This window comes from Lathamus discolor, chromosome 3, assembly GCF_037157495.1.
Source record: "Lathamus discolor isolate bLatDis1 chromosome 3, bLatDis1.hap1, whole genome shotgun sequence".
NCBI lineage: Eukaryota > Metazoa > Chordata > Aves > Psittaciformes > Psittacidae > Lathamus > Lathamus discolor.
The window spans coordinates 46,711,816-46,855,994 of NC_088886.1; the positions used below are offsets into that span (position 1 = coordinate 46,711,816).

Genomic DNA, 144,179 nt, shown 5'->3' on the forward strand with positions numbered 1-144,179 from the left:
TGCCCATTGGCAGCGATGTGTTTACATAGGGCCTGCTCATTCCCCAAGAGTGCCAAGACAATGTGTTCAAATGGCTCATTCCAGAAATCAACAGTATGTAATATTTCAGGATTTCCGACAATGCTTTTCCTGTTCTGGAGCCATAATTAACACCGGTTATCTTGGTTTATAAGGAGTAGCCATGTGTACAGCATTTCATACAACACCCCTGGTAACCGAGGTGCAGCAATAACACCCATTTCCTCCACCCATGCATTATGACAGTAAAGCAGATATTTTTCACCTCTAGAGATTTTATGGTCCAACTACAGACTTTTCTTTCTCTGGTTCACAGGTGACAAAACTTTGTTTGATGGAGGTAATAAAGACAGACTATGTGACAACGCTGCCTACCGCTGGCTGAGAGTCAAGGCATGGAATCACAGAATCACAGAATCACAGAATCCCAAGGGTTGGAAGGGACCTAAAAAGATCATCTAGTCCAACCCCCCTGCAAGAGCAGGGTAACCTACAGTACATCACACAGGAACTTGTCCAGGCGGGCCTTGAATATCTCCAGTGTAGGAGACTCCACAACCCCCCTGGGCAACCTGTTCCAGTGCTCTGTCACTCTTACAGTAAAGAAGTTCTACCAAACTTCCACTGTTTTCAAAGCCTTTCTTATTCCACATGGCTTATATTAGAAGTAAAAATGACTCATTGTTTTAAAAAAGGGTAATAAAATACAAATAACATCAATACTTTTTTACATTAGAAATCTTTTTACATTGGAAGTCTTTTGCATTCTAAAACACAAGATTTTGCAAGCAAGAGAGACATGACATGGAGCAAGCATCTAGAGATGTTTAACTTTGCACTCTGCATGCTTCAGGTGTTAGCCCCAATGCCTGAGGATGCCCAAACGTTTCTCTTTAACATGCAACCATCTACCTCAAGCTAAATCCGGCTCCCTTAACGTCTGCCTGCCAGCACCCCTCTGTGCGGCGCCACAGGGATGTTCCTGACCACCGTTTCCGAGGGGTCACACTTTATGCTCCGCACTGCTGGGCACCCGAAAAGGGCTCTGCATCTGCAGTCAGCAGCGGAAAGATGCTGAGCACCTCGCATGGAACCCGTGCCTTTAGTGCGCGCTGCAAGCTGCTAGCGGCACGTTAACCTTTGCTGCGGGCACCGGCCAGGACAGCCATGACCCTGGCTCCTCGCCGCAAGCTCCCGCCCGCGGCCGGGGCCGGCGCTGCGCTCACCGCTCCGAGCGGCCTCGGTGTGCGCGGACACAGCGCGGCCCCTGCCCCACCGCACCGCACCGCACCGGGACTGGACTGGACAGGACGCGGCGCGGCGGCGCCCCCTGGCGGCGCGGACGGAGCTCTGCACGGCGGGTCCCGGCGCCTTTCCCGCAGCAGGTATCGGCCCCCGGCCTCCCCGCGGGAGCAGCCGCGGGGCAGAGAGTAACATCCTCACCCGAAACGTGTTTTTCCGGAGCTGAGCCAGGCCCCACGTAAGTGACTACCAGTGGTGAGTGATGCTCTGCGCAGGGCGAGGGGCGCCTACGGGCAAACAGGCAGGGTTCAGCCTAGGCCACCTCTGCAAGAGCTACAGTGGCACAGAGCACGCAGGCTGCCCTGGTTTAGCTGCTCTCTGTGCTTAGGCCTCTGCTGGGCAGGAGTAATTTGAGGGAAAATAATGAAAAAATGCTTATTTAAATAGAAAAAAAAAGTAGTTTTTAGTGCATACATACAGTAACAAATTTAAAGAAACAGCACAAATGTTAGCAAGAAATAAAACCCCTAGGTTCTGATTTAATGTAGACTTTCACTTCAATGCATTCTGAAGCACTTATATGGCCGTATTAGGTCTAAGAATTAGTCCTAAGCAATTTTCCCAGGTGTCGTGGTTTAAACCAATCCACACAGGTCGTCCACTCACCCCCCCCCCCGACCCTCCCCACTCCCGGAGGGATGGGGAGGAAAATCAGGAGAATGTAACTCCCACGGGTTGAGATAAGAACAGCCCAGTAACTAAGGTATAACACAAATCACTGCTGCTACCGCCAATGATAATATTGATAAGAGAAAATAACAAGAGAATACGATACCACCGCCGAACGAGTTCGACCCCCCCGAAGAGCCAGAGCCTGCCCCTTCCGGCTAACTTCCAGTTCCCCCTCCAGGCATGACGTGCTGTGGTATGGAATACCTCTTTGGCTAGTTTGGGTCAGGTGTCCTGTCTCTGCTTCCTCCCGGCCTCCCTCGTCCCCAGCAGAGCATGAGACTCACAGAGTCCTTGGCCAGAATAAACATTACCTAGCAACAATTAAAAACAATCGGTATTATCAGCTCTCTGCCCAGGCTGGAAGTCAAAACACAGAGCTTGCACCAGTTACTAAGAAGGAGCAAAACGGCTCCTGGTAAACCCAGGACACCAGGAGAACACTGTAATTCATATCTCTACAGGACAGTCTCTGCTCCAACAAATAGAGAGAATGCCAGTTTTCCAGTCAACAAACCTATTCTCTGTATTTTAATACTGCTTTGCTGACTGCAGAAGGAAAGAGGAGGTCACTGTCAGTTCATGTTAGCTAAGAAAAGCTCACAGCCAACGTGATGGGCTCTTTCTTGGCCTGTTTATCAGAGTTCATCATAGCCATTCAAAAAGCAGCAGGGCTCCATTCATGTCAGTAGGAAATTTAACTGAGGATAAATAGCACGAACAGGTGGTGTCATTTGGCCACCAGCTGTGATTCTTACTACTGCTCAAGACTGAAAGGAGACCAGGTTAGATGCCTGCCAAACTGAGCATACAGAGGCAACAGTATTCCTTGATCCCAGCACACTCCAAGGGAACCTCTTCCTCTTTGTGCTGCAAAAGCCTCTTCCCAAGCTTGTGTTTGTGAAACTTAGTGTTAGGGTACAGGGGCAACCGTAAAAGATACAGTTCCTCACCTTCTTTTAGTTACTTGTTATAGATGGATGTAAGTCTCCAGCACATGACTAAATGAAGGGGCAATGGGTGTAAACTGGAACATAGGAGGTTCCACGTTAACATCAGGAAGAACTTCTTTACTGTAAGAGTGACAGAGTACTGGAACAGGTTGCCCAGGGGGGTTGTGGAGTCTCCTACACTGGAGATATTCAAGGCCCGCCTGGACAAGTTCCTGTGTGATGTACTGTAGGTTACCCTGCTCTTGCAGGGGGGTTGGACTAGATGATCTTTTTAGGTCCCTTCCAACCCTTGGGATTCTGTGATTCTGTGATTCTTTTTTTTCCTCTTCCCTACCTACAGCTCTATTCTGTTAACAATTTCTGCAGCTGTTAAAGAGATGAGGGACTGCTGAGATCTCCAGCACTTCAGCCGACACAAAATTGATACCAACCTTAAGAAACATCAGCTGAAAAACTGCCTACATCCACCAGGCCACCCAATTCCCTTCAGAGTCAGCCTCTTGGGTATGGACACACCACCACTTACCTGCCATAAGCAGCCATCCCTGATCAGGACTAGTGTTGCTCCAGCAGTTTGGGAAGCATGAAGAGTCAGTTGCTCTCCATTCCTCGTTTTTATCTTTTTCTTGTTTTTCAGATGTAACTTGGTGCTTTTCAGCATTTCAGCAAAATCAGGATGTGATGATGATCCATTGATAGACCATGACACACCTCCCATCTACACACACGCATAATGAGTGCCCTCATGCACTCATGTGTAAATGGGAGGTGTGGGTATAATGGGTGTAATGGGACTACTTCAAAGCAATCCAAGGCCCTTTTTATTCATTTTCCCCTTTTATAGTATACGGAGATGCAAGGTGGGATTGTTCTGTAAAGAAGGTATTAAAGCAGTAACAAACCACATTTAGCCTTTCCCAGGCTTGGGAATTCACTTGTCACTGCTGCTGTCACTATAAACATCAACAGCTCTCATTGTCACTTCTGAAAAACCCAAACACATATCACTATTTTAAGGTGGCTCTTTCTCCTCTTCCCCACAGACTAAGGCGCTTTTTACTCCAAGCAGCTCTTCAATTCCCCAGCTCCTGGAGTTAACCAAAGCCTCCGCAGGGTTTGTTCCTCTTTCCAGGGTACAGATACTAAGAGTTGATGTAAGTTTCACTCGATATTCAAACTTACCCTCAAGCTGAATTCAACTCCATAAGCTGTTATTTCACCAGCTCCTCAGAGGAGTGCCCACCCTCCCATGCTCCAGCTCCCCATTGCGTCCCACAGTTCTGCCTTTCCTGACACAGGCCACTTCTTCCTCAGACCTTTTGAGACTGCCAGCAGGAGCCTGGCTGCAGGTGATGCCTAAGGAGCCTGCAGCAAGCAATCAATCCATCTTCCCCACCATCCAGCTCCTCAGCATGCTATGACTGCAGCATTGTAACTGGTCCAACACGACCTCTTGTGCTTAGTCAGGCTCCTAAGGTCAAGGGGATGAAGCCCTTACCCAACAGCAGTGACACATATTTGAATTGCAGTCAACACAAGCACACTTGATACAAACTTTTATTATCTCACACCTCCTTGCCACAGCAGTCACTGAATAGACATTCATGTTTTACAGGTACCATAAAAAGTTACAAAGTGGAAAATATGCTTTGCAGTTCAAAAGTAAAATTACTGAGAATTGACTTTGTGTAAACAAAATTTGGCAGAGAAATGTTCACCCTCAAGGGAACAGGTAGTGTCACCTTGAGCACACTGGGGAGGCAGTGTGTGCATAGTACAGAGACAGAGCACCTAGCTTGCTTGTAGATGACTGGCTTCACTGGGATTGCCTGTGTGACCAGAAGGCACAAAGAAAAACACAGGACAAAGCAGGCCCCAGTGAGTGTGGACATACCACCAGAAGTCTGAGCACTACCTGATTCGTCTCATCGCAGCTGGGGAGAGGGCATCACTATTCCTACTAGCTGCTTAGTCAAGCATGCTTTCTCAAGCATGAGCTGCAGCTGAAAACTGCTGATGCTTACTCTAACAAAGATGGGAAGCCTACTCTTGGCTGCAGCAGTGGCAGGACTGATGCCTGTGCTAGCCACAATGGGTCTATGGCTTCCAGGGTTCTGGCCTTTAGGCTCAGTATTGCAGGGCTGTTTCACAAATCCACATGCTAACACAGAGGTATTTTTGATGACACCTTGCCCATCAGGTTAAGAGACTGATACTCTATGCTACAACAGTCCTAGGTACACTAGAAAATTTGTTAATAAAACATAGTTTGGAAGGGCCACCATAAGCAATATGAAGCAGTTACTGAGCAACAAGATACATTTAAGTAGCTTAAAGATTTTGGTTTCTTTTTTTCTCTCCATCTTCCTGTGTTACAAAGGAATGAAAGTATCAGTAGTCACAGTAACACAATCCCTACTTGTTCCACCTATGCCAGTTACAGATGGTACTCAGAACACACAGATAATTTGCTCACTGAATTCAGAGGTAAGCCTGTTTGTAGGGTAACCTCTGGACCAGATATTGCCCCAAAATCAGTATTCACATAGTTCCCTAGAAGTTTTGGCTAATCTGATCAACAACAATCCATTGTTACTTCCCATACTGAACCCTACACTAATGCATTAAAATTTACATCCTGAGCTTCTGTATCATCAAGGTAGTGGGAAAAGAGCAGACTGAGAATGAGAGGAAATATCTCATTAGAGCAGATGATCTAGAACAGTGACACAGACTCCAAATTCTTCTTTCATAAATAATCAGCACTACTACTCCTGGGGCAGGCAGCACAAAAACAAACCCAAAGAACATTTCACACAGCTGGCTGAGTGCTCATCACGTACTGCTCAGGGCTCATCAAGTCATACAGTCCTCAGGACCCTAGACACCTCTTCCCAGGTATCAAACCGACTGTATTTGACCTCCCTAGACACAAGCCCTTCCAAGAGCTGAAACAATCCTTATCTTTAGCTCATGTTAAACACGCACAGTAACGGTGCAGCACAGCTTTCTACATCTATCAGTGGGGAAGAAAGAGGCATATATCGAGTACACCCCTTCCGTGGTAAAGGTGCAGAACTAGACTGGGCTCCCCTTCCTTCTGTGGCAGGGCTTGGGATATGATCCTTTCTAATGTGCACAAGATCTCAAGTTTATATGATTCCCCCCACTAGGCTCCTTGGTAAACTTCTGTCCTGTGCCTGCCATCTCCTCTGAGGCTGGAACTACCAAACAATGCTGTTTCATCTTCCAAGCTGACAATCCAAAGCACAGCTTGTCCAAAAAAGTCACATCATCCAGGGCTTCTCACCACCCAGCATATACATGCATACAGAAAACTCAACACACTGTTCTCCAAACAGGTTTGCTCTGCTCCATAACCTGGACAAACCACTTTTGTCTATACCCCATTTAGGGCCAAAACCTCCTATTTATTATTGAATTCACATGTAAATGGCTTGTAATAGCCATCTGCTGAAAACATACACCTTCATTTCTATGGAAGAGCAGCAGCATTTTCTGATATTCCGAGAACAACCTGATGTTATGTTTGATACATGCTGGCAAAGTCTCTCAACTTCTAATCAAAGACCTGTCGGGTTTATACTTCTGTCATGCTGGGGCAATTTCCTCTGCTCAAGCAATGGTTAGGTACCATGGTGGCAAGAACATCTGTGTTGAGACTCTTGCTAGCATTTCTGGTACAGAAGAACCTAAAAGGACAACTCAAAACAGTACTGGGTTCAAGGCTCACACCCTAAGGATTTTTCCTCCCCCCCAAAGATTAAGATAGAAATCAATAAATCATCTAATAATCCTTCTTAAAATTATTCCTTACACAAGGATAATTACAGATTGCAAAAGACAGATTGCAAGAAAGACATCTTTCAGCATACACTGTTTTTTTCCATGGGATTTGGAATCACAAATTGTAACGTACTACTCGAAGATGAGAGATTTATGCTCAGGGATCCCATAGGTTCCTTTGTGTTCTTCAAACAACTTTCTTAGTTTCTGTAGATACAATGCATGTAGCTGTTCAATCTCTTCAGTGGTAGGGTTCAAGTTCTGTTTTACAGGGATGGGACTTCCCACTGTAAATCAAACACAACAGCAGCATTAGCTCCAGTGACGTCTCTTTTCAAGTAGAACTGCTCTCCCTCCTGTAACAGCTCCACCACAGCTCCCAGTGAGGTGGCAGAATCACAGCACAATTCTCTTGCCCCAAGGTCTGATCCTGCCTTTCACAAACCTGAGTCCTGGATCTGGTTCTTCACTTCCTTTTGTTCAAGTTCAGATAAAATGCACTTTAAAACCCCATCATTTCAGGTTGGCAGTAGAAGAGTAAACAAGAAGAGGGTTAATAGCTAACTTGAAGGAGCAGTTTACACTTCAGCATGCAATCCCATGAGCTGTTTGCTTGCTCTCTTGCAATCAGGGTAGTACTCCACAAGTTTAGAATAGTACTTAAAATATGTACCTTGTCACCACCTTCTGTTCTGATCTGAATAGTATAAGTATCTAGTGTGAAGGACATACCCAAGAGGACAGTGGTGCCCTCAACCACACAGCCACATCAACTGGACTGAAGGAAATGCAGATTATCTTCCAGTTTATTCAAAATGGGTATTGCTGCACCAGTGCCAGAAGTGTTGTTGGCTACCTCAGCCTTGGAAGCAGAAGCACATGAAAACTCACAGACCCTGTAAGGTGCCTCTGAACCATCCATTGCCCACAAATACAATTCCAACCAAAACATTCTCCAGGCACTGCACAAAGGCTGCTACCTGCTCTGTTGGTGTGAGAGCAAGAGGCAGCATAGGAGGTAATGCCATGGAAGTCCAAAGGGCAGCCTGCTCCTTCAAAAAAAGCTCTAGCTAAAAAGCCTGTGATATGCTGAGAGAAGCTTCCCATGATCTCAGTCTTCCTTGTGTTCAGTCACTACAGATTTTGACAGCTGTTCTTGCACTGGAGACACCGAGAGTTTAACAGATCCAACTGAGATTACAGAATAAGTCTGTAGAAAAGCAGAGAGTCAAAACCACCCTCCTTGCAGGAGCTTTTACAAAGGCATCTGAAAATCCCTTTCAACAGATGTTGCCGCTTCAGACTGGATGGTGTTGACTAAACGGAAGTCTAGCCAGAACCACAAAGGGGCTGATTCTGCACTTTCCTGCTGCAGCTTCCGCTGCCAACAGTTCACGGGCCCTACAGGGTGCTGAGATTCAGACTTTACGTGGCAAGGGGTGGGAACCCAGCCCTGGATTGAGCAATACATTAGGGGGTGTGATATCAGTATACATTCAATACAGAAGGATGACTGGCAACACCAAACTACCCCCAAGCCCTTCTGCAAGTCTCTCCTCCTGAGAGTGGAGATTTCTTGTGGAATTGGAAACAACACTCATCTCTCAAATTTTCTGTGCAGCTTTAAGCAACCTGCTTAATTTGCTATTTTAGAGTTGATTCTATTTCTGAGAAGCAGTAATAATTTTCTGGAAAAACAAGAATACTTCACTCATCAAGCCCAAAACACTCAGACTTCACAAACCTTGGTTTTGTTGAATTGCATCTCCTTGCTTTAGGAGATGCAATTCAGGGCTTCTGAACCAGGAGGAAGCTCACTAATACCTAACCAGCATGGCTAACTGGCTTGGGTAGAGCTCAACGTGACCCTGAAGCTTTCAGGAGCTGAGTTAACACTTTCAAAGCCATGTTGATTCACATCAAGACCATCCATCCCACCTCAAGGAATGCAGGGACACAGTGATAGCTTTCAAACATAAGGGAACAGAAACACCAAATATAAAACATTTCATAAGATCATACAAGTTCTGCTGCAAGACTGTGGTCTTGCTGATCTGTAGCACTCCAGTGCTCTAGCCACAGGCTACCTCCTCACTGGAGGTGGAGTCCTTGGCATAAATATTACAATGATGAAGACTGGCCTCAAAAGACATTTTAAGCTACAGAACAGCCTTGATGTCATCAGCTCAAGGAAATGTTGTAGAACATACAAACCTCTTCCAAACTGCGTGTTGACATGGCATGCATGCTCTCAATTATATAGGAATGGATCCTTCCACTGGGATAAACCAAAAGGGAAGGAAACACCCTAGGGAGCTGCAATGCCAAGTAAGAAGCAGCTTGCTGAAGGGCTGTGACAGAGCTGCCGCAAGGTGCCCTCTCCCTTCCCTCCTCTTTCTGTTCCCTTGTCCCAGTGAGCAGCGGGTCAGGGCTGCACCAGCTCCTTCCAGTAGCCTTGCATCAGCTGAGATACCGAACTGCTGCTTCTCTGCAGGGCTAAGAAATGAAGGTGCTGGGCATCCTACAAAAACAACCGCAACATCCAGAATCTGCAGTGACAGATTCTTCAGAGCTGTGGCAGCCCTCTGGTACAGACTGGACAACCCTTGGGTTTCTTTGAGGATTACCAAGGATACAAGCCTGTAAATAACTGAATGATGAATAAGATTTAGCCTGGGACTTAAAGGGGAAAGGGAGAAAAGAATTCCCCTTTTAATTGGGGAAGAATAAGAATTAAAAAGAAAAAAAAATTATTTTAAACCTCACATACTTAAGATGCGTAACAACCAGTTGCTTCCTTTAGATATGTAAGTTTACACAGATATTAGTAGCACACTTATGTGTTTCTGAACATTTGAAAACGCATTAGAAAAGGCACAGGAAACTTACCAACAGTATTAATAGGTTGTCTGTAAGGTATTAAGCCAAAACTGTACTGAAATATTCCCCTAGCATGAAATAGGGGTAAAGCAAAGCCCATTATCTTTTGCAACTTCTCCTGTACATTTCTCAGCCATGACCCTTTGGGGTTTGCAACTTGCTTGAATAGTTCATTTTCACCGAAGGAAAACACCGGGACCAGATGAGCCCTATAAAACAAAGAACACACTGAGAACCCCACTCCAGCCTGCACTTGTACTGTGTTTCACATCAGCAGCATGGAAATGGTTTCACAATAACCAGCACAGAAAGCTTTGGCAGCTCCAGACTTCATCAAGCATTCAACTCAGGACTCCGATATGCACCTGCTTTTTGGCTGCCTTGGCTGTTTTGGGGTTTAAAAATATAAGTGATTGGCATACAACTAGCTTTTGGGCAGTATTTAGCTGGCTGGTACCCATCACAACTTGTTATGACTGTTCATAATCATGAAAATTAATAATTGCATATATCGTAAGTATGATCTTATCCACCACTATTTCAGCAAGTCCACCCTTGTTCCACTGCATTTTCTCCCTTGGCAAGCAAAGCAGCCTCACTGCTAACCTTATAATGCTTCCAGCTGGGTGGCATCAAAACCAGATCTTGGCTTTCCTCTGCCTTTTGACTGGAGCAATGAATGCATTTGATTTCAGCACAAAAACCATGATAAAACCCAGACATCCTCACAGGCACGGGTGCAATGCCAAATTCCTCTGCTGTCCAATTCCTAGTGAAATCCTGCTTCCGCCAGGCTTCTTCGAAAACACCAGCCTGAATCCATTATTAACAGAGGTCAAATCCTGCCCACAGAAATTATAACTCACTTTGGCTCTTGCATAGCCTAATGAATTCTTATTCAGCTCATGAACTGGCTTGGGAGGAAAGGCACCGACTAGCTCCCGGAAAAACTAGTTGCGCCAAGGGAATCAGTGCAGTTTTCTTCACTAGGAAAAACTACTGCTACATTTAAAAACATGACAGCAGTAGGCTTTTTGATTAATGCTTAGTTTCATTAAATATTATTCTACAGAGTTTAAAGAAAATAGCAGGGTATTCCTAAGCAATCTCTGAAATATACAGAGGTTGTTTATTTGCTTTAATTAAGTCTTAGCTTCTGTATCTGAGCTCCATTCAGCCCACACTATCTTTGATAAAAACCTTACTGTAAACTATCAGCATTGCTATAATACTGTCAGGATGAATTACTGCAGCACTCTGAACACCTGAGGAGGATGCACTGAGGTCAGAGCTGGTTGGAAAGTACTGTGGACAATCAAAACCCACCTGTATGGGGAAAAAAACCCACCACTTCTACAGCTTCTCAAGCCTGAGGACTCCCAAAGACTATTATTTCCACTCACTATTCTGACTAGTGTCTGCTAAAAGGTTCTTTCTCAAATAGGGCACATATCACCCAGCCACCTGTGAAGGAAATATTGGAAAGCCTGGTACCTACTATGGCTGTGTAAATACTCCACTTTTTACTACAACACTAAAGACAAACAGGACTATCTTGTGGTGCAATAGCACCCTGAGACTGTGGGATTTGTTTTAATCTGGTGAAGACTTTTGCAAGATGCTATGTAGGAGGTTCAGACAGAGAAATAAGTAACTTACGATTGTGAAACTAAAAGCAAGTTAGCTGATTCATCATTTGCTTCACGTCTTTAGGATTTCTACATATCAGATACCTATATTACCTCAGATCAAAGTGTCTTTTCAACAAGTGCAGAGGACTTTTGCTAACATATTCAGACCACATAGCTGAGGAACCACAGCTTCTCTGTGCTGGCAGCACAGGAGCCAGAGCACAGGTCTCTCCACTGCCCCTTCCTATCTTGGTATTTGATGCTGCAGATTTGATGCTGCAGAAGCACCAGAAACACATGCAGGCACTTATGGCAGGTGGTTCTTCTCATCTGCATCCTGAAAACCTCCCTTACCCTTTCATTTCTGTGTGAGTTGGAAGGTTTTTTCACATTTTCTTAATTGTTAGAAACAAAATGTTAAAGCCAGAAGCAGTTACTGGATATGGAGTCTTTGTCAACAACTCAGGACTGCCAACAGTGCTGCAAATCTCTGTTAGTCATACTGCTCCTCAGCCCCACTGTACGGAAACAAAGTCAGGATTCCTACGCTTCATGTAGGAGCAGTTTTTCTTGCCAGTGTTCAAACCCAGAATGACTTGTAGCCTGGTGGTTAAGATGACCATGTGTGAGGTGTATGTTTGAAGTCACTCAGGCAGAGACAGGCATTATTCCCTGGTGGAGGGCTCTACACAACTAAGCCTCTTTAAGAAAGAAGAGGATGATCATTTGAAACAAAAAGAATTCATACAGAAAGAAGTGGGCCATTCCTGTGTTTTGTAAGTCTCCTGATCTTCTTGTGTGTAGGGGATGCTTTTGAAATCAAGGCCATGAGAGGCACAGGTGTATCTAGTTTCCCAATTCCAATCAGTTTAGATGAGAGATAAACACCAACCTTTGTAATCTGACAGACCAGATATTTATGGGCACACTATATAGAAAAAGGCACCTAAATATTCTTCTAAACTTTGAGGTTAAAAAAATAAAAGCTATGGGTAGTGTTTAGGATCCCACTGGACTAATGAGCAATTGAGCAGAAACTGAGGAAAGACTCATTTAGGCACTGAAGCCCTAATTTAAAGACACAAGTGTTGTTTCTGGCTACAAATTAGACTAAAATGTTACTTTCTATCAGAGAACAGGTACTTTATGAGACTTCTAGTGATATGTATAAGAACTCTTCTCGGAATCTTGGACAGAGTAGTTTCTAGCAAAAAAACAGATGTTAGCATTCTGTGTGAGGACAGAGCGCTCCTCTTCTCAGCGACCACCTTTTTTCCAGTTAATAGCTTAAAAAAATCTGTTCCATATTTCTCAAAACTACTATTTTTTTTTCCTCATTGCTTCACATGACAATATACAATACTGAGAGCTGTTCAGGAAGCTTAGCAAGAACAAGCCATCAGTTCCAATGTTTCTAGTATACAAGACATCTAGACCAGTCCAGAACAAACACAATAGCTTATACTGTGTAAAGTGTAAATTGAAATTTTCACCAAAAATTCCCAGAAACTTACTTCTGCAAATACCTACCTTCAAAAGAAATTTTTAGAATAAAGGGGAAAACAAATCTTCCTAGAGTACAGTTTTCAGTGATTTAATAAAACAGGACTTAACTTTCTGTAATTTTTATTTGCTCAAAATTATAATAAAATTCTATCTTAATATAACAATTTTAATAGAACAAATTCTTAATTTACAAAACAAAACAGACTGTCTGCTCCACTCAGCAGTAACAGCCAAGGTTTACTAGTACAGTTTCATAATTCTTACTCTTTGCTAGTGCAAAAAGCAACTGAAACAAAACAAGATATGCTGAAACAAAACAAGATATGCTAATAACACCTACTGCTTACGAATTATGATAAGTCAAAGGGAGTTTGCAACACTCCCAGACTGGATCTAGGTGGACAGACTGGCTCCTATGCCAGACATCTGCAGGTTCATAGACAAGTACCTTTTTAAAATTCTAATTATATGACTTTGAGAATGTACGTAAGTAATTAATTTTAAACTGAGCATTCATTTTCCTTGCGTCTCTATTTATAGAATCAACCATGTTTCTTCTTGCACAGTAAATGAGATGCTGGCTGAACATGAGCCAGGCTGTGCCCAGGCAGCCAAGAAGGCCATGAGCATCCTGGCCTGTATCAGCAACAGTGTGGGCACCAGGACTAGGGCAGTGATCATCCCCCCGTACTCGGCACTGGTGGGGTTGCACCTCAAATCCTGTGTTCAGTTCTGGGCCCCTCACTGCAAGAGAGACATTGAGGTGCTGGAGCAGGTGCAGAGAAGTGCAATGAAGCTGGTGAAAGTTGTTTAGCCTGGAGAAAAAAAGGCTGAGGGAAGACCTTATCACTCTACAGCCACTTGAAAGGAGGTTGTAGTGAGGTGGGGGTCAGTCTCTTATCCCAAGTAACAAGCGATAGGACAAGAAGAAATGGCCTCAAGTAGCTCCAGAGGAGGTTTAGATTGGATACCAGGAAAAATTTCTTCACTGAAAGGGTTGTCAAGCATTGGAACAGGCTGCTCAGGAATGTGGTTGTGTTGCCATCCCTGGAGATATTTAGATGTAGCACTTAAGGGAGGTGGTTTAGCAGCCAACTTGGCAGTGCTGGGTTGAGGGTTGGACTTGATGATCTTAAAGGTCTTTTCCAGCCTAAGTGATTCTATGATTCTGTTCTGTTCTATGAAGTATATTTAACAATCAATCTTTATTCAAAGCACGTTCACTATACCAGCCCAGATGAGAAACTTACCCATGTTTCAACGCCATTTTAATAAAGCCCTTCCTCTTGAGGATGCTCAATGTTAAACTTCCAGGACGTGCATTCAGAGATTCCTCTGCTCCTCCGATCACAATGATGGATGCATGGCCACCTTCTTTGTTATTGAGCACATAGGAGACACTCTCCTTGGATGCAGAAACCATGCCTTCAGGAGCAAACATTATAAGAGTGACCACTAGATCTTCATGTACAAGTACAGTGGAATTTAAGAAATATTTTTAAATATTTAAATGATATTTCAAAATAATTACAACACAGGACAGGTTTCAAAGATTTGGGTTCAACCCCCTTAATCTGCAACAGATTTGGTCATACCCAAGTCCTTTGATTTCACACTGATGAGCTAAATGCTGTTTGCCTATCACAGGAGTTTTAAGATCTTCAGGGAAGAGTGTGCTCTTCTGCCAACTTAGCTTCCCCTCAGAGAGGTTCTGTCCCAAGATCAGAAGAGTTGAATGGGAGCAGATACTATCAAGAGGCAGCAGCTAAAGCCATACAGCAGGTGTATATAAACACAAGCACAGAGGGTTTAACAGAATGAATAGAGGACTTGTTAACTCAAACACAGCTCTACAGTGCCAGGCTGATCCCCTTCTTTCTTTTCAAAGCTATAAACCAGCAGCTCCATTTAAGGCAATGGCACAATAGTTCCAGAAGCAACAGAAAATGCTCACTTACACTATTCCCACTGACTGTACCACTCTCTATCAACCAGTACCTGCACTCACCAATCTATTTAGGCTAAAATAGCAGAAAAAATGAAGCTTTCCTGGTACTCCTGATCCTGATACTTTCTAATCAGAGGCACATTTCCATACAGGTCTTTAACACTGACTTAGACCTTGCTCTGAACTTAGTGTTTTGAAAGACCCTCCTTCTAACAGACAAGTGTTTAACCCCTCCAGAGTTCCTCTGTGCCCTAAGTTTTACTTCAAATATTCAGAGTAGCACCATTTACCCAGAAGCCATGTTTAATTACATTGTGTTTAATTAATATACTCTAAATGACAATTTAGAGATCAAGTCTAGTTTGCATTGTTGCTGGTTTTCACAGTGCTAGTATCAAAGCGTGCTCTCATGGCTGTTAAGCAAAGACTTCATATCCTGTTACATGCTTGCTTTTTCTCCTGTGAAGGACATTAGTGTGGATTATGAAAATCTCACAAGAAAGGGAAGACGACTGTGATTTAGTTTTGATAGCTGGCCACGAAGAGGAATAGCTTGCTACTGGAGCAAGTTCAGACCTCAGTAAAAAGTTACTTCCACTTGCCATATATGTCTTCAGTCACCACTATGACTGTGAAACATGCAGTTGACCTGACAGTCACAAATAATGAGAATCATTCATCCATCAGAATGCATTTTCTCTGGAAGAGAAAGAAAGAGACACTGTCCTTCCCCAGGACAAATTTATCTCCCTTGCTGAAGCAGAGCTGTCAGCCCACATGCTGGGTACTATTCCCCCCTCACTCACACTGGAGTTCAGTAGTGCTGCAACAGCCTTTCCTGATGAGAACAACTGCAGCCTGGCAGCCTTTGGAGACAGGGAGCAAAGGACTGGGAGAAAAAACAATGTGCTAGGAGCATGGATTTTACTACATGAAAGATTTTGCAAGTGTTTTATGTTTTGACCGATAACCTGTGCTATACCAAAGGTCCCCTCTGGTTTATCAGCTACATACCTGTGAAAAACAAGCTACAATACTGGCTACTTTTTAGCATGCTTTTTACTAATTTTATTTCTCATCTAGCAGATAAATATGTGTTCCTATGGGTAGGATGCCAAAGTGTAAAGCAGGCTTCCAGGTTTGGCAATCCCTTAATTTTGCAAGCCTGAAAGAATCCCCTCAGAAATACATTTGCATGGAATGGCATTCTCTGGTATGTTGAAGTATACATAGATAGGCAATTCTGGTATTAATCTGAACATCATCCTAGGCATGTTTCTACAAATTAAATCGTTGAATAGCTTATCTGAGATCACAGTTTCTAAGTTGCAGTCAGGAATGAGAGCCAGATCTTTGTTTCCCAGACCTAGTCTTGTGCACTAGACCATATTTACTAAAATGCTCTAGTTTAATGGATTTAAATAAAATAGCACCTGGGTTAAAGATCACTAGGGGGTAACACTAGTCTTAATTTCATTATACATTCTTCTGTTCCCCAAATGTTACTGATTGTTATTTTTATCTTTCATTACTGCAGTACCATTCATGAATATCACCAGTTTATGACAAATACTACTCAGAACAGAGAAGACACAAGGTTCCTGTCTTTACAGTTTACATCTCCATTAAAATTATACAAACATGCAATATGGTACCTCAGTCAGAACTAGATAATCAATACTTGTAATGAGTAGGATTTAAGACCTCCAGGCAAGAGACTATTCTCAATTTGTTTTACAAGTGTCAGTGCAATGATTAAGTAATGTTGTAAATCAATATGACCTTCTCTCCTAGTACGCAGTACTGCTGTTCAAGGAAAAAACAGCAGGGGTTGGGTTTGGGGTTTTTTTCAGAAAAAAATTATTAAAAAAAAAAAAAAGCTCAGTGATGTAATTTTGTTAAACTATTCAGAAAGCCTTTCTGACTGTTTTGCAGCAAGTTTATCATAATGCAGATGTTTAATTTAGCACCAATGCTGATCATTCTGAAGTTAAATTACTTACCATTTATAGGTATAGTCATAGACCCTACGTTTGAAGCAGAAGCTATAACATGGAACAACAACTGAAACATTTTGCTTTTACCTACCAGCACTCATTATGTATTCTCTGAAGAAGGGACAGCCAAACCAGATGGGCATGATATGAAGATACGGAGTAATGCCAGGAAATAAACTGCTGAAACTTGAACTGGTGCAAAAGTTACCAAAGGCTCCAGCTACTAGGACTCCATGAGGGTGAAAGCCAAATAAGTAGTTGTGATTTGGATTCAGATCTGAAGTTTTTATAAGCTGCAAAATAGAGACAGTGGAGGACATAATACTTACCTCAGAAGGATTCTCAAAAACAAGTATGGAGATTGTATATTGACAGGACACAGAACCGATGACAATTCATTTCCCTCTGAGCACTGTCCTGTATTACAGGGGGATATAAGTTGAAATAGATGTGTCTCAAGATATCATGTTTAGCATTTACTGTGCTGAGGCACTACTACCACCAAGTAGAAAATCAGCCCTTGCCTCTTTTTGTCACTAAATCTCAGACTTCCAATGTTTTAAACAAAAGTTCAGTTCACCCTGGCATAAGTATTAGAGTTTTACCAAAGATGAGTCTTAAATGTTTACCCACACTCACAGCTATTCAAGCTGTTTCTGTTACAATGCATACAGTTCTGTGAGGAACCTTTTACTCACTTGAATGGGAAAGTATTCCCTAAAGTATTTCCAAACAGTCCAACTTCTCACCCACTGCGACCGCCGGCCCCCTGTGCATGGCGTTTCCCAGTCAAGGTACAGCCACAGCAGGTAAAGAACAGCAAGGAACCAGAAGTTGCCCAGGATCAGGATCACAAAGAATCCACAGCAACACTCTGCTACAAGAGACAAATATAAAAGGAAACCACAACAAGCATTAATCACACCTGTCTCCTTTTAAGACCTCGAATTCCCAGCCCTGATACTTTTATTATGAATGCTACTTAAAATGCATACAAATTTAAGTTAGCTTATTCCACACTGTGTGAATGTTGTTGCATTGAGGGTAAAACACCTACAAGTCTGTACTGGTTACTCTACTGCACAATTGGACACATAAGCCTAAGATGATGGTTTACTTTAACAAAACAAAAGCATGAGCTGAGGACTAATGCTTATCTTCTCCCCATGGTAAGAGTGAACAGTAATGTTTGGCAGAGAGCATCTGTTTTACCTAAGGCAGAATAAAAGTAGAAAGCAAGAGCCAGCAAAGATGCAATGCTTCAGCCAGCAAGGAGGGAAGGAGAAAGGAGGAGAGCTGGGGAAGGAAAGAGGAGAAAGGGGGCCACAGCAAGCTCTCTTTTCTGAAGAGTGTTGTACAATCATTTTCCCTTTGTGTTTCTTAACTTCTCCACCTGTAAAATAGGGATGACAGTTCTACCCCTGTGAAAAGTGCACTGTGACTGGCTAAGGAAATGCACTAGACAAGACCAAAACATTAGAGATTCCACTTTAGCCTCTAAACACATCATATAAGTGGAAGCTCACCACTGCTGTGGGAACACACCAGCAGTTTTATAAGTCCTGATACTTTCAGACCCAGGTTAACTGTAACATCCTACTACAAAAACAATACATAGGAAGCACACAATTCAAAGAGCCAGAAGAAGCTGGAGCTCAAACCCAAAACTCAGGGAAACTTCCTATGGAAACTTTATCTTTGTAGGACTTGCAGAATTCTGTGCTTTTGCAGCAACTCATGCAGCTATGGAAGGAGTTGGCTGAAGCACAACAGGGCAGTACCTGCTGCTCTCCACCCTGCAGCAGCCTGCTCTTGTCTTGTGAACAAAACACGTCAGGCTCACAGATCAGAGTAATTCAGCAGATGCCAAATTCCAGTTCTGCCAGGGAGCCAGGGCTTTAGCACCATGTATTTATACAACAGCAAGCAAAACAGGACCCAGTCATGACTGGAAGTCACAACGGGCAGAGTTGTGAGAAACAGATATTTTTCTGTGGTTTTTTACAAAGCAGAAATAGTACTTTGTGTGTCCCACAACTGACTGGCTTCTTTCTTGAGAACAATACCCTGTTATGTCCTAAAAGGAGCTGCACCAGTGAAACATACTGAGCTAAATACATAAGTAAAGAGTACAGTAGAAAATCAACAGCAGGACTTCAGGCAATAATTTGGTTAACACAAAGTAAATATTACCCAAACTGAAAACTTTAAAACAAGCAGACAAACAGTAAAACCCACTCATCCTCATGAAGATCAGCTTCATTCAACAGAGATTACTTGGGGAAAACTCACAGCAGATTTCCTGTACCAAGCAGGTGTCAAGCCGCTAAAATTCAGAGCTTAACATGGCCTGTGGGCACTCTTGTGTTTCCTCCAACCTGAATACTTAACTTTTTCTGAACACCAGCCAACTTGCCCTTGTGCCTAGTTTGACTGTGCCTTCAGAGCAGAGATAGATATAGTCATGGGGTGAGTGAGAACTACTGCAGAAACCAGAGCAAGCAAAGCTTCTGGCTAGAGTAAGCAGGAAACAAAGGAGTAAACATTCCTATTTCCAACACGAAATGAGCACGAAAAATCAGGAATTGCATTTGCTCCAAGGAAGGAGAACACAACAACCATAATCAAAACCAGAATTGGGATCAAATATACTGTTTTGAGGGATACTCCATTCTTCAGTATCATCAGTACAGAACCTCATTGCTTCCTGCTTAAATAGGCAACCTGGTCTTGCAGAGAAGCACATCAGTAAGAGCTTTAGAAAAACACCACAGCTGAGGTTCGCAGACCTCCAAAGGCAATATGGAAATCTCCCAAAGCTGCAACAAGTTCTAGGGAAAATTGTTAATGCAGAACAAGTTGCACAGGTGAAAGATGATACTCAATTCCACTGCTCCAGAGGGAAAAGTCACTGGGAATTCCATACTAGCAACACTTCAACGTAGGACACAAATATTTTGAGGGAAAGTCATTACCTGTTCTTTGAAGAAGAGATGCTGAAACTATAGCAATTTCTAGGAATGCTGATCTGGACAGGATGTCAAGGTTCATGGTCCAAGTTTGAATAAGTATGAGATTTTTTTTTAATTGCCATAAATAAATGAATTTCAAGTTGTTACGCAAAAAAAATTGTAAAAACTTATATTCCCTACCATTCCTCAGAATCACATGGCTTTTTACTATCTGTTTCCTAGCCAGATAGCTGAAAAATGGTTTGGATCAAAGCATCCTTGCTGTGAGAGCTAATTAAACCAGCAGTGAGAAGTGCCAGATAGCAGTATTTAACACTACGCAGACAAACATACACAAGATCAACAAGCTCACTGCTTTGGTTTAGCTAGAACACATTCCTGCGTGCATGTAAGGTATAGGGAAATAAGTGTGCTGTCAGCACTTCCTAAGGGGAGCTCAGCATCTTGTAGGACAAAGCTGATTTATTACTGCATTCGCAATGAGACATGCAAACCAAATTCCTTTCACCATACCTCATTATTTCAATGCATTAAGAGCCTGAAAGGTGAGTTAAACACTGATGACTCAAAACCAATAAGCCTATTAAATACAAAACCAGTGTTTTCTCCTTCAAAGAATACAGCAAGTAAATAAATGGCAGCTACTTTACCTAAATTCATAAGCAAATTCCAGGCAAAAGGCAAACAACTTGGAATTCATCACTTTATCATTGCCTCCTTGGATGTAGTGTACACTGTAAGCATAACTTCTTTGCTTGAACTTGAGTTTTCTTGAGCTTTGAAAATATTTCTATGGCGTATTGGAAGGGATAGGGGGGAGGAAGGAAGGAAATGACAATTAAAAGACAAATCACTGCCATGGGACTCTGAACATCCAGTTTGCCAGCCAACATTGGCAAGTCCCTTTTCCTCCATTTTCCCATTTACAACATGTGAATACTCATCTGTTGCAAGAAGTCAATGAAAAATATTATATACAGTGTTAAACAGCAGCACTGGCAGCCATCCTGCCCAATGATGTTTGAACATCTGATGTTTCATTCATTAAATAGGCCCTGAGTTCGCAGCTGTGGGCACCAGATTCACAAAATAGTTAAATACCACAGAGACAGGAAATAGAAAACCACCACACTGAGTGAGGAAATACAGGCAATCCTAGCAAATGCATTTGCAATTAGTAAGGAGTCATAAATGTTTCAGTAATATTTATTGTAAGGCTCACCAAATCTAAGACTCTCCACTAGAAGAAAAGCCTCCCATTACTCTCAGGGCAGTCGCAAACCATGTCCAGTCAGTGCAGGTGCATCCAGGTCGGCAGGGTGCTTGTCTCAATCCAGCCAGCACTACAGGCTCTCCATAGTACCCCATAAAGCCATGCAAAGCACCAAACGCCAAAGCCTCCGGACTGCTCAACAGCTCATGACAGGTCTGAACAACAAGGCAGCTCCTGCTGTTTACTATATGCCCTCTGCAATGCTTTCTCTAAACACATTGTGCTCTATGTCTTAAATGAGCTAGAGAATTTTAGAGTTCAGCAGTGTGAACCTCATGCCATAGAGGACATGATAAACAGGACATCCTTATCCCACTGGTATTCTAGGAAATACACAGGTGGAGATGGGATTTTTAATGCCGTACTTCTCTGGACTTTCAAACAAAGGTTAAAAGCTGATTTCTTACACCCACAGCCATGGGGGTAGGGACAGGAATGAAACATGATATATTCTGCAACAACCACACTGATGTATCTACAGCAGAACTGCCATTTCATTGCCGTTAGTCTTCAGAGCAATACCTCTGAGCTGGGTGCCTGAGGAAGAGAACATTGGAGGGAACACACTAGGAGAACACAGTGATGTTTTCATCCCTAATGAACATCTGCTCCTCTCTATTATCCATTAAGGTACCACTGATAAGTTGATTTTGCTATTAAAATATTCTTTTCCCTGCTCAGTGGAGTCTTTAATCATGGAAGCAAAGAAAGAAAAAAAAAAGAAAAAAAGAAAAAAATCAGCCTTAATTTTTGGAAATATTTATAATAGTAAAGAAAGGGACAGGAATATTAATGAAATAACACATATGGCAAACGGACTCCAACAGTCCCACCAAAGGAAGACCTGAGGCAACAGGCAACACCTGAGAGGAGGCAACCTGCCAAAACAACAGTAAGCAAGTTCATGCTCTGCAGCTTGTACACACAAAGCCTCTTTAAAAAGAGTCAATGTTAGCACTATCCTGTTTAGAGCCATCTAGTCTGTGCAGATCTGTCAATATACAGATTTCCACCAGGACCACTGGAACTTGCTATCACGTTTTACCTATGGCAGTTATGCACTCGCCGCAAAAAAAAAAAAAAAAAAAAAAAAAATGCTGAGAATTTACTTAAACTAACCGGAAAATTGTTAAAGTCCACAGGAATTTGGTAGCCATCTCCAGGACTGATCCAGGTCGCAAGGAGGTCAGCATCTGCTGAATAAGTATCAGTCTCCTGTAGCAAACGGCCTTTGCCCGTTTATTGGTCACAAGTGGGAGCCCCAGTTACAACGATACTTGAACATTTCTACCAAGGAAGATGCATTTCAACATTACTGCGATAACAAATACAAACCCTTGGTTTGGAGGCTTGTTTACTCTGGAATTTGGTTCCAATTCCCAAGCAAGAAGACCTTCCATTGGCAAGATAGAGAGCATTAAGCACTATTGACTTGTAGATAGTGTGGTCTGGGAACAGTAAATCCCCAAGTTAGTGATTACCAAATCCCAGGACAGCATGCCAAATTTAGTCTATGTATTTCCCGTTTCTTTTATTTCTCCTTAGGCATCCGCTATCAGTTATATTCACATACAGGTTGACAAGCCAGGGCCTCTGTCCTGACACAGCACAGCTATTTTTCTCTTATTCTCAAGAGATACAAACAAATAAACATGGAGACATGGTTAAATTCCCTTCATAAGATGCAGGCAACACAGGTAGCATTCCTAGAGTTACTAGTCAGTCAGGCATCACTAAGTACCCTGTTATTCTCTGTGATCACACATCAGTCCCTACCCATAGGCCAGCAATAAGCTTCAAGGATAGACAAACACAGACTAACAAAACAAGTAGCAGTACCAGCCAGCTTGCTAGGAAAGGCTCATACAGCTTCACTGGGTTTCCTTGGGTATCAAGTTTGTTTTTTTAAAAAGGAAGAATGAGACAATTTACATTAGCCAGCCACAGCTGATGAACTAAACCAGCACCAGATAACCTTTTCCCCAAACATGCAATGACGTTTTATCTCATTACACTGACAACTGCTTTCTCAACACACAAGTCATTTATTATTCCAGCAGCAATATCTCATTCTGTGGCAAATGTTTCATTATTTCTATTCTATTGGGGAAGCCAGATCCACAACTCAAAATTGTCTCCAGCCAAGATCAATTAACAAAGTGCTTCATCCTACACACTACATACGCATGAGTTTAATCACTAGAGAACAGGATGTACTTTAATATACATCAGTCTTCAGCATATTATTTTGTGGCTTCATGCATATTCAAGTACATCTTTTATTATGTACTGATTTTGTATCATTACGTATTTCGCAAATAAACACAGAGGTGTATGCACAACAGTCACCTCCTAGGTGTCCAGTAAGGAGAAGACCAGCATGTCATTGATGGACCTAGAAAGTAAGCCACAGGACGATGCACCATTCTCCCTTAACACTTTGTCCCAAAACTAAATCCTGGTGTCCTTGTCAGGTTGTTAAACTCTCATTTCCATCTCTCATTGTCTGGACCAAGACACTTCCATTCTACCCAAGTTACCTAGTTCTGCATTTGATTTTGTATACACTCAAATTCCACTGTCTCTTTTCACATGACATGCACAGAAGCTAGCAGATGAGAAGCTCACAGATTCACCTTCTAGCTTTGTTTTTTTGTGTTGCTGTGATTTTATTTGTGTATATTAGAGAGGAAGAAAAACAAAATACTAAAGCACCTGCAAAGCAGCACTTAAACTAAATCTCATACCTCCTGCCTAGGTACTATCACCTACTGTCACAAATGAACTTCACTCACAGATGTCTAGTACTGAGGCACACAGCTCATCCCTGCAGCACACCTATATACCAAGGGGAAATTGCTGCTCAGTTACTGCAAGAGAAACAGAAAACCTACACTGGTTTGTAACAGGAAGATATCACACACACTATTAACTACAGCAAAATTAACTCAGTCAAAGTTCTTAAGGAAAATATTTCCAAGCTTAAAGCCAAAAAAAGATTTCATACTAAACACCAGGTACATCCACTTCATTCACTGATGTTGACAACTTATTTTATGTATATGTATCATGGAACCTATAGTAAAAACACAGGAGTGATGCAACCCCTCTGCTCCCACCTCCAGTTAGGTCAGCAGCACTTGGAGATTTCATTTCTCCAGGTGACTTTCTGCCTGGGGTTGGGCTGTGAAAGCACAGATTGATCACAAGCAGGTGTTAGCAAACAGCTTCACAAGCACACATGACATGAGTGCTGCACCAGCTTGGAACAGGGACAAACCTGCCCTAGGACTGCCAGCCCCTGGCCAAGATGGGGAATCTCTAACAGCAGCAATTACAGGCATAAAACTACATCTATCAAAATTGTCTGTTTCAGCTTTTTTTCTAAAGCAGGTACTCTGAAACTGCAAAGCTTCGTATATTTCCCATTTCAACAGTGAAACACTAATGACTTGAAATTATGCTTCAGCCTGAAGATGTTCTGTGTTTCTGCTTAACATACTGAAAAACAGCATCGTTTTAGCGTTTCCTATTTTTCATAGCTTTAATTTTCTAGACTCCAAGCTGATACCAGTCATATTTTAAAAGAAGGAACCCTACATAAAACACTCTTCTTTTTCATGGAAATTTAACTATTTTAGCCTGCTGCATTTGGAGCATGTAAGATAGAAAACCATATGGCAGTTTCAGCTGGCACACGGTGGGAAACTGTGGGGTGGGAATTTTCCCTCATCTACTCCAGAAGCTCTTGGAGACAGATCACAGTATTTCAGAACTTGTTTGTGCTTCTGGTGTCATGCCCCTACATAACAGAAGTGGATAACTCTGCTACAGTGAAAACTTGTCTTTTCTGCTTGGGGGCAAATTTTGGCAGCTTGCAGTACAGACCATGGAAGCACAGGAGCTTACACACAGAATTTTAAAGAGGTTCTTTTGTATGTAATGAAATTCTGTGCACATCTGTACAGCTTTTTGGAGACAGAGACATGTCTATTCTGCTTGTGCTGTACAGCAGAAGCAATATATCTGTGGCGCAGACCCAGGCTGCAACAGTATGCTGTAGGAAGAAGCAGAACTTTCTTGCTTGTGCTGTGCTGCTGCAGCCATTTGTTCAGTATTTGTTGATCAGTTCCCTCTTTCTACAAGTGATGGCGATACTCACAGCCTTCAACAACCACTGCATATATGCACTTCAGGCCAACCTGCTAGCAGACTTTAGTCAAACAAGCAAGAGGGTATCATCAGTCTTCAATTCCATGATCTCAGAAAGTCAAGCAGCATTACAACAAACAAGCCTGGAGAGCAAGGGACAAACATCAACACAATGTGCTTTTCACATCAAACTCAGCCACTCTTCAGGGTCTCAGCCAGGAAGATGAAATCAGCACTTGATTTTCAGTCTTCTATTCAAGTCACATTATGGATTCTAAGCTGCAACAGACTCACATTCCCCTTACAACTGAGTTTATGTGCCAAATCATGTTTTCACATGTCACTTCCCAGACTTAAAGGGCATCATTAACCAATCCAGCCCTTGTCTTTCAGGGCACAAATTTTTAGAGTTATTTTATTTTATCTGTTAGTCCTATCTGCCCATTTTATTAAGCTATGGCACCTCATCACATACTTAGATGCAAAACTTTAAGAACTAAGCCAGTACCCTATTTTTTCCACTGCTCTAAACAGAATCCTTGCATCTGTAATATGAATCATTACTTATCATATGGCATTATCTGTGGATGTTTTCATATGCAGATATTTTTACATAAGAAAGACCGAATTTACATAAGATCTTGTTTTGCATAAACGAGTTTCAGCCATATATCAACCCCCAAACAATACCTACCCCTCCAACCTATCCTGTGATGAATTCACACAGTATTTCACTTGTAGTGAGGCACTCCTCTGCATGATTTGAAAGTGTCGCTTTTGACTTCAAGAGCTTACTAATAAACAATGTTTCTGTATTTTGTCTATTCAGCAGACCACAAAAAGGCTGAAAAACAAAGACTCAATAGCAATACAGACATAAGAAACCAACCCATTTTCCATTTTAAGTCATTTAGGATTCAGCATCTGAATTTTCCTGGAGCTATGTGAAACTTTCTGGCCAGATCACCCTGACTGTCCTATGACTGAAAGGATACACTTACAAAATACCAAGGTCACCTTGGATATCTCTGAAGATAAACATCCCCACAAAAGCACAAGCAAATGATTATTATTAGAATCAACTTGTCCACCAAAGTTCAAGCATTCTTGCAACAGACATTTTCGTGATCATGTGCACTAAACTATAGTGAACATAACCAGCCATAAAACACTTCCATATTGATTTTCCTTGACATTTATACCAAGGCAGCGCCAGCTGCAGAAGACAGCTGCCTTCTCCCTCTTAACCACAGCAAGAGTGGACTTTCTGCAGCTCAATTTCTACTAGTAAGAGCAGAAGGACACGATTTGCCGCAGCAGTGTTGTCAGTAAACAGGCTAGGATAAAAAATTATTTCCTTCCACTGCCAGTGAACTGCCACTGCATTATCATTAGACTGGAATAATGGTATATGCCAGGATGTAATTCAATAACAGAAAATTACATGCACCAGCTATTTACAATGTTACCACAAACACAAACTCTTTCGAGTCCAAGCACATATAATTTAGAGGTAACAAACCCGCCAAGTAGTAAGGATAAAGCTGTGAAGGTGCTTCGTACTCTCCATACTTCCCCCACATAACAAAGTCTTTTCTGTGGTGCTAACAACCTAAAAAAAAAAGTATTCTGAAAGATATCAGAGCATTATGTGAACAATACTCTATTTTCAAGATACACAAGGAAGATATTCCTCTTAAGTCCTAAAGCACAGATGATCATGAAGTGTTCCAGCATTTCCAGTAATGCACAGGTAGTCAGTTACTTGATACCTCAGAACAGTTTTGTGCACAGAGACTGTTCAATAACTACTTGCCAATTGACACAGTTCATGGGCCTGGTCCCAGAGAGTAAAGGCTTAGTTTACCTTATTATGCGACTCATTTTATCAAGTCAAATATAACTAACCACCAATGCAAATAAGATTTGCTGCTGTGAACAGGTGCTTAGTGATATAAGTCTATTAAGATATTCAGAAAATTCCCTAGAGAGAAATAATCCATGGAAAAGGTCTACCAAGTAAATCGTAATGAACACTTTCTTAAAGCAAGCGAGGATATTTTTCATAAATCTAGGGAAGTGGCTACATTTAAGCCAGTTCACTGTTGATCCTTATAAGTTTTCATCACCTAGTTAAATGAGAATTTTATTGAACTACAGTATGTAAAGTTATTTTACAAAATCAGTAATGGAAACAGCATTAGTCACGTACCGGCTTTTATGCTCACATTCAATAAAAAGGCATTAGTTGTCAAAAACCTCAGTGGGAATCCCACTGAGAAGATGCGGTCACTAGGTTTTTAAGATCATATCTGAAAGAAAAACCATACAAAGAAACAGACCCTCAAAAGAGAGAAAAAGCCATCCAGAGCTTTCAAGGGGAGGAAACACAGGCCCAGAAGTGTGATGCTCTTGCCCGCCCAGGGATGGCTCTTGCATAGGACCACAGGGTGACACAAACCGATGCCCACAGGTGACGCTGGTTAAGGTAAAAGCCGATTCTTTCCCTTTTCTCTAGAGCAAGGAGGAAGACTGTTACCGAGCAGAAGGAAGGAGAAGATCCACTGCAGCACGGCGACTGTCTGGATCCTCCTCTTTAGGGGGACGTTGATGGGGGCAAACTCGACCTTCATGCTGACTGCGGGAGAGCAGCGCGGGGAAGCAGGGACCGGCCGGCTCCGGCTCCAGCCCGCCGCCGCGCCGCTCCGCCACCGGCAGCTACCGCCTCTGTTTGTAGGGCAGAACGCGCCCCCTCCTACAGCCGGCGCTGCCCACGGCCGCCGCAGCAGGGTCCGGGCCCGGCCCCAGCAGGCGGGGACGAGAAGGCGGCCGCCCCAGCGCAGCCCGCCCAGAGCTGTCCGATACAGCTTGTACAGCCGCAGCTTTGAGCAACGAGCTGCAGCACCTGCCCCCGGTTCAAACACACGGCACCGGGCAACAGAGGCCAAGGCTCCGAGGCTTTATTAGTGCGGACACCGGTGAGAAGCTGTGGTAGTTGGTCTTCTCAGGGCGGCCAGTGCCGCTCCTGCCTTGCGTCCCCCCGCAGCATACGTTCGCGCTTAAGGCTCTTAAGAATTAAAGCGCTTAAGGAGGCTGATCAAGAGCGCTGAGGATTAACCCTGCTGCTTCTAACTGACCCTGCACACGCACAGCCGCCTCCCGGCCCGTAACCGAGGTAACAAAACCAAAGCTCCGCTATGATGGGAACCCACCCCAAAACGCGCCAAGGCGCCGTCCCGGTGGTGCCCATCTCCCCGTCGCCTCCCGTCCAACGCGGGCGCCCCTCACGCTGCTGGCACCGGGAGCCCCAAGCCAGAGGACGCCTCTAACAGGGTGCGGAGGTTCCCCGGCAACGGGGCAACGTCACCGCAGTAGCTGCCCGGCATGCTGCCGGTGCTCGGCGCCATGCCCGCCTCCTCCTGGTTTGACAGATGCGAGCTCATCGGTTCTACGGGAGCCCGGCCAGGCTGCCTGCCCACCGTCAAGTGGGGAGCGATGGGTCCGGCGGGCGCTGCCTGGAGGAACGGCGGGAGACATTCAGGCAGCGCGGCGGGAGGCGCGGTGTGGCGGGGGCCTGGCGTGCAGCGGCGCAGGCGCGGTGCGGGCGAGTGGCGTGCCACCATGCCGACCGTCAGCGTGAAGCGGGACCTGCTGTTCCAGGCGCTGGGCAGGACTTACAGTGAGTGGTGCGGCGCTGCGCGGGCCGTCTCACGGCGGGGATCCTCCGGTTGTGCTTTAGGAGGCGGCCACGGGCCCGTCGGGCTGCCATTTCTGGTCACCGCGGCCGCTGGGCTGCGGTCCGCTGAGCAGCCTTTCGCCGGCTGGCAGCCCCGGCCCGGGCAATCCCTTGACGGGCGGCGATGATGGGGCATTGCAGCCTCTCCCTGACAGCACCGCTTTGTTCGGTGCTTACCGGGTGTCCACGGTGCTGAACTAACCCCCAGGGGAAGCCCGGGCTTCAGACACAGTGGGGTTTGTACCAGTGTGCTCCCTATTCGCCTGCTGTTCCCGAGGCCCCGGCCAGGCAGAACCACGTGTTTTCCCTGGGCCCTTCTGTCTTTTTCCCACGTGAATGCCGTTTTTGAGTCCAGAGCGCTTAGGAGAGCAGAAGCGTGTTTCTGAATCGCGGCTTTTGGTTTAAGTTTCACTGTCTGCTTTAGGAGCTGGTTAAACCAAAAAGCAGAGGGAAGAGTTTGGAGCAGGCAAAGTAAACAGTTAATACCATGCTTTCAGTCAGTTCTTTCCCAGCTCTTTGGAAACATGACTTAAAAACTATTTGGCTGAAAGGCTGTTTAGGGACATGCAGCAGTTTGTCTAGCACATTCTGGAGTTGGTAGACTCTTAAAACATACAGGTGCAAACCTCCACTTTCAGACTAGGGTTGTGTTACTCACATGCTGTGACACATTCGATGCAACATCTGTATGACAAGCTGATCAATTAAAAAAGTAGTTGCTGGCAGAAGCTGTCCTGCTCCTCCCTCTTGTTTTCATTATCTGTGCAGGCCAGAGTTGCTCTGACAAACTTAGCTGCAGAGCTAGTAGTGAAGCTAGCCTCTAAGGTTCAGAAACCCTTGCTGTGACTATAAGAATAATTTGTTAATAAATGTAATATGTACTAAAGAAGCTGCTACTCAGATGCAAATGTAAGCAAAAATCTTCAAATTAAAACTTCTAATTTTTTTCCCCAAATAGCATCTATTATCTTGTTTAAAAACATTAAAAACAAAGAAAAAAATACACATCTGAAGTCTGCGTATTAACCCAAATTCACCTTCTTTGTAGCTGATGAAGAATTTAACGAGCTTTGCTTTGAGTTTGGTTTGGAACTTGATGAAGTTGTGAGTAACATTTTTATGTATTACTTTTTTCAGTAGATGTAGTATACTGACAGCTTTTATATTTGCTAAGAGTTTGTACTGCATTATTTCCAACGTATTCCCTGGCACAGTGTTGGTTGGTGCCTTCTAGCACATACAAAAAAGATTGCAGGCATATTGCTGTACTTCATGGAGGTCAGCAGTTGGTGCCTCTTGGTCTTCAGTCTCTGGTCCCATTTTATTTAGCAGCATGATTATGGCCACAGATCATATTTTACAAAATCTGTTAGACTTCGTTTTGTATGCACTCTTCTGTGCATTATCCACAAAATCATATTTGTCCCAGACATTGTTACCTAAGTTATAACTAGATTATACTTAAAGTTTCGATTTGGATTCTGTACTTGTGAAAGCTTGCTAGCCCTGTGAACTGTATCCATGTAAATCTTGTTCAAATAAACTTGTTTTGGTTTTTCTTTTTGATTTTAATTCATTGATCTCTTAATGATGTTTATCAAAAGACATTTGAACATCATGTATTATGCTTTATTTCAGAATAGACTTGATATGACAAGTCATTTGCTGATCTGTTGCCAAAAATAAGGTCTCAATTCTCTATTGGGGTCTGCTAGCCTGGAGACTGGTGCTTCTATAATCCCTTTTGTTAAAATATAAATTCTAATAGTGAATTTGTCTTTTGGTATACTGCATTACAGTCTCTGAATCTGAGAAATTTTTAGATTTGACATCATTTTGGTATTCGGTGTGTCCATTCGGTGTATAAATCCAAATGACACCATTATACTTTCAATTTCTACAATTTCCTAGTATATTATCTCACTATAACACTCCTGTCAGTGTTAAGATATTTCAGGTTAAAAAGACATCTTTGCTTAATTTCAGACATCTGAGAAAGACATTATAAGTAAAGAAAAAGGTGAAGACAGGGCAAAGGGTGCATCTGATACTGTTCTCTATAAAATTGATGTTCCTGCCAACCGTTATGATCTTCTTTGCCTCGAAGGGTTGGTCCGAGGACTGCAGGTCTTTAAAGAAAGGTAATGCAGAGTTGTGAGATTTTTGTGTGTTTTGTTATTTGTTTAAATACGGTTACATTTCTGGTCAATAAGCAAACTTGCCACTTGCTTGGATTTTGAGTACAATCTCGCGTAGATCAGATTTGTCAAATTTTTCTTTGGAGAAACTCTATTGTACATTTTTGAAAAACTAGACTAGAATGTTACTGAGGTTTGGATCTGTTCTAAAAATTTTTCTACTGCTGTTCCATTTGAGACTCGTCCTCTGTAAAGAACTGCAAAGGAACTTCCTTGTGATCCTATGTAATAAATACCAAAACAAATCATTTATTTCACTTCCCTGCTGTGACTTTATCTTCTTGAGTCCTTCAAGTTCAGTAATCTGCTTACTATCCCATAGAAAACAAGTTTTATACAGTTAGCTAATTCACATACTAAGAAATGTTACTAGGAAAGTTTCAACATAAAGTTGTTGCTAGATTACTATGAAGTTTCCTGCATTTGGGGAATATTCATTCTCTCAGTTACAGACTTATTTCTGGTTTTATTCTAGGATAAGTCTCCCTAGATATGAAAAGATAATACCAGCTGAGGGTGAAGGTCAGAAGCTGATTATCACTGAAAAGGTAAAAAGTGTTTACTGCACCTTTGTAAATTTACTGAGAGTTTCTGAACCAGCAAGATAGGTACCAGTACCAATTGAATGAGGGCAGTGAGACTGGAAATGGTATTTGCAGAGCAGAGTTAAAGAAATGTATCTGCTTATTGGGATTTATATTTCAGGAAGCTGAGGGGATGGAACAATAGACAAATTCTTTTGAGTGAACCTAGTAGCAGATGGAATCAAAGTTTCAGATGCTCGCATTGCATTGACTTTCTGGGCGATGACATAGTATATTGGAAGCCTCTCTGAAGACCTGGAATGGGTTGGTCGGTTTTTTCCTTTGGGATTCTGATGTCTTTACATTAATTTTCTGTTTGATTAATACTTTACAAAAGAGGATTTCAGATTAAAAATGCACATTTAATCAGTTTTAGTTTTGTATATTCTGTGTGCTTGAACTTTGTAATGTGTTGCTGTTGTAAACTGCAGACTGTCCAAGTCCGTCCTCATGCTGTAGCTGCAGTCCTTCGTGACATAACTTTTACCAAGGAACGTTATGATAGTTTCATTGACCTCCAAGAAAAACTACACCAAAATATTTGCAGGTTAGTGCTTAAAATTAGTGCATAGTGTCCATGTGTGTGATTTTATCATATGTTAAGACTGCACATCCCTATTGCAGAGAGGATTATGTTTATGTTTTTATTTGTGCTAAGGAAAATATTTTATAACAGCTCTCTTAATCCTTCCTAATTTCCCTGCCTGTTTCCACCTGCTCTCAATATTTGTCAACATAAATAGTTGTTACAGCTCCTACAACAGTTGAAAAAAGTGTTTTGTCACAGTCCCATTGGATTTGTCTTTGACTGTCGTGTTGTTATGATTCATTAAAATGTTATTCCTGAAAATAATTTTCAAGGCTTTTCACAATTGCCCTTTTACTTTTTCAGTAAATTCTATGAGTGCATTGGAGTATATAGACTCACGAGATACTGTCTCAAAGGAACTCCTTATAATCATTATTTTGTCTTCCATCTTTGTAGGAGAAGAGCTTTAGTAGCAATAGGTACCCATGACTTGGACACTATCTCTGGCCCATTTACTTATACAGCTAAAGCACCTTCTGAAATTAAATTCAAGCCCTTGAATCAATCTCAGGAGTACACAGCTTCACAGATTATGGATCTCTATAGGGTAAGTGGGGTTTTTTAGACTTGTTGCACTAAATGCAGGAAAATACATTTCCAAGGCTTAACATCTCCCATATCCTTGTTGTTAAGAGTTGTCCTTACAAATAAAACAGTTACTTTCTGTAGCTTCAGCCAGTGGACGTTCGACATTTTGCTTATTCATGAGAAATGCATGTAATACTTTACTGTTCATGAAAGATATACTATGGTGTTTTGTGGCTAAGCACAAATATTAGAATAGTTACATTAACCCTCTGATTTATCAACACAAAGACTATTCTTCATGATGCTCTTAATACTGTAAACGAGTTGTATATTTATCTGTCCACACTGGTAAGATACTCAGTCTACAAAGTGACTAAAGTTTGGGGTAAAAAAATACCAGATTTTTTTAACGTTATGTTAATTTGGACAATTTACTTGGGGAAGATGTTGAATTATTTACACAGCTATATGTTAGGCAAGTGTAGCTGTGTAAAAGGCTCAAGTTAAGTCTGCTGGCACTGCTCTTGGCCCAGCATCTGAGATGACCTGGTAAATGCTAGGAAAAGGTTCTATCAGGTCTAATTTTACAGCGTTTACATGTGTCACTAAGTGTCAGCATTGAAAACAATACTGTTATCACCATCATTACAATATACAGCTGTTCTGGAGCACACATACTGGTCATAGAGATAAATTCTGTCTGACTGAAGATGAGTAAGAGTGCTAGGAAACAAGGAGTGTCAAAAAGAATTAAAGTAAACGATGCTTTTGGAACAGTATATGTCATTGGAACAGATGTGAATTTTTAGTCAAATTTAAGCATAAATGTGTCAGTATTCAGCAGTTCATAATTAAAAGTATTGTAGTGCTAATTTTTGTCATTTCTGAACAAAGTTGCTCTAAAGTAAGGATGTGTGCCCATGGATTTGCAATTAAAAGTCTGCTGTGGTTTGGACAGCACAGCCTATGCATCTCTGAGAGAATTGTTCAAGAATAATTTTTAACACTTCTGAAGAAAACAAAAAATCCAGTTCTCTCTTTTCGAAGTTTTCTTGCTTCTGAGAGCAAACAGCTTTTGCTAGTCAAGTAGCTAGCTCTGAGGCCAGTCCTTCACTCTTTCAGAATTCCCGTTGTGCTACAGTCCTTTGCTGAGAGACTAAGCTAACATGAAATTTAGGTTGTGCTTTGTTTCTCCAGACTGACAGCCACCTTCGGCACTATTTACACCTAATTGAAAACAAGCCACTTTATCCTGTCATTTATGACAGCAATGGTGTTGTTCTGTCCATGCCGCCAATCATCAACGGTAAGATTACTTAAGACTAGTTTATACTATAGCTGCTGGTTATTGTGTGAGTTAGAGTATCTTACAGAAACATTGATGTGTAATAAGGGTTATTCTGGCCTCTTAAAATTTTTTCACTTATAATTTCACAGAGTCTTATTTCAGTTTAAATGCAGCCAATTTTTTTGCTCCCTCCCTAGGCTGCTGGTATTCCTTTATTCTCATTCCCCTCAAGTCCCCCTGCAAACCCCTGCGTTTAGCTCTTCATACCCTTCTAGAACTCAAGAAAGGTTCCTTGTGACAGGAGCCTTTGTTAGGAAAGCATTTTCTTTGCGTGTGTAAACATTGGTCATCAGACATTTAGGTAAAACAGGCGTGTAAGAAATTATTTTGTAAACTGGTAACTGTAAGAGTCTGTACTCCATGTTATATGGTTACAGTAGGAACTTTTCACCTAAGTCTTAAACCCAGCTTATTTAACAGCAGTGTGAGCCAGTTCTTACTCTTCTTCTGCTATCACAGAAATTATTCCAGAAGACTTTAATGGCTTAAAAAGAATAAATTGGTCTATATTTTTTTACTGTTTCTAAACATAGGTTTCTTCTGAATGCAAAAGAAACTGGATGATTTTTGAGAACCATGGTTACTAAAGCCGGTTAATGATATGGCAAGAATTACTCCTTTAACAAAGATATTTCAGTATAACTTTATATTTAAATCAACGATCAATACCTTTCCTGTACACTGACACATAAACTCTGCAGTGATAATCCCTTTTGGATGTAATTTTGCTAACCAATCTTATCCATATCTTAAACAGCTAACCCAAGTCTTCTTAAAAGGCAGCTCAAACTCTGTGTCAGGGACTGGTAAGAATAGCTATTCTGAATGGACCAACCACTCTGTCTCATCCTTCTTTGTTAGGCTCATTCCAGTTTTGGAGTGTTCCATGTATAAGATTGCATACTTACGTTTTACCAGTTTAAAAGGTTGAGCTGAATTTAATACCTGTCTCTAAGTTTAAGGCTCTAAGTATTTGAGAGAGGCTTCCAGTTTAAAGGTACTTTTTAAACAGACAAGGAAATGTAAGCATCTCTACTGGCTTTTTGGATTATCTACAAGCACTTAAGTGAAAGGTTATATTTGTTTTGAAGTAAGTCCAGAAATGCTGAATATATTTCATCTGCAGAGAGGTACAGCGCAGCATCAAAGGGAGAGGCATACAATATGTCTCAGTCTTAAGATCTCCAGTGCACTTTCAGTCTATGACCTAGTTTCTCAGGTAGGAAATGAAAAGAGAAGCTGAATGACTTTCTCAGGGTCAAACAAAGGAAACAAGAGTGTCCATGTATATCCAACAGCATGCTTCCCTTTGCCTCCTGTGGGGTTCAATGAAAGGTGAGAAGGACAAGAAGGTTAGATTTGGCATGATCCCATACAATTCTAGGACTCTGTATGTCCAAGCTGTATGCTTACCAGCAGTGAAATCCATTCAAGGTATGCACTGCACATCCATACCCAACAGGCAATATGAAACAGATTTCTCTACAGGTGCTCTAGATTGCTTGTGGCTTACTAACTGAACCCCACTTTTGTAGGGAGCCAACTGCTTGTGGGACTTTGCATCCAGTTTGCAAGAGAGATACTTTAGGTGATGCCCCTAAGTTGTATGTTCTATCTTGCTTATTCCAGATGAGAAACAGCTTTGACTGCATTAGTGGTGTGATTCCCATTAATTCTAATGACTCCCAGTACAGACACAAAACAAATTCATGCCTAATAGGAACCCTTACTAGGACCTGAATCACTAATGTAGGCAAACCCATAATGTATCAGGAGGCAATGTCAAGAGATGTAGGTTATTCAGAGATGTAGCTATGGATATTCATCAGTCTAAATCACTTTTTAAAAGCATTTAATTCCTGTCCAAGGCTGCTTTTGTATGCACGTCACACATCGAATGCAAACGTGTTACTTAAAGCTAGGAAAGGCGAGATGCTCTGGAAGTGCAGAACCAGTTTGCAACCAGCAGATGGCCACTAGTCTGCTGGTTTGCTTTTTCAACCGGATACTGGGATACCTGTAGATTTGTGTGTTTTTCAGTGTAAAGCATAATTCGGTATGAGTCTGGTCTGTCTCTTTCCTCTTTCTGTTTCATAAATGTAAAAATAAAAAGAGCTGTTATTCTGGTAAGAATTGTGAGTGTTGGCGCAGTAGACAATGGCTTTTTAAGTTGCAGAAGATGACAGTCATCTTTCTGAATCACAAAAGCAGTCAGTATCAGTGTTGTTGCAAGAAAAGCAGTAACATTTTTTAACATTTTTTAACATTTTGTCTTCTTTACATGTTTTAGGAGATCATACAAAAATAAGCGTAAACACAAAAAATGTGTTTATTGAATGTACAGGCACAGATATCACAAAGGTAAATTAATCTTTCTTGCTCTTGTTATGCTTTAATATTGTTTTCTCTCTGGATGGTAGGGCTCCAGTACAAAGAGCTATGATAGCCAGGTGTTTATGGAGCCAGCCTCCCATTTCAAAAGGGCAGGATAAGTTGTAGGCCTGTGTGGAGTTCCCTCAACACAGTTTGAGGCTTGCTCTATAGACAGTGTTGTATTTTCATTGCATTTTCTTTTTACTGAAAACATTTTCAGTCTGTATGAGAGAGTAACTCAAGTAAATTCAGGGCTTTTTTTGTTGTTGAGCACTTTTTCTAAATCTGCAAGGCTTCAAAAAGAGTAAAATTCACTTAAGACTGCCTGTTTTGCCAGAATACTATTTGTAAAGAATCACTTTGTCTCCTGAAAATTTGCGCTGCAGGAAGGAAGACACCACTTTTTCTTCATAGTTATCTTTGTCAAGCAGGGATGCTGTGCAAATAATTGTCAAATGGAAGTCTTTCCATATGCAAATTCTGTAACTCAAATCTGAAGCATGAAAGCCTAAGCAGTTATAATTGCCCATTCTTGAATACAGGTTGTGCATTCATTGATAGTTTCCCTAAAACATGTATCTTGACACTTAAGAGCAAAACTACTTTTAACTTACCCTACAACACAATGTGTTAATGACATAAGTAAATTAGCATGTTGGAGAGTGACTTCTAAGCAAACTAGTAAAGAATTGCTTCTTGCTACTGCTTGCCTTAATAGTGAAAATGGTGCTGTTCTGCTTACATGAAGGAAATTATACTGCGAGGCATCAAAAAAACAACCCTTGTAGATTAAGAAGTTGGTTTGAATTGTGTTACTATGTTCTGTTACACTAAAAATCTTAAAATATTAACTGTGAAACAAAAGATAGTGCAGGTTATTTGATAGTGTATTAAACACCACAGAGTCCTTTAGCCTCTACATTCACACTTGAGCATCAGTGAAATGTCTAATTAGACTGAAGGTTGGGAAGATGTAGTTCCATCTGGTATTTAAGACCCTATGTATATTCAGAACAGAGTTTAGGGAAGATACATAAATGCTGCAGAACCTTGAAAACCAAAGATACAAAGTTTTTGCATAACCATCTCTGCAGCAAAAGAAAAACATTATCTAGTATTCTAGACTGCTAGGATTTTGGTTTAGTTGTTAAATAGAATGGAATGAGAGAGTGTAAGACAAGACTTTCCCCCCCCCCTTTTTTTTTTGTTAAGATGTTTTGTCTATTCTAACGCAAGTAGATGACAGATTTCTATGTGATTATTTTGTAGGCAAAAATTGTTCTTGATATTATAGTCACGATGTTTAGTGAATATTGTGAGAAGCCATTCAGGTGAGTATGAATCTCCAGTCAGAGAAACATTACATTTAGGCCGTGTGTTAAAAACATTTTTACTTCTGTTTCTCTGTTTCTCATAGTGTTGAAGCAGTAGAAGTAATTTATCCTAATGGGAAGACCCACATCTATCCGGTAAGCATAGGGATATGTATCTCAGTATCCTTTTTATTTTTACTTATACAAAGTCTGGTAAGAGTGGCATTGTCATCTTTTTCTGCAGAGGCAGTATATACTGGTTCTGAGGTATAGTGTGGAAGCTCAGCTTGGCACTATCTGTATGTTAGTGAATCAGAGCCTTCCCTAGCCCCATGAAAAATAACTCCAACTGCAGCTTTCCCTTACCTAGAAAACTCATTCTGAAGCTCCACTAATTCATGATAACACTGAAAATACAGTATCACTGACATAACCTGATACTCCAAAAAGAAGGGTAGGGTTTAAAGTTACAAGTGGCAACCACTGTTGTGGTTTAGAGTTCATGTGATAGGAACTTTTTCAGGAACAAGTAAAGATTGCAATCAAAGGTCATAATCTGTGTCTAAAGCCTTTAAAACCTATGTGTTCCAAATCAGGAAAAATGAATGCAGTAAGAGGTTCTTTAGCCTTAAGCCAGTGGACAACTGAAATCAGCCTCACCATAACTTACTTATCAGATCTGAAAGCTTTAATGCCCTTCAGTTAAAATAACCTTGTAATACTGGAGTTTTCAGTCATCATATATTTGGAGTCTATAAAGTGAAAGGTCTATAAGGGAGGATGTTGACTTCAAGTGCAGGTTTGCATGCATGCAGTCCCAGGCAGGCCTCTTTGCTTTAGTGGAGTCTTTCTTTTTTGTTCTCTTAACAGGAATAAAGAAAACAATTCATTCTGTTTCCTAAAGTAGCTGAAGACAGAGTTCTGGTTTAAAGGGAAAGAAACTTATTTTTACTGAGAGTTATTCTAGTGGTATTTCAGCTTCTCTTTTAGCAATGTCAGCTTTAATCAACAGAAGGAAGACAGAATTCTGCCATGAACAAAGTAGCTTCCTTAGATAAAAGAAAGAAAAAAAAAAAATCCCCAAAGTTTTAGATGCTAAGGTTTTTCAGCATTTGTGTATCTAGACATTTAGAAACACCTAAGTAAATATATACAAAATAACTTCCTTAAATATATTGCAAACTTTCTGTGTAAAATATCAATAGATATTTCTGTGCCCAGTATGGAAATAGAAAGTTTTCTTTCCTTTTCCTCCTAGAAGTCATTTGATCTGTAGTAGACCACGAGATCTTATGCATGACCATTCACCACTGGTTTAGGGCTTTGACTTAAGATCAGCTGGTCTCTAGAAACTTTTAGCAACTCTGTTACTTGCATATATCAGAAATTATTGGAGTATTTCAATAACAGGGATTTCGTGCCACATTCAGTCTCTTAGCTTAACCGAGAACAGCTCTTGCATTGTATACTATAATGTTTTCAAGAATCCTGTTACTTTAAAATGTTCAGTTTAGCCTTGTATTCCACACTTGTCTGCTGTGGATGTCATTTTATTAGCAATTAGAAGAACCTAGATTACTAAAATGTCAAAACTGAATCCTCTTAGGTAGAAATGACAGGAATTGTGTAAGCTGAAAAGCTTTGTCTTTCTTTTTAGGAACTGGCTTACCGAAAAGAGAAGGTGAAACCTGAACTCATTAACAAGAAAATAGGAATCAGGTGTGTTATTGCAAATGAAAATAGTTTTCATTAATCATGGAAAAGGTACTAGAAAACATTGCTTTGTTTTAAAGTTATTTACACTGTGTGATTATTTTTATGAAAAATTCAGGGGTTATTTTGGGTAATTAGATCACCTCTGTAAGATTTGTTCCCCCTTTTTTCAAGGAAAGTGAGTGATTCTTTATGGCCTTACAGAACTGTTGCAAAGTAAAGATAATGATTGTCTCAAGAGTCAGAATCTGAGCTGGTTCTGATCAAATGCCAAGTCTGTATACAGTCTACACAGCAGTTGGAGTTTTTCAGACAATGCAGCAGAAACATCAATACAGTGCAAGATCCAAAAATTACTACTCTCTTGTTTTGTTTCAGTGAAACTCCATCAAGCCTTGCAAAGCTGCTGACTAGGATGTGTTTGAAGTCACACGTCATAGGGAATGGGAACAATATAGAGATTGAAATCCCTCCTACCAGAGCGGACATTATCCATGCATGTGATATCGTAGAAGATGCAGCAATAGCTTATGGTTATAACAACATTCAGATGGCTATTCCGAAAACGTACACCATAGCTAATCAAGTAAGATTGCCCCTTCAAATAAACGCTCTGTTGTCAGTAAATGACTAGTGCATGCCAGAAGGGCTTTGGGGAAAACAGAACCTAGAAATTAAATATTTTGACATGCTTTGCCTTGAGAAGTATTTACCATGGGTAGGATACAAAACAGATGCCTCGCTGATTTGAATAAGCCCAAGACCAGTGGTTGCTAGTACTTGAAAAAAGACAGGGTTTAAATAGGGAGCCCATATTAAATCTCTAATTGGGGGATTCATTTCCTCAGGCAAGCCTAAAGGCAGCTGGCTGACGCTTTCATAAATTTTAAGTACACAAGCATAGTACCTCCCTGGTGAATTCACCATAGTGTAACAGGCAAAATCACCTCGGGAAAGAATAGAAAATGTTTTTAAGTGGAAGTTGAAAACTCTTTTGTTTTGTTTTAGCTCCCCCTCAATAAGCTCACCGAACTTCTGAGACTGGACTTGGCAGCTGCTGGATTCACTGAAGCACTCACTTTTGCCCTGGTATATTATAGTGATTTCATATTTTTCTTTCTTGCATGTTGGAAGAATGATGCAACCAAAACTTGCAGAGAATGGTCAGAGGGTCTGAGGATATGTTGTATAGATATACCAGTATTTGTTACCATTTTGGCAGGCCATTGTTTGCTAGTCCTTTGGATTTACAGTATACTATTCTGTGAGTTTGTAAGTCAGAGAAATTGAATGCCACTGTTAATGTGGCATGTACTTCTAAACATAGAGGCAAAATTAGCTGCTGAAGTACTGGTTTTAGTCTAACTTGATAGGATGAAGTTGTAAGACAGCAAATCTCTTTTGAGGCTTTGATCACCAGATGTGAAATGCATTATAGTCTGATAATCTGGAAAACAAACATAAAAATTTAATACTTTCTGGTGGATATTACAACAGTTTAGAGATTACCCTGTTTCTCGTTGTCTCTTTTTAGTATTGTCTCTTGCTCATGATTCCTTGCATTAGGTAAGAAGCTGATACATAGTTACTCAAAGAGTTTATTTTAAAAATACTTGTAAAAAAGTTATATTGCACACTAAGGGGACACAAATACCTCTGTAAATTTCACCAGAGGTTTAGGATGTGGGGTGTTTTGGGTTTTTTTGTTTGTTTGTTTGTTTTTGGTTTTTTGTTTTGTTTTTATTTGTTTGTTTGTTTTGTTTTTGTTTTGGTGGTTTTTTGGGGGGGTTTTTTTGCATGGAGGAACAAATAAAAATATAGTAATTGTTGTTTGCACTGGTACTATTCATATTGTTTGTTACGACCATGCCAGTTGTCTTTTACCAAGAATTAGGTCATTTACTCTGCAGCAGCATGTGCCACTGCAGTACCAACAGCTGGCATGATTTCTAATACTGAAATTTTGCAACAAGATTGGTCAGTAGGAAACGCCACCTTTGTCATGGCCACTTGTCCATACTTCTTTGCAATAGCTTTAAACTATATCAGAGAATCTGATCTACTATTCAAAAATAATAATAAAAAGAAATAAAAACAAGTACATGCACCCATGCCCTCCAAATGTACATGGTATTAACTGTCCACACACTGAGACTGATATAGTCAGCTATTGAAAATACACTATAAATTTTAGAGAATCCTTTCTGTTCAAAATCCACTCAAAGCCTTTGCCTTAAAGTGAAATTTGTGGGCATTTTAGCAAATGGGGAGCTACCATCATATATTCTATTAAAACCTCTCTGAAGTTTCCCAGCCTTTTCCTGAACTTAATTATTAGAGAGCCAGAAATGCATGTTCCTGAAAGTACACAACCTTTTAAGAGATAGTTGTCTGATTACAGACTATTTTTTGGTATCTTACTAAAAGTTTCTAATATCCAGTGATGCAGAGTCCCAAAACACTTACATGCATTTGAACACTTCAGGGGTTGCAACCAGAATTGGTAATACAAATGGACCAAATGAAATGTTAAAACCTCCAGGTTTCATTGAGCTTCAAAAGAAAAATTTGAACTAATTCTAACATCTGATAAATATATTAAGTTTTAATATTTTGTTATTAACTCATTTAAGTAACCAGAAAAATAATTGGTATTTCTTCCTGCAGTGCTAATATTTGACAAAGATATTCAGACTACCGGCAGTAGTACCAGGGGGATGTTGGGGAAATAATATGTACAACATGGTCGAACTTTTCTGTATTTTCCTTATTCATTAGTAAATATAGTATTTTTTTCAGCACTGAATAGGTGATATGCTTTAAAATGTTGAATATATCACACCTATACCACTATAACCAAAGACCTTTATGAACTGCAACAGCAAAATTCTGTAAGATCGTGCAGTATATCATGTTATCACATTACATATTTGTGTTTCTGCTGTGGAAATGAAACCCACAGTCTGCTGTGTCACCAACACTTTATTAGAAACCAGTGTGAGGCCCCTGACTATGACAAATATCATTTATGCTACAACATTCTGTAGCCCAGCACAGAATTGTGTACTGCTTGTGTATTTATGTAGACAGTCTACTTCTTGGTTTGAGCCCAACATTATACTTGCAGTCAGCAGCATGGCTTTTTGTGAGGAGCTCCAATTTAGCCAAAATGCATTTAGTTTAAATCGCAGTAGCACACTGTAGTTTTGATACACATCTGAAAACTGTTTAACACAGTTTTCTCCTCCAAAGGTCAGCATTCATTTGATTTTTTTTAATTTAGTAATCCACTTTTTTTAAATCGTCTGCTCATTTTCCTCACATTTGGTCTATCAACATGCTTTTCGGAGTGCTGCCAGTGCAAAGGGAACACTTTTGGGAGACTGCAGTATACCAGCAAATCTTCAATTACATGGCTAGTCTGCCGTTGGTTTCTTTAATACATTAATAAAGCTATAAATTCTGAAAATCTGTGCCGTGGATCTTATCGGTAGCATCTGTTGTTTACGTGCACAGACATCGTCTGAGCCTGATAAAGTGCATGTGTATTGCTTTACTGACCAGCTTAAAAATACACTCAGAGAATAAGGGCTTTAAAAATATTCCAGTTCAAAAAATTGAAACCAACGATGAACTATGAAACCAACAATGAACCATGTCACTTGTTGGGTGACATGGTTTAGTGGGAGGTATCCCTGCCCATGGCAGAGGGGTTGGAACTAGATTATCTTAAGGTCCTTTGCAACCCTAACTATTCTATGATTCTAACTATGAAAATCCTATGTAGCTATTAAAATTGAAGGCTTGACCATATGAACTATTTTTCATAGACAGTACTTTATTTTCTGTAAGTAGCCCACAAGGGATTTTCTCTGTGAGAAAGCTGGGGTAACAGTCCCTTTACAGATACTATTTTCAGAATAAAATACTTCAGTCACTGCAAGTCAGGAGGCAGAATCTGACCCTCTGTTTATAAAACAGATTACAACTATCCATGATAGAAACCGAAGTAAACACTTGCTTTTTTTTCATTAAACTAGCTTAATTTTGGTTAGTATTTAACATTTTGTAGATAAACCAGTTTGCTTACTTAGTCTTAAGACTAGGGCTTAATTTTTGTTATGAGTGGGTGTTGCACAAGAGAGCATACATCATGGGGCCTCAGAGCAACTGCATTGTTCATTCTTGATATCAGATTTCATCACTGGCTTACTGTTTATTTTAACTTACTTGACTGTGGTGTATTTTGTCTTTTCCTCTCAGTGTTCTCAAGAAGACGTCGCAGATAAACTTGGCATGGATATCTCTGCAACAAAAGCTGTGCGCATAGCAAATCCCAAAACTGCAGAATTTCAGGTGAGAATTTCAGGTGTTGGGAGCAGCGTTGTCACATAGTCTGTATTTGAAGAGGAGAAAAAGAAACTAATAGGAAGTAAAATTCATAAACCATAGTGCTATTTTCTATGCATTAAAGAGGACGTGCATACTTATGTGCTAAACTTGCTAGCAGTCATCTTCTGTTACTCCTTCACTGAGAAATACCTTATTTTTTGTGAAATACTATTAGCAGTAAAATACCATGCTTGTATGACAGCATGTGGCAAAATTGAGCCATCTTACTACAGAAAATCCCAGATAATTGATCAACTACTGCATTTGGAAAAGCCATTCAATATAAATGGAATTACTAGGTCTGGCAATCTCTAAAATTCATGAGCTGTGAATATGAAATGTTGGGTTTTTTTAACTATTAACAATTGTTATTCCTTTTTTTCTTTTTAAATGCTTAAAGGACAGTACAGAATTAATACCCATTTCTAGGTAATTTGATCTTTGCTAGAGCAGAGTGAGAGCTCAAGTACAGTATTCTCAACAATTCTGAAAATACCTAAAAGCGTACCCATAGTTTTTGTATTTGTGTTAGAAAGCGTTTGGGGGTTTTTTAAAGTTGCTTTCTTTAGTTTATGGGAAAGGTGAATTTAGAGTCTTTTGTTTCTAACCTACAAAATACAAAGGTAAACTCTTTAGAAAGGTTTAGAAAAGTTTCAGCAGTCTGTGAGTATTAATGTTTTGTTATTTGTTTGGGTTTTTTCCCCCTCAAGATCTTCTTCAGTAAGTCTGATTTCTCCAAGCATCTAAGCTACCTTTCTAGATCTTGCCTCTAATACTAAAAGCAGTCTCCTGCTGCTCTGAGATTCAAGAACAGAATTTTGGGGTGCCTTCATTTATTTTTTTTGTTCACAAATCAGCAGTCATGCAAGACACTGTTGTAACCTGTTTAGACTATTATCACCCGTTCACATACATAGTTTGGCATGGTGATTTCAACTCAGTAATATAGAATGTACCACAAACAAATTACTGAGTATTATAAAAAGTAGCAGCCCTTTTAGCCAAGTACAGTTTCAGATTCCTATTCTTCAAAGACCAGGCTTTTGCAGTGGCTGTGCTGCTAAGCAGTTATATCATTGGCTAAATATTATTTGTGGCAAAAATAGCCTCAATCTTTTAAAATCTGTTGGCCTCCCTGAAAGCTGGGAAAGATTACTCTCTGATGCATTATAAATATTCAGCTTTAGATGTTAACTGCAAATAGATTCTCAGGATGGCTTTTCCCCCACCCCTATATCTGCCAGCAACACAAGGGCAGGATGATGCCAGGGATACTCTTCCAGCTGAGTTTGCAGCGGGAACACTTCATTTGTTAGCAGAAGTAGGATAAATCAACAGAAATGCTGCATGACCAATGATAAGATGTAACTTTTTACCTGCAGTCAAGCAGCAGTCACTCCCATCCATTTTCCATTAAATTTACTGAATCAGACTCTTCCAGTTTGGAGGACGGGGCGGGCATGAAAGATGCACTTACAGAGAAGTATTTGAATGGAGAACACAGGAAATACATGGGAATGGACCTGTAAGAACAGTAATATGATTGCCTCTTACTTGGTCGTTTTCTTGCATTTTCTATGTATTTCTGGATGTCCACAACTGCAACCTGAATATATCTGTCTCTGTTTTGTAAGTGCATACTTCATAGAATCAACTAGGCTGGAAAAAATCTTTAAGATCATTGAGCCCAACTGTTACTTATGTTAGCCCAGGACTGCTAAGCCCACCACTAAACCATGTCACTAAGGGCAAACTGATCTCGCCTAATGGCTGCCCATCGTGATCTCCAGTCACAGCCACCCCTCATCTGTCTCCTCATAGTGCCCCACACTATATAGCTGCCGCCCCTACCCCTCAAGGCCACACCTCATCTCCCCTCAATATCTCCCCTCATGGCCACCTGTCACAGCCCATGACCACTCCTGCTCTCCCTCCACAATCTCCCCTCACCCCTCATGGCCGCCCCTGCTCTCCCCTCCCCCCAGATGGTCGCCCCTGCTCTCCCTTCACCATCTCCCCTCATCCTTCATGGCCGCCCGTGCTCTCTCTTCACTATCTCTCCTCACCCCTCATGGCCACCCCTGCTCTCCCCTAACGATCTCCCCTCGCCTCTTGTGGCCACCCCTGCTCTCCCTTTGCCACTCAAGGCCTCCTTTCTTTTCCCCTCATGAGCTTCCCTCATGGCTGCCCTTGCTTTTCCCCTCATGATCTTCTCTATCCTCTCATACCTACGCCTGCTCTCCACTCATAAGCTTCCCTCATGGCCACCCCTGCTCTCCCCTCACAATCTCCCCTTGCCCTTCATGGCTGCCCCTGCTCTCCCTTCATGATCTCCACTCGCCACTCGTGGCCACCCCAGCTCTCGCTTTGCCTATCATGGCCGCCCCTGCTCTCCACTCACAATGTCCCTTCATCCCTCATGGCCACCCCTGCTCTCCCGTTATGAGCTTCCCTCATCCCTCATGGCGGCCCTGCTCTCTCTTCATGACCTCCCGTCACCCCTCATGGCCACTCCTGCTCTCCCAGTGCCCCTCATGGCCGCCTCTGCTTTCCCCTCATGAGCTTCCCTCATGGCTACCCCTGCTGTCCCCTCATGATCTCCCCTCGCCTCTCATGGCTGCCCCTGCGCTCCCCTTGCCCCTCATGGCCGCCGCTGCTCTCCCCTCGCCTATCATGGCTGCCCCTGCTCTCTCCCCTTGCCCCTCATGGCCGCCCCTGCTCTCCACTCACGATGTCCCTTCACCCCTCATGGCCACCCCTGCTCTCCCTTCACAATCTCCCCTCGCCCCTCAGGGCTGCCCCTGCTCTCCCCTTGCCCCTCATGGCCGCCTCTGCTCTCCACTCACTATGTCCCTTTATCCCTCATGGCCGCCCCTGCTATCCCTTCACAATCTCTCCTCACCCCTCATGGACACCCGTGCTCACCCCTTATGGCTGCCCCTGCTGTCCTGTTATGAGCTTCCCTCATCCCTCATGGCCGCCCTGCTCTCTCTTCACAATCTCCCCTTGCCCCTCATGGCTGCCCCTGCTTTCCCCTTGCCCCTCATGGCTGCCGCTGCTCTCCCCTAATGATCTCCCCTCGCCCCTCATGGCCGCCCCTGCTCTCCACTCACGATGTCCCTTCATCCCTCATGGCTGCCCCTGCTCTCCCTTCACATTCTCCTCTCACCCCTCATGGCCACCCCTGCTCTCCACTCAGGATCTCCCCTCTCCCCTCATGGCCGCCCCTGCTCTCCACTCACGATGTCCCTTCATCCCTCATGGCTGCCCCTGCTCTCCCTTCACAATCTCCTCTCACACCTCATGGCCACCCCTGCTCTCCACTCAGGATCGCCCCTCTCCCCTCATGGCCGCCCCTGCTCTTCACTCACGATGTCCCTTCATCCCTCATGGCTGCCCCTGCTCTCCCTTCACAATCTCTCCTTGCCCCTCATGGCCACCCCTGCTCTCCCCTCAGGATCTCCCCTCTCCCCTCACAGCCACCCCTGCTCTCCACTCACGACGTCCCCTCATCCCTCGTGGCCGCTCATGCTGTCCCTTCATGATCTCCCTTCACCCTTCATGTCTGTCCCTGCTCTCACCTCACGAATTTCCCTCATCACTGCCCCTGCTCTCCCCTTAAGTATTTCCCTCACCTCTCATGGACACCCGTTTGCCCCTCATGATCTCTCCTCCTCCCTCATGGATGCCCCTGCTCTCCCCTCAAGATCGCCCCTCATGGCTGCCACTGCTCTCCACTCACAATGTCCCTTCATCCATCATGGCCAACCCGCTATCCCTTCACGATCTCCCCTTGACCCTCATGGCCACCCCTGCTCTCCCCTCACGATGTCCCTTCATCCATCATGGCCAACCCGCTATCCCTTCACGATCTCCCCTTGCCCCCACAGCCACCCCTGCTCTCCCCTCACGATCTCGATTCGTCCCTCATGACCATCACTGCTCCCCCCTCACCATCTCCCCTCACCGCTGTTCCTGCTCTCCCCTTATGATCTTCCCTCATTATCTAAGTAACCTGTTATGTAGGTTTTGCCCATTTCATTGTTATCCCGCAGTAGCAATATTTCAGATAGTGCTTAATATTTCAAGAATAACATACAGTGTTTCCCTTTTGCATAAATTAGATTAAATTTATGGGTATTTTTTGCATTTCTTTCTGTGTTTTTTTTCTACCCTGAACTGCAGCTCAAAGCATCTATGAAATAATGATTAAGCTCACACATATGCCCTTTCAGAAAACACAGTCTAAAGAACATGCAGCGTATGTACATTTTCAGGTTTAATAATTCTAAAGCAAAGATGCTTAAACACAGGAGAGAAATGCAGTATTTGAGCCTGACTACTTTTAAACTGTTACTACAAATGAGCAAAAGAGGAAGAAAACTAAACTATTTTGGAAGCCATTTCACTTGCAGTACCCATATTTGTCCTGCAGGTGGCACGTACAACCCTTCTTCCAGGGCTGCTGAAAACTATCGCTGCTAACCGAAAGATGCCGTTGCCTCTCAAGCTCTTTGAGATTTCTGACGTTGTAGTGAAAGATCCTAATACAGGTAAGAGAAGTTTCCTCAGAATTTTTGGTAATGGAAATATGTTTACATAACAGATGGTAATAGTAAGTAAATCTGTATTACTTTAAAAATGTAATAGGCATTACATACTATATTGTTCGGGTTTAATTTATGTGCATAGTGCAAGAGCTAAGAGATTGTGGTAACAGGCTAGAGGTTAGAGTTGCTAGAGATACAGCTTCATTTTAGATGGTCTCTCAAACATGCAAGTAGATTAAGTTCAATACTTTTAGGCATCTGAGGATCCTTTAAAAATCTGTCAAGAATACTGTAAGGATAAAAGCAAGACAATTTTGCACCAAAAATAACTTGCTCTAAATTGCTTATGTTGATGCACCCTTTTTTATTTGCTCTTAATCTAGTGCTCCTTTGTATTCTTATCAGGGATATAACTCATGAAAGAAACTACCTGCTGGTAGCCTTTTCAAGCAGCACAAACCTTGGAAAGTAGTAAATATCAAAGCCATACTGCTATTACAGTACTGGAGCTTGATTAAACTGCTGCAGTCTCAAAGGTGTGCAATGCTATACCAGTTGAAAACCAGTAGGTCTCAAGTCTGGGAATAGCAGGTTCTGGAGAGCTGTAATTCAGAGAAAGACTTTGGGGTCAGTGTGTCTCAGCATGAATCCCTTTTCCACCATCTTTAAACAGGATTGCTTGAATTTGTTCTCCAAAATTATCTTCTGGAAAACTGACAACATAGCACAGATATAGGGTAAAGAATAGAGCGTGTCTGTGTATAAAAATGCGTAAATAAAAAGCTCAACAGTTTGAAATTTCCCCTCTCATCTGCAAAAAGTTTTTCTTATCTTTCCACTTCATCCAACTACACTAAGAAAGCGTGGCTGCCTTTGAATTGTTCCCTAACCTTGCTTGTTTTATGCGAAACAAAGCAGCTAGTTCACTTTTCAAAAGCTTCAGTGAAACCCTTCTTGTCTTTTGAGGCCTCTTTGCACTGCTTCCACTGTACAGGATCAAAATTTCAAATTAACTTTATTTTATTCTGGAAAATGTATTGAAGTAAAATGAACTGAAAAATGGATTTTTAAATGTGAAAAAAGTTGTCTTAAAATTTACTGATTAATTTCTTTCTATATGGTATATTAAGGGAAAAGGAGTGCACAAGCTCCAGCCTCTGGGAAGAAGTGCTTGTACACTGAGTTACAACTCTGAATGAAGTTTTGCCTCAGTGAAGAAAGCTCATATTACTTTAAATTCAGCAGCAGGAATGGTTCTGATGTTTCATTATCTGGTTTCAGATTTTAGTGGTTGTATTTAAGGTATCTGGGATCTGCAAAACAAAGGTTTACATAAGGCATAAACAAAACAGCAAGTAAATTGCTTTGGTGATGAATTTAATTTGTAGATTGCTCTTTTTTTATTTATTTAAAGAAAAAAAGAGCCTTGCCAAGCAAAATAAGCAATTTTAGCAAACCATGCAGATAGGGGTTTTTTTATTAAATACAGACAGTTTGATGGTGCAACTTACTCCTTGTTGAGCATGCAGTTAGCCGTAGTGCAAAACAAACTGGTACAGAATAGCATCAGCATTCTTCAGAATCAAAAGTGTATTTATTCTGGCTTTATAAAATTTGAAAGTTAAATTGTTACTTGTATTTCATATGTGTTAATTGTGGTTTTTGGAAGCTTTCATTTATGTAGATGGCATCTTAACAGTTTTATAAAGACTGATTTTGTAGTGTACTTTATTTTGATGGGAATCATTGCAACAGATGAAAGATGAAGACTTCTCAGGCAGCAGCTTTGTACCCTATGCTTTTGGGCAGCTCTCATGCGTTGAGCACTTGCAGACTGTGAACAGTATCTGAAATTGTTTTTAATGCTGTTTTTAGAATAACTACTGTCTTTCCCAAATTTACTTTGAAAATTATGCTTGTCTAATAAACAGTTTGAAAGGGGAGGGGAGAACGACTGGTAACTCTGCAAACCCTGAAAATTGTTGTGCTGTCCTCTCACATATGGAATGAGATTTCCTGCAGAAGGCTTATGTCATCAGACTGACTAATTTAATTTTATTATTTCATGATTTTGGCATGCAGAATTTCCAATTAAAAATTTCAAAAGTATAGGTCAAAAGAGAACTGACATTAACTGTATTTGAAATGGCATCCTGTAGTCATTCATGTGTGAACGAACCTAGCTCTTTTAAACACACTGCTTTTTATAAAATACCTTCTTACCCAGAGTATAACCAAGGTGAACTGAACATACTTCTCTTCAGACATATCTGGCAGAAAGGTTTGACATACTAAATTAGCAAAATGTGCACCAGATTTAACATAACTAAATGGAACCAAATCTGAGCAGAAGCATTTCTTCTCAAGGCAGGAGGAAGTGTGCCAATTTTGAGTATGTTACACAGCATTTGTGTGGTTAACTGGTAACACTAGATAGTCACTTCTAGTAGGATAGTTACACTAGTTCAGCATATAAGTCATCACTTTACACTGCCAGTCCTAAGTGAGAATACCCTTTCTCTCCCTTACAACAACAAAAGAAATCAATCCATTAGAAAATCACCTCTGACCAGTGATCTTGGAGAATCTGGCAAGCTTATGGTAGCGCACATTTAGCACAACTTGCGTCATTTCTGAGTACAACTGCTGCCATATCTTGAGGCATTTTTCCAAACTGTCTGGAAGTGTTATATGCAGATAATAGTTGAAGATTTTTGTGAGACTAAGAGACAAGTTTAAATGAGCAGGTGCCCCCTTTCAGATCACCAAGTTATTTTTTCTGAAGCATCTCTAATTTGGAAGTGGGCAGCATACAACATGGCTTTATCTTCTGTACTCATTTGGCTCACGTATTCCTGACCAGCTGCCCATCTTTTGGATTGTTTTTCAGCAGCATCCCCAGGAAGTGCTTTGAAGTCTCAGAAATATATATGTATATATAATTCAGGTTGACATACTTGGCAGGCTCATTTAAAAAATAGAAATGCTTCATGGCATGACACGAGATCTCTTAAGTGAGTTATAAAGAACTGAAACATTTCTAACATCTGCCAGCTTTTGCCTACAGTTCCTAATACTTTCATTTTTTCTTACTATCGCCTGTAGTGCATGAACTTCTTGTGTCGTAATATAACTGTAGAGGAGTAAGCTTTATAACACAGCTTCATTGAATGCTCAGAAACGCATCCTTCCTTTTACTAATGATTTTTATGGTTGACAACATGTGCATATTTACTTCTGATGCTTCAGTTAAGAATAGGGATCTGAAGACACTACTGACCATCTGAATAATAATGAAATTTAAATTTATTGTCACAAATACTGCCAAAAAAAAAGAAAACCAAAAAACCGAACATTCTACTGAGTGTCTAGCCCAGTTGCTCTTCCCAAAGGCAGCTCTATGCTGTCTTTGGGAAGGAAAAAATATTCTTCCTTTCTACTGCTTAGTACAATGTGAAAATAAGTTATCCACCACTCATGACTGTATTACTGATTGGTATCTTAGTAGGGCTGGGAAATAGAGATGAATATGATGGGACTGAACAGCCAGTGTGCTCAGACGAGAAATCAGGTGTTAAAGTTAGTGGTATTTTCTCTGTAACCTTTACTTCTCTGTGTTGCCACTTTAACTTCAGGATTGGATTCTTCAGCATTATTTGACACTGCAATTTCTGTCCATGGCAGGGGGGGTTGGAACTAGATGATCTTAAAGTCCTTTCCAACCCTAAGTATTCTGTGGTTCTATGATTGTTATAATGACAGAATAAAGCTCCTGAGTGACAAAATGCAGACTTACTGCAACAGTAAGTTCAGCTTTCAGTGACTGATGAGAGAACTTGCAGCTGTATTGCCAAGTTGCTGCACTAGAAGTTTTGAATTACTTCTGGCTCAAAAAGGCTGTGCTTTCATCTTTTGTGTAGGCTCTTGCTCTTGTTTTTGCAGTCCTTTTTAATCTGTATATTTCTAGTCACTTGGTAAATGCTTTCCTATTTAGTTTTCGACAGATTTGTTGTTACTAAATGGTTAGTTGGGGTAAATAAACAAGATGTAAATTTAATTTAAATATAATCTCTAATTTCTCATGTGGTAGATATTAACAGTTCAGTAAACACTGAGTGCTAAGGTTTCTGCATGTATTTAAGCAGACACAAAGATCAGCTATGGCAGATAAGACCAAAGGCTTGTTTGGCCCAATAACCTACCTAACACTAGTGAAAAGTGGTTGGCAAGGGAAAGACATGAGAGCAGCTACACATACACAATACTTCCAGAGTGTTCATCTCTTCTCTGGCCACAAGTAACTCAGGGGCTTCCCAACTCAAACATGGTTCTTTTTCTGGAGTAAGAAGTAATAGATTTATTTCCTATGAACTTCTTATGTCTCCTCAGAGCTGTGTCAGCTTCTAATGTCCACAAAATCCTGTGGGGAAGAAATTTCACCACTTAACTTTATACTGCCTGAAGAACCCGCTTTTCTCTTGTTTTGAGTTTGGCTCCTGTTGATTTTGATGTCCCTTATTTCTTGTGTTGAACGCAGCAGCAAACAATTGATGCCTGTAGAAAAGAACTGTCTCGTGAGGTCTGAGGTGCTCAGTTCTAATATGTCCAGGACTATTTGGAAGTACAATTCAGAAGTCACTAACTGTATAGAGATCTTTAACCACACTCTTTCTATGAGCAGTGTGCTGTGCAGTGCTTTTTTCCCTGTGAACACTAAGTTCAGCTGTTTCATGACCAGAGTTCCAGACAGGCACAGTAGACTCTGTAAAAAACATAATTCACATATACCAGTTTTTATGTGGCTTTCTTTTGGGTAATTTAAAGAAATATGAAAGCCCTAGGCCTGCAACCATGTCACATGGTGCTGCCCCGCTCATTCATTCTTCATTCCTTTACTACTGAAGAAGTTCTTATTCCCTCTTTATCCTCAAACATTACAAGTATTTATAGATCATAAGGATTTTTGTGGGTTTTGTTTGTTGGGGTTTTTTAAAGGGATGAAATTGCTGTCAGTAGAAACATTTCCTCCCTATATCTAATCACAAGCGGAAGAGAAAGAACATCCACCTAGACATGAGCAACTGGGAGACTACAGAAGCTAGAGGACTCTGAAGGAGAAATCTATGCATGAAAATCTGGCTGTAACTTGTTGCACTCTATGTCAGTATTACAAAGCAGTGGAGTACAGAAGGGAGATTATCTGATGACATGCTATATGCATGCAGGCTGTCCTAGCTCCAGCCTGATCATGTGTGCTGAATGCCCTTGAGTGGTTGAAGTTATTCAGGTGCCCTTCTGGAACGTCTGTCCTGGCTGAACTGCAGTTGAAAAGAGTCTGGTTTATATGCTGCAGAGTTGCTTTACACTGTGAAGAGAAGCACAGTAAGTAGGGGAGATCGGGAGATTTCCTTCAGAGGTGCAGCTCTGCTGCAAACTGAAGTGCAATGTATACACTTACAGGACTTTCAAAGCATGTGAATGTCTAGAAGAAGACAGTCACATAGAGAGTCCTTCCCTAGTTTCAGCAACTTTGCTCTTTTATACACCAACCTTGCTGAACGCGTACTTTAACCTTGAGAAGGTAGAGAGCTGAAGGCAATAAACAACTTCACTAAATTAACCACTATTTTGAACTTCATTGCTATTAATTGGGAGCTGTGACAATAGATTTGTTACTCTATTCCTAGATTGTTCCTCTTAAAAAGTGAGAATGTTGAAGCCCACAATGACTAAAGCTTCAAAGTGGAACACGGTAGTGCTAGAGAGATCGTGTAGCCTAAAGGTACTAGTATAACAGCATATTAGTACATACTCATTTTGGAAGTTTAGAAAAGAAAAGCCTATTTTGGTGAAATCAATTACCTAAGAAAGCTTACACCATGTTTTTTAGGGTTTTGACTTAAGGAATTTTCCAAAGTGTTACTTGTGTCTTGAGTTTGTACAGTGTAGTACATTTTTCATAGTCACTTGGTTGTGGGGATGTCCAAGATGATCACAAAAAAGGATCAGTTGTTATTTGGAAACCTGTAAGAATTCAGATCTTGTCAACAATCACCATGCTAATGTTATTACTCGTTCCAAGTTGTGGGCTAGTTGTTTTATACTGATATTTATTCTGCAGCTCAGTTCTATAAATATTTAGCTCTCCCACCAGCTTCGCAAGTTCCTTGATGCTTATTGAATATTTGCATTTTGGCTATTCTGTTTTTAACTTAACTATATGCTTGGTACCTGCCACTGTGAAGAAGATGCTTGTAACAACACTGTTTCCTGTCCAAGGCACAGGAGACCTTAAATCTTTATTTGCATTTCTGACTGAGAATCCAGTAGGTTAAAGAAATCCCACTGTTTCCTCAGATCATGACAGGTGTTTCAGAGAAGTCACTTTACATATTCATTTCTCTTTTCAGCCACCAATGCCTCAAACTACAGCACAAGAAAACTGATGCATAAAAAAAGAATCATTGAAAGTGTGGTAAAGATTCCCAGACAACATAATTGTTTTCTTCTTCTTCAGATGTAGGTGCGAGAAACTACAGGCATTTCTGTGCTGTTTATTACAACAAGAGCCCGGGGTTTGAAATTATCCATGGTTTGCTGGACAGGGTCATGCAGCTCCTTGAAGTTCCACCAAATGAAGAGAATGGCTACACCATCAAGGCAACTGAAGGTAAGGAAGACAGAGCTGCAATGTACAGCAGAGGTTGTTCTGGAGATCAAATGTTCCTCTACAATCTAAAGTGAACTTTTGGTTGTTCTCAGCATCAGTCAACTAAGGATTAATATTATTATGTATGCTATCATACTGCAATATGATGAAATGATAATGAAAAGGCATTAACTGCATTCATTGATTGTAAAATATTGTTGTCTTTCTGTGAGGTATTCTGAGTAGTTTTATGTAAATAGCAAGTTGACAGTTAAAGAAAACATAGTAAAGACATATGCCATGTGAGCTTCATGGGCTGTTTATAGTGAATTAATCACCTGATTGCAAGGGTAGGTGGGAGTTCATTGGACTAATGAATATGCCAGGTACTCACTGTTTTCTCTTTGGTTAACAGTGCCTGGAAAAGGCTACTTCTTACACCTGATCTTTTAATTTATAGCTTTATCTATAGCTTTTATTCATGTGTACTTTTATTTATATATTCATAGGAACATATATACTTTATATATCTTTTTTTCATTGACCTGCTGTCTTTGAGCCTGAACCTGCTACATAGGCAAATAGTTGTATAACAGCCCACTTACTTCTCCATACAGCTACACATGAATTAAAAATGACATCAGTAAGTGCAAAATCTCCTCTGTGTACATGCATATGCATGTAAGAGAGAAACCAAGCAGGCTGACCCCATTACTTCATTGAGAGTGCATAGGTTGATTCAGGAGAGCAAGCATCAGCAACTAATCTATTCTATACTATAACAATAGTGTAGTCAATACAACATAGAAAGGCAAGAAAAGCAGGGATAGCAGGTATGATTTTGTTTACACATCATACACTGGTGTTCAGAGATAAGAGACACTGACTCCAATCACCTTGAAGAAGTCCCTCCCTTCTGCACTTACTGGAAAAAATGGCACTGACAGAAAGTCCCTGACGGCCTGACTGAGCCTGCCTATTCATAGAACTTTAATGCAAAATTGTTAGATGTCTCCCTGTTTTGCAGTGCACTGCCAAGATGCCAGACATCACACTTCAACTAAGTGGTCTCCTAGCACTTTAATGCATGTTTGTGTCATAATATTGACATACTTCTTTTCATCCCATATTTTGACAAAGTACTGTTTTGCTCAGTGTTACTTAGGCAGACTTTCGAGGGGTTTATTAGAATATTGTTGACAGGATTCCCAGATTGACCAGAGGAATGTTTAAACAATTGTACTTCTTGTTCTAATTCTGCCAAGCACAGAACAGAGAATACCAAAGCTTCTTACTTGGAAAGGGAGTGCTGTGGGAGGGTTAGAAGAGCCTCTGTGAGTTCTATACTCAGCTGTTACTGAAGTTAAACCAAACAGTTAAGATTCCTTTTCATAACCCTTCTGTAGCTCATTTTTTAATAGTGTTCTGGTTCCAGACATATGAAGAGTTTGCTTTAGTACTGAAAATATTTGCAAGTGGTTTATATTCTGAACTGTAGCATTTCAGTGATGTGTGGCTGGCTTTGAGAAACTGGAAAAAAGACCTCAAAAAATAATCCTAACAGCAGAGAAGCTATTTCTAGATGTTAGTGCTGTTCAGTATTCCTGGGAATGCAGGGATTTGTAGTGCCCGTTCGAAGTCCCTGCATTCCCATGACATTATTCTACGATGCATTTAGTGTAAAGGATGGATTATGCCTTGTCATATGCAGTATATTACAAGCAGTTTGTGGCTTTTGGCTATAGACCAAAAAAAGAGAGAAAGAAGTGCCTACTACTTTCTGTTTCACCAGTGATACAGAAAATCTCCTGGGGTGGCATGTAGATTTTCAGTTCTACTGACATCGGAATTTAACTTTGGTAACAATGCAGATGGCGGGTACTCTGATGTGAATGAAGTGTCACTGCACCAACTTACTTAAAAGACCTTCACTGCAGAGATGGTTGGAAATAGAACTAGTTTGAGGGATTCTGTTTGGTTTTGGGGTTTTGTTGGTTTGAAATGTTTGGGGCTTTTTAAAACGTCATTTGCAGTCTGTCAGTTGAGCATGTGTGAGAGAGAAGATGTCAGCAGCTATCAGAGCAAGGTCAGTCGCTGAGTGGGGAAAAACAAAAAAGATACCTTGTGACATCTTACATGACTGCAGGACACTGAAATAACTCAGAAGAACAGTGCAAGTTACTTCAGAGATTTTAAATCAGAACTTGACACGTGGCATGGATTTTTAGATGCATCTTTATGGAGCATGCTTTTTTATGGCCTGTGCCAAATTACAAATTTGTACACTGAGAAATAGGTTTATCCTATGACTGATTTAGAAAGAGCTTAGATATTTTTTCTGTATGTAATCTTAAGCAAAACTTTTGACTAGTAAGAGACACAGTGTAAAGGTAGGGTTTTAGTCCATCTGGTTTTATTCCTTGTGTAACTGATTAACATAGTTCCAGTCATCACTGGAAAACAATATAGGCAAAAAAAAAAAAGTTGTTTTAAATAAGCAACAAAGAACAGATAGAGATGCATTAGGCACATATTTGCCTCTTTTCCAAATTCACTTTGAAAAATGAAATGCCTGCACTATAGTCCTGTTTGGTCCATATGTGCAAATCATGGTTATTTAAGCTCCTTCTGTTCCACTAACACCTAAGTGCCCTGTGATTTGACCTTAAGGTCAGAGTCTTTTTGCCCTTATAGCAACACCTGTGAAAAAAGTACAGCTGCTAGAAAATATGGGTGAAATTGTGATGTTCCCCTGGCCTTTGCACTATACTTTGGTGTAATCTGAGCTAGCTAATAAATGAAGAGCTGTGTAGAGCAGCCTCAAGGAAGAGAGGATTCTGACTGAATTCACAGATTTCAGTGTACATTTGGCACTCAGTGCTTTTCAGTTTCTTAAAGTTACTAATGGAACCTTTTGTTTGTTTCTTATTACCACTAAATATACAAAATGACAGAGTCTTAAAGACAGAGCTGTGAAATGCTACCCATTGTTTCAAAATGCACACTTTTTTATACATTAGTGAATCCTACAATAACTGACCTAGAAGAGCATTTTGGTTTGGTTTTTTTTTTTTGTTTTATAGCATAGGCATCCATAATCGAACATAGGTTGAAGAGACTACAATTATTGCATCAATCCTCAAATTTGTATGTCCTCCATAACAAAAATTTTTGCTTAAAACTCTTGAAATTTTAGCTAGCTCTATACCATTACTGGAACGTAAAGATCTGTATGGATGTGTACGATTATGAGGCAAACAAAATCAAACTTTAATATTAAACAACAAAAAAATGGGTAGAAAGAGCCAACAAATTTGGTCATATATTATTAGGTAATTTAATAAAATCATGTATTTTTTGAGTTTACATTTATTGATTTCGATTCCCTTGAATTGAAAACTAGAGGCATTCTGATAATTGTCTTGGAAGGTAATTTTGATTTCAAGCAGGAATGGGTATGTTTTCAGCAACACCTTAATAAATGCGTATTAAGTCTTGCTTCTTTCAGTAATTGACAGATGTTGAAAAAAGAGAAATTGCACTCCCTTCCTTTTACTGCCCTTGTTTAATTAAATGAAAGGTGTGGTAAAGTGTAGAAAATTTTAATTCCACAGTAAATCACAGTAATAGCTTTTCATTTAGTAAGGTTTAGCTGTGAAATCAGAGGTGTAATAGTTACCTCCATAACTAAGAACATCAATAAACATTTGCATTCATAATAATTATACAACAGGCAATTTTAAAAGAAGATTTAGTCTGTGAACCTCAATTTGCAAGACAAGAGGAAGAAAGTCTGGCACTAATTCAGAGTTACACGTATAGAATTGACTATCTCTGGGATCAGCTTAAACTGGGAGACTGAGATACACTGATGTTGAATACCCTGTTGAACTTGGCATTATTAATACCCGTTTTATTTTAAGGAACTGTAGCTTGATTGCTCTTAATGGCAATCCTGGCCTTTCTGTTGCCTGGCTTGGCAGCCATTACACTGTTCATAAATGTCAATAATTGTCTATTTACTCAGACATAACTAAAGGAAATGTGCCAGTTTTACTATGAAGCCATCAAATACCATTTGTGCCATACTGGAAGATATCAGTCAGTACTTAATCTATTTAATTGTTGCTCAAATATAGATACTTTACAGGTGCTATCGCATCCTTGAAATTGTATTTGCAGTCTCAAATTACAAATTTGTCAGATAATCAGAATTGTTTGACAACATCTGTTTTCAATAAAAAAAAAAAATCTGCTGGTAATGGACTTGAGTAAAGTCCTTTGAATTTAACATTTGCTAATTCCCTAATAATTTTTTTCCTTACGATCAATCTAGATCATCACCTTGGAATACTGGGACCACGTTAAATTTTTCTAGTCCTGCAGAATTCCCAGTATCGTCACTGTAACAGCAGCAAGCAGGAGATTTGCTTTGAGAATTGCACCATAATTCTGGTGCCTAAGACTCCCAGCAGCTCAGAAACATCCTAGTCCTGGTAAATGTCACCAAACATATTCTTCAGTGGACCATAAGACACCTTATTATTCAAGAATACATTATTTCCCCCAGATGAAAAGAAGTATCTGTTAAAAACTTACACATTTCTGTCTCACATAAGAAGTTCAGCTAGTCTTGTTAGCAGATGAAAGTGGTCTATCTACAATTTGTTTCCAGTATCCTTAAAAATCTTTCTAATGCTGTCTTTATTGTTGCCAGTCATTAATCTTCCCTAATTCATTCAGTTTTCTCGATGGATTTTCAGCCTCTGTTACTGATCACATATTATGAAATGCAGTTTATTTCTCTCAGTTTTCTCTGTAAGCAGCTTTTCTGATTTTTGACTCCTTTCACTTCAGCACTAAATATAGGTAGGGTTTTAGCCAAAAACATTCCCAGTTTTTGTTTTGACACTAGTTCTACTTGTTTATCAAATTGTTCTTCAGGATCTCCCAATCTTACAGTCCTGTTTTTCTGTTTATTGTTTAACTCTCCCTCAGAGTCAGCTTCATTAATTAACACTAACAGGTAAGGACACATTTGTTGATTTTTTATCATTTTTTTTAAATCTGACTGATTTTAGTCATTTTAGATGTATTACCCTAGCTCTACAAGGGGTTTCAGGAGTTCCAGCACTGATCATTACAATTGCTTAATTATAAGGCATCATACAAAATTTGATGTTTGTCACTAGTTCCCATGGTTTTTGCACTGTTGGCCACTACTTTGAGATCTAATTAATTTCTAATTAATTTCTCATTCTTTTCTCTTGAGCAGTATTCCCTGCAGCATCAAGGGAGCTCAGTTATGTGGAAAACTAAGGTTCTAACAACTCAGACTATCTAATAAAATGGTTGTGGCTGCTCGCTTAATATCCCTTTAGTTGTCTGTTATCTCTGCACTTTATTTCCTTCCAGTAAATTCAGGATTTTAGATTTATAGGAACTAAATCCATACAAACTTAGTCCAAGTTTATTTCTGTCTTAACAAGTACCTTCCCACAGTAGTGCTGATGCCTCAGATTTGGTTGTAACTGGATTAACACCCAGGGAGGTACCTGGCAAAGATCTGAACCACGAAGGTTGCTTAAATTATTTAATCATCTGAAGCAGGAGTCTACAGTGTTTGGAGTTTCCCCAGATAAATGTGGTTTATCAAACTTTGACAGGACACTACAGCACTGGACATCTCAGAGGTGCCTTTGCTGTTGCAAATGATGTGGTTAGGCCAAACAGCACAAAGAGTTTGTTGCAAAACCTTTAGTATGGTTCTGGAAATAAGTCTAATTTCATTAGCTTTGTGTTATACAGTTGATTTTTATTATGAAAAAAAACCAAACAAACAAACCCAAACTATCAAAAGCAAGTTTGAGGAGGGCTTTTCCATTTCTATGCTAATTTCAGCTCCCCTTCTGGAAGTTTTTGGATGTTCCTTCCTGATACCCTTCAAGTATAATCTGCTTGCACAACCCTCCATAAAAAAAGATGTATCAGTTAAAGTACACCAATTTAGCACAGCATGGGATAATAAAAGGTGTGACAGGCTTAGGAGTCTTTGTCTTTTACACATTCATCACCAGATCATATTTGGCACACTTTTTCCCCCATGTAGGAAATAAAGAAGTTGAACAAGAGAACAAAGAAATTTTTTTCCCTCAAATTTGGAAAATTTCAGAACAGAAACTCCTCTGAATTAACTCATTTAGAAGTATGCTTCCTGCGGTATATTAGTGGGAGAAAAAAAATCTGTGGTAACTGCAGAAATATCCTGGGAGGAGTGTCAAGTCAACCTGTAAAATGACACAAGCTATCTTCCTCTTTTTGCACATGCTAACTAATAAAGATTGCAGTGTTTCTCTTCCCATTGCATTTTATTCTGATGCTTAGGGATGCTCTAAGAAATAGCAGCATTTCTCCTGACAGTTAGGCTTTTCATTTTCTACCAGTTTTCATCAACTCCCAGAACCATCTAAATAATTGGCATTTGTTTTCCTGAGCTCAAGATGTTAATTTCTTCTCCTTGACATTAAGTCTTTGCTCTTCTGCTGTTCCTTTATGGAGAGGCGTCTTCAGAGCTTAATTCTTCCCTTCCCACCCCCAAAGACAGCTATGATGTATGACTGAAAAAAGATAACAAGTAAACAGATGAAAATCTTGTTTGCATCAAGTTTTAAATGTCTGCAGAGCTTACGTTATATACTACAGAATTGGGTAATTACCATTTTTTTCTGTCTGTTTCCTTATATTTTGAAATAGAAAATTACTTCTTAGTCATAAACTGTATTTTCAATGTTGCAAAGCCTTCTCTAAAAACAAACTTGCTCATCCAAGTGAGTAGCAGAAATAGCAGCAAGTTGCACATCTCCTTTCTCCGTGAACAGGGGCAGGTGTCTTAAGTGCTGAGGGTCCGGGCACAGGCCTGGTTGCATTAGCTTCTCTAGTGTAAAGTGCTACACTTGACCAGTGCCACAGCTTCATCCTTCAATTCCATTTTCATCTCCTGCACAGCCTGCTATGGCTAGAGGCCAGCTAAGTGTCTGTTTTCACTACAATAGTGATGCTAATGCTAGCAATCATGATCATGTCAAATTTTAAGATAACAGTTAAGCAGTTCTCTGATCTGATTCAATTTTTGAACTGTGATATGGAGACAGAGGGGCAGTGCTCCAAATTTAATCTCACATGTCTTTTCTTACATTTATGCAATAAAATTTTAAACAGAAAATTGCAAGATTTTTGCTCAAACTTTTAGAATCAACACGAATGCAGGATCCTAAGACTAGTTTCTGTTGACCATGGTGGAGGAATTGATTTTACCTTTGCTTGTGGTGTATGTATTAGAAAACAGTAGATAACCAAAGAAATGCTGAGCTAGTGTAGACTCATGTACATGTGCTGGGTACAGACTTTACTTGTTTGGGTCCAGAAACAGAACAAGATTTGTTGTAGACTCAGCACTACTTCTGTCCCTGGGCTGGCTCACACTTAACCAGTTCAAGCATTTCTGTTCCTAGTGGTGCATCTTTGTGCTTCAGCTACAAGGTGCTGGTTTGCAACAGAAATCTTAAATGCTAAAACTAAATCATTAACAGTTCCAGTGACTGCTGTGATTAATTGTTTAATTATGTGTTATTCCATGCTAGTTTGTCAAGTCATTTTCTGAGAGGCATGAAATGTGGTAGCTGTGAAAGCATAACATCAGGTGGCTGTTATTTATCTCAGCAAGTAATGTCAAGTCATTGGGAGGGGAGGACAGTTTGGTCTAGGACATGAAGTGTATAAACAATGTGGAAACGAAACATGACATACTAAAGTAGACTTTTAGAGTGACTTAGTGCTAGTTCTTAGTATTCTCTAGTACTTGTATGAAAGCACATTCTAAAAGCTAAAATCTGCTGCCTTACTGTGCATACGTAATGGTATACCCCTTATCATAAAGAATAGGGTTTACTGTTTCCCAGTTTCTGACAGATTCTGATATTTGCAAGGAGGAATTATTTCTTTAGGTATTTAAAGAGCGGTAAAAACAGCCATGCAACAGAAAGAAATTTTCTAATTCAATGCTCTATGTTCTCTAACTCAAGTGAAATAGCAAGACATCTTAAAGAAAAAAAAGAGCACTCTATTCGGGATTAGGAATTATCTAGTTTTATAAATAGCCTTGACACAATATCAGCTTAGATTTGTGACTTTTAGAGAGGATAAAGTATAACATTTCAGCTAAATCTGAATAAATCAGATAAAACTGGCCTAAAAGCGAAGATAAGCTACACTGTAGAGTTACCATTACAGCACTAACCTCCAGGGTAGAATTGCTGTTTCTCACAACTGCCACACAAATCAAAATTTATTGAGCTTTATACACAAATACTGTTTTCTCTAAAAATACATGGAATTTGGTAGATTTCTTTCTAGGTTTCCTACTTACATTTTTCTGTATGCATTGTTTAAGCAGCCACCCTGGTACTCCAGCACTAAATACATGAAAACCTGTTACCAAGATCAGTGACCCAAAAAGTCTGCCACCCAAACATTACCTTTTGTTAGGAAAGCAGGAACACAATGATTTTACCCAAGTAATCTTAAGTGTCTGACACTGGTATAATCCCTGAGCAAATAAAGAGGAGCTCCAAACCTATTAAATCCTTGAACCTGACATCCAGCAACACCAGACATCCTCTGTTAAAGCTCCTGGGGCATTCTACAGAAAGAATGAAAAATATATCTAGTCTAAAAGTCTGTGTTGGTCTCTTTTTCTCAAGGCAAATGAAGGAAAGAGGTTTGTAGCTACACCAGTCCCCAGTTCATCATTGACACTTTAACACACAACAAACAACTGTTGTTAGTTGCTTGTTGGACCCAAGCAGTGTTGGGATTATTTCCACACAGTTTGTATTTGTAAAACAGTATCATTGATCCCTACTAATCTTAAATACTGTTAAATACAGAATAGAAAAACATTCAATTGCAGAGTTGCATGACAGTTTTTATGAGATAAAAGAATTAGGTTTTCTCACACCCTCCCTGAGATACTTATTAATAAAAACCATCGACTCACTTGTAACACAAGAAGATGATTCATTGGCTGACCACTACAAATTTGTGGATGGTTCTCCATATTCCCTAGCCTCATTGTGTGTACAAGGACTCTAATATTCAACTCTATTTTTGGATATCCAGTGTACCAATCCAGGTAAATAATTGATTATCCCTTTACCCTCTTCTGCTATGACTTACGTGTGGAGGCTTTTAAAAAAAACATAGGAAGAAACCAGAAGGAAAGATGTCCGTTAAATAGAGGACATACTCATTCACATGATATAGATACTTCCTCCATCAACCTATCATGTGTTAATTATTTTCTTTGGGAAATTAAAAAAAAAAAAGTAACTCTAAGATGCTTACCTTCAACTTGATTGTACTGATTGGAATTTCCTGATGTTTCATTACAGTTAGGTGTGATCAAGAGAGTGGAGGTTGTTCTGGCAGAGCTTTAGTCAGGATCACAAACCAAGATGCTAAAGCTAATAAATATGCTGCTGATCCCAAAGTCTGGTTGTCTGTGCATGAGGGTATAGGGAGAAGAACTGCTGACAACGTGCAACTTAAAAGAGCAGTTGATCTCTCAGCATGTTCAAAAAATCATGCAAGATTTGAGATGTCTGTGATTTTAAAAATAAGGTGAATGTAAATCACTCCATAACAAGATCTGATGTTGAGGTTGCTGTTGCTTTGTATGAGCTTCTGGGAGCCTGACTTCACTGCATACATGGGCAAGAAAATACATGGGTTTGAAAATACTGACTGATCTGATAGTGTCCTGTGACTTTGTGTTTGAGCCTATCTACCAAAAGAAAGAATTAGCTGAAAAAGTGAAGAACCTGATCCTAAAGAAAAAACTAACATCTAGCCTTAGAAAACTAAATTTGATCCAATGCAGCACAGGTAAATACTTCACCAGGTGAGTCAGGATGAGGTAGTGAAAGGGCAGCTGGAGTGACTAAGGGGATGGAGAATTAAGATGAAAGACTTTGGAGGCCCGATAGAGGAGGGCTTATTACCTTCTTAAGCTTCAGCTTCCGATGTTCCTTCAAATTATAGGAATAAGCAAGCGGGTTTGAAGGCTTAGTGCAACTGTAGGCTTATAATACTACTTTAATCTGTTTCTTTTTGAAAAGGAGGGAGAGTAAGGTAGAGAGAAGAAACTGTGCAAGGTGTTTGACAACAAAGAGTGCAAGGAACTCGGAGCTCTTTGAGGGTCAATTAGCCAGAAAATGTGCTAAAGACTACATGCTCTATTGGATTAGTGGCCAAAGAATTACCCCAAAGCAATCAAAGTGGCCCTGTTGCCTGAATACAGAGAGGCAATTACAGATTTTGAGGACATGCTACAGAAGCTTTAATTAAAGGTATTATTTCTACATCACTGAACACTGGAAATTAAATTCTTACTTGCAGCCACAAGAAGTAGCTTTTTTCTTTCACTTGCCTGTAGTATGTCAGCATAGGACATGGCTGGCTTTGGCATCTCTTCTTTAGGAACGCATATTATATTTCACCCCACCCCTTCTCATAACTACCAGTTATAATGTTGACATATTAAGAGATGGATTTCCATTGCTAGACCTTCTTGCTTCCTCTGGCATTGCATAGGTCTCTATCAGGAAGGACCTTGAAATCTCACTGGTCACTTCAAGGTGAAGTTTATGAAGTACTGTTTTTGAGCAGAGCAGAAAGGATTAACTATATGAAGAGTGATAAATCCATTGTCTTTAAAATGGATGGTATAGTAAGTTACAATATTTAAATGAATTTTGGCTCTTGACATACTTGATGGTGCAACCAACCAGACCTGCAAGAGCAGCCTTTCAATACAATTACACCAGCAGCAAACACAGCCCCTTCCTAGCACACCTGCTGATAATGGTGCTTCCAGGAGTGCTTTGACAACTGCTTTCTTCAGGAAGACAATGGTGTTTACAACCATACTGTTCTTGATGATGTTACATACACAGATACAACAAATTCTATTGTCAGCTTTGAACTCCTGCTCAAAAGCTGCTGGGCACAGCTGCTAACTTTTCTCAGAAAGCACCCTTCGGACTCCTTCTGGCATAAAGACTTAATTGAAGCTTAAGAACACTGGGCTTCAGCTTATGGTGTGGTTTATTCAAGCAATATAATAGTGTGTGCATTTTTTGCTTATTTCCATATGTGCAAGTAGCATAACTACATACCTTTCAAACAGCCTTGACTCTCACTCTAAGGTTTTATACTTTACTTCAAGAGTTGACATGACAGTCCAGTCCATAACCCAGGCCTTGCTAGAAGTCTGAAACACCATTTCTTTTACTTTATAATACACGAAACACACAAATCAAGGGAAAAAAAAAAATCCTTACCTTTGTTTCCTGGTTATTTTGAGAAATCCTCTGTTTTTCTGTCCTGCTCTGTTGGTTGCTCAGGTCCTCCTCAGCCTACAGGTTGTCCTCAGCACAAGGAGATTCCTCTAGCTCAGACTTCTTTTTCTAGTCATGGTTGGTCCCTCAGTCAGAACACTCCCCCCGGCTGCAAATGCTCGTTTCCCTTTTTCCCACTTTCTCCTCAGATTTTTCATGTTTCTTCTGCGCTTTTTCTTCCTGTATTTGTTTCCCTTTAAATGTCTGAATTTTTTGATCTGAAAATTTTATTTGCTTCACATTCTGGTGCCTTGGCAAGAGTACAACAACAGAGTACAAGAGTACAAGAGTCAACAACACCCATTCTCAGGCGAGAGCCAACCTCCTTCTCTTACATGCATGGTCAAAAGAGAAGTTACTAAGACAAAGATAACTTTAGATCCTTATCTGCTGGATGCAGTTTTGAGGCCCTTTTGGCAGGCAGGAATATGCTTTCAAGCATTCTGTAATTCACCTAATATTAATAATAGTTTCATTATTAACCAGAGTTCATAAACTCTCTGTAAACCTTAGCTCATGTTTCTTTGGTGCAAGAACCAAGTGTTAACTGGACAGATGGGGACCCTAAAGCTTTTAACAGGTTCTTTCATTTTTATTTCCTTATTGGCTGATCTCTTCCAGTCACAGAGTTATACCCTGCAAGTGCCATGTCTGCAATGCACCAGGCACACTAGACCACACTGTGAAGTAACCAGCATTTCAGAGTTAGATTAAGTAGAAACAGAGGGGTGATTTGAAGGTCCTGCTTTCTGCACTTTGGGGAAGTAAATGTGCCCCCTTGATATTAATTATGTATTGACCTCTTCACTGCAAAGAAGTGTAAAGTAAAATAACATCACAGCCCAGCATCAATTGCTGCATGTGAGACAAAAATATGGCTCCATGCCTAATGCGTAGCTGGGAGCAGTATATTCAGAACACACTAAATGTATGGTTTCTTGGTAAAGCCTTCTGTGAGATCAACAGCTTATTCCACTCCCCTCTCCAGGTGGAGAGCTACCACCTCCCTTTTGGCAGTGGTGATTCACTGATTCAGTTCACTTGTGTTAATGAAGCTGTGCTGTAGGCTCATAGTAAGAAGGGGTTGATTTTATTGGTGTTAAGATTCTAGGTAATGTAACTCTTCACTTTATGCCATAATCATTAAGCCATTTCATAGTTTCCAATATAATGTCACAAATTTCCATCAGTTTTCAAAAATTTTCACAAATGCATATTATTTAGTTAAATGCAAGGGAAATTCTACTGAAGTTAACCTCCTAGAGAAGGTTGGTAGTGGTGTATGTTAGGGTCAGGTGAGGCTTTAAGTCCCCTGCTGCCTGTTCATTTTCTACCTAACTTCTGACTGGGAGACTGACAACTAGTGGTGCTTGGGTAGCAGAGCATTTCTTGGGCCTCAAAACATAAAATTGTTTCACACAATGGGAAGCAGCACAGATCTTGGAAACTGCCTTTTGTAGACTGGCGGAGCGCAGTATTATTTTAGACCCCATCCATGGATATGTGCAACAAGTTAAAAACAGTTAAGTCTCATGATCTAATTGGGTCTAGATGTGCAAGAAGATAAAGTAACTTTCCCAAGGCTACATATAAGACAGCTCAGAAGAAAGATAAGTCAGACTCACAGCTTTATAACTAACCATATTGTCAGAGCTCTTTTTCCCTATAATCTCGCAGTGGAGTACCAGGCCAGTACTTCTGCTTGGTTTTTGCTCTTGTGCCAGCTTAAGCTTACAGTCAAGTTTCTAAAAGAACGTCACTGTGTGTTGCTCACATCCTTGGTACAATACCAGCTTTATTCACAAATAGGAAAGTCTTTACCACTAACTACAAGGGTACTTTATTTTTAGGTTATGTTTTCACCCACAATCTAAAGAGTGAGATCTGTGTGTGGCATTTGTTTCCTGTCTAAACTTGTTTCGTCAAGCTTTATTTTAACACTTGTTTTGAATAGAGCGGGTTGGCAGTGGCAAGTGTCTGTTTGGCTAAAGTCACATGCCAGGAACATCGAGGGGCTAGATAATGTTACTTTTGTACATCCAGTGTAAGTGGCTGTTTTGCGCTTGTAGTTGAGACTGGAACTGGATGGTTTAAAAGATAGATACTGCTTCTGGATATTTTTTAAAACAGCCTTTAGGTAATGTTGCCATCATCATTTACTACTGCCGTCAGGTTTCACAAGGCAGCCAAAACTGAAGTACATATTTAAGTTAATTTGCACTTGCAGCAAAGTGGACAAGAAAAAGACCTAATTGCTGTTATTTTTTAGCTGCAAGTTAAGACTACAGACATCATAGGAGGCACTTCTTGAGTGAATTATTTCCACTGGGGAGCTAACAAAGAATGTATCTCTGGGCTTGACCACTAGTGATCACTGTTATGCAAATCTTCCTGAGGTTTGAGGTTAATTTGGTCCTTTATTGCCTTTTTAAATAGCTCTTTGTAAATGCACTAAAATGTCCCGGGCAGATCCTGAACCTTAAATAGAATCTGGAACAACCATAGAGTAAGTTGCATTAGGAAATGCTTACGGTCCTTTTGCAGGATGCAGAGGATGCTGGAGGGCTGAGTACCATGATAGTTGGGAGCAGGCAGGGAGCAAGACTGGAAGCATCTCCTCAGCTGTTGCCTTCATTATGGCACGGAAGCACATAGAGCAGGGATGTTTCTCATCCACAGCAATGCAACTGCACACATACCCAATAACTAGCTTTTCCTGTAGAAGATGATTTTTTTGGATATTGGCTTATTTAGATAAAGATGCAGAGTAAGAGTTGAGGGCAAGGAAGCTGACTGGCCCCTGATGCTGTCCCTGCCGACTTGTTCAGAAGTTAAAAAGCTGTTCCCTGTCTGCAAGGGCAGTAGCATTAAAAGCATGGTGGAGGCAGCTTGAATGTATTGCTGGTATAGCCACCACACACAGGTAAGTTCCCAGCTAGGAAAGGTTTTCCATGGAAAAGTCTGTACAGCTCTTCCAGGTTCTTCATGGCAAATTCAATATGTATTTAAAGAAAATCCAACAAAACAAAACCCTCCCAAATAACATTTAAAACCTGGGGCTTGGTTTGAGGTAAAAGGAAGATGATCTTTGACTTCCTTTGAGTTGTTCATTGTTCCACAGTTTTAGAGCGTATGTGAAACTGCTTAAAAGCTCTTCTCCAGATGAGGAATGTAGGTTGTTTCTAATTATGTGACATGTCATCAAGCGTGACTTGCCTACTTACCCTTTAGATGACAGCAAGCTTTATTTCTTTAAACAGACTAATGTGGGAAACATTCAGGTGTTACATAGCCTGAAGCCTGCTAAAGTTCTTCATTTCAGTAGCCCTGTGACTCCACTTATTTGTGCTAATTTCTGTTACAAGAGTAACTTAGTCAAAACAAGTGGAGTGTGAAAAAGGCCCACGCTTTGGGCTGCACATTTTATTTTTAACTCAAAGTGTTTCCTCATTCTCTATCAATCATGACAACTGTTAATGCAAGAAAGTGATTGCCCCTTCTTAGCATCTCAGCACAGAGAACAGTTTAATACTGAGAGCTTTGTTCTCTGTGTTAAATGCCTATTGACTTCTTTGGAGCAGAGAAATATTGATTTTTCTCTCACTGTCTTCACAGACTCTGCTTTCTTTCCTGGTCGCTGTGCTGAGGTCTTTGCCAAAGGTCAAAGCATTGGGAAACTTGGAGTCCTACACCCCGATGTTATCACCAAGTTTGAGCTCACCATGCCTTGCTCTGCCGTAGAGATCAATATTGAGCCCTTCGTGTGAAGACAGGACTTTTATCCTCCTACAGCCATCCACTGTCACATGCAGCACCCTCTGCTCTCTTGTCTTCCTCTGCGGGGGACATCCGCTTGCGCTTTTATGTTCCAATAAACTAGAAAAACAGAGTCTGGCTCCCTGGGTAAATATGTTCCTTACAGTGCAATTTGGCTAGCTTCTGCAGGGGAAGAATGTGGCATCTCAGACTAGACCGTGCCCTCACTGTTTTTAAAGGGCAAGGAGGGGGAGGAGGGAGAAACAAGTTGGGTAAAAGCCCAGTGTATTACAAGAGAAATGTAATGGCAGAGCACATGATTAGTTTTCAAAATCAGAAATGTTCCACAGACACAGCTTTATACTGTAACTGATTATGGCTGCATAACAGGAATTTCATTCTTTTCTTATTGCATGAAATAAGATAATTGATTAGAGCAAATGTTGAGTGAATGTGAGCAGAACTAAGGAGTTGAGCTTTTATTCTGTACGGTTGTCATGTGGTCATCAGTGGCTGGAGGAGGAAAACAAACTTACTTATTTCATGAAAACCAGAGCTATTTTGTAAGCAAGATGTGTGTAATATCTGCTGCCCTGGTCCAGACATAACTGTTGATCCTTTATCATTCTAAATTCAGAAAGGGGAGGGTGTGGAATTAAATTTTTCCATGGTTGATGTAAGCCTGGTGGTTTTTGAAGCTCCAGACCAAACTGGGAGAATACATTTAAGAGCATATGCCAGTGGTCTTTTGCATGAGAAGCTGAAAAATATCAAAGCCTCTGTCAGACTGAGGCTGGCATACAGGTCTGCAGAAGTTGGTGTGGTCCCACTGCACTCACATCGCCCCACCGGATTCCAGCTGCACAGCATGCAGCTTTCGGACAGTTACTTTTTCTTGCAGTTCTGCCCCTGGTAATATATGAGAACCTCTCACATGTCAGCCTTTTCCTTCTAGGTGGCTTTCTGGCAACAGTTATGCTACAGCCTGGCTCATTGTGCCTCTGCTATTTGGGAAACTGAGAAGCTCCATGCAGCACAGCAGTGCCAGATACATCCTTTCTGGTGTAAGGTCACCGAGTGGGTGGTCAGCTCAGTATGCTGAAGCAGGCTCTTTCCTGGCTTGCTAATGAAGCTGGCTATCCCTCATTTGCAATACTATAGCCATTGCTAATGTTGCAGGCTAATGATAGTAAGTATTTTGCATTAGGCCAGTATGCTGTGGCTTGTTTCCATTGCAAGAGCCAGATAGCCCTGATCCCGGGAGGGAGCTGTCCAAGAGTGGACATCTGGGTGATGCTGGAGAAAGGTGTTACAATTACTGTCTCGTTGAGAAGAGACGTGCAATGGTAAGGGAGAGGTAAGCTCATACGTTTGAGCTGCAAGTCTGCACAGACCCCTATCACTGGACCCACCACGGCTTTTCAGTGATGGCCCTGTTGGTAATCTTAACAGGTGGGAGGGCAACAGGCAAGGCTTTTTGGCGCAAGTGTTAATCCAGTATGAAAAATGCACTACAGTTACCCATCTGGAGACCCTACCATTCCCCTCAGGTGGATGTGTAGATTTTAATTATCTCTGCATGACAGACATGAAATGAGAATATAGCTATGGCCATACGTTGCACAACTGACTCCAGTGCCCACGGAGTGAGAAAACTGCAGCGCACATTTTAACGTCCCCAGGGGGATTAGCCAGCTTGTCGATTGCAGGATATATCTCTGCATGATGCCTACACAACTGTAACCAAGCAAGCTCACAGTGTGGGAAGCAATCTGTAACGCAGATGGTAAGTATTAACCCCCCCTGTTTATTAGTGTGTCATGCATGGGGATTAGGAGACAATATGGCAGATTTGCATTTCAGCAGAGTACAGGCATATTTACGTGCACTAAATATATTTCTCTACACAAGATTTTCTGGCTCTCTGGGTGTCCCAATTCTCCTGTGAATTTACTGTCTTTTGAGTGTGAAGTCCAGATTAGGCTGGGACTAAGGGCTTGAGCTGCAGTGGCATGTGTTGTAAGGCTTTTAGTTATCGCGTCTCCTTTTTCATACCATTTGCCTGTGTTCTGGTAGCTAAGTGCTCCACAAGTGGGACATTAGCTGTGTCCCAGGGAAGTTACATGCTAAAAGCAGAGGAAAGAATCAAGAGGAAGGCTGAAAAGAGTCTTCAGAGCCATCATCCCTCACAGCTAGATGCAGTGCCAGCAGCCTCGCAGACCCTGCTGTAGCTCTCCAGTTCCAGCTTTATTGTAGTGCTGTGCTCAGGATTAGCTGTGAATCCTAGTAAGTGGGACATTTCATACAAATCTAGCAAGTTTATTGCAGGGCATTGTCTTTTGTAGCCCAAAACCAATTATCTGATGCTTGCAGCTTGCTCATAGCTCATCAAGGTATGTTAACACACAGCTTTGTGCTACAGAGGGCCACTGTGAGCACTTCAATTTTGCATTTGCTCTTTGCTGTAGCTATGGTCTCTGACAAAGGAAGCATTGTCTGGTCACAGTGATGACTTTGGAGCAATTTTTGAACTTGGGATTTATTTTTTGTTCTGAGGTAGAGTTGGAAGCTGAATTTTTCACTAGCGATCCCCAATTACGAATTACTTTCGGCCTGCTCCTGCTCACTCTCGGTATAGATCATTGCTCAGGATCTGGACACAAGCGCAGAAGCTTAAGAACTGGTGACAGAGAGGTAAAAGCCTGTTTTAACATGCTGTCAGGGTGACTGCCAAGCTCCGCTCAGCTGGACATGAGTACTGACATCTGGGTTTGTCCTTGCTGTGCTGCAAAGGTCCTTTTTCCAAACAGCCCATGTCCAGCTCCCAGCCAGTGGTCTCCCTGTTGCTACTGTGCCAGAGTATTTATGTAAAGGTAACTCTTGGGACCGTTTCCATCTCCAGGCTGGCAGTGTGCTTGCTTGCAATTTAAATCATTCTTGGTTTGGCAGGTGAGCGTGGAATAGATGAAGCAAAAGAAGTGCTGCTGCCAGGAGGCTGTCCCCGGGATCACGGTCTTGGGCACACGCGACACCTCTGCCCGCCCGGTGACCTCGAAACGGAGCCGGCATGAGGGAAGGCAAGCAGGGCAGCAGACTGATGGCCATCGATGCCAGTCCAACAGCGAGCACGGTCCTGCACAGACAGTGGGGAAGTGATGCGCTCTGACACTTCTATAGCAGGAAACAAGGGTCATGCTTTACACATTTCAACAAATGTGCAAGATCCCACCTGCTGCTGGGCCATGCTTCCACCCTGTTCATTGATGTACACATGTTTCCTAACTTGCAACATGTATTAGAAGGGTTAAAACTGAAACAGATCATTTTCTTTTCTTCCATCCCCTAAATTAAATCACCCGTATCCAGGAAAGCAAGGTGTAAGCTTACTTGCAGTTTCACATAGAAGCTTGGATGGATTAGGAGGAAGGGGTCATGCAAAGTTACTGTTGGAAAATTGAACCAAGCAAATTCAGTGCCTTCTCATTTGGTTTTTAATCCCTGCCAAGGGCTGCAATAACATTTGGCTGCTGCCAGAGCAGCTGGTTCTGCACTGAGGGACCAGCACACAGAGATACCCTCTGACAGGAGAAAGCCTGGATGGGCACCATGTACCCAGAAAGTGGTTTGCAGAGCAAGCATGCATGAAGGAAGCAGCCTCAAGGCAGGATGAAGCAGGCTAAGCTAAGGGTGAGATGCCTGCTACATCCCTCTCGACAGCACAGGAAACAAAACCAAGAAAAATATTGTCATGGCACCACACTCCAGCTGAGAAAGGCCATGGGATAGAGAACTGCAGTGCTGAGTCAGGACATACAGGACAATATTGATGAGAAATCAACAGCCCAGGCTCCAAGGCTGATGCTCCGTATCTAGAGGTTATCTCCCATTCCCATCAAAGGCAGCATTTTACTCTAGAAATCAAGCATGCCTACACAAGAGGATTCAGCCGATGCCTTTGTGTTACCAAGTACAGAACGTGACAAGAAGACCAGCCACAAAACCTCATTTTCTACCATCACTGGAGATGCAGAGGCACCCAAACTGCAGGTATGAAGAGGTAGGGACAGTGAAGACACACATGGTTTTACAGTGAGGACCTGGAGCTTCAGGCTGATGAAATACAGAAAGGGTGACATTTCTTACCTTGTCAGAGGACTTGCCTCTTCAGGCCAGGCCTTGCAGGAAGGGCTACAGTCCTGTGAGCATCCCACAAGCACAGCCTCAGTACAAAACCCAGCTGAAAGCCCCACCTGCTCCTGGCAGCCCAGTGATGCTGCAGCAATCAATCAGGGTTCACCCCAATCAACTGTGGGCACTTGGAGGCCCATAGGCCTGCCTCTTCCAGGCAGGACATGATGCTGAGTGGAATGTATGGCCCTACTTGGTTTCAAATACACACCCTTGATTACCTAACCTTTTTGACTCCCCAGTGAACATGAAATATTCTGCAGTTTATGGGATATCATGCCATAATGGCATAAATCAATTTCAAATCAAATTTGGCTTCCAATTAACTCTTTAGTCTATTAGAGAGAGATACTGCAGGTGAAGGAGATTCCCAGTGCCCAAGCACCCATCCCACATCACTAACAACATGGCAACTCACATGTTTCCATTTGCAAAGGATATAACAAATAGTAGTAAGTAGATGAGTAGGGTTTTTTCTATATTTAAGAAAAAGTAGGATGTTCCTCCTGAGCCTGAAGAGCCAAAGTTCACAGCTAGGCTGAGCAGGGGACAAGGGGCCAGCTTTGGAAGAGGGGAGGGTGATTGCATTTGGGAAGCTTTTTAAACTGCAACATTCCCTTTACATCAATCATTTACAAGTAGCAACAGAAGGTACAAAATGAACAGAGAAACATCAGATTTTGCAAAATAAGTGTATTTTAAAATTTGAACCAAATACAGTTTGTATGTGTTGCATGAATCACATGCAGGTGAATACTATAAAAATACCTGTGCACATATTTTATAAATCCAAGCATTTTTATATATAATTTATAAAATCATCATAGCAGAAAATAGATGTGATTAAGAACAGAAATTTTACACATAAAACTCGATGAATGTCCCCATCAATCTGTGCCTTTCTTGGGACTGATTCCACCCCACAACTTAAACACTCAGCTTGCTGTCAAGGTTTTTCCCAGTTCTGGTCCCATCCACTGCAATGTGGCACCTCCCCAGTGCTTCAGTTCTGCCATGCAGCTGTACACTGTAAAGCACTCCTAACAGAAGGTGTCTTAAAGCCTGTGAGCAGTGCTTCTGTGGTGGGTGGGAGGGAGACTGAGGATGGGACCTCAAGTCCAGCACTCACCAAAAGCACATGGCCTGCTGAAAGACTCACTGAAGCTGTTTGCATGCACATGTAAAGTCCACACAGCCTGACCTAAAATAGATTATTCGCAGCCTGGGCAAACCTAAAAAAGGTTGAAGTTTCTGCCTGTGTTTCTTCTGGAGACCACTGACCTGGTTTTAAACTCACAGAGCTCTTTCACGTGCACGCTTCCTGCTTCTCAGACGAAACTCGCAGCTACGTTTTGGAACTTGCTTATTCTATAGTGGTCAACTGATGGCAAATCACCTCCTTTACATTCTTCAGGTTAATTTTGGTGCAGCCAGGAAGACACTTGGCTTGTGTATGTGGTTAAAAAGCTGGTTTTCACTGTACATTCTACTGGAAAGGCACTGGGAACATGCTTGAAGCTCCGCTGTCAGAGCGTGTTATATCTTAGTAGCCAAGCAGACCACATTCACTGCTGTATTTCTCAGCAGCTCATTGGTCCAACACCTGATAGATATATATATATATATATTTTAAATAAGCAGCCTGAGTTATAGTGGCAACCATCCCACAAACAGTCAACTACTACTCTACAAGTATACACAGTATTGCAAGATGCATGGAAGACCAACCATAATGCTGTGCAGCACCAGAAAATGATGGCAACATATCATCACCACATGTTGTAGTTACCAGTCACCACTCAGCTCCTTCCACAACACAGTTTACGGACACTGCTTGTACCCCTCTGCATGATAGGAAGGACTTTGTCCCGTTCCCTAGACAGGGGAGTTAAATTAAACAGTTTGAACGCAAGCCTCAACATTGTCGTAACAACTCTGCTGTTATTTGTAGTGAAAGGATCTTTTAGTGGAGGTTTTCTTATTAATATCCAAGATAAATCTGTTACAAATCACAATGTTTTGTGTTGGAGTTTTCTTTCTTCTGTTTTACTTTCTGGGGTCTTTTCAGGATTCAGGATTGCAGTGAGTAAAACCATACACACAGAAATAGCCAGGTCTGGAAGTGGTGTCAGAAGACACTGTGAGAAGTACAATAATCACCAGATTTCTCTAGTGAAATGCTCAGCCTTGACCAAATGTAGATGTCTCCAATCTGTGCCAATGATGCTTGCTGACAAAACCTGCCATCCTGGCCAACAGGAAGCTCCAAAGCCCGACATCAAGAAAGTGTCAGCACTTGAAAAGCATCCATCTCCACATCACCTTCTCATCTTCAGCCACTCTTCCTTCATCCCTAGGCCCCAAGGGATAACGTGGCACCGACAGAGCTTCGCATGCCCCAAGGACAGCGCTTTGCTCTTGGCTGGTTGCCTCTTCCCCCGCCCCACCAGCCGCTTGCTCCCCCATGCCTCAAATGTGAGTTCTTCCTTGGCTTGCTCTCCTGTTTCAGCAGGAGCAAACCCACACCCCACAGACCCACAGGGCCAGTGTCCCATAGGCACAGCCATACTTCCATACCCCCAACCCCACAGGAAACCAGACACTGCTGCATTTCAGCAGGGATTTTGGCTTTGTAGCCAAAGATTCTTGTCATCTTTAGTCATCTAGGCCACTGTTCTCTAACTATGGGACACAGTGGGGTCCGCTATTTCTAACCTGAAGTTAATTATGTACAGAAGTTCCCATGACCTTAGGTTTGCATGGCAAGGTTTTGGTAGCAGTGGGGACCACAAGGGTGACTTCTGTGAGAAACTTCCCCTGTGTCTCATAAAGCCAATGCCATCCAGCTCCAATATGGACCTGCTGCTGGCCAAGCCCAAGCCCAAGCCCATCAGCAATGGTGATAGCACCTCTGGGATAGCATATTTAAGAAGGGAAAAAAACCCTGTGCAACAACTGCAGATAGAGAAGAGAGATGTGAGATGATGTGTGAGAAACAGCTCTGCAGACACCAAGATCAGTGAGGAAGAAGAGAAAGGAGGTGCTCCAGGCACTGGAGCAGAGCTTCCCCTACAGCCCACGGAGGACCTCACATCAGAGCATGTGGATATCCAAAGGAGTCTGCGACCACATGCAGAGGAGCCTGTGCTGGAGGAGGTTTGCTGCAGGACTTGTGACCAATCAGCGACCCACGCTGGAGCAGTTTGTGCCTGAAGGACTGCACCCTATGGAAGGGACCCACAATGGAGCAGCTGGGGAAGAGCTGCAGCTTGTGGGAGGGACTTTCATTGGAGAAGATGGTAGAGAACTGTTTGCCATGGGTGGGACCCCAGGCTAGAGCAGGGTAAGAGTGTGAGGAGTCCTCCCCTAGGAGGAGGGAGCAGCAAAACCAACATGTGATGAACTGAACACAACCCCATTCCCTGTCCTCCTGCACTGCTAGGAGGGAGGAGGTAGATAATTTAAGAGTAAAGTCAAGCCCAGGAAGAAGGGAGGGGTTGGAGAAAGGCATTTTTAAGACTTAGTTTTATTTCTCTTTATCCTACTCTGATTTGATTGGTAATAAATTAAATTTTTTGCCCAAGTTGAGTCTGTTTTGCCCATGATGGTAATTGCCGAGTGATCTCTCCCTGTCCTTGTTTTGGCCCACAAGCCTTTGATTATATTTTCTCCCCTGTTGAGCTGAGGAGGGGTGATATTGAGGCTCTGGTGGGCCAGGGTCAACCACCGCGCCAGTGCAGAAAGGAATAAAACACTTTTTGGTCAAGTTACCAGCCTCGACAGACTCATCACATCTCTGAAATGGTGGTGCTCTACATTACTTGGTAAGGAAGGCGCTGCACTCACAACAATCCTAACAGCTTGTGCAGCAGTGGCACAATCACGGTTGCACTGAAGCCAACTGAGGAGTACGTTATAAATTTATATGGGACTTCGACTTCCAGTCGCCTTCGTGCTTCCAGGTCGCCAATGGGAAACTTGTATCGATAACCCAGCATGCCAAGAACCACGCTCTTCATGAGCTGTCGTGTCAATAGAACAACAAAGATCCCTACGAAGAACCTGGCTAGCACAACCACCAGTATTTTACTGGTGATCAGAGGAAATCCAAGCTGAAAATTCCTGCTGGTGTAGGCTGGTGCAGCATACTGGTTGTTTAACCAAAATCCCACAGTTGCTCCAGCTCCTGCTCCTAAGATAGTAGTGGTGTCTCCCCTGGTAGGGCTGTAATAGTCTAGTTTGGGGTAGTTGTAACATAAGACAAGAGGCACAATTATGCAAAGCAGTGGACAGAAGGGACTAGTTAATAGCAAGTGATCTATCATGTCCCACGCAGGATACAGGAGCACAAGCAGCACAGCCGAAATCAGTGCTCCACCAATCACGTCCTGCAAAGAGATCACATTTAAAAGCTTTGTGAGACCTAGGAGGTAAAACGGATATTCTCGGGTTGTCATAAAAGACCACTATCTACATTCATGGGTGCGTAGCAGTGGAGGAATGCGCTGAATTCACAGCAATGGCACTGTCCACACACAGTGACAACCTGAAGCCTGTGCTAAGCAAAATGCAACAATCCATAAACCCAGCCTTAGTCCTGCCCATGTGAATCTATCTGTCGACCTATATTTTCCCCCTAAACAAGTGAGATTCTCCCCCTCATCTGCCTTCATGCTTTAAGGGCACTCTCCATCTATGACCTCAATGGAAAAGGCACATGCACAACTCCATCTCAGGTAAGCTGCCTTCATACAAACCCCTCCCATAATCCTACAGGTAATTTCATCATAACAGTAAGATTATCACTTGCTTGCTTTGCATAAATAGGAAGATGCTGTCTTTTGTCAGAGACAAGCATTCAGTCCGGGAGCACAGGCTGCAAGGGAGAAAAGTGCAGAGCTGCGTGATGTGCCATGATTTCTGCCAGCCACGGCGAGAGGTAAGCACCGCTGGGCAGGAATACATCAGGAAGAAATTGGTTGCCCAAGCCTCTGAAATCCAGTTTACAGTAAAGTGCCTGAGGCAAGCACATAGTTAAAACCTGATTTATTAACAGAGGTAAATAAGGTGTTTTGAGAACTTGATTGTTTTCAGCTGCATGGCTGGGAAAGCAGACAAGCAGGTAACCCCTAACAAAATCCGTCTGTATGAGAGCAGCCAGACAAAAAGCAATATAATAGATTTCCCTGTGCCGCTCTCCTTGTGTCACTCAGGAGGCAGCAGAGTTTGTACTCTGACTGTGAAACGCACCGCAAAATCATGGACAGAAACGTCCTCTTCTCAAGATTCTATCTTTTTCACTGAGTCATGACAGTTGACTCCTACCATGCTTGGTCACAGGCTAATGAATTATTTATAAGAACTTCACTTACAGTTAGTCAGGAATGAGGGGACTTTTCCACAACAGAAATATTTAATGACTTTTTGTTAAATGCATTACACCAGTATGGCTGAAATTCAGCTCTTTATAACTTCCAGGCAATAGATTCACAGTACATTGGGTTTTAAGCAACTTCCAGAGCCATTATGCATATTCTTAATAGAGATTTACACTTACATGTACTCCCTCATCTATGACATGGGGATAGCCAAGTAAATTCACAAAGTTGTTCACAGATGCCTGACACATAAAATACCATTAGGTGTCAATATTTCATGACAATCTGTCTTTTGATACCAAGTTTTAGATTATAACTTTACACCAGAAGGCGTGTATTTGGCCCAACACCAGGCAACTGCATCATCACAAAAGAGCTGGGGGCTGGTCCCAGCACTGCTGCTCAGTAATCCCATCACAGAATCACAGAATCCCAAGGGTTGGAAGGGACCTAAAAAGATCATCTAGTCCAACCCCCCTGCAAGAGCAGGGTAACCTACAGTACACCACCCGGTACTTCCATTTCCCACCCCACTGTTTGTCCACCTCATATTAGAAGAGAAAGTCCTGGCATCTCAATGCCCCCTCCATGTGCAATCAAGGAGCGAAACTGAAAAGCTGTTCACATGCTTTTCAGTTTCAATTGAAGACATTTAACCAAAAGTTAATATTCCCCTAACAAAGGCTTTGCTGAGATTTATGCAGCTGACTCCAGCAGTTCCCAGGCAGGGCACAGACAGCCTCTGTTTACGGACCTGATTAAAGTTGTCTGAATTTCGTTACCCTCCTGGTCAGCCCAGACCATACGGTGTGTCACCATACGGTAACACAGCTCCTGTAGTTTTCAAGAAGGACTCGGATGATAACCAGTTCTGCTCCCAACCAGCAGTCTCCAAACTGGGTGCACAAGGAAACCCATCAGGCTGTGGGAAGAAAATACTTTATGCACCACTCCTAAGTAACAAAAAATATGAAAAATATTTTAAAAGTAGTGCTTATTTCATCCTTTTTAATTTATATTTTGTATGCATCAGTACAGGTATGTAATTCATAAATAAATAGACATATATTAAGGGTGCATGCTCAGAATTTTTCACTGATCAAAAAAGTTGGGAGACTGGTGGTTTATTCTGTTCCCTGCTCTCTCATCCACTAATATATGGGCTTCTCATTTTGGAGATGCCTTACTAGCAGCTTCTGGAGAGTGTGAGATATACCCAGCCACAGCCACCAGTAGTGACTCTCTTTAGTTCTGATACACATGGGCTGAAGTCTGATTTTCTGAACACCCAGAAGAAGTGTGTGAGTTCAAGACCAACACTGGACAAAGACGTTTAGCAGTGCAGAATCAATGATTAACCCCCCTCACCCGTTAAACTATGGAGAAGGTGGGAAGAGGAGGGATGGATCCGATTTCTGTGGGAAAAACTGCTTTTCTGGACTCTCCCTACTGTGCACCCAGGAGCAGGACCTTAGCTTTTCCCAGCTGCTGTCAGCACTCCCAGAAAGCACATTCTTGCCTGTCTGCCTGTGTAAACACATTACCCTCTCTCCAAACCCACAATTATTAAGGAATTTTTAAATGAGGGCAGGCACGAATTTTGCTCAAGGTGCTGCACTACCAGCAGCGCTTAAACCCTCTAGTTTCCCTGCTGGGATGGTCCAGCTCCAAAAGCAGAGACAAGTCCTCCACAGGCTCCATCCCTCCCCAGAAAGCTCCCCCTCTGCCATGCATCTCGGCCCTGCTCCCATACAGCACCTCCTGCCTCCTCTGCAGTGACAAGCATCTGCCTGGGTTTGACACAAGGGCAGCCCTCACTCCTATCGATTTTAACTAGAGCTGGGATTTTGGTTTGCTGCCTAAAGAACAGGCCACTATTGGGTTTCTCACACTGCAAGTCATTCAAGATATATTCCTGTGCTACAGGTACATTAAAAAATACATAAATAATAAAAATGAGGTAAACATCCAGTTGCATGTGATGCCTGGGAAGCAAAACTGCCCATCACTGAGGGAGCATGGCAGCAGCGTGGTCCATGGGTACCAGCACCACTGCTGCCCTTCTTGCACCGGGCTGGGTTTTTTGTTTCACAAGGTCCCAGCACAGTTTGGTTTAGGATTGCAAAAGCTTTCTGAAGGCAAGACCCTTCTATGCTCTTCCCATTGCAACTAAGGTTGGAATTGCAAACACTCGCAAAATGCTCCCAAAATATCCAACCAGCACACCGAACATGGTGGTACTCGAGCATCTTCCACCATATTGCCAGTAAAAGAAAAAGTAACACTTTTTCTATTGTCATGTATACGGTCACTTATTGCCTGAACCCTCTTCATGCTTTCATTTAGTGCAAGATGCTACTCACTCTCCCAAACAAAAATCTTCCTTGTTTTCCACTCCTAGAGGTTACTGTTTCATCCCACGAGGACTGTACTGTCACAGAGTGTAAAGTGATGCCAGGTCGTTGTTTGTTTATCAGCTTTAAAATATTTAAGTTAATTTCAGGATTAATGGTAGTGTCAAAAAAACCAAAACAGATACAACAAAGGAGCTAAGAGTGGGGGGTGCAGCTAACCCTCTCCCAGGGGTGTGATCACCAATAGGTCCACCACCACTGAGTCAGTGCACCTCAGGGAAAAAAGAAACAATTTACTTTGTTTAGAGAAACAACTTCCCCATTTCTTTTTGGTCATAAAAAGTGACCTTTTCACTTCTCCCTGTAACCTACCCATGCTGGAGAGTACAGGACATTATTGCTTTTAACTCAGGGGAAGCTGAAGTACCACTCAGGTTGTCACAACATCAGCTGTGGCTCTGGGGGTGAGGGGCTGCCTCCCCAAGCCCTCGCTGCTGCCTGGAGACAGGGCAGCATGCACGGCAGCCAGGAGGAGACCTAGCTCTGGCACCACAGCAAACACTAAACTTAAACGCTCGGTGCATTAAGAAACATCTACTTATGACCCTGAAGGATTAAATGATGGCTAAAAGCCTCCCTTCCTCCCCCTGCTCTGGGGGCAGACCTAAAAGTTCTTCATGATAGGATTTGCTATGATCTTGCTCACATCAGCCCTGCAGGCTGGCTGGAACTAGATGATCTTTAAAGGTCCTTTCCAACCCAAACCATTCTATGAGCTTGAAACACTGTGCACTAACATGAGCACCATCACCCATCATTTCAAACACAAGATGACTCAAACATGCTCCAGCAGAAGTGAGACAGAAAAACTTGTTCACCTCATGGAAGCACAAACCAGAAATTGGGCTACAGTTTTAGGATGGACAGTAAATGGGTATTTTCTCAAATGTGATTCTCTGCGGGAAAAAATGAACACCACCAAAACAGTTCTATTGTCTCAAATTGCTTTTTGTTCCTTAAAAATAACCTCTAAAAAGTTACAGATTTGTTGTTTTGAAATGCATCCAAATCTTTACTTTTCCTTTCCCAGGTAATTCCAGATTCCTTTTCTGTCAGCTTCTCCAACTCCATCATTTAAGACCTAAAAGGAAGGACCCTGCCTTTGCTTCTCCACGCACGTGGGATATTCCCACTCTGAGGTGGTGCAGGTGGGTTGTTGTAATTATCTCTTAGCAGTGCAAGGGCATCGCTTCTACTCCACCCTCTAGCTGGGTGATGCTCTCCTGGTAACAGCCCACGAAACGGGTGTTTATTCCCTTTTCCCTACACATAGTATTCCTTTCAATATGGTTATAATGGTGCAGATAGCCCACATACCAGCTTAATGCCTCTCCAGAAGGTCTTTAATGGTAACATCTCTTTTACTGACATGACTGTGTGTTTTGAGGCTGCTCCTGATCCAAAACCAACACCAGCAATGCTGAAACACAGACCGATTCATAGAGCCAAGACTACAGAAGAGGAGCCTGCGCAATGGAGCTTAAGCTACAGCTGTAGCAAAGCATGATGCAACCTCCTTGCCACTCCTTCTCTGGTTCCTCAAACAGGAAAAATTCAGTTACACTAAGTCAGTGAGTATGTTACCCATTCATTTGCTCTCCTAAAATATTATGATCACTTAATACATAATTATATCCTGCCAGCATTCATTTTCTATTAATAACTCAGTTAAGAATCCATTAGACAGAGGTTGTTTCAGCTGCTGGCTTGGCTGAGCAACTCCTGCGCCTCGGCCCCATCGTATGTTGGGCAGCTCAGGGTGGGAGCTATCCCTCCAAGTGTGGAAAACGTCTCTGAGCTTCACTTCTTTCCCAAAGGAACCTGTCACTGCAGGTGGAATATGGCCACAGAGAGAGGGATTGCATTTGGGCAGCTGTCATTACCAGGCATTTCCCCAGCTCCATCCCCACCATGTCATGCAAAGCAAAATACATTGACCCTTTTGAAAGGCAGCAGTGCTCACACTTCAAGGAAGGAGCTGCTTTTTCTTTTAAAGCCATTTTTTATCATGTCAAAGGCACAAAAGACTTTTTCTTCTTTACCCTAAAATCCATCTAAATTTAGAGAAGCCTCATTATGATGGACCAGCAAGGGAAGTATGCAAAGAATTTTTACTGATTGACTTAAGGTCACTAGCTGAGAAAGGGTGTCTCCAGCTTTGATTTTATATATAGTTTTGATCCACTGGGCCTGGAAGGGAAGGTCAAGCTCTATTTTATAGATAACCTTAATCTCACAAGGGCTCCCTTTCTTACAGTCATTGAGTCTCCCTATTTCAAACATACTTGGTAAAGAAATGCAATTATTTATGCATATGCAAACAACCAACAATGCATATCAAACTCCTGCAGGGAAGTAGCTGGGAGTTTTTATCTATACTTAGAAAGCTGGACAACCCCTCTGACCACTGCATATAACCGGTCAATAATGTTTCCTCTTATGAGAAACAAAGCAGCTACTGCATAACCAAAGTTGTACTGAAATCTGTTCTCAGAGTAGGACTGACATCTGTAAACAACTGAGCCCATCAAGGCCATCATATAAAGTCATGGGTATTTTATGGGTTTTTTTTCTTTGGATTAAGTATTTGTGCATCTCAGTCCTTTAAGAATGAATATCCTTCCCACTAAAAATGAGAAGCTCAACATAATATTACATGCCATAGCCTTATATGTTAACAGGAGACATGCTGTCCCTCAGTCCCCCAAGGGCAACTCACTTGTCGTGTGTTAGCCTCTCCTCCACTCCCCAGTGGTCACCAGCGTGACTCACCAACATGCTATTCCTTCCCTGACACTCCCAGGCTAAACCAGCCCAGAATACTTCTTGCTGACAACAGTGATACTATTGCACAAAAGGCTTAACTCAAGAGCAGTGCCAGTTGCCCAAGTGCATTCCATACAATTACAATTTCAAAATAGAGAAGTACCATTCAGATGCCACATCAACCTCACCCGGCTCCTCAACCCACACACACCGCTGCTTCCCTCATGGGATAAATAGTACCCCTGGAGACACAAATAGGAATAGCCTGAGGGTTTCCTCACAGCTGCCTTTGAACAGGCAGCCTGAACTTTAGTGGCATGACTCCTGTATTCCTCAGTGATATGGACTAGGCAGGATGAACACTGCTTGAAGAGTGGGAGATGGGAATCACTAAAGGTAAGCAGAGCTGGAGGCATGACTGGCACAGGGCAGCGCAGGGCATCCTTACCAGGACTGTGTGCATCCCTGTGTAGAGCCTGCTGAGACACACCAGCGTTGAGAACACAAACGCTGCTACCAGACCTAGTTCAAATGGATACTGTGAAAAGAGAAAAATAAATACACACAATTACACCGTTATTCACTTTATCATCAGTATATATCTGAAATAAAACATCCAAACAGCCAGACTAACATAAGGATCTCAACTGGGAAGCATCTCCTGGGATCTACTTCCCCAATGAGATAAACATGAGCCTAGAGGAGACCTCACATTGGCCAACATGCAATCCTGCTGGAAGGCCACTTCACTTTCTGTGGTGCCTACTTTTGTGAAGGTGTTAGTGTGGGAAAGCCTGGGAAATTTGCAGGGTTTTTTTTTCCCCACAATAGCTACCTGCAAAATCCATGTTAGTGCTAAAAGCCTTAAGCAAAAAAGGCACAGCATGTTGTACAAGCAATGCATGAGGTTGAACTGCAGCCTTGAATCACCCGAAGGGAACATGATCGCTTCAGGGCCTGCCAAGAAGGTGTGTGATCAATAGTCCTTAAGCAGCAGGCTTGAAGGAGAAAATCAATGACTGGGCTGAAACTAATCTAGCTATTAGTGCAGTCAGAACTGCTCTTCCTTGTGATACTTAAGGTTTATTCATCTTCTTATACAGCTAGCTTTGCTTAACTCCCTCTCTGAACTGCCTATGACCATGGGAAGAAGTATTGAAATAAATCAACATTCAAATAAGGAAAAAAAAAAAAAGGGAAAAAAAAAACCCAAACCAAAACACATTTGGTAAAGAATAAGCTAAACATATTAGCCCTTAATCCACTCATTCAAATTCTGCAAGTGAGTATCCTGGTGGGCTCCTTTCAGTCTATAAAGGAGAGTTTTATGAAAAAAAAAAAAAAAAAAAAAAAACAAAACCCAAAAATAAACCAACCCAAAATACAAATAAATGAAATCAATTCACCCGATTTGACATCAAGCCTGTACAGCCGAGAGGCTGATGACTGACACAGGTGGCCACAGGTCAGCGAAAAAATGTGTCTGTGGAAATTCTAAGCATAACAACTCACTTCCGACCCTTTCCTCCCTGGGGTACTCCAGCCCTTGGGACAGAGAGCTCAGACCTGGCTGAAGATGTTGCTCCCCATTCATAAAACACTGTTTTTCGCTCAATTCTCTAAGCCTTTGGAGAGTTTACACCCACTTTATTCCCCCCTTCAGCAGGCCACGTGGGAGCTGCTCCACACTGGCAATTGATGACCTGGGCAGCTTCAGAGGATAGCCGCATAATGGACTCCGAGATTTATCCTTCTTAATAGAGGCAATCAAATCATTTAATTATTTTACAGCAGCTTTGTTGTTTCACGGCAGGTTCCAGGATGTACAAGACACCCTGTGAAGAGCTGCGTGTCCCACTAGAACTTATCAATTGAGGAGGAGGAGGAAGTGCTGCTGACCAGGTCTTTCAGGCAGCTCTGCACATGGGATGCATCTGGCTTTCCAGGGCTGACAAATATCCTGTCTTATGGCTCCTCCTGCCCATCCTCATCCCACTGCCAAGCTGCTCTGACTAGTTACCATACAATTACCAGGGAGCAGAGGGCTGGCAGTGCAGCTTTAGGCACCCCTGACCTGCTCACTCATGCTTTCACTGTGGGCAGAAGCAAAGCACACTGCTTCATGGCTGGGACCAGAGGAGTCTCTAAGTTAAATTAATTCAGAGATATTGGTGCAATTCAGTGGCCACCTTTTGTCCCTGTGTACACACTGGCACTGAAGGAATGACACCCAGGGACACTGTGACAGCAAGACCCCTGGCCATATTGTGAGCCCTCTTAGTTACACGGGTCTATCTTTGAAATACCTCTCAGAGGACTGAGAAACATGCTTAAATATGATGCAACCTGGAAGTTATTATAGCTAGAGTACATGAAATACATGTTTGGACTCACAAAACGAAACAAAAATAATCATTGGGGAGAAAAGAGAAATAAACCTTTTCGAAGGATTAAAGGCTCAAGGTCTGGAGAAAATAATCGAGATCTCTCCTCAAGCAGCGTACTGCCAGCACAGTGAAATTGCCGTTAATTCTTTGACAAACAAGCTTTCAATCATGTCGTATGCTATTAGTCTCAAACAAGTTAGAGCCAGAGAATTTCCAAGGATGCTTTTTCTGCATCATACAAAATCCAGGCTACATAGAGCTACTTTGGTTTCCCTAGGAGCCAGCATTTCCCAACGTACAGCATTGGCCTGGTGGGTGCAGGGTGAGCATGAAACTCTGACACTGGGCATCTTCCGCAGCAGAAACATGGCTCCCTTCATGGTCACCCCGTGTACAAAACGCAGTGAACTCCCCAAACCTCAGCAGGACAGGGCAGTGCAGCCCACCCACAGTGCTGACAGGATTCATGCTAAAGAAAGGAGATTTCCGCTGAATCTCTTCTTGTGTCTATTATCGGCCAGCTATGGATAACCACAGCGAAAAACATATGTCTGTGAGAATAAATACCCAGGTCCTCTGGAAGCAGCAACAGCTTTGGCTTGGCTGGTTTTCTGTAGCTCGGTGGAAGCAGACACATGCTTTTCTAACTCTTTTCTTTCTCTCTTTTTCTTTTTGTACCCCTTACCTTGTACTGGTTCACAGTTGCAATGAGAAAGGAGAAGGAGATGGCGGTAGCTGCCATGGCATGGGTGGAAGGCATCCCGTACTCTGCATCCGTCCTCATTTCCAGCTTGACAACAGGTGGCGAGAGGGGCCGAGGCCACTTCAGGATGTCCTTGGAGACTTGGCCTATGTACATCACTATCTGGGGAGAGGAAAGGCCACATGGCTCTCAGTCAGCACGGGCAATGCCCACTCAGCCTACCTCTATTTATGTGCTTTTTGCTGCAAAATCCACCACCCCAAGTGCAGAATTCATCCTCTGAATTATTAAAGGGGTTTCCATTATCCCAGTCAGTGAAGGAAGCAGTACAACTGCACCACGTTGTAGCCTGATCAGAAGTGGGACCAAAGGAGGGTTCACTGAGGAGATGCAGCAGTACAGGCATGAGATGGGTCACAACCCCCCCATCCCTTACAACCCCTCTCTTGCAAAGCAAACAGCTATAACAGAAGTTCTTCCGCCACCACCTTCAAATCACTGCCTTGCACCAGCTCCACGCAGCGGGTCTCTGAGGGCAGCACCAGCCCTCCTGTTCCCGGCAGCTCCCACTCCACCCACCGCAGCAGATGCTGCGGCAATCCAGCCGGGATGCGCCACCGCTGCGGATATTAAATAATAGCCTTGGCGTCCTCGGGGAGGCAGCAGAGAGAAAACTGGACGGGCAACACGAAAGTACCAGTTCTCCTGCCTAACTCTCCAACAACAAAGGGCTTTTGTGCACTGCTTGGGACACCAGAGGTTTAAGCAAGGACTTAATCAGCTACCAATTAATAGCTAACTAATTAATAACTCAAGAAGCACTGCAACATAGTGATTTTGGGGGGAAATGCTGCATTTTCAGGTCACTGCAAGCAATAACAATGGGAAGCAGAGGCAAGATGCAAAGCTGGGCAGCGTGCCCGAGAGGTGAAGCCTATTCAGCAGTGCCCAGGTTGAAATCCTCTGCTCCTCAGCACCTTCTTCCCACAGGCAATGGAATCTCAGCATTCTTCAGTGAGAAGGATGTGAACAAAAGTCACACAGGCAGTTTCCAGAGGATGTATTTTTACCTCCCTCCTTTGGATGGTGCAGCCAGACATATGCAAAACAGGCTCTACAAAACAAAGCAAACCTTCTTTTTTTAATACAAAAATCAGGTTAGATGTCTGCCATGACAGCTCAGCTGCTGCTGTGGGAGACGGCTCACTGTTCTGCTTCTCACGCTTCCGCTAGCAAAGGAGGGGGTCTTAAAATAACATCCTTCCTATGCTGGTGTTAGCCATATGCCAGAACAGCAACATGATCATCTGCTGCCACGTTTGTCACCAGCCACATGGCATCCCTGGCTCTCCCACCAGCCATTAAAAAAAAAATGCTTCAAATTAAAATGAAGACATCAGGATTCACAAATCGGGATCAGGAAAAAGCCAAAACATCACGTTCCTCATCTCCCTCTCTACAGCAAAGCCACAGGAAGTGCTAGGCTTACAGCCAGCAGCAGAGCCTGGAAAAGTGACTGCTGGTGCCTTTGCATCCTTTATCCCTCATCAGGCAAATCACATTACCACCTTATTATCAGCAGCACCAGTGACACGCCTAGCAGGTCCTACTTCACCCTGACACATGGGGCACAGGGCAGTCAGCAAATACCCTGCCCCAGGCTGCTCACAGTCAGCAAGGGCTCAAGCACAAGCATCTTAAAGAAACACCTTTGGGGGTTTATTTGGTTAATGCCACTGGTTTCCAAATGGATGCAAGCACATCTTTGGAAGTTATTTAAATTCCAGGGTTGAAAACAAAATTACTCTCTCCAACAGAACATAAAACATGGAGGTTACCATTTGTGATTCCATCTGAGAGGCAAAGTAGGATGAGCAAGTTTATCAGCAGTCCTTTGTAACAATGACTTCCACCTGTAGAAGTATTATTAGCACTAATACGTAAGAGTGTTACAGAAAAGGAAATGAGTCATCTTTGAAATGAAGGCTATGCTGGGACTTCTCTGATGCTGAAAAACAGGCTGGATGCTGGAGGAGGTATGGATAAGCAAAAACACCAGGCATCCCCACAACACCTTTCTTATGGTATTCCAGATTAAATTCTGACCCTTCTATTAAAAATCAAACACACAAACCACATATTGTATAGACACTTACTGTTATGGGAGGTGAGATAAGCTCCATAAAATATGAATAGGAGTCCAGAACACGTTCAGACTAAGCACTGATCTCTGAAGCACCAGACCTTTGCCTTTAGCTCCTCTGGGTGCTGTGCACATTTTTACACACAATGTCCTGGATTATTTGGCAAGAGCAGCAGTTGTGGGTGTGGTAGAACATCCCCCATCAGCTGAACTGGCAGCCTGCCCAAGAGGGCAAAAGATGGCAAGTGCACTATTGCTAAAAGCCACCCAGCAAAGGTGCTGCTCACAAGTGGCTGGAGCACAGGGCTGCCCATGTTCTGCAGGTCACAGGACAGCAAAGCAAGCAGTGCAGAGCCCCTGACACATCTGCCAGTGGTGGCCAGAGGGATGGCCCCATGGCATGGAGCAGGCCAGGCAGAGCACCAGCTGTAATCTACACACCTGTGCCCAGCCCAGAGCACCAGCCAGTCCTGCTGGGGACCATCACACAGCTGGCAACTGAAGGCAATAACCCTGTGACTGTACCAGGCCCAAACATCCAGAGCTCAGCCACAAACAGTGGAAACAACCACCCAAAACCAAACAACAACAACAAAAATTAAGCAGGAGGCCACCAAAGATACACTCATTACATGACAAGTGTTCTGTAGAAACACACTTATACCATTGTATTTCACTGTAAGATAGATCTGAATTGCACTCTGCTGTGGCTTTCATCTTTTCATCTTATGAAGATGGTAGGTATCTGCCTTGGTTAGGTGGCATATTCTCTCTTAAGCCACATTTCATTATTTCCTGACCTTATTTCTCTGTCATTTCGGATTTACCCTCTAACCATCCTGGGAAAGAAAGCAAGCTGCCTCAAAGTTTTAGTCTGTTACAAGCTTTTTTCAACCAAGTAGATGAGAAAAACCCGGTAACAAACATTGCAAACTGTAACCACTGAAGCACTGGAAGGGGAGAAAGGTGATGAAGAGTTGAGCATGGATGACAGGCTAAAGATCAACACAGATGCTTGACTTGAATTATCTGTTTGTGCACTGCCAAAAATCCTTCATGGCCCTGGAATTAATTGGGCACAGGCAGAAATTACCCCAAGTCCAGACCAGAAGGTAACTTGGGATTGCTTAGGTCCAGGGGACTGGGTAGTTTTGCTGCTATTTCCAGCCTACCCTAGATGAGCCGAACAGTGCATTCCCAATGGATTTGGACAATCAGGGGAGGGGAGGTTAAGGCCTGACCCAGGATCATGTCACCTTGTAGCAGCTGTTTGGCAGCAAGTTTATGTGCTTTGAAGTCTAAAGCAGGGTGATCCTTCAAGCCTGCAGTACTGGGCTTCATCCAGCTCCCCTTTCTTCACTAGGACTAGAGGATTTATGGAAAGAGGAGCCAGGTTCAAACCAGGCTCACTTAAGATCCAAATTAAACCCATTTCAGAAGTCTTTACAAGCCCATGTACACTTCCACCCAGGGGGTCTCCAAGCCCAAAGTTGAACATTGGAGAGAAGAGGGAACAGGCCCTCGAACACTGAGTGGGCAGACAATACTTGCTGCCTGGATGGCACGGCAAAGAAGAGAAACTTTGAGCAAATCAGTTCTTCATTACGTTGCAAACTTTTTTTGCCTACCTAGAGTGCTGTATTACAGCTCTCGGTGTTTTCTCCTGCATTTATTTCTAGCGAAGGCAGTGTTCCACTCCAAGTGAAACTCTCCCCCTCTGCAGATCAACCAACTTTTCTGCAGTTCTGGCAGAAAACGGCCTGCAAGCATCTTCAGCGTAAGTAATTTCAATTTGCACATTAATAAGTACCTCTGTCTCTGCATGGAGTAATTTCTCTGAACCTGTTTCCATTACTGAAGCAACAAAGTTGAAGCTGTGATGGACTGGCAGAACACAATTAGCTGGAGAAGATAACTACACAGAAATGCATGGGAATTTAGTTGAGATTCCACAGAAGTGGATGGGATGGACATGGCTATTTCCCTTTCCTCTGAGGGCTGACAGCAGCAGCTCTAACTACCCTGTAGTTCAGACTGTTCAAACTTTCCAAGATGAAACTTTACCATTTCACACCTGAATTATGAGACATGCTAGTGAACAACGGGTGCTGCTTGGGCTGGCAGGGAGGGAGGGGAGCTGGGGTTCAAGGATGGGAAAGGGAAAAGCACCACAGCCCAGCACTGCAACCATCTCAGATGACTGGGCATCCACAAGCAGGATCCAAACCTGGGTAGAAGCAAAGCGATGCTTTTTGGCATCAGAGAGGACCATACAGGGAGCCTTTGTCCCAAGACTCCCGCCACACTTTCTCCTCTTACAGGAGGTTAAAGGGCTCTGCTCCACCTCTGTATTAGCAAGTCCTACAAGCTACAGTTGGTACAAATGCCACAGCGTGAGCCCTTATTAAGTAAATGATAGCAAAAGCAAGGTGGACTATGGCATTGGAGGAGAGTGTGGTGGAGGGGTCACTGGCAACAACCATGCACATGCATAATGCAGGGAAACACTGCTTCCCCTTCTGTACTGACATGTGTGCATGCACACACAAGGAAAAGTTGCTCACATACTGCTGCCCGAGGGGTACCCTTGGGAAGTTATGTCAGCTCCGTAATATTTGTAGTGTCACTTGACAGTGACATGGCAGCACCAGCGGGAGATGTGGGAATGCCTATACTCATAGGATGGTTTGGGTTGGAAGGGACCTTAAAGCCCATCCAGTTCCAACCCCCCTGCCATGGGCAGGGACACCTTCCACTAGACCAGGTTGCTCCAAGCCCCATCCAACAGGTTGCCTGGACAAGTTGTGGCTGCCCCATCCCTGGAAGTGTTCTGGGGTGAGGGGCTGTTCCCCTCCCTGTGAGCATCAGAGTTCCATCAAGTGACCTGGCTCCTTGACATTTGTATTGATTCAATGACCTAAGAATTGGGTTTGCTCACCTGCAGGTGTTGTCTAGCATTTTTCAGTGGCTTCCCCTCACTACTCTTGCAGTCACTGTGGGCAGCACATCTGCAGCAGGAAGCAAGAGTACTGCATGCAGATGTACCGCCATGGTGTAGACATGTATGAAGGCAGATAAATAAACACAGCCAAGCCAGCTTTATATACAGAGGCACAGGACTGGTGCATCAGAGCACAATTTTCCCCACGGAACATTTCCATGACAGCTGCCCGGACCCCAAGTCTGGCAGGATTTAGGAAACAGGCCCAGTGCAGCAGATGTTCTGTGTGGCACATCCCACATCATTCCATCTCTGCTACAATCTCCATAGAGGGAGAGACACACTGGACCATCCCACAGGCATGTGAAGGTCAGGAGAAGCAATTCTTTTTGTACTTTGTAATATTTTGATTAACAAAGGTGAACCAGAACATATTTATTTTCAACTTCTGATTTCGCAGCTCTCCTGTTTGCGCTATTGATCTACTAAAAGGACAAGATGAAATTCTAGAGAAGACACAGGGTCAAATAGCATTGGTGACATCTTCCCTGAGACATGGTGTGGCAGCCTGACTTTGACTCTGCTGGTTTGGCTCCCAAATAGAAATTCTATAACCTGGCTCTAGAAATCCTGACCTGCAATTGCATTTGTCATCTTCCCAGAGAGGAAATTTACAGCTTGAAAACGATGTCACTTTTGTTTTTATCATAACCACTGTGTGCTGATAGGAGCGACAGAGAATATCTGGAACACTGGCAAGAGGGGAAAAAAGTAAAGACGCACAATTAATAAACTGGCATTTGCAGGAGATTAGGCCAGAAGAAGCAAAGACTATTCACAGTTACCAAGGCAGGTGTGACTAGTTCACCATACAGAAATTAAGCCAAGCATCCAGTCAGCACTGTTCAAAGTTTCTATTCTCAGCGTTCCCCAGCTAAGGCTTAAATGAGTAGATACACACTGCAACAGATAGTAGCTGTGACCGTGCCCCTCGAGCATCAGCTGGTTCACAAAGAGTGCCAGGACGAGGAAGAGAATGTTCTCATAGAGATACTCCTCTTACTCCCAAGAAAATGCCAAGAACTAAGGTTTGGTCTCAGGAAAAACCACCACGAAAGCCACTGAGCAGCACTGCAGGCCTTTCACCCTGGCAGCAGCAGGGTGAAGCCCCGCAGAGCAGCAGAGCCCCAGTTGATCCCATCCTGCTCCCCATTGCCTCCCTGCACGCAGAGATGCCAATGGCAGCCATGAGGCTGGGCACCTCCTTGAGGCACATGGGCCTTATGGAAGAGGGTGGCTGGCTAGGAGGGCTCAGGGGTCTGCCATCTGCACTGCAGTTACTGTTTTCCAGAAAATACATCAATCTTGTGCATGCTGGTCAGCCATCTCCAAGAAAACAGGGCTCCGTCACACATCATGGTGACTTGGGAAGACAAACGCCATCACTCCCAGCATCCCCCTTCCTTCTTCTTCCCCCAGCTTTGTATCCTGAGTACATCATATGGTATGGAATACCCTTTTGGTCAGCTGGGGTCAGTTGTGTCCCCTCCCAACTCCTTGTGCACCCCCAGCCTTCTTACTGGAGGGGTGGTTTGAGCAGCAGAAAAGGCCTTTACTTTGTGTAAGTGCTGCTCAGCAATAACTAAAACATCCCTGTATTATCAACACAGTTTCCAGCACAGATCCAAACCATAGTCATATACTAACTACTATGGAGAAAGTAAATTCTACCTCAACCAAAACCAGCACAGAGGACTTCGGTTCTCTCAAGTCAGACTTCAGAAACACAAAACTATAACAAGATCAAAAGAACAACTAGAAATATAGCCAACCAATGTCATAGGATAATCACTCTGTCTTTAAAGGAAGCCTTCAAACAAAAACTGTATGGTTGTCCATCTTACAATGTCTTTAAATAAGAGAAAGTTGGGCCCAGTCTCCAGGTAGTAGGAAAAACTAGCATCACATTGGTCTCATTTATCATACAATAGTTTGGGTTGGAAGGGACCTTCGAAACTCATCTAGTCCAACCCCTCTGCAATGAGCAGCGACACCTTCAGCTAGGTCAGGTTGCTCAGATCTACATCCAGCCTACACATTTAACACCCAAAAACTGGAAACTGCTGCACCTGGTGGTTCTAGTGAAACACTAAGTTTTGCAAATAAAAACCCACCCGAAGTTATTCCCAGCTGGGCTCAGTTATGAAAGCCCCACTGGCACTTTTTCTTCAAGGGCAGAATACAGCCGCCAGCACACACAGGATCCTCTTTCAATCAACATTTTATCAGCATTTTCTTTTATGGACCAATTATTCTTCTATTCTGACAATTTTATAGTTACTTACATGCCTGAATATAGTCTTACCTGTTCTTATGCAGCGCAATATATGGCACTTTAAAGAGTCTGACTTTTGAGTGACTGTGTTTATCAGCTGTTTCGAGCTTGTTTTGGTGAAATGTTGCCAAAAAAAGCACACAACCATTTTGGTAAAATGTTGCAAAAGCACAAAAAAAGTAACACACACATGCGAATTAACAAACACTGAAGAATCACTAAACCCAAAGTTTGCTGTAGATTTGTGCTTTTAAAGCAGCACCCAGGGATCCAATCACCACACACTAATGTCAGTGGCATCAGGATTACAGATATATTCGTGTTGGTAAGCTCCCAGGTATTCTGAAAGCAAGAGTTCAGAGCTCATCATTCCCAAATAATTAAATGCCAACGGCATTTGGAAAACCACTCCTCTAAAAGGCAGGAAGGGGAATCATATAACCGTAGATTTAGACCCAGGACTTGAAGATGTCTGCATCCAGAGCTGCTTGAGGTGCCCAGAGGGGCACACGCAGCCCAGTGGGTACCTGCCTGGCACCACCAGCAACCAAATCTCTGCTTCCCTTCAGAGATGCCTCCTTCACCCCAGTCAACGATTTACTGTAGTCAAACAGTGACAGCCTCCACACCTGTCTTGACAAAGTCCGTGCTGGCCAGCTCTTATTTATGTTGTGTAAATTAAAGTTTTATGGGCTCAAAAGAGGCGTGGATACATTTACACCCACATACCCTGAAAAATACGACCAGAAAAAACATTTCCAAGTGCGCTGAAAAGCAAGCAGAAACTGTAACTGTTTTTTTCCAGGTCTCTGCATTACCTCTGAAATTACACACCAAAATATAGCTTTCAACCCTAAGAGTTTTCACCTCTCAAGCAGAGATGCGCAGCAAATTTAAAGTATATCGGGGGGGCTGGTTCATGTGAAATTGTTTCCATCTCTGCACTTCCTGGTTGAAGCAACAAGAGTCAGAGGCACCAAAGCCTCGCCAGAACAGATTCAGAAGTGTTTACTTCAAATTGCTGGAGAAGGGAAGCAAAGACAGCAGGGTACCTTCAGCACTGACCCAGCATCTTGCTCAGAGGTTTCAGGCAGTTATTTCCCTCATCTATCCATAAAGTAAAGCCTACATATACACTGTGAATCCTCAGAGGAAAGGCGCTGTGGAAGCACAGCATGGTGCTTTAAACTTTCAAAGCACCTGGATGTGACCGCAGCCAGCATTTGCCAGAGCCAGGCAGCTAAACAGAAATGCATGAGCAACTGGTTTTGAAGACCTGGGACTGGGCAAGACATCCCAGGACACCAAGTCCACCCTCCTGTTGCTGCCACTGAAATAAAGTCTCTTCATAATCTTTCTTGCTGCCTTTCACCATGCTGGAGCTATTTCACAACCTTTGGGTTTAACTTAGCTTATTTATGACTGCCTTGCATGTTTCTTCTTGTCACTGTTTGTTTTATTTTAAGAAGCTCCTTCCTTCTCGTGGTGTTTACAGCCAGCCCCATTCTCTCTCCAACTTCATTTTGTCAGGCACTTACTTAAGCTTCCAGTCTCTGCTCAGAAAATAACCTGTTCCCTAATCATTCCTGGCCCCGCTCCAGTTCAAATTTATCTTTCTCAAACGTGGGTGACTGGCTCTGCATAAAGTATTACAGATAAGATGGCAGAATGTAAACAGCATCAATACTGCTTTAATTTTTAAGGGAAGAAACTCTCCTGATTCATCCTGGAACACTGACTCTTTCATTCCCAACTTGCAGCAGAAACTCACAGGTTTAAGTCCCCAGTGGCACAAAGTACCGCACTCAGTACCACTTCTGTTTCTCCACTGCTCAAGGTTAATCCCACCTCTCCCATGGTCTAACCCCCTTTGCCACAACCATCCCTGCCAACTGCATTTTACCAGCACACATTTCTGAGGTACCCATCTGCTTTGTGCCAGGCTCACAAAAAGGCCATTGCTGGTCCACCACCTCTCTCCCTGAAAAGCTTCACTAACAACCTCTCCTCGTCCCAAACAGTGCTAAAAGGGAAGTACTACCTTCTCCTTAAGGTCCTCCACTTGATACCAACTCCTTTCCCCAGCTAGATAAGGGCCTTCTGCAGACCAGTCCTAGGTACTGCACTTGCCCCTTCATGCTCTTTCCAGCCTTCTACTGGCAGTTTTTTCTTGGAGACTATCAGGCTACCTGGATTTTTACTTTTAGCTAACACAGCCCCACATCATCTTCCATTCAGAAGCGGCAGAATTTCTTCTCCGAACGGCAGACAGCCTGCAGATCTGCACCTCTGCTCACCACCATGTCCCTACTGCCAAAACCCTTCCAGTAAGATAAAAGCACAGCTTTGCACATTGAATTGCCGGCATTTCCCATGCAGCTAAGCCAATTCTGCTGTTGCATACATGACCAAGGTGTCTAAGACAGACCAACACCACTCACAGCACCATGAAGACTGATTCCTGTTCACAGACTTCTTGCCAGCAAATAAGCCACCCAGCTGAGCTTGCCATAACATTAACACATAGCCTGCATAGACATTTTTAGCCATTTTGCAATTACGTATAATTAAAACATTTTTAAAACTACAGATTGTGACAAGTCTGTGTATTCAAATCAGTGTCTCCTTCCCCTCCTTTTCAGTGTAAAATGCAACTCCACGACTCCCTCAGTAACTGGAAAATTAGTAACGGTCATATCACATGGTTGAATACTCTAATTAAATCAGACTAGATCTAACCAGTACTCGGATGGACTCCTTGCAAGGCAAAGGCAAGACAAGTCTGAAGAAAGGCACGGCGAGGAGCTCTGAAGAGTCAGGAATTGAGCAATATGCAAATCCAGAAGGCAGTGACTACCAATTATCATCTTCTGTGGCACCTTTCCAGAAGCAGTAGGTGTACTCCTGGCCAAAACCCAGCTCTAATTATACAGTGTCCACCCACTTCAGAATTTCAACTGCAAGTTATTTTTCATGTTCTCTTTATAAAATGTATTGACTAGGGTTACTGGCACAGAACAACTGATGCCTCCTGTCCAAGACCCAGTGCATTTGAAGCGTATGACCCAAATCAAATGCTTTTATTATTTCTCATCATATTAGTTGGACAAAAGACAGTATATTATTAACCAGAATTGACTAAGTCAAGGAGAAGCTTCACTGTAAAAAAACACAGCTATGTATCACATCCCAGTTTTTACCAAGCTTCAATTTCTTAAATCAATGCAGATTGACAGCTAAACCTCCAGGGTCTGCCATCTGCCAGAGATGCTCTATACATCCCTTCTTTGTTCCAAAACTGCCTTACTTGGGCAGCAAAGATCTGATCAATACCAAGATGAGCAATGGCAGTGATAAAACAACACCCATTCCCAGGCTGAAATGCCCGGTTATCTACTGGTTTTTGGTGGCAGAATGGAAATGCATTATGTTTGATACCCCAAACCACATCTCTGAAGGCTGAAGCACTGCTGAAGCCAGTTAATTTGAGAATGTTCTCATAGTAACTAAAATCAATGCTTTTAAGTCTTAGCCTCCAATAGAGAATCTGATACTTTTCTTCTTCTCTAGTGACTGCAGCCTATGCATCCCCTTACTCCACTGCAGCCTTCCTATTAGTTTTATACTAATTACAATAAAGCCAGAACTATATGAAGAGGTTATGCAGAAGGAACTGATGTAAAAGAAAGATTCCCTGAAATGATGAAACATGTTTCTTAAAACACGATGACACATTGGGAAGGAGGTGTTTTCTCAAGTGTTCTGTGCAAGCCCTATCAAAAGCATCTCAATCAGTTATTGGGCTGAAAAAATAAGGCAATTTGAGATCTAACAGAGATAAACAGACACCCTCTACTAGCTAATGCCTCTCACCTCCTCTCTGTGTTGTGATGCCTCCACTTCCTGGACATGAAAGTTACACATATAAATAGTGTTGGGCTGTGGTTTTTGTTGTTTAAAGAGCTCTTATTCTTACATAGTCATTTGCTACTGTTACAGAACTAACAACAGTACGTTTAAATAAGCTATAGAAATACTTACCGACCAAATAATTATCATCCTTCTAGACACAGAGTGATCTATGTTCCAGTAAGTAAATGGAAGGAAAGTGATATAGAAAATCTCTTCCCCCAAAGCAGCTGAAAACTTGAACAGGTAGTAGTAGAAGTAGTTCTTCACAACATACTTCTGTCCGCAACCCTGGAAATGAGAAGATTTTAGAAGGTCTTAGTGAATTAGCAAATCATAGCAAGTATTTCAGACATTTTAACTGTTACAGTACCCAGCCCTTAAACCAAACAACTTGTTGGAACAAGTATCAAGAACTGAAGATTAACTTTTTTACTAAGATGAAAGCTATAATGATAGCTCAACTACATCTGCTGCAGATCAGAAATTTACTCAAACTAATGAGGGTAGCAGTCACACTGACAAAGATTTTTCAAGAGACTGGATCAGTGTTTCCTCCAGGGAAAGCAAGTATATTTCATTAAAGGGCAACAATGCATCAATTTTGATTTTTCTACAACTGTAGTTAAAGGGAGCCACCATTGCATTCACTGGAAATTAGTTCTGAGATGAAAAATAATAAACTGCAGTTACTGAACCAGTTCATTTAAAATTTGCCTCATTATAGCAGGCAAATTTACCCTGCTAGTCCCTGAAATCCACTTGTCAGGTGCTGCTTCAGCAGCATCCCCTGCACTGCCCTCTACACCGGCCTCTTCCACATGGTCCTGACCCCATGCTTCCCCACAGCGGGATGCTCACGGGATCACCCTGCACAGAGATACCTTAGCTGCAAGCTAAAGCCTTTACATGGGAGGTGGCTCAGCAATTGCAGCTCATGAGGAGATGTGGGGGTAAAGAAGGCTGTGAGCAGGCAGAAAGAAGTGCTGCCCCCATCACCACCGAATTTTCACTTGAAGTAACCACCACCAGGTTGTGTCTCTACACATTACCAGCTGATACATTGCAAATGGCATCAGGTGGCACTGTTCAGGACTTTATTAAGCTAGAGATTTCACTTCTCTCTGTATCTGGCAGCTAGATGATTTCATTAGGTGTACCCTACCTAACACGCTCATTTTCTCTCTTCTAAAAGGCTGTAGCCAGCCCACCAGAGCTGGGAAGCCATACAGCAGTTTATATTATTAAATCCGTGATGTTGGTCACTTATGGAAAGGTTTGTCGCTGTTAGTACACCACTAAGGAGCCTTCCACCTGTTAGCAAGAGCAACATGCAAGTGAATCACATTTTATATAAATATCTGTACAGAAGAAAAAGGAGATACTGATATATATAGGAACAAGACTTGATTTGGGGGCAGAGGCAAGGGAGCTAATCTAGTCTCTCTCTCCATCCCCTCCAAAATAAAGTAAAAAATAAATATGGAAGTTGGCTACGTAAATATGTGATGAAAGAGCTTTCTAAAGATGGGAGCTGAGAAGGGATCATGAAGGTTTCAGTACAGACACATTAACTTAAGATATAGCTTTAACACAAGCTCCTAAAACTCTTCTAAGAGAAAAACTGTTATGCTTGGATTGACTGTGTAACTAGTATACCAGAGAGAAACTTATCCTACATGCTAGTGAGAAAATGCAAAAACTGTCTAAGGAGTCTAGACATGTAATTATGACTCATTGTAAAAGCCATTAGAAGTTCCAGTCTCTTAACCCGCTTTCAATATGGAGATGAGGCAAACTGCATGAAGACAACAAAAGCAAGATGGAAAGCAGCTGCATCCATTCACCTGTTGTAGTAAAAACACCACAACTTAATTTGATTTTTGCATCAACAGAAAAGATGAGTCAACACTTCTGAAACACTGAGGTCATAGGAGTGTTCCCCCATGTATTAATAATAGAGGTCACCAGTGAGTTACTGGCATCCTTAAGATAATGCAGAAATTTGCTATGGCTGGCTGAATGACAGAGCAATCAGCCTAAGTGTCTCAAGTCTCATACGCCACTTTGAAAACACCCCCAAGTGCAATTAGCAACTCTGATGCTTCTGTCTGAGATCCTGAAACTGTATTTGGTCACACTTAACATGGCCCCAGAGAAAGCCCTCTTCTGGCATCGGTAATTCCTCAATCAAGCATCAGTCTCCAATGTATTAGGAATTATGTGCTCTGGTGCTTTCAATCAGAGATGGTCACACGTATCCCTAAGGTAACGCTTTTATACTTGGAACCTCGTGGGATGAGGGATAAAACTTTCTAATTCCAGTAATCTCTGTAGTGGGGAAAAAATCATTTCTCAGGTTTTTAAAAAACCCTAGAGTTCACAAACATTTTGCCAGCAGAAGGCACAGCCAAGTCCTTCCACACCACTCTCAGAACCTGTCTTTGCCTTTCTGTCAGAAATCACCCCCCGCTTGTTCGGTTTGGGGTTTTTTTTAGCGGATAGTTTTGGTTGTAAAACTTTTTTTTAGCACTACGCCAGCAGTTGTGGACAGCCCAGCATGCAAGGCAGGGGCAGAGCGACTATACCTGTGACACACGATGATGACAGCCACATGCTAGGCACTCAAGGTGTCGCAGAATCTGTTCACTTGATTTTAGGTCGTGTCCAGTAATAAAAATCCAATGTTTTCAATCATTGTGGTACTAAAGCATTGTAACAGAGAAAGCCCTCTCTGCTTGTGTTTATGTTTAGCACCTTCTAACACTCAGAAGTTTATTCAATCTCTACTTTTGAACAACTCTGATCTTCAGTCTTGGTTAGTCTTAACGTACTGAAGCGACCTGATGCCTTCCACAGTCTCTGATGCACTTCCAGTGAGAGTTAGCCCCTCCATCCATCTCCATTACTACTCAGTCTGGATCAGAGAGGTTTTAATGGTCAGTCATTAGGGCTGTACAGAAAATGAGAATTTGCAGAACATTTCAGAAGCAAGGTGTAATGACCCACCTCATTCGCAGACACAGAAGACACAAAAACAACCTTTCCCATCAACTGTGAAATAGTTATTTTGAAAAGCCTTAGCTACTCCAGTTACAAGAGACTCATATGAATGTGTGAGTCTCCATAAATTAACTCCTCCCCTGAAGCACTGGCACAGAAAATGGCCAGTGCAGGTCATCCTAATTTCACAGTCTCCGCACACCGGTCCTGTGCGCACCACGCACAGCAGGTGCTGCAAGAGCATCCCCAAAGCCTCCCTACGGAGCAGTAATGACAGGGCAAGCAGAGCAGATCAAACCACCACCTTGGTGACTCCTGGGACACACTAACACACGATGACACACCACAGCAGCAATCCATAATCTTAGAAAGTACCTACATGAGGAATATTCTGTAGCTGAAGTAACGGAACAGCAGCTGAACCACTAATGTAATGGATTTAAAAATGCACCTTTAGGCATAGGTATACCCCCTAAAAGACAGGGGTGGGCGAGAAGCTGAGTAAAGATACCACTCCTTCCAATCCCTGTAGGATCTCTCTTGTCAGAGAGCTGAACAGGCACAGGCTTTCCCTGCCCTGTCTCTTGAGACAAGCTTTGCAGCATCAGACTTGTAAGGCTCAGAGCCTGACCCAGAGATAACATTAACCAACTTTTTGTTCTCAGCTCTCAATTACTTCATATCGTTCAAAAGATGTGCGTGTTTAATTAAAGTTCTTTAAGTCCCTTGCTTCCCTACCAACAGGGCTGCCTTGCAGAAGATCAGGCATTTCCCTCCCAAAGCTGCTGGTCAACGCACTGCAATACTCCTGTAAGGAATTTTTACTACGGAAAAAAGGCACAATGTTTAGAGAAGCCACCAAGGACCAGGCACAAGGGAAAAAGCCAAAAATTCCCACCTAGATGCTGCTGTACACAGAGACAATACAAATCAGACAACTGACTCCTGCAGGGCAGTGCTATGTGGAGTATTACCAGTGGGGAAAAAAGCCTTCTGTACTGCAGTATTCTGAATAAGCAATCAGTTTTATGCCACCTTCTATGTTTATTAACTGTATCCAGCCAAAAAAAGAACCTATCAGGTCTCAACAAGAAATTAGATATAGGCGATCAGATTTTGGAAAACAAAAAAAAAGCAAAAAACACAGTATCAAAGGCTTCAGCTCTTCCACCCATCTGCACAGCGGAATGTCAGACAATTACAAAGGTTTCTGAAGATCCAACAGGCAGCTGAGAGCAGCCAGGAACATCTCCAGCCCCTACGAGTTCACCTTCCCAGAAGAGATGGAAACTCATCACTCCAAGAGGAAAGAACAGGGTGACCCAGTGGGGGATGCTGGTGTGGTCATGAACTGCTCACAGGAGCAGTGGGGGGCACAGGGCTGGTGATGAAGTGAGGGAGCAGGAGGAAAAGGAGGGATAGACACACATAGGAGAAATTGCAGAGATACCTAAGACAGCAGAGGGGAGGGCAGCAGCACACAGAGCCCACCAAATGCACACAAGGAACCCCAGGGCTTGGAGGACTCATGGAGAACCCAACTCATATATGTGCGCAGCTTCCCACTCTGTTCAAGCACTTTTAATATCAATTTATTCTTTTTCACCCTCTCCAGAATGTGACGCAGCCACTTAACAAGGGTTGTCCATGTTTACATAATGTCCTTGTTGTTGCAGACACCTTGAGCTAACTGAAACCTGAGAAATATGGGGATGGAGACAAATACATCACAAAAAAACCCTCCTGAAACACCATAAAGTTCTGGCCAGCTGTGCTATTAGCAGAAAGTACTTGTTGACTAGCATACAAATCGGCAACTCACAGCTGTTGTACAAGCATTTACAGTGGCTTGCACTAATGGCATAACGAGTAGGGACATGGCCTTGAATCATCACTTGATGAAGCAGCAAGACAATTGCTGTGTGAAAAGTAACAACACGTGAGCTTCAAGCCAGACAACCATAGCATTTTCAATTGTCTCAGGCAAAGAATAAGTGGGGAGTCTAGAAACCTTCTAGTAGCATTTCAGCAGTTTCTCAGTTCATTCAAAGCACCAAAAATGCCATCATGTAAAGCTTTCAGCAAGGTACTCCAGCAAAGCAGTGCCACACAGCCAGCAGCACCAGAGATAGCTGGTGGCAGAAAGGGGTCCAACCTTTGCAATACCAAAGGCTGAGACCATTCAAGTAGGAAACAGAAGTGTGCCCAGAACTCCCACCAGCAGTGCCGCACTGGGTGCAATCCTCACCCAGTCAACCTCTCTCACGCCATCGCATCATTCAAACTTTCCCCTTCAGGCTGTAAAGGATGGTCAGCCAAGGCAGATACACACACCTGCACAACCGCCACACAGCTGGAAGGCCACAGCAAAGACAAGTCCAGGATGCAGTTAAGACGCCTCAGTTTGTCCCTCAAGATTTCATTTTCTAAAGTTCAGATTATTTTCCCTTCCACTTTGATTAGCACTTGGGAAGCAGGCTAAATTATAGGTTGTATTTCTGTATATTGCTCTGAAAGTAACATAATTAGCCCTCCTTCCTTCTGTTGAAGAACACAGGTAGATGTAACAGAATCTGTCAAGCCGATTAAATATAAAATGGGATAAAAGTGGGGTAAAATAAGACTCGAGTAGACAGAACACTTGTTCAGGCAATTAATAGGAAGAATCAATGAAGAAAAAAAATAGATTATGTCATCTTCCTAAATAAAAAGTCATCTTAATTAAAACAGAAAAGAAAGAGAAGGTCACACATGTATTTCAGAGACATAGGGAATGGTTGCTAAAGCGACCGCGATTGCTTCTTAAGAACTATGCCTGCAGCCACTTGGAAGGACAGCTTAGTGTTTCCTGAAAGACAGCCTAACCGAAGCCTAGTCCCCTAGTCCAGCTTGCCCACCAAGGGCAGACCCATCACTCCGACAGAAGTTTGTCTAACCTGTCAATGCCGATGTCAATGGTGGAGGCTCCACTGCTTGCTCTTGTGATCTCCAAGTGCTTTGCTTTCCTGTCACCTAGCCTGGAACTTTCTTAGTGACATTTATGACTGTTTTCTTATCTACTGCAGAGGAACAAATTGTTTCCTTCCTCTGAAGGCTGACACGGGAGAAGCTTGTTACAAGCATTCAGAAAGGACATAACTGTCCTCTCTTCCAGTACCTAATCACCTGCTATTTGTTAAAGAAGATACTTAGCATTTTCCAGACACAGCACTCAACATGCCTGTCTTGAATAACAGTGCCCAAAGATCAGACACAACACAGTAATGCTGAAGGAATAGTCCTGTGCAGTTTCATTTGTTTTGCAGGCTGGTTTTAGTACAGTATGTCACCGTTGAACCATGCACAACCTGCGATCTCCTCTAACCTCCATGGAAGCACTACCAAGCCTATTGTTTCTCATTCGGCAGTTCAGTATTTATTACACCTGCTTGTCCAATAGCTGTCTGTACCTACTGTGTAGAAGTCAATTTTCAACCACACCTTCAGCTTGACAAGACTCTTTGATTTCTGTTCTCACCCTCTAGGCTACCTGCAGCTCCTCCTAAATTCATCTCACCTGCATTTACAGCTAGTTACTTCCACATGGCTATGAAACCTATTCTGAAGAAACTCTGTACTCATTGCTTTCCATCAGAAGGCGTTCTTCATGGCACTTGAGCTTGCACATCACTCAACTTCATAAATTCCTTTCTTAGCAGCTGCCTGGAATCTATCCATGATTCAGACAATCAGAATAGTCTGGGTTGGAAAGGACCTTTAAAGGTCTTCTAGTCCAACCCCCTCAACCTATCAGCTCATACACTTTGGAGTTTTGCGAGTTCAACCATGCCAAGTGCAAGGTCCTACACCTGGGTCAGAGCAATCCCAGGCACAGCTACAGGTTGGGCAGAGAAAAGATTCAGAGCAGCCCTGCAGAGAAGGACTTGGGTGTGCTGGTCGATGAGAAAATAAACATGAGCCAGCAGTGTGCGCTCGCAGCCCAGAAAGCCAACCGTATCCTGGGCTGCATCAAAAGGAGCGGGACCAGCAGGTCGAAGGAGGTGATCCTGCCCCTCTACTCTGCTCTTGTGAGACCTCGCCTGGAGTATTGTGTGCAGTTCTGGTGTCCTCAACATAAAAAGGACATGGAACTGCTGGAACAAGTCCAGAGGAGGGCCACGAGGATGATCAGGGGACTGCAGCACCTCCCATATGAAGATAGGCTGAGAAAGTTGGGGCTGTTCAGCCTGGAGAGGAGAAGGCTGCGTGGGGACCTCATAGCAGCCTTGCAGTACCTGAAGGGGGCCTATAGGGATGCTGGGGAGGGACTCTTCGTCAGGGACTGTAGTGACAGGACAAGAGGTAATGGGTTAAAACTTAAACAGGGGAAGTTTAGATTGGATATAAGGAAGAAGTTCTTTACTGTAAGGGTGGTGAGGCACTGGAATCGGTTGCCCAGGGAGGTTGTGAATGCTTCATCCCTGGCGGTGTTCAAGGCCAGGTTGGACAGAGCCTTGGGCGGGATGGGTTAGTGTGAGGTGTCCCTACCCATGGCAGGGAGGTTGGAACTAGATGATCTTGAGGTCCTTTCCAACCGTAATTGTTCTATGATTCTATGATTAGTAGGGCTGCGCGCATCTCCTTCTTGATGAGCACTGTGAAGGCAGCTCACCTCCTTCATCCTCTCAGCCCTGTTTTCCCAGCCAGAGGATAGGTAGGTTGGACACTGCTGTTTCAGTTCCCCTGACAGAAGCGACGGGTGAGCTTCCCATGTGCTTCAGCATCCTCCTACATTCCAGGAAGGACCGTCCAATTAGTACAATAAGGAAACAACAGGGCAAGAGAGAGGCGGGAGAGGGAAGGGCTTCCCTGTTTTACACTGGAAGAACAGGTTTGTTTAATTGCATTTTAATTTGAGAGAATTAGATTGCAATTTTGTAAGGTGCACCACAGAGCCTACACCTGAAAGTGTCTGAGGAAGTCATGTTAAGAGTTAGGTGGCTGCAATGTCTGTGGACAGAGGGAAGAAAATACATGAGTTAAGAACCAGAAAACATAAATTACAGCCCATTCAAAGGGACGGGAACTCCAGCTTAGAAATAGAGATCAAATTTATCTGAAACTCAACATGTCCCCAAAGGTTGAGTGTTACTGAAAGTGTTTTTTGATAGAAGAAGGATGCGTCACACAACAGTTTTCAAACTGTACAGCATTAGACAGCCACCCTGCCCACACAGCAGCTCCCTGCAAGCACCACCACCTCTTATTCTTGACTTCCTGCCAAAATACATGAGTCAGAGCATTACTAGGACCTGCATGGCTGATAGATACTCAGGCTGCTCTCCAGAGGTCCAGAGGAGGAGGAGGAGTGGGAAGCCCCTCAACTCATTTTTCCTCCAGTGCACCAAGTTTCAGTAGCTCCCAGCTGTTGGGAGCTCTTCAACAGAAGCATGTGGGAATGGCCAAATGACCATGGAGAACCAGAACTTCACTGTTATGTTTCTTTTCAGAGCAAAAGGCTTGTTCTCATCCTAAAACTTGGTTTTAGAAATTAGCTATAGCCTGAAAATTTGCACCACAGATTAGTCACATATTTCTTATCTAGCAGTAGCATCATGAACCCAGTCAGTTTGCTTTTGCACAAAGATCAGTTCCACAGTAGAGGTCTATTCTGAGAGGCACAGAACAGCAAGGCTTCTGGAAGATAAGTGGGCAGAGTAACACCACACCATTTTCAGACAACTTAATTATTAATCTATTCTAATCAGGCACCAGCACAGTGGGAAAGTGACTGTTTCCTTAGCAGATAGTTCCAGGATTCAAATCAAACAGCAGGTTTCCAAGGTAGTGCTGCATAAGGCTTCGAGTTAAGTATCATTGCAAATATGCAAGTCCCAGATAGTCATGCAAAGACCACTGTAAACAGGAAAGGACCTGATGTTTATATTGCAGCTATGACTGTAGAGAGGCATGCTGGAGAACACCCCAGCAGTCAGCCTGCCCCTGGGGACAAGAGCCATAGATAAGATGCTCTCAATTCACTTACTGCTTCGTTAGTAGTTGCAATTATTGCATGCCACCCTGCCATACACACCTCCTTCTCCTCCCTAGGCCTTGTGCTTATTCTGTCCCCTGCTTCAAGTCATAACGTCCCCATCTATGGACATTATATTGGTCAAGGGACAGGTTTCTCGCTACTAACATCTCTGAGCCCTTTCCCGTGCAAACATTTGGTCTTTGCTCTTGCGGCATGACTGAGGTGTCTGAAACCATCTTCTCCTGCAAAATGAACTACCTCAACACTCCCCCTTTGCACAGGGAAATGGCAATGGGGAACACTGAAGGCAATACACTTGATTAAACTGGTTAGCATAAGTGAGCAGCTATAATTACATGAAGTCAGTCTGGCTGCAAAGGGAATAACACTGACCCGGTCTGATGTGACAGAATGACCACGCAGCTGCATGCATACCAGATCCAGCAGGCTCAGGGAACTCTGTTAGCAGTAGCTTGCAACAACCAATTGTCTCCAAAAGGAAAGACTAAACATACTTTCTATTTTTACACCTAGTAATAAATATTCACAAATACAGCAATACAATAAGATAGTAATACATCAGAAATGTAACTATATATTATTCATATACCTCTAAATCTAGACCAACAGCAGTTTACCTTGGAAAAAATAATTTACAGGTGCTAACTCTACTGAGCTGATGTGAAGCCCTATAAAGCAGGAACTTGAATAGCCATTTTAAATTAAAATCTCATGGTTTAGACAATGCTACCTGTACATTCTAGACAGTAGATTCACTTGCCATAGCAGTCAATAGTCACCTTACATTGCCTGGATGACCCATAAATACTCCCTGCAGAGCATACACACAAAGTAAAATAAAAGAACTGGCTGTTCAAGGAAGTTTTCCAGGAAGAACAGATATTCTCTGGCTCTCACCCATTAAACCTACTCCTATTCTCCAGAGACAATAAGGAGAAAAATGACCACAGACAAGCTTTTATTCTTCTGGTTGATATCTGAACTAATGGCATAAGACATTCAGCAGAATTATAAAACATTAAGTGGCTCCCCTCCAAGTACTGGAATTAATCCTAGGATCCTGATGGCCCCTCATTCTGAGGTCCAGCAGATCCAAAGAGGAGCCGGGAAGTGCTGAGTCACAAAGCACCTCATCATCAGCACATCCCAACTTGGGCTCCCAGCACAGCCCCTCACATGCCCCCCACACCACCACCCATCTCAGCAGCAGGCACCACGCAGCCAAGCAGGATACCCCTTACAACCAGTGAGAGAAGTTTCTCAAACCTCTGTTAGCATCAGGTGTTTCTGCAGCAAGATCTAGAAGATGACTAGTCACTGGTAACAAGCAGCACATACCTAGCTCTGCTGCTGACTGTTGTCCAGAGAGGACACTGGTCTTCTTGTTGAGGAGCAGCAAATCGACTGCTACTAACAGATCTACACAGGATTGCCACACACTGCTTGAATCTTGGATGCAACTATGATGACATTTTCCAAAGGTTTATCACTCATATGGCTGGCCAAATCCATCTGATGGAAGTCTCATTCATATATCCCTTACCAGTTACTTTCCATGGGAACTTTAAACCAAAACTCAGGCAGCACGTGCAAGACAAGCAAGCTCCCTCAGCAGCCACGCTGGGCAGAGGAGAAATGAACACTAAATACCACAGCAGCAGGAGTGATGCCGGGGGATGTGAGCCTTGTGCTCAGCCCATCAAAATAAGAAACTGGATTTAACATCTCTCCAGCTGCAGCCCAAACCAAGGAACTTCCAAAAGTTCAAGTATATTCTCTAGGAGGACAAAGTAGTAGCACTTGAAGCAGAAATGCCTTGCTGCCAGCTATCCTAACGGTGCTCAAGGGCTTTCCTCACAAGAGTTTGTCTTGCCTGCTGAACCTATGTCAGCTACTACCAACTTAGTGCTGCATGGAAAGGGACACACCATGAAACTAGGTAAGCCAGTAGTATGATTGAAAAAGGAAAAGCAAGACTGTGTGGCTGATGAAAGAATCTATTGCAAGGAAGAGCCACTGAAAAGAGACCTTGACTCAAGCTCCAGAGCAAGTCTACTTCAGATTTCCAGACATCCCATCACAGCAATAGTAGTGTTGTCATCTATGTCTTGCCAGTAGTCAACTATATTTGGGGGGATTGCAACATCCAAGATGGATGTGCAGTTTTTACCTTTTTCATTCATTTTTGTTATCATCACCTTGCTGTTATCCCGGTTACTGGCTTCCCCACCTAAGGCACCAGCAAGAACTATACAATCACTAAACATTTGTAAACGTTGCACCAGTTCAGAGCAGTTCTGACAGTTAAGGTATAACTACAAAGTAAATATGAACTATACTCCCTTAAAGGTAGTAAGAGAGATCTCCAGAGATGATAAAGCATCTGGGAAAAGGAAGTGGAGAAAAACAAATCCCTATGCAGAACTCTGAGTAAGAGATTATTTTCTTTTATCTTTGCTCTTTTTAATTCAGGCTACCGATCTCAGGAGCACAAGTCCATTGGGAGGTCGGAGGTAAGCAGAGCTCCACTTTTTAAATATATGTAATGCTTCTCTGGCCACTCACTAGAGCACCAGAAAAGTCTTCAGAAAGTCAGGCAGGATCTAAGTGTGCAACTTGAGGACTTCATACAGAGCCTCAGGAAAAGATACCTTTCAATCAGTTTCAGAAATAAATTCCCTGCAAATGAAACCAATACCAGAAAGGAGTATAGAAAATAAGTATCAGCTAGAGACAGTGTAATTGCAAAAAGTTACTGTCTTGCCTTCTGTAGTAATAAAATCCAACAGTTCTTTCTCTAAAGGCTCATGGGTTCAATACTAAGTCCAAGCCAGGGCATAAATCCAGTTAGCACATTGAACTAGCACCATTCTGTGTCATCCTCAGATACCTGAGTTTTCACTTGAGGTATTATAAAGCGTTCCTAACTGATGTAATAACCAAAGGAACAGCAAGAACACAGGCTAGGCAATCGATTTGATATTTAAGAAACACATGCAGCCCTTGCTGTCACATCTAGGCGTTTCATTTCTTGCCTTGTCATCTCGGGCCAGTTCCTGTTGGGAAGACAGGACTGAATTACAAAGATTCAGGAATACAGCCACTCATTGCACTGCTGATCACTGTAAAAATGAGGTCTTGCTGTCTATTTTTGTTTAAACACATATATATCTGCAGGTTATATGTGAAAGACAACACTGGTGCATCACAAGCAGTACTGCTGACAACCGCAAAACAAACGTATGCAGGTAATTAAAGTGTTCCTTCTCTCAGAGAAAGGGCTGCCCTGTCTCATCACCCTCCTGAGGGATCTCCCCCCTCTCCATGCAGTAGGGCATCCATCCTACTAGGTGTGTTCATCCCCTCCCAAGCCACCATCAGCTGCCAGCCCTCACAGCCCTTTCCCCAGAGACCCTCCACCTTGGAGCACAATCTAGCCCATGTCAGATGCAGGGGCCCAAGAGCTGGTCCAGAACAAAAGGGATAATATCCTGGAGAGATGGAGCTGTGGCAGCCCCAGCATCTAGCCAAACATTCACAGCTTCTTCACCCAAGCATGCAATATACTGTTTTCACAGGTATAACCTATTGATTGTCCAAGAACTTATATAGGAGAACCCAAAACCCTTGAAGACCACTGCATTGTGGCAATAAAGACAAAGTATTGTTAAAGCTACTAACTCATAGCAAGCTTCTGTCCTGATAATACGGACCTTGAAACTCTCAAGCTTCAGGAGGGGATGTTCAAGCTGAGCACAGAGCTGCCCAAGGTCACCAGGACTGAGATGCAAGGGCAATGCTTAGGCCCCTTTCTGCAAACACCTGTAGCTAAGAGCAAAAGAACATTCCACCGTCTATAGAAAGTTTATGGCTGAGGAGTTTGCTATTCATATCAGACTCCTAAACCCACGTCTCTGCAACTACATCAGGGCAACCCGGTTCATTTAGCAACAGAAGAGTGAGTATGTTTTTTGGCATAAGGATGATCCCAATTCACTTTTTGCATCTCCTGCAGGTTGCAGAAAATCCTCTTTGTAAAAAGGGATTTGTAGCAGAGAGAGTTTGTCTGTACAATTCCAGCACACCACTGAAATGCCATTCAAGCCATTACTCCCATCTCCATCTTCTTTAGGTTTAAACCCAACTTTCACACGTTTCAGAAGTGAGCATCCCTATCGTGTGAAAACAAACTCTTCTGCTTCTATCTCCAGGTCTCAGGAAGTCTCACCCAGGACATACTCACCCTTCACATGAAGGTAGTCATGCCTTATTTTGTGAATCACAAGCCAATTGCTCAAGATGAACAGCTCTGTTCACGGAGCATTAGCTTGGACAGTATTTTAGTACCAACCCTGTTACATAAACTTCATCACTGCCCAAAAGCAAATAGTGAAAATAAGTCTTTTAAGCGAATTACCTGCACAAATTACCAAAAATAGAGTTTACTGTAGCCCATAAGTAACCACACTGAAGGACTACCCCAATTTCCCTTATCTCCTAAATGAGAAAGAGTCAAGCAGTGCCTGATGAAGAATTTTAGATGTGTGAAACTGAAGTCCAGAGATGTAGAACACAGAAGGGTAAAACAGTAGAAAGGGGATGACTGGCAGAGTTGCGGTGTTTGAGCCTGGCCGGTGTTTATTTTGCAGGTTGAGTTCGGAAGACCATTATGGCACTTCCTTTCCAAAAGGCAGCACGATGTGATCTGCTAACGAATTCGTGTCATTACAGTAAGAGAAAAAGCAAGTCATCCAACCCGCACGCATCGGGTGCGCCGCGCTCTTCCCTGCTCCCTTCCGATACACACCCGAACTACACACCGTGGGGAACGCCGCGCTCTGCCGGGACACGGGGACGCGCAGGGAGCTCAGCCTGTCTCTAGCGGGACCTCAGCGGCAGGGAAGGCGCAGACATGACCCACCGCATGCGCGGGCACGGCCGCCGGCTGCGCTCCTCTCCCGCTCCGAGCATCTTGCAACGCGGGGCAGCGCGGAGCCGCGGCCCGGGGACGCACATAGCAAGTGCGCCCCGCTGCAGAGGGGCCCACGGTGAATGGAACCGGCTCCGCAGCCGTGCCCGCGGGAAGACTTGCAGCCGGGGCGAGGCTGCGCGGCTGCCGAGCTGCCCCGGGTACCCTCGCAGGCAGACCGCACTCGCACCGGTTATTTCGTGTCGGGGGGGTAAACGGACAACCTCGGAAATGCCTCCCGAGCGGGGCCGGGACGAAGCCGGAGCGCGGCACCGCGGAGCGCTGTCACTCGCAGCCCGGCCCCTCCATCCCGGCGGGATGCGTAGGAACCCCCCGGAGCGCCCCGGCGCGCACACCGGCGGGAGGCGGCTCTGCTGAGTCACGGCCGAGCCGGGCCACCCCTCGCGGCACTCACCTGCGGGCCGCTCCGCACCCCGCTGGGGGGGCCGCGGCCAGCGGCTGCCGGGCGGCTCGGCGCGCCCGCGCCGTTGCAGGCGCCGCGTTCCCGTGCCCCGTCCGCGGGGTCGCTGCCGCTGCCGCCCTCCTCGGCGGCGGGGAAGAGCCCGCAGCAGCGCTGGAAGCGCGCCACGGGCTGCGAGCTGCGCAGGGTGCGCAGCAGCCGGGCCATGCTGCCGCTGCCGCCACCCGCACCGCGCGGCGCCCCGCAGGCCGCGGGGCCGCGGCAGGTGCGCCCCGCCCCGCCCCGCCCCGCAGGTGCGGTGACCCGCCCGGGAGCGCCCCCTGCCGGCCGGGCCGCGGGAGCCCCCGGCCCCTCGGGACCGGGTGCGGAGTGCGGCGGTCCCCGCCGCCCTGAGCAATCGGAATCATAGAACCATGAATAGCTCGGGTTGGAAAGGACCTCAAGATCATCGAGTTCCAACCCCCCTGCCATGGACAGGGACACCTCACACTAAACCATCCCACACAAGGCTTCATCCAACCTGGCCTTGAACACCGGCAGGGATGGAGCACTCACAACCTCCCTGGGCAACCCATTCCAGTGCCTCACCACCCTAACAGGAAAGAATTTCCTCCTTATATCCAATCTAAACTTCCCCTGTTTAAGTTTTAACCCATTACCCCTTGTCCTGTCACTACAGTCCCTGATGAAGAGTCCCTCCCCAGCATCCCTACAGGCCCCCTTCAGACACTGGAAGGCTGCTATGAGGTCTCCACGCAGCCTTCTCTTCTCCAGGCTCAACAGCCCCAACTTCCTCATCCTGTCTTCATATGGGAGGTGCTCCAGTCCCCTGATCATCCTCGTGGCCCTCCTCTGGACTTGTTCCGGCAGTTCCATGTCCTTTTTATGTTGAGGACACCAGAACTGCACACAATACTCCAGGTGAGGTCTCACAAGAGCAGAGTAGAGGGGCAGGATCACCTCCTTCGACCTGTTGGTCACGCTCCTTTTGATGCAGCCCAGGATACGGTTGGCTTTCTGGGCTGCGAGCGCACACTGAATCACAGAATCACAGAATCCCACAGGTTGGAAGGGACCTCAAAAGATCATCTATTCCACCCCCCTGCAAGAGCAGGGTAACCTACAGTACATCACACAGGAACTTGTCCAGGCGGGCCTTGACGGCTCCTGTTCATTTTCTCATCAACCAGCACCCCCAAGTCCTTCTCTGCAGGGCCGCTCTGAATCTCTTCTTTGCCCAGTCTGTAGCTGTGCCTGGGATTGCTCCGACCCAGGTGTAGGACCATGCACTTGTCATGGCTGAACTTCATAAGGTTGGCATCAGCCCACCTCACAAGCATGTCAAGGTCCCTCTGGATGGCATCCCTTCCCTCCAGCACATCAACCGGACCACACAGCTTGGTGTCATCGGCAAACTTGCTGAGGGCACACTCAATCCCACTGTCCATGTCACAGACAAAGATGTTAAACAAGACCGGTCCCAACACCGATCCCTAAGAGACACCACTCATTACCGGTCTCCATCTGAACACTGAGCCATTGACCTCAACTCTTTGTGTGCAGCCATCCAACCAGTTCTTTATCCACCGAGTGGTCCATCCATCAAATTGATGTCTCTCCAATTTAAAGACAAGGATGTCATGTGGGACAGCGTCGAACGCTTTGCACAAGTTCAGGTAGATGAAATTCAGCCATTCCATCTGATTTTGTCGGTTTCCTACCCTGGTAACAACCTAGATGTAATCTGCCTTGAGATAAACACCACTGCTTTCTTAACCTAAAGATAAAGTGCCCTGGAGCTCACCAAGAACCCTTGGAAAGCCCTCAAACAAATAACAGGCAGGCAAGGAGGCTGCAGCAGGGAACCTCTTCCCCTCCCAGGGCTGGCATTCGTCACCAGTCCACTGGGTGGAAGGGCTGCTCAGTCTTTCCTCCCATCAGCTCCCTCTCCTATGTAAGGTGTATCCTGCGCTGGCCCCCATTTCAGTTTGTCCCATCTTGGAGCCAGTATTTATTTTTTCTCTTGAACATGTACATGTATGTCTTGTATACATACACAGGTATGGATATGCATGCATCTCCCTTAAACACACCTATGGACTTTCCCAAAGAAGAGAGAGATATTATCACGTGGAAGATACCCCTCGAGCTCCTGGGCTGCGAAACTTGTCACAGATGATGATTACTGATTCCTGCTCTTGAAACATTAAGGACCTTAGTTCTGTTGGTGCATTTGGGTTTTTAGAGCAGCCCGTTTCTACCCTCAGGAATATATTTTGTGCAAGGACTGCACAATCATCTTTTGCTTAATGTAGGCTCATTGTAATTTTTTTTTTACACTTTTTCCCTCTCAAATACTCCAAATCATCCAGGATTGCATCAAAGCTTTTCTTTCCAGAGCCCTTGAAAACCAAAGCCATGTCTCATGTCCCCATGCTGTTGCTTAAGCTGACTGCAGGAGATGCTTACTCAGACACTCTCAAGATGGCAGGGTCATCTCATTGCCTGGCCACAGCTCAGGCTGGGCCAGCTCTGTAGCTTCTGTGTGGAGCTGCAGGGATGGATCTTCTTCACTCATGGAATCATATCATAGAATGGTTTGGGCTGGAAAGGACCTTAAAGAGCTAGTTCCAACCCCCTGCCATGGGCAGGGACACCTTCCACTAGACCAGGTTGCTCTAAGCCCAACCTGGCCTTGAACATTTCCAGGGATGGTGCAGCCACAGCTTCTCTGGGCACCCTGTGCCAGTGCCTTGCCACCTTCACAGTAAAGAACTTCTTCCTAATATCTAATCTAAGTCTATTCTCTTTCAGTTTAAAGCCATTCCCCCTTTTCCTGTCCCTACATACTCTCATAAAAAGTCCCTTTCCATATTCCTTGTAGGACATCTTTAGGTATTGCAAGACTGTTTTAAGGTCTCCTTGTAGCCTTCTCTCCTCCAGGCTGAACAACCACAACTCTCTCAGTCTGTCTTCACAGCAGAGGCGCTCCAGCCCTCTGATCATTTTCCTGGTCTCTTCTGGACTTGCTCAAGCAGATCCATGTCCCTCTTGTGTTGGAGGCTCCAGAGCCTGATGCAGTACTGCAGGTGAGGTCTCACGAGAGCAGTGTAGAGGGGTAGAATCTGCCCCCCTGACCTGCTGGTCACACTTCTGATGCAGCCCAGCATATGGTTGGCTTTCTCATTTTCTTTTCACTTCCATCCAGACTTTAGGGCAGACTCCATATATCTCATCTAATTGTTTTGTGTGATTCATTTATCTTCTCAAAATGCAATCTTGTATCATCTGAGGTTTGCCCAACCACAACTCCAAGTGACATCTTTTTTCAAGTGTTTTCCTCATTGCTTGTGTACACACACACTCATCAGTGGCTGTGATGATAGGTTTGCAGCTCACTCACTTGTTGGCAGAACCAGTTCACATGGGCTGAGGAGGGAGGCTGCCCATCCCAGCTTGGTTGCATGTTTATGTTGTTTGCCTGAAGGAATTATGCATTGTTTCCTGTGGGGTTTGTTTTTTTAATAGCTGTATAACTTATTATGTGCACTCGTAAGCATCTGGGAAGTTTTTCTGTTCTTCTTCCTCTTTCTTGGATATGTGAATGTTGTGAGATTTAACCCCAGCCAGCAAATAAGTACCAAGCAGCTGCTTGCTCAGTCCTCCCCTCTGGCGGGATAGGGAGGCGAACTGGAAAAAAGTTAAAAGCTTTGGGTTGAGATAAGAACAGTTTAATAATTGAAATATAAGCAAAATATAATAATAATAGTAGTAACAGTAATGATAAAAGGGAAAAAAGAGAGAGAGGCATAAAACCCCAGAAGCACAAGTGATGCACAATACAATTGCTCACCACCCACTGACCAGTGCCCAGCCCTCTCCTTGAACAATGACTGGCCCCTCCCCACCAACTGCCCCCAGTTTATATACTGGGCATGACATGGAATATGGAATAGGAATTATTATTATAATTATCATTAATAATAATTATATTAATAATTGATATATCACATATCATTAATATAATTATTAATAAATAATTATTATAATATTTATATACTGGGCATGACGTGGAATAAGGAATACCCCTTTGGCTAGTTTGGGTCAGGTGTCCTGTCTCTGCTTCTTTACTGCTTCTTGTGTCCCTCCTCACTGGCACAGCATGAGACTGAAAAGTCCTTGATCAGGGTAAGCGCTACTGAGCAACAACTAACACATTGGTGTGTCACCAGCATTGTTCTCAGACTAAATCCAAAACACAGCACCGCACCAGCTACCAGGAAGAAAACTAACTCTACCCCCCATGAAACCAGGACAGTGAAACATCCACAAGTGTGGAATTTCAGTTCAGAATTGTATTTATGTTGCTTAATTGCTTCTACATAGACTGACTTCAGTAGCAGAACTGGATGAGTTCAGTCCATACTTTTTTCAGGGCTATTTTCCTTGTGTTACAGAAGAGTCTTCAAAATGATTTTATTCTTGTTTTTTTCCACCTATATGACAATAAGTACAAGAGTTTTGAACACATTACTTTGAAAAGTAAAATTCCAGCCCTGACAGTGGAGCCAGGCTGGGAGTTTTGCCATTGATGCCAGTGAGATAGGATCTCATCCAGAGACACAGCATAAAGCAGGAAAACAGGAATGAAAGTGCACAGCCAGGGCCAGAAATCTGTAGGTATTTTAAAACATCTCTTTGTCAACCACAAGTCAATATTTATCTGATCTACCTACATACTTGTGTCTCCCCATTGTCATTATACTACTGTCCAAGTACTAAAATAGAACCAATAATTTGTAGCCAACTTCTACCTAAATCTTCTCCAGGCAAACACTTAGGTTAGTGTGAGCAGTTTACAGAGAGTTTGTGGGTCAGGGTTAAAGGGAAAACAGCCGTGGGAGACATTACTGTGGGGATCTGTTACAGGCCGCCTGATCAAGGGGAACCTGTGGATGAAGCACTCTACAGACAGACAGGAAAAGCCTCACGCTTGCAGGCCCTTGTTCTCCTGGGGGATTTCAACCACCCTGACATCTGTTGGAATGATGGCACTGCACGGCACAAGCAATCCAGGAGGTTCCTCGATTGTGTGGAAGACAACTTCCTTCTGCAAGTAATAGAGGAGTCGACAAGGAGAGGTGCCATGCTTGACCTTGTGCTCACCAACAGGGAAGGGCTCGTTGAGAATGTGGTACTCCAGGGCAGCCTTGGATGCAGCGATCACAAGATGGTCGAATTTGAGATCCCCAGGACAGTGAGAAGAGCGTGCAGCAAGCTCACTGCCCCGGACTTCCCTGGAGGGCAGGGGGGCCCAAGACTGTTGGTTGATATTCAAGGTCCGCCTGGACAAGTTCCTGTGTGATGTACTGTAGGTTACCCTGCTCTTGCAGGGGGGTTGGACTAGATGATCTTTTGAGGTCCCTTCCAACCCTTGGGATTCTGTGATTCTGTGATCACCTGCTACAAGCTCAGGAGTGCTGCATCCCAACTAGAAGGAAGTGCAGCAGGAGGGCCAGGGGAACTCCTTGGATGGATAAGGAGCTGCTGAGGAAAATTCAAAGGAAAAAAGAGGCTTATAAAAAATGGAAGCAAGGACAGGCGGCCTGGGTAGAGTACAGGGATGTTGTCCGGGAAGCTAGGGACCAGGTTAGGAAGGCTAAGGCCCAGTTAGAATTAAACCTAGCCAGGGATGTTAAGGATAACAGGAAGGGATTCTACAGGTACGTAGCAAACAAAAAACAGACTAGGGACAACATAGGCCCCCTGAGGAAGCTGTCGGGAGAACTGGCTACGCAGGATTTGGAGAAGGCTGAGGTTCGGAATGACTTCTTCGCTTCCGTCTTCACTGGCAAAGGTTCTGACTGCACCACCCAGGTCTTAGAAGGCAGACGCAGGGACTGTGAGAATGAAGACCTTGGGCCCACTGTAGGAGAGGATCTGGTTCGAGACCATCTTCAAAATCTGAATGCGCACAAGTCCATGGGACCTGATGGAATCCATCCGCGGGTCCTGAAGGAGCTGGCGAATGAAGTTGCTAAGCCACTGGCCATCGTATTTGAAAAATCATGGCAGTCAGGTGAAGTTCCCGATGACTGGAAAAAGGGAAATATAACCCCCATTTTCAAGAAGGGGAAAATGGAAGACCCGGGGAATTACAGACCAGTCAGTCTCACCTCTGTGCCTGGCAAAATCTTGGAGCACATTCTCCTGGAAGGCATGCTAAGGCACATGAAAAACAACAAGGTGCTTGGTGACAGCCAGCATGGCTTCACTAAGGGGAAATCCTGCCTGACCAATTTGGTGGCCTTCTATGATGGGGCTACAGAACTGATGGACAAGGGTAAAGCAGTTGATGTCATCTACCTGGACTTGTGCAAAGCGTTCGACACTGTGCCACACGACATCCTTCTCTCTAAATTGGAGAGACATCAATTTGACAGATGGACCACTCAGTGGATAAAGAACTGGCTGGATGGCTGCACACAAAGAGTTGTGGTCAATGGCTCAATGTCCGGCTGGAGACCGGTAACGAGTGGTGTCCCTCAGGGATCGGTGTTGGGACCGGTCTTGTTTAACATCTTCATCGCTGACATGGACAGTGGGATTGAGTGCGCCCTCAGCAAGTTTGCCGATGACACCAAGCTGTGTGGTCCAGTTGATATGCTGGAGGGAAGGGATGCCATCCAGAGGGACCTTGACACGCTTGTGAGGTGGGCTGATGCCAACCTTATGAAGTTCAGCCACGACAAGTGCATGGTCCTACACCTGGGTCAGAGCAGTCCCAGGCACAGCTACAGACTGGGCAGAGAAGAGATTCAGAGCGGCCCTGCAGAGAAGGACTTGGGGGTGCTGGTCGATGAGAAAATGAATATGAGCCGGCAGTGTGCACTTGCAGCCCAGAAAGCCAACCGCATCCTGGGCTGCATCAAAAGGAGCGGGACCAGCAGGTCAAAGGAGGTGATCCTGCCCCTCTACTCTGCTCTTGTGAGACCTCACCTGGAGTATTGTGTGCAGTTCTGGTGTCCTCAACATAAAAAGGACATGGAACTGCTGGAACAAGTCCAGAGGAGGGCCACGAGGATGATCAGGGGACTGGAGCACCTCCCGTATGAAGACAGGCTGAGGAAGTTGGGGCTGTTCAGCGTGGAGAAGAGAAGGCTGCGTGGAGACCTCATAGCAGCCTTCCAGTATCTGAAGGGGACCTATAGGGATGCTGGGGAGGGACTCTTCGTCAGGGACTGTAGTGACAGGACAAGGGGTAATGGGTTAAAACTTAAACAGGGGAAGTTTAGATTGGATATAAGGAGGAAATTCTTTCCTGTTAGGGTGGTGAGGCCCTGGAATCGGTTGCCCAGGGAGGTTGTGAGTGCTCCATCCCTGGCGGTGTTCAAGGCCAGGCTGGATGAAGCCTTGTGTGGGATGGTTCAGTGTGAGGTGTCCCTGCCCATGGCAGGGGGGTTGGAACTCGATGATCTTGAGGTCCTTTCCAACCCTAACTATTCTATGATTCTGTGATTCTAGTGTGACTGGGCCTCAGTGAGGATGTGAGCATCCAGCTCGTAAGAATTTAGGGTGACTGAGACATGTGGCAGCATTTTACAGGTGCTCAGGGACCCAGGGGTGCAAATATTCAGCAAAAGGGATTTTTGGGAACACTTGGAGAGGCAAGATGCCTAACACTCCTGGAATCAACATGAGCAGCTATAAGTGGTACATGGATGGAATAGATGATGGACGTCTGTGACCCCTTTTGTTAAGGAAAGTGATTTGTGAAAAGTTATATTCCTAACATAAACTGATTTCTGAAATGAAAAAACATTTTAGGTTCTGTTGAGGACACAAAGAAAACCCATTGTTGGCTTTTGGGCATTTTCTTAGGAAGATAATGATCAATCTGCATCTACCACCTCCCCTCCACCAGTTTTTTAAGCATCTGGCAAGTTCTAGTCACATTAACTATGGGAGCAGAGGTTTTCCCAGATTTCCAGTCCTGTGGTTTTAGGGAGAAACAGCAGTGGAGTAGCAGACAACACAATTTGGCTGCCTGATGGCCCCACTCTAGACACACTTAATTACAGGTGTGTTGCTGGCAATTCCACCCCTTGCCTATCCAGTAGCTAACAGGTACAGGCATGGCTGCAGGACACAGCAGTGTGGTTATGGGGAACTGGGAAGAGGGAAATAGAGGTACTTCCAGAATGGAATAGCTGATCATAGGAAGGACCATGACACGTCACTAGGAGGTGTTTGGGCCACAAAGAGGATGAAGTGTTTCAGGAGAGAATTGGAGCAGAAGACTAACTTAACTTCCACAGTGGAAAGCGCCTAGTGACATGGAACAACAATCTACAGGAAGCTTGTTTTATCATTTGTACTGCTCATGGAACAACTTGTTTATTCTTGCTCAAAGCAAGAGTATGAATCATTCCTCTTCTATTCCTCCTTCGGAAGAATGCCCTAACCACCTTTTCCTGAGAGCTACCTCACATTACTTCTAGTGGCCAAGAAAAATACTCTGGATTTGGCTCCTTGAAAGATTTGATTTAATAGAAAAGTAATAATAACAATAATAATAATAATAATAAACAAATGAAAGATCCAAGAGCTGTCTCACACTTTGTGTGGCTGTCATGGTTTAAGAGTAAAATCAACTTTATCCCAGCCAAAACAAGGGCAGTGGCTCATACAGATTTTCTGGCATTTAGAAAGCCAGTTTTCTGTAATACCAGTGGAAGCAATATCACTGCAAAGGACTAGATGTGCAGCTTTCTAAGAGTGTCAAATGAAGCTACTTATAAACTGCCCAGCTGCAAAAAAAAAAAAAAAAAAAAAAAAAAAAAAAAAGGTTTTAAAGCTTTAATGGTGAAACCACCTCATCTAGGACCAAAATATCTCACTAATACCGGGTCATCATTCAGCTACATTTTCACAAGGGAAGAAAATGACCTCTGGGCAGAGGATACATGTGAACGATGAGCATAAAAAGGATAACTTTAGAGAAAGCTGAAAATAGTGCCTTCTGCTGAAGGCATTTCCTTAACAGCAATGGGTGTCACTGTCATGATGGTGGATGATTTTGCTTCCAGCATCAACAAAGATAAAAGCGAACAACAAATTCCATGACTGGGGGTGGATAACGAAGCTAGGAGAACACAGCTCAGTTTTTGGATGCCAGCGTGAGTTTGCAATCCTGACAGCCAAAGTCGTTGTTTTGAATTGTAAGCTAAGCGAATGGGTCTGGAGGAACAAATACAAACACAGCTTTCACTGTAGCTCTACAGACAGCAACCACATTTCACTGCAGAAGATTGTACAAGTGTTCCTTCAGCTGATGGCCTTTTGAGGCAGCAGCAGTTAATTAGCTTTACACAAAAATGTCAGACCTGCAACATTCCAGACTGAGATGACATGAGCATAGACAAACTGAAGCCTCCAATGAAGCCGAGTAGCCACAGAGCCACCTCATTATGTTTCTGGTACCAGCGGTACAGACTTCCTAATAGCTGGAGGGGTGATGAGGATTTGTCAGAGTAGAGCTACAAACACCAGCACACTGTGACCTGGGACCACAGGACTTGATGATGGTATGTGGGCTTTGCCAGAGGGAAGCTTGGGACTCAACTTACAGTTTTTGCTGCGACCCCTGTTCTTCACTATTTGAAGACTCTTTTGGCTAGATGCAGAGATCCTTTGTCCATGCAGCGAAGACAGAAATCCCAACAACTCATCAGTACCATGGCACACTGTATTTAAACACGTTTTAAACAAATTTTCTTTCCTAGCTTCATCTCCTGTGTTTTCATTATCTTTCATAATTTTCTCGACATACCTGCAGCCCAACTCTTTACTTTCATCTTCACCTTTTTTTTTGGCAATTTGTGTTTTTCACTGCTTATAGTGCAAAAGAAACCATTACAATTTATATGTTTTAATACCAAAAGTTCCAAGTACTCTTTTTATAAGAATCTTATATTTTTGCTTTATTTAGTTGACACATTACCGAGCACATTATTTTTGATCTGAGACTTTCATACTGAATGTCAGACCCAACCACCCACTAACCTCACAAGGAACAAAATGGAGCTTTCTTTGCTTAGCTGAAAGAACTGACGATTGTGAAGGCTGGTGAAGAGATGGCAAAGTTCTGTAGAAGGTGCCCTTCAAAACCAATGCATGACAGACTATGGGTTTCACAAGCACTTGAATATTTTGCTTTTGATATAATGCATATCAAAACTCAAATAAAATTTATTTTGAAGAAAATCATTGTTTGGTCATTGAAGAAAAGGATTGTTTGCAACACAGGTCAATAAAGAAAGAATCACAAAGTTTTGTCGGAATGGTCTTGCATCATCAATGCAAGGCCATGAATAGGTACAATTCTCATTGCCTCTCTCATCTCCATTTGAGATGCAACAACAAAAAAACAGGTTGTTTTGGCACAACAGGAGTCCACACAGCTGTAATGGGTTTCAAGCCACATGTTTTTTATGCCTTTTCAGACAATGAGAAGATGTTTTCTATGCAAATGTCTCTGTTAGTTTAACTGAGCAGTATAGCAAGATTGGTACATGTTTCTCTAATACCTCCACAGCCCTCAACACACTGAACACATAACTGATTGTCTTTGCACAGATGGTCTTAAAAATACAAAGCTCCAGCAAACAGTACATGCTAAATATATCAGTCTTTTATGGTCCAAATTCCCATAACTTTAGGCACAGGAATAAAATTTAATTGTAGACCCAGATTTTTATAATTCTCATATAGCTTTATCATAAAATTCTTGATTTTTATATATATATGTGGTCATATTTTCCGTTTTAGAGAGTATGAATGAAAAACAAAGTGAATTTTAGAACTTGGAAAGATGAAAGCATCTCTGAAAATGCAAGAGAATGTGCTGAAGCTGCGGCTGCTGTCTTGGGTAGGAATAATTAACTTTTCTGTTTGCAGCGTAAGTAACCAGATAATGCTATGTAATTGCTTATGATTTGCATTGCTTGAAATGGGATTGCTAATTTCCAGCAATGGTTAGCATGTCATTTAAATAATTATTCTTCCCCATATCACTTGGACACTTCAATTGCACGCACATCTACCGTGAAATTCCTAGAGGTGTTCTCAACGTTTCTGGTTATTTGTAGGCTATACAATACTTTGGCTGCTTCAGTGTTTTGGGAAATGAGAGCAGAAGAGAAATTAATAATGCTGTCTTTAAATATAAAACTTAACCCCTCTGAATCTTTAAAGCTTTATCATTAGAGTTGACTAGGGGGTCTGATTTTATTTACAATACCATATACTAGCCCTCTGGGGGAAAAAATCTGATTGTCTCAACAGCAGTCTAGGATTAAAATGGTGAAAACTCTTTCCCTTGGGTTGAGTTTTGCCTTGATGTACTTGAAAGCACGGAAAGGGTTTCTAGCTTTTTTCTTTTTACAGTGGCTCCCATGCTGCTGCCCTGTGCATCTCTGCTTATAGCAGTCAGTGAGCGCCTGGGCTGAAGAGATGACAAAAGCAAGAGAATTCAGCAGCCTCTGTAAATCACTCTTGTAACAGCAACTGGAAGGGTCTTTGCTGGCGGTGACCAGATCATAGATCGTTACAACCAGCTGTCCTGGAAATGGCCAGTCTGATAGCACACCTTTGCTACGGATACATGGGCACTGCTGGAAGGGCTCAGCTGAACAAACATTCTTTCTCTTTGCTTGTTTTATTCTGAGACAACTCCTGGCATGCCCTCTTGAGCAAACCCTCATTCAGCATGTGAAAAACCAGTGACAACATGACAGTTCTCAAGTACCAATTACTGAATACCACATAATACCCCACTTTTTACAATTTCCTTGCCTTTGAAGCAAGGTATTACTCTAGAAAGGTTGGTTTTGCTCTGAGCCCATGTGTGCAGAAGGAAGCAGAAGGGTGTGCTGTCTTTCAGCAGTCAGATGTTAATAGGCCACTCACACCCCACACATACAAAACTGAGCAAAAACGATCGGAAAGGAGCTGCTGATTTTAACCATAAACCTTTTCTGGTGGAAAAGTAACTTATACTCACTAGTGCTGGGGAGCAGTGGTTTATCTTGCCCTGGCAGAGACCATTTTTGAATGCTTTCTGTGTGATGCACATTTTTCTGTGGTTCTTCATCCTGTTCATAGCAGGGGATGAATTTTAAAGCCAGGTACTCCTCCACCCTGCCCCTTGATAGCTTCTCCTTAGTGACACCTTCCATGTATGAAACCTCCTGCCATCATCTTTGAATCTGCAGCACAGTTTTCTAGATGCTTATCGCTGCTTTATGCCAGCATGAGTCACTGCTATCAAACACTGGTTAGGAATGCAGCAGACTGAGGGTGTTTTTCTTTCCTCTAAACTCTGTTTACCTGCAGTATGGACCTGGACATTGCCAGTGCCAGTTAACCTGGACATGAGGATTGTTCAATCCCCACAGAGACTCGGCCAAAAAAAATACCCTGAGAAGGGCAACAGTGGCTTTTGCTGAGAGCTCATGACTTGTTAAATCCTTTTTTTCCCCAGGTAATTTATGAATTTCAGCAAAAGGTCTGTTTGGAAGCTAACAGTCCAGAGACAGAAGGTTGGGAGTGGAAAATGAGCAATTAAATGGATTGAGGCTAGTGCAGCCAGGACATATCTTTGTCTTTAGTTCATAGATTTATTTAGTTTGCATGCATGAACTTTGGGTAACTAACACTTTTTAAGCCACAAAAAAAATACATGCTCAGTCAATTCATTCAATTATGAAGAGCTCTGAAAATCTCTACTTTTCATTCTACTGCCACCCACATTACAGATGTCATCCTAAAACCATAAATAGTTCTTGTTTTTTTGCTTTATTTCTACTATTTACATGACAAACCTTAATGCCATTGGTCCTATTTTAAAGACAGCAAAGAATCCCACACCCATATGTCAATGTTTTGACATTGATTGACTGGAAGTAAACCAAGAAGGATGCATAAGTACATTTTTTATGGTAGAGTAGATAGAAACAGTCATTAGGAGGTCTGACAGCATTTGCTTTGATTCATTAGATATAATAAAAGTAATCCACTTCAAACACTGGAAGCTATGGAATAATGTACAGGGCGGTAAGAAAACACTTATATTCTGGGAATTTGCCCTGATTCTAGCAATTAATACTCAGCTGCTGATGAAGCAAGGGTACTGCAGTTCTTACATTTGCATAAGTGAAGTTGAGGTTACTATTTCTTTCAGGTGTGACCAGCATCCTTCCAGAGCTTCAGACTGTCCTGCCCTTGCTTTCTGAACAGTTTGCAAGCACTTAAAAATGTGTGTCTGGGGGATGGACGGACGGACGGAAGGAAGGAAGGAAGGAAGGAAGGAAGGAAGGAAAAGGGATCATATGAAAGACAGAAATAAAGGGCTGCCTTGGACTTACAGACCTCTTTGTGGAGACATCGCTGAATTCAGACGCAGTCAGCCTGAGGAGATGGCTTGCCTGGGCGGTTCCCTCATGCCTCTTTAGAACAGAGTCATAATTGATCCTTCACCCTAATAATTCATAGTAGGAGTCATTTTCTACTATGGCTTGCTCTCAGAGCAAACATTTTGCTGTTGAAATGTATTGAAATGGCACCAAATGGCACGCATTTTCAACTGTTTTTGCAGGAGGGAAACATGGCCATGCTTTTTCATCTCCCCTCAAAGCAAACTGTATCAACTCTCTGTACAACTACTTTATTAATCCTTATTTTTAATTATTTTAGTAAAAAATACTTTTAGCTATTTTAGTAAAAATAGAATCAAGTTGAATATCAGATGTCATCAAAGATCACACCTGACAGAAGCTCCCTCTCTGACGGGGAGGGTGGGTGTTATTGCAACATCCTGACCTGTGGCCCTTGCACAGACACTAAGTTGACAGCATCCATTGGTTGTTTTAAAGAAGACATCCATGCTCACCCTGTTATCTCGATCTATTTCTGCTCATTTGGGGAATATGCATTCTTTTGAAAGTCAACAGCAGTACCTACAGATCTTTTCACTATGATTGTTGACCATGCATCGTCTGGTTAGCCGCTTTCCTGGCAATGGCTGAAGAGAAATCCAGGTTTTTAAAAAACTTAACAGTCTGAGGTCCCTAGCAGTGCAAGAGCTGAGAGAAGCTGCGTTCCTGGGGTGCTTCCTTCCATCTATAAATCCAAAATACAACTAAAACTCAATGTCCATACTTGTAGCAGAATTAATATAGAAACTTTGGATAAGCTTCTGAAATCTTATTTGAAGCCTCAGACAGTCAATGAGGCAAGACTACAGAAATAAATCAAACAAAAATATTGATCTAAATACATTGGGTAAAAATATTTCTCTAAGATTTTGCAGTGAGATTTTTGAGGGCAGAAGTGTTTCCAAAGATATTAAGTGGTCCTAAAAAAATTTCTCCTAAATACAGTATTTTTCTCTCTACACAAAACCCAGTCAGTCTAGATCACATCTCCCAACATAAGATACATGACAGTATCTAGCGTGAAGAATAAATTGCCTCTTCTGTTGCTGATAACATCATACAAAGGTCTCCTTTAAAGTAACTGCCAAACCAAGTTTGTTTTTCACTGATTTTATAATCTGCATATGAAAGACTTGATCTGGAATGGGACCTCAGCCTGGCTTCCAATTTTATTCCCTCAGGTCTGAAAGTGGAAAAATTATGCACGCAGGGCCTGATTCTGTACTTGCTAAGGAAGGTGCAACTACAGCAATTGCAATGAATCCAGTGGAATTCTTCCAAATTGGCATTCACTACTAGGAGTACAAATTTAGTCCATATATTTGTGGGGAAAACAACTGTGAACAAAAAAACGGCAATTTAATCTTTTTCAATTATTCTCACTCATAAAACTCAGGAACCATATACTTTCATTAAAGTAATTTAGGTTTCAAATTAGGATGAAGGAATCTCTTTCTTGACTCAGCTGGAACCGTATTTTTAGCTAATTGCAGAGTTTTCTCTCCAAATGTAACATCCTGAGTTCTCATCCCCATCAGAACGACATCCCAGTTGTTAGTTGGTCTTGCTCCAAAATATTTAATATCTAATCAACCCATTAGAAGAAAGCTTCTCATCTTCCTTTCCAATATTATGAAAATGAGGGGGCCAGCAGAACAGACTATACAGCAGGAGTATGCCAAGTAACAAATCAGATAACCCTTTCCTTCTAGAGTTACAGTCACCCTTGGAGGGGCAAGTCCAGAAGTTGGCAGCATCCCCTTTTGCAGTCTCCGTCCCCTTATAATGCTGGAGATCTGTTTGCCGTGTCTTGAGTCACTTGGCTTTTTCAGCAGAGTCAATTAGACTGCTATTGTATCCTCTTTAAGCTGCCTCTTCCAGAGGTTGCGGAGTCCTGGTTCAATGGGTTTCCCTCTTAAGGAAACTCTTCCCAATCCTTGGTCTTTCTTGCTCTTCCCTGGAGCAGAAGTGCAACAGCTGCTCAGTACATGATTGATACAGTGGCAAAATTATGTTTTCTCTTTTGGTCTGTAACTGTTCCTAATTTACCCCTAACACTTGGTTTGCTTTTCTGACTGATACCTCTTTCAATAGCAGAGGCTTGGCTCCTCTGTGGACTTTAAGGTTCACGTCAACTGATTTTTAAATTTCTTTCTTGTGTGAAGACATTAATGTTTGTCTGAACAAACAAACCAACAAACCAACAAACCACGACACAAACCCCCAAACCACAACAACCTAAAGAAAGTCCATGCGCTCACTTCAAACAAAACAAAAATTACAATTTTCTTATCTGAACACATGCAATAGTATGAATCCAAAAATCCCCAAGCCCTTAACCTATTTCTCATTCTGAATAAAACCGATTTAAGCACATACACACAATATTGCCATCTGAGCAGCAGTAGTCGTTCAGTTGCTTCCAACCTGTCTTTAAAAAAAAACCAAACAAGTCATTATCAAGGATTAAAACTTGCCCCCTTTGAAACTGATGAAAAATTCTTACCAGCTTTGCTGGATCAGGATTTTACTTGAGAGATAACCATCCTTGTTTTAACTCAACATTACCAGTGACAATCCAATACTAAAAACAGTAACTGAAATCTGTACTGTGCATTTTAAACTGAGCTCCCAAAGCACTAAATAATCTAAAGTGGCTCCATACAGGAATAGCTTTTCTTTCTTAGTACATTGCAAGGACAATTTTGGTAGCAGGAAGCAACTGCCCAAGAGCAAATTACCATGCTGGTATTCACTAATTACTCTAATCACCATTATTAGTAATTATTAATTTTGGCTGTATTTTCTCACAAAGCTGCTTTAATGAATCCAGCTTAGCCATACCACAGCTAATTTTAAGCCCCAAGGTGCCACACGAGACACAGCATCCCACATCCCAAAATGCCCTGCTCTGCTGAGATCTGTCTCTTTGCGGAGGCTGCTGTGGCAAGCATGTGCACCAAGCAAGCCCAAACAAGCTTTGCCAGCCCCACACTGTTACCTAAATCAGCACCCAGTGTCAAGTTCAATTTTCACTATTACTGTGGCATGCATAAAACACGGTGCTAGCCAAAACAAAGGATTTCTCTGAGGTTTTCTCTCATTTGCTATTTAACTATTGTTAAAATAGCTAAATCAGTGCAATTCCTGGATTCTTTTCTCAATTATATCATCAGCAAAGGGTCCAAAGAAGTGCAGTTTGCTTAGTAGAAGTTAAATTTTATAAAAATATATTTGTTCCTAAAGCTGCAAACAACCTGCAAGACTGCACCAATTTAAATACTGTTTTCTATGAGATTAATTAAACCCCTGCAAACACCCAAGGCAGATCTGCCCTAACACAGAAACACAGCTCCTGCTTCAGGGAGCTGTTAATAAAGTGCCATACGCAAGAGAGATGCAGGATCCCTCAGCTGCACTTTGCCACACAGCATAGCCCAATGGACCCAAGGGGTGCACAGCTCTGGACCCCAGAGGATTGATCTTAATACTCCCATTAGCTAGATTAAACATAGGTCTGCGCAGGCAATACTGAACTCACCTCTGCCTGAACCGCTGAGTTAGCCCACGTCTGCCATCAGCTTAAATAACATTTCTGAGATGAGTTTGCTCTGGATAGCAAGTCTCTGGTAATGCTCCTCATTGCTGTTAAACTTTGGGTATTTGAGAAGTATATTGCACTAGTGGATATACCCTCACAATTTAAAATGGTTACTCATCTTTTCCTAACCAAAGCTAGTAATGCAGCTGTTCTGGATGTGCTGAAACCACATGATTATGGAAAAGAATGGATGGGAATAATCAGAAACTATTCCCACCAGAAATGATGTAGTCCTTCCCAGCTTTAAGCCTGCATCCCTCGCCCTTTTATTGCAAATAAACCTGTTGCATAATTTGGCATCAGATGGATGACAACAAGGCGTGCCTGTGCTTGGGGCTGCAGGTCACCACTGTGTGAGGAAGAGAAGCTTAAAGCTTAACCTAGAAGAAAAAAGAAAGCAGAGACCTCACCCACAAAAGTGAGTGGTCAGTGAAGGCACTGTCTTTCACACATTCCTCATTGCCTGAAACATTGCCTGAGACTGAAATAGGACCATATTTAGCAGCTACAATGCAAAAAGTGGTTTTCTGGAAGGAAAGGGGCACCAAATATTGTACCTCTGCATCTACCTCTGCATCTTTCCTACTATGTACATTAAGAGAATGACATATTTTGTACACAGCTATGACTAAGGTGGAATTGCTCATAATTGTAATTTGCTCTCTCTCCTTTTTCAGCCCCCTGAAATGGTCTGCTAATATTATTGAAAATTAACATTTCCTTCTGTACTGAATGCAATAGATCACACATGCAATAGCTTTGATGGTAGCTCCAAGGCAGAAAAGGTAAAAAAGCACTTTAATTATAAATTATTCAGAAATACATTATATGAAATATGTTACCATGAAGAAGATGATGTTGCAGTATCCTACAATGCAATGATAGGGCATAAAAATGACGCACAGCTTTTTCCAGCCCTCAAAAGTGAGTGGAAATGGGGTTGGAGAATAAAACTTGTATATATAAATTTGAGTGGAGGGATGCAAACCAGGAGAATCCTCTTTTCTAAACATTTACCAAACGAGCTCTAGGCTTAGTTACTTAGTGTACTCCAGAAAGTCATGCAATAAGTAGGCTTTTATAAAAGTAAAAATCTTCCAATATCAAAATACTGTCAGAAAGTTTCTGATAACAAATGAAACAGCATATTAAACCACAAGGACTCAGAGAGCTGTTTGACTTCAATGGCCTTTGTGTCAGTCCTAAATAAGCTATTGAATTGTTTAAATATACAGAAAACATAAGATTAAAACAGGAGGATTAACTTTTTTACTGTGAAAGGGCTGGCATCGGATCCACTCCCATCCTGCCCATCCATCAGTGAGAACTTTCTTCTTACCTGTAAATAAAAAGGAAGATGTCAAATTTCATTAAATAAACCTATTGTTCAGCAACACAGACATTCTGAAGAATTAAAACAGCTAAACACAATAATATTGCTACAGGGATGTCTTCCAGCATGTCCCTTATGAAAAAGGAAGGATTCTTCTACAAGGTTTTGCGCTTGTCTCATTGGTGAGATATTCATTTTACATTGTTACAGCTCCTCTTAGATTAAGCCCTACACGAGCATAAAATTGGCACACTGCACTGGGTGAATCAGGCCCAGTATTTAAAACACTGAAAATCAATTCTTACCAGCCACAAGGATTATTATTTTAAGTTGAAAAATGTGTATTTCGTAAAGGTCATTTGCCACTTTTGCTCAGAATTCGTAACACAATTTCTGCTGAATAACATCCAAAATCTCTGATAGTGGTTCAGCCAAAAGTCAGCCCTCAGAATCGGCTCAGTTCTCAGCTGCATTTCAGGGTTTGGGATTTTTTTACAATAACTAATACATCTTTCCCACTACAGAACAATTCTACAAGCTGACAACCCAAAGAACAAATACCCATTGTAATTAAAGTGACTAAAAGAGAGAACATGTCTGGATATTCTGAAACACAATACTCCTAAAAATCTGAGGAAATATCTCCTCTCTCCATGTGAAGAATCATGGAGTCAATCACCACAGGACTCCAGCCAAGAAGCCACTAACTCCACGCAAAGTACTCTGCTGGGCCAAGCAAAGGAGGACCATGCCACCATGTCACAGGGAGTAGGAGCATGTGTTGCAAAAACACCCTGCCCAGTGAACTGCAAATCCCCTGAGAGCTACAGCTGAACACTGTCCTACACAGATAGGCTGCCACCAGATACAAGAACACAGCTTATTCTTCAGGTTATCACAGCAGCCTTTCAAGCCTCGCTCTGGACTGTAATATCCCGTCATACACGACACGATGCTGCATTAAGGCAAAAGGACTGAAATCGTTAGTGGCTTTGTTCCATAGTAAGGTAAGTGTACATAAATCACTGTCACTGTGGTCTCAGCCTCGTTTTCTCTCCTTACCACACAGCCATTGGCATTTTTCCCTGGACTGGCTGCAGACCTCATGGACCCAGGCAGCACCCTGCTTGGCTGAGTTGTCCCAGCAGAAAAACTAATAAAGTAAAGAGCATTAAGTTGGATTGTCTCCATGAACTGACTTGCTGTGTCATAACATGAGCTCCTGTGCTAGATAAAGGGTAAGGCCAGAACCGTAAGTGCCACTAGATACACAAAGAGGTAAATAGGAGTTGCACCCTTCCATCCTAAAAAGCAGCATCTCTCAAGGCATGGGGACCATGCAGCTTACATGTCCTATTAGATAACGTTCTCTAGGGACCCCATAGTCCACAAGACAACCTTGCTTGTGCAGGATCTAGTTATTACAGCGCTGTGCTCACAGGGGTAATGATGACCAAAGAGGTTTCTGTGACTACACAACAGTTTTTCTCATTCTTAGTTTTATCAAAAAGGTAAATTTTAATCTAATGTCATATTTAGCATGTTTATTTTTTATTATTTTTTAGTTATGCTCAACTTTGCCTTCTATATTCTGTGTAGTTTTCATGCCAGAATTACAGGAAGCTTCCCAACGCTGACTTTCATATACTTATTAGGTGGAGTTTCAGTTGACCTCAAGGCAGATACAAATCAGATAAGAAACTCAGAACACAAAAGACAGGGGCAAAGCAGTTTGAACCAGAAAAGCAGCTGATGTATCTGGACCTTATTAAAGCATTTGATACAGTGCGTCAGAAAATTGGACTTGAAAAATTAATTCAGATTTGCTTGGATCTAAGGACTTCCACGTGTTTTGAGAAATAACTGGAAGTTGTAGGGTTATGAAAGTGGCAATAATATCAGCTATCGGTTTTAACAAGGGCGGCGCCTGTGCTAATGTGACATATACTTTGAACAATTAATTAATTCAATAGGAAGATTATATTAACTGGGAAACAGTAGCAAGAAAAGGGGCGAGACAAACCAAACTACCAGAAACATACATTTAAGAATATCTGAGCAAATAAGATGAGATTTAGTGTAAAAAATGGAAGATACCAGAGTCTGGAAGATACCAGAGTCAGACGGATGAAAATTGTCCAAATTCATCAGGGATGATACACAGTACTGGGAAAAGTCCCCCACGTGACAGGGCAGATTAGCTCTAAGGTTGCACACTGCTGTGGGCTTTCAAAAAGGGGTGATTTTTTTGGCTCTGCATGCCAAAGTAGCTGTGCACTGCGGGCAGTGACAGCAAGCGTCATTTTGTCTTCTTTTTGGAGTCTGAACCTAGATTTTTAACAGACTTTATCTCCTAGGATAAATTGCAAAAAAGATCTGGCTCCCTGGACAGCGAACATCTACGTCCTACTCTTCTCTGTTTGACTTTATCCCATTATTTAGGTTTATGCTAAGCCAAAAAACTTTGAGGACACTCCCTTTTTGTTAGTTTTATTGTTCAACAATTTGCAGACAATCTTCAGATCTGCCAACACAATTCAGCAGTATGTACCTTTTCATCTTTCCAACAGGTCAGTCCTGTTTGGCACTTTCCCTGTTTGGCTTGGATCTTTGAGAATACTCGGGTCTCAAGAACAAAGTCCTAGCACACAGAAGAAAGACCCAATGCTGGGAAGAGGGAGCCTCCCCTAGTACTTGCAGTGAAGCATACCAGATACAGCATGTCAGACAGCAAGAGGGAAATACCTTAGCAGAGACAGCTCAGTCCAGAGCTGATGCTCCCAGGATGCATCTCTAGCATCATGATGCAGTGTGCCTGAAGCTTGGGCCTTTCCAGCCTAGAACCATTCCCACCTGCAAGTGCATTTTCAGAACTACACATAAATAATTACTTTTATGGCCTGTGCTACAGCTGAAGATAATGGATTTACTCCAGACTTCCCTAATGTGACAGAGCAGAACTGGATTTAGTGAAATCCACCTGATTGTTTAGCATATGACATTAGAAGCTATGAACACTTTATTGTTTGGATTGCTTTTCATCAAACTGGGCAAAAGCTCTCCATCTGGTAGCCATGTCAGTAGATAAATAAAAACATCAGGGGCTACTTCTGCCTCTGGTTTCCAGAACAAAATACCTTTTATTTTCACTGTGCATAATGAAAGAAAGTCACCGTGCACAAAAGGCTCTTTACGAAAAGAAATACATGTTAGCAGCGCACTGAACGGATGTTAACCTGCCACATTAACCCTTGAGCAGCCGCGTTCGCTGCCCAGCCATGTTCTGTAACCCCGGAGCACAATCACACTGGGGAACCCTCACAAACCGTGCAGTCAATAGAACGGTGACAAAAGCGCAAGTCAGGACTAAGAAGCCTCCCGGCATCTCCCACCTACGAGCACCGCGGTCGCCCCTCCGGCGGCCCCGGGAAGCGGAGGGCCGCGCCGGCACAACGGCCCCGCACCGGCGGCAGCTCCCGGGGGCGGGCGGCGCCGATCCCGCCCCCCGCCCGCGACAGCCGCCAGCAGCCGCCAGCAGTCCCCGGCAGCCGCCGGCGCGGCGGGCGGCGCAGGCAGGAGGCGGCCGCCCTGCCTCGCTCCCTTCCCCCCGCCTGCCGCCGGCCCGTGCCGCAGCCCGCGGGCGCTGCCAGGAGGCGGCGGGGCCGCGGCTGCCCCCGGCTCCGCGCCCGCCTGGAGGCGCGGCGCGGCCGCGGGCTCTCCGCCTTTCCGCGGCTTCCTGTGCCCTGCTCCGGCGAGATGTTATGGCCGAGCCGGCGCAGAAGGGCGGCGTAGGGCAGGGCGGGCGGCGGGAGGATGAGGCGGCGGCGGCCGCCCCCAGCTACGAGGACTACGAGTGCAAGATCTGCTACAACTACTTCGACCTGGAGCGGCGGGCGCCCAAGCTGCTCGAGTGCCTGCACACCTTCTGCCAGGAGTGCCTGAGCCAGCTGCACCTGCGGGCTGCCCAGCAGCCCTCCAGCGATGAGCCGGCGCCCGGGCCCGGCCGCCCGGCCGGCGGCTCCCTGGCCTGCCCGCTTTGCCGCCACCGCACGGCGCTGCCCGACCACCGCGTCCACGGCCTCCCCGTCAACACCAAGCTGGCCGCCGCCTGCCCGCCGCAGCTGCGGGCCCGCGACCCGTTTCCCCAGGACAGCCTGCCGCCGCTGCCGCCCCGCCGCCCGCCCCGCGCCAGGGAGGCGGCGGCCGCCCTCGTCTCGCAGCCCTCCGGCGGCCGGGCCGGGCCGCGCTCCTCGGGCGGCGGCTACGAGAGCTGCCAGAGCTGCAAACGGGCAGCGCTGAGCGCCGGCTGCGTGTGCGTCGTCGTCTCCTTCCTCTCCATGGTGGTGCTGCTTTTCACCGGCCTCATCTTCGTCAACCAGTACGGTGGCGACGCCGGGCCCGGCGCCTCGGCCTCGCCGTCGCCGGTGGGGCCCATCTGCCTGTCGGTGGCCAGCATCCTCGCCCTCTTCTCCGTCGTCGTCACATGGCTCATCTGCTGGCTCAAGTACCGGCCCGAGGCGGCGGGGGCGACCGGCGGGGCGACAGCCAACGGCACCCCGCGGGGCCGGGCGGCGGTCGCCCGCAGGAGCGACACGTAGCACCGGCGGAGCGGAGCGGGGCCGGGCCGGGCGGCGGCGGGCGATGAGGGTCTGAGCTGGGATGGGCGAGCAGAGCGGAGCAGCGGGCTGTAAGGGCACCCGCGGGCCGCTGTGAGGGAGCGGGCGGCCCTGTGTGGCAGGAGCGGTTGGGCCGCGGCCCTGCTCGCAGGTTCCCCTTGTCTGATCAGTGCTAGCCCGGACACGGGCCAGGTCATGACTGTCCTGGCGGTAACGGACCTGCCCGGGCAGCGGCGGCGCCCAGGCACCGGGCAGGGTGACACGGTGTGTCTTGGAGCCAGGCCAGCCCCGCGGCTCTGGCACAGTCCCAGGTGGTGGGGATGGTCTGCAGGGGCGAGGGGCCGCTATGGAAGGAGGGAGGGAGGGAGGGCAGTATGCGTCTCTAGCAAAGACACCTCGAAGGGCCTCCCCGGGGAGCTGGGGCTCCGAGCCTGGCGGCCCCGCTCCTCGGCACCTCGGTTGGGAGCGCACCTAAGTTTGGGTGCTCCCTAGTGCAGAAGGACACATTCGCAACTAAAAGGAAACTGGCTTACTGTTGCCCCCACCTGGAAGATAATTGGAGAGATTCGCTGTGATTTAGGAGCAGAACAGGATCACGATGTTTAATGCGTTGTGTTTTCCCTTTTATGAAGTTAAAAAGTACATACAGAAGAAGCTGTAACAGAAATGTGTTATCTTGAGGAGACTGAGCCAAAGTTTCCCTACAATGTATTGAGTACGGTTTTGTTATAATTTTATTAGAAGGCCATCGGGCCCTCTGCTGGTTGCTTAAAATAAGCTTTCTTATTTAATTCTTTGAAATTCTCATTTAATGTGGGAGACTGAAACAGTACATTGCACACTTAAAACAATTTGCAGAAGATAATTTAATTAATGGAGCTCTAAAATAGAGCTAAGCGACTCCTGTGGTAGAGGGTAATGTTTCACTGGCCACTGATTCCAATTTTTGCACAGTGAGAGAAGCCCACATTAAAATATGGACTTTCATCATCACTGTAAAAGTGGATTGCGGTAGCATAATCTGTGTGTTGAACATTTACCTTCGAGGTAGCTGTAATAAGACAGTGGGTTTGCCTCTTGGTAAATTTCTGTTCTGTGTTACGATTTCCTGTAAAGGCCGGTAGAAAATGCTTCTGTCCTGTGAGGCTGGAACATCAGAGATGGCTTTGAAATGTAACGAGATGCTCACAATCCGAAATGGAAAAACGTTGCACTGCAGCTGGTCTTGTAGTATATTAAGGAGAGCACTCTATATAGATACTGTTCTGTGTTGCAGGATAATTCATTTGGTGCCTGAATTTTTTTAACTTAATTAGTTGTTATAATCTGTTCTATTAGGAATAAGATAATGCTGCTTATTCCGTCTTTCGACACAGTACTGTAATGGAATGAGGTAATTATTTTCGTGCTTAACATCAACAATTTTACGAGTGATCTTTTAGTATGTGTATTTTGCAAGCTGTCTGCATGATACTCTGACGTGTATCCTCTTAATAGACCTGTACTTGACCACTTCTATTTATCACAAGTGCAAAGGAATTTACTATGTAGAAATGTAAAGACAGCGGGTGAAGTTGTATGATGTGTTTTATGACTGCACAAGTGGTATGTGCTGTGCATTGTCTTGTTCATCACAATTCAGCCCCCTGGCACCCGAAATCCCCCACCAGCCCAAGTGGTATTTATACAGACTCTGTTGCGATGGATGCAGTTTGTGGGAACAGCGTATGATTTTTGTGTCACTTATGTCTCTTTAAAAAGATCCGCACCAGCCTTTTAAAGTTGTATATCAAAACATAAAGGCCCTGAGGAGAAAATTACTGGGTTCAGCTGTAGCTCTGACTGTGGTTCATGTATTTAGACCAGTGTTTTCCAACTTAAGAGTTGCTCGTTAGCCGTGTAAAAGGTGTATGCCTCCTAAAATCAGGCCTGACCATTAGCCCCTGTTGACTTCAGCACTATTCGTGGATGTTCTGCACCAAAGAAAATCACGAGACTTTTGTTTAAGCATCTAAATGAGAATTTAGATGGTTGACTTCAGGTACAAACCTTTGAAAATTTTGGCCTTAACCTCTCTGTTCTTCAGTTACTGCACCTGTAAAGTTTGATAATAGCGCTGACCTACCTCACAGGCAAGATGTGAGGCTTTATTTATTAAAGTTTTTAAGCAATTGGAGATCCTTGAAGAGGAGGTGCTATAGAAGTGAAGTATTATTATAAATGATGCTGTAGTAAGAATAAATATATGTAAATTAATGGACATAAACAACAGCAATGTTTTCTGAGAAAAATAAATCTATAAAATATGTACATGTGTACATCATATACACCAATATATGAATTACCTGTTTGTGCTTCTACTGCAAACACAGCATGCATATCCTCATTACTGTTCCATCAGGTGAGTGCCAGTACCTTGTGGTTCAGATGAGCCAGGCCAGCAGTCACTGCTATGACTCCATCTCATGTAGGCTTGATAAAACCAGCTCTGGGGGCCCGTAAAGCTCAGCTGGAGCTTGCTGCATAGTATTTCTGCATTGCTTGATTCCTGTGGGCTTTCCGGCTGCACTGAGAGCGTGGCTATTGCAGGTTCGCTGCCCGCACCAACGTGGGTGTGTTTACAGGAGCTGCAGTCGCAATTAGGTAGCTATGCCCTGAAATACTGATTGCAGTAAGAAATGTATTATCCATATTTTATTTTATTTTTTCTCTTTCCCCAACGTAGTTTTATTCTTGCCTTTTTTTTCTGTAAACAGTATTTGCCATTTTGACTAAACCAATGGTTTCAACTGGGATCCATGGACTACTAAAGGATCTGCAAAAGGTAAGTAAGAAAAGCAAATTGATCATCAGAAGCTTCAATTTGTTACATGAGGGTCAACTTTAAAATGTTTAGAGGTTGGCACGTTGCAAAAAGTTGAAGATCACAGGCCTAAACAGGATTTTCAGGCTTACTCACAACTGAATACTCGTATTACATATCAGGTTCCTAGCCATATATTTTCAAATATTTCAGAGCCAAATTAAAATGGACAGTCTGATCGTATGCCAAACCCTTCTCTGCTTATGCAAATTTTGGGAAACTCCACTGGTTTTAGGAGCATTAGTCTGGATCCACATCACAGTACCAGTCAGAAAAAAAGTCATGCATTGTATACATCTCTGGCTACTGTAGAATCCCAGTATTACATTTGTATTTTGGGTTCCTCAGAGTGTACAGATTGCTTGTCCAAAGCCAAACTTTGCTCGAGTTTCAGTAAAAAAAAATACAAAAAGAGAAAATCTGCGTGGCTGGTGGTGTTTTATTACTGTAGCTATTTCAGTCAGAACAGTTGTGTTTTCTAATTGCTTCAAAAGGCACAGAGATAGGCAGCTGGAGGGGTACGCCTCAGTTACACTATCCACACATCTTGCAGAAGAAAACAGTGCTTTGGGGCACTCTGTGGGAAAGCGGAGAAGGCAGGCTATGCCACTACACCATGGGGAAAATCATGGGAAATACAAGCTGCTGGCTTTTTTGTTGTTGTTGTTTTGTTTGGGGTTTCTTTGTTTTGGTTTGTTTTTTTGCTGTGCAACATTTCTCTGTGTTACACAGTCTGGGGCACAAGCAACTACAGCCAAGAAGTGGAAGCACCAGGAAAGTAAATGAAGGCCTGACTGTGAGGATTTATGTGAGATCACAGGCTACATGAGCTCTGAAAGATCTGTAGTTTCCTGTTGTGCCAAAAGATCTCAATTTTTTTCGTGTGGCAGTAATCCCCTATTGCTCTGCCTGAGCAGAGCATACCAGACTCCAAACTGGAAGATTAGATTGACTGTGCAGTTCATAGTTTGGGCTCGTCTGCCAGACATCCATGCTATTGGTCCAAGAGAGGGAGGAAAAAGCGGACAGGAGGGCACAACCCGGTTTGTCAACAGAGCCTGGATGGTAGACACATACAATAAACCCTTGTTTTTCCATCTTGGTTGGGAGAGTGGCCACCATCTCTGCTTGAGAGAGGTTCTCACTGGAGCTAACTGCTTAGTTGGCTGATAAAGCTCAGTATATGCTGCTGTTGGGGAGCTGCTGCCATTTATGATGTATGGGAATGCGTTGGGACAATCACTGCCACATCACAACTTCACTTCTTTCATGTTGCCCTTCTTGTGCTCAAGAATTCAATTTCTTGAAGCACCGTTATGTTTTTAACATGTCATGTACCCTTCAGTGCCACATTGCACAAATTTCTGTACTCTCCTTTGAAAGTGTCTCTGCAGCTGCAGCTGCAGGGAAGAAATTAGATTAATTTCTGCATCACTAGCCCACAAGTGTTAAATAATCATACAATCTCAATTTACTTAGTGGCAGGTATTCATGTTTTTGAAAGGCAGGTTTGGTAGAAAAACACTCGAGTATTCCATAAATGCATGGGAGGAATATAAACCTCAGTTACTAGTTAGTAACTAGTTCAAAGGCCTGCATACAGAGGTACTTTTGTATTCTTTCACCATGCAAAATGTGACATAGAAGTTACTCTCATATTTTCAATCATTAGAAATGTACCACAAAGCTGAATGATAAAAAAATAGCCAACAGCAGTGGGTACTGAGTCATGCATCCCTGCAAGTTAGAGCCGTGGCCTGAATTTCCTAGAGTGGCCAGTAGTTTGCATCTAATTCATTTTTGTCTAGGTTGAGACAGCATTTTGGAAGCACGGTTTCGAAATCAGGCTCAATAGTAATATGGCGGGTAGAGAACCCCAAAAAACCACCTTACTCTCAAAAGTGAGGTTCTGTCTGCATTTATGCTTCAAAGAACAGAAAAGAATAAGCCTCCATTATTTTTTCCTTGCACTGTAAAAATACATTATTAAAATATGGTGGATCACAGCTGCATATGGAAATACTGTTGCTTCTTACCTTAATGCTCCTCTTTTGTAGCTCCGATTACTGTTCACAGGGAGTGAGGTCTGCTTGTGAGCAGCATCCCAAAGTAGCTAATCGTGTGTAACACTTTGTATATGCTGCCTTTTGCAGATGATGGAAGAGGCAGCTGCCTGTGCGCAGACAGATACTACAGACTGAATAGTGCGAGTGTAGTTAGGTGGTTAATGTGGATTTTCAGTTGTAATCTTACTTCAGTGAGTGATTTCACTGGAGTGGGTGAACTGTTCCAACTGGCCAAGACTGCTGGTTGTGCAAACAGGCAAAACCCTGCTGAATGGGAATTCGAGGGGTGTGTGAACTGCAAGTTCCTCTGTGTGTTATTGTGTATTAACGCCTGGTGCCAAAAACCTTTACTTAGGGGAGTAGTCTATGTGAATTGCGAGGGAAGGTGCTGTTGCAGCTCTCTTGCTCACATCCATGACTAGCACAGTCCAGTCTCTTTCCCATATCCCTGTGTTCTGTGTGTCAGTGAAAATCGAACAACTGCTGAAGAAGCCAATATTTAAATACAAATGTGAATGTCATTCAGAGGAATGGCTATTAATCATCTCTGACCTGCAGGCTTAAGCATAAACAGTGCATTTGATATTAATAGGTTGTGGATATGTTTATGGACATGATACTGAGTGTCTAATATTCACTGGAAATAGAAGCGTAGCAGAAGGTTTGTATAACTTTGTCAGAGCTCTCTGTGTGCACTTAAATCCTCCTGAGCTCAGTGGTCCTTTTCCCTGTTACAGACGTTTTGTAGATAGAGTGTCCCTGGCTGCTCTACTAGTCTAGAGAATAGGTGACACCTCCCTGGAAGTTAGTTAATTTTCTTAGCATATTATATTGCCAAAGAAAACGTTAATCTTTGTATTAAGCTCTGCTCATTTAGACCACATCAGAGGTGGCTCCCTGTCAGTTGTCAGTTTGTGCAAGATATTCACAGAAACATCACAAGTGTTCCCTTCATGTTAGAGATGGTTCTAGGAAGCAATGGGTCTTTCATGGCCATGATTTCTAATGTTTCTGAAGGATATTTAAATTTGTTGGCTCACTTTTATAAAAGCTAGAAGACCCTGCAACTTATTTTATCCAGTTTTTTTTTTATCTGGGAGCATGCAGAAATTGAGATCTTTGGAAGAAATGTGACAACTGCATTAGCAAAATGCAGTTTCTGCCATGGGGGATGCATAGATTCATACTAGACATATTCAACTACATTGATCAATTTAGCATAAAATACTTCTGCTTGTGTTACAGTGAAGGAGCAATGCTGGACCTCCATTTAGCGTGTATCTCTGCTTACTGAAACCAGCCAGGTCTGAAGCTGGCCTCATCTAGCTCTGAGCTGCTCTCAGGCTTACTTTTCACATGCCATGCAGATTGTGCAATTTTGAATCAAGGTGATCGGATTCCCTTACAAATAGCTTTGGCTGAGAAATATCTTAGTTAGTTTAAGGAGATTTTCATGATTTTCAGCAAATACAGTGAGGTTGATTTGTCTCATTGGAACATGAAATTTGTGAGGAATGGCTGGAATAATAATAAATAATAATAATAATAATAATAATTACTAATATTATCATCATCCTCAAAACCTACTCCTTATTTGCCAGGGAATCTTAATGTTAGATTACATCTCATTACAGGTCCAGCTGTAAGCAGTGTTCCCTTTGTTTAACCATTGAGCAAAATCTAACAAATCCATTTTGGCTATCATTTTGTAATCTTTGGCTTAATAACAAATAGCAATAACAGCATTTGGGGTTTGGAGGGTTTTTTTGCTGACTGAAATATGAGAAATATGCTTGAGATATAAATCGAAATTTCCTGTACTTTAAAATGGGAAAAGTGAAGCTTTTTATGACTTAGAAAACGTGGTGGTGAGCCACAATGCCAGCTTGATTTCCACGTTGTAAATAAGGACTTGTTAGTCGGATGGGTAATATTAGGGGACAGAAAAATATTCTTCTGTGGGGAAAAAAATACCAACCCAAACTATTGAAAACTTTCAAGTAAATGAAACCTTAAAATACAATAGAAACCACATTTTCTTCCAGTCGGTTAGCAAATGATTCTCTCTGAGAATAACTATAGATCTGGTATTTCTGAAGTAGCAAAACCGCATGGAAAATAGGTGAGATTATAGTTGTTCTGGAAGATACTTCTGCTTTCCTTTTGAAAGACAGGGAAAAGCCTCTCCTTGGTGTCATCACTCAAAGTACTGTTCCAGATATTAGCTGGGCCATGCTGCCCCCTAAGCCCCCACCCTTTGCGGGCGGTTGTTTCACCTTTTGCCAGAGGCAGACCCACCAGTCGGGCCCCAGCCCCT

General features: G+C 43.0%; 4 protein-coding genes across 7 annotated transcripts; 2 read left to right on the forward strand and 2 right to left on the reverse strand.

Moving 5' to 3' along the window:
• Positions 1-4,483: 4,483 nt before the first annotated feature.
• Positions 4,484-29,024, reverse strand: MOGAT1 (monoacylglycerol O-acyltransferase 1). Of its 4 annotated transcripts, none has more exons than XM_065675024.1 (6): positions 28,787-29,024; positions 17,410-17,588; positions 16,803-17,004; positions 14,017-14,191; positions 9,639-9,838; positions 4,484-7,036 (listed from the first exon to the last, which is right to left on the reverse strand). In XM_065675024.1, exons 1-6 carry the CDS (start codon positions 28,875-28,877, stop codon positions 6,882-6,884), a joined length of 1,002 nt encoding a protein of 333 aa, XP_065531096.1. In that variant the 5' UTR covers positions 28,878-29,024; the 3' UTR covers positions 4,484-6,881. The 4 variants fall into 4 exon arrangements, with proteins under 4 accessions (XP_065531096.1, XP_065531097.1, XP_065531098.1 ...); XM_065675025.1 differs by lacking the exon at positions 28,787-29,024 and adding an exon at positions 27,648-27,883 and having other exon boundaries at positions 17,410-17,585; XM_065675026.1 differs by lacking the exon at positions 28,787-29,024 and adding an exon at positions 27,648-27,883 and having other exon boundaries at positions 17,461-17,588.
• FARSB (phenylalanyl-tRNA synthetase subunit beta) lies at positions 28,680-70,426 on the forward strand. Its single transcript, XM_065675021.1, has 17 exons — positions 28,680-28,787; positions 29,893-29,948; positions 30,831-30,985; positions 31,518-31,590; positions 32,058-32,173; positions 32,612-32,762; positions 33,941-34,049; positions 36,382-36,452; positions 37,734-37,795; positions 37,882-37,933; positions 39,435-39,496; positions 39,869-40,076; positions 40,499-40,579; positions 43,754-43,846; positions 48,318-48,435; positions 54,950-55,102; positions 70,153-70,426. The coding sequence occupies exons 1-17, from the start codon at positions 28,730-28,732 to the stop codon at positions 70,302-70,304; spliced, it is 1,770 nt and encodes a 589-aa protein (XP_065531093.1). The 5' UTR covers positions 28,680-28,729; the 3' UTR covers positions 70,305-70,426.
• A 4,770-nt stretch (positions 70,427-75,196) lies between these two features.
• On the reverse strand, positions 75,197-114,094 carry SGPP2 (sphingosine-1-phosphate phosphatase 2). Its single transcript, XM_065675022.1, has 5 exons — positions 113,882-114,094; positions 99,590-99,748; positions 88,112-88,291; positions 85,488-85,577; positions 75,197-78,869 (listed from the first exon to the last, which is right to left on the reverse strand). Exons 1-5 carry the CDS (start codon positions 114,092-114,094, stop codon positions 78,324-78,326), a joined length of 1,188 nt encoding a protein of 395 aa, XP_065531094.1. The 3' UTR covers positions 75,197-78,323.
• Positions 114,095-135,975: 21,881 nt separating this feature from the next.
• Positions 135,976-137,284, forward strand: RNF228 (ring finger protein 228). The gene has a single exon (XM_065672673.1). The coding sequence runs from the start codon at positions 136,079-136,081 to the stop codon at positions 136,913-136,915; it is 837 nt and encodes a 278-aa protein (XP_065528745.1). The 5' UTR covers positions 135,976-136,078; the 3' UTR covers positions 136,916-137,284.
• Positions 137,285-144,179: the final 6,895 nt, after the last annotated feature.

Coding starts and splice junctions, on each gene's coding strand:
- MOGAT1 (XM_065675023.1), bottom strand. CDS start 27,741: ATGAAGGTCGAGTTTGCCCCCATCAACGTCCCCCTAAAGAGGAGGATC. Junction 17,005..17,409: donor GGGAATACTTTCCCATTCAA/GTGAGTAAAAGG, acceptor TCTATTTTGCAG/CTTATAAAAACTTCAGATCT. Junction 14,192..16,802: donor AGAATACATAATGAGTGCTG/GTAGGTAAAAGC, acceptor TTGCTCCTGAAG/GCATGGTTTCTGCATCCAAG.
- FARSB (XM_065675021.1), top strand. CDS start 28,730: ATGCCGACCGTCAGCGTGAAGCGGGACCTGCTGTTCCAGGCGCTGGGC. Junction 30,986..31,517: donor CTGCAGGTCTTTAAAGAAAG/GTAATGCAGAGT, acceptor GTTTTATTCTAG/GATAAGTCTCCCTAGATATG. Junction 40,580..43,753: donor AAGCACTCACTTTTGCCCTG/GTATATTATAGT, acceptor TTTTCCTCTCAG/TGTTCTCAAGAAGACGTCGC.
- SGPP2 (XM_065675022.1), bottom strand. CDS start 114,094: ATGGCCCGGCTGCTGCGCACCCTGCGCAGCTCGCAGCCCGTGGCGCGC. Junction 85,578..88,111: donor CAACTGTGAACCAGTACAAG/GTAAGGGGTACA, acceptor CTCTTTTCACAG/TATCCATTTGAACTAGGTCT. Junction 78,870..85,487: donor CAGGGATGCACACAGTCCTG/GTAAGGATGCCC, acceptor ATCTCTTTGCAG/GACGTGATTGGTGGAGCACT.
- RNF228 (XM_065672673.1), top strand. CDS start 136,079: ATGGCCGAGCCGGCGCAGAAGGGCGGCGTAGGGCAGGGCGGGCGGCGG.